Raw genomic sequence first — 144,179 nt, forward strand, 5'->3', positions numbered from 1 at the left:
TGGTATGGCTTCCTGGAAAACACTTCGCCAGGTTTCCCCTTTAATTGACATTCATAACCTTTGACCACGCTAGGTCGATTTGAAAATACCTTATGATGCCTTTTTAAAACCCGTCTCAGTTCTTCCTTCCGATTAGCTGAAATTTTATCAATTTTCTGCAATTTAGCTTGTATTTTGTCCAAAATAATTGCTGCTTCTTCTTCTGCATTTAGCTTACTTTTACTAAGATTAACACCTTTGTCCCAATATCTCCTATTTTCCAGAACTCATATAGTCAGCTCCCAGGTTTCATAATTAGTTACATGTTTATCTATAAAAGGTACCGTAATTACTCTGGTTGTTGGCAAGACCAATTTTAACTGGCTTCTTTCCAAGTCAACAACACTCATATTTCGACAAGAAATCTATACCAATTAAAACCTAAATACCGAGATTGATATTAATGGTAATTTAATTGATCATCCATGCTAAATTGTAAACAAAGGGCAGTAAAGCCTCTTGCTTTACAGTTTGTGACACCTTGCCAGTAGCACCAATTATTCTTAGTCCTGATACCATCATTATGGTAAGCTTGTCTTTACTAGGCACTGCATCAAAGGAGGACTGAGATATCGCACTCACCTCACTTCCACTGTCTGAGACAATGTACATTCATACCCAACATATTCACTATTATTATAGGGTGGCTTATTCTTGTTTGTACAGGTGGTTCCTCAAACTCGTCCAATAGTTCCTTTTGTATTTGTCTCCAACTAAAGTGATAAACATCTGTATTCATTACATTTAGGTCAAAGTGTGTAGGGGTTTCCTGAATTACATTTTCAGCTGCCTTTTCCAGTCGGTCTAGTAATTCCAAATCGAAGCACCGCACGACTTCATTACATTTAGTTTGCCGAACGTGACCCAAATTAATTTAGTCTGAGAGATACTGCGCCTCCAAACTGGGCATAACATGAGTTACAGCTAAACCACTTCCACTATTACCATCGGGTTCCTTCTCAAGTGACAACTGGTCACAGCTACTGGGTTCATAAACCCCCAACAGGCTACCCTCTACTTTCTCACTTACCTCCTGTCCTAAATCTATTAGTACAGTATCAACATCCTACACAGGCACTTTAGATAAGAGCACATCATCCTCATCGTAAATATAAGCATGAATTTCTTCTGCTTCTTCTGCTTCTTCACCCGACAATTCAGTATTTTGTAACTGTTCCCTACTGTTACACTGCTGCGCCTTCTCTTTCTCTTCCCACTTAGATATCATGTTAGAGACGCTTTCTATCAAATACTGTGAGTGGTTTAATATTTCTGCTGTATCCTTAGATGCTACCGACCCCTCATCCACATGTTCAGTCTGAGTATTGTGATGTGTCTTACCAATTACTGTAATTACTGGCTTAGGAAAAGTAACCACCTGGTGAGTGCCAGTGTACTCATAGACAGGAACTAGTTTTCCTGCCTCGACCTACTACTGTTTCCTTTATTTCCATTACAGTTAACTGGCACAGCATTGCTTTCCGCACTTCCGCTTACCTGCATAATTTTGTTCGGAACAAAATTACTATCATTTGGATGCCATTGTTGGTTCTGATAATTATTTCTCCAATTCCTACCTCTCTTAAGATGGCGAACACCTACTGTTCTGATGTTTACATTGCCATTCTGCTCGTTCTTAAAATTACTACTAGTGTTATTACCATTTCTGTTATTACGTGCTTGCTCCTCATTGGCAGCCACACGCTCTACACGTTCAAAATATTCAATGAAATGATCCAGATTGTCTCTAGGGGCAGATATAATTCTAGTTTGCCAATACCATGGCAGTTTGGATTCAAGACCTAGTATTATCATTCCAGGTTTTAGCTTTTCAGCCATATGTGACAAACGTGAGATCCATGACCTGGCAAACTCTTTAATAGATTCCTTGCCTGCATTGAATCGTTTTCCACTCCAAAATTCTCTCAACACTTCATTTTGCTTATTGCTAGACCAATACTAAATAATGAAAGCTGTTTTAAATTCCGCTAATGTTTTACACTTAAACATAACATCAGCTGACCAACGCATGGAGTCACCTGCTAAATGTCTTCTAATAAATGAGATTTTCTCTTGTTCAGGCCAAGTTGGTGGAATAACATCTTCAAAATTGTTCCAGAAATGTAGCGGGTAGATATTTTTATCTGGATCGAACCGCAAGAACTGCTGACATTCGATAAATGCGGCATTTGCAGCTACAACTTGTTGTATACTACCATTACCAGAAGTTACTGTAGCTACTTTACTCTCAAGGTTAGCAATGTTAGTACTAATATTTTCTACTCTCATTTCAACATTGATACTACTCATATTGTGCAAAGAGTAGATAGTTTTGATTGCGTCTACTTCTGCTTGACATATGTTTACTTTTATATTAACGTCTTCAAACCTATCTGAGCACAGTTCAGATTCCGCCTCAATCTTTTCTGTTAACTTGTGCTCCAGCTTCGCATCTTCCATTTGGAAGTCTTTGCGAACCTCAGCAACTTCGGATTTTATTGTTTCATACATCTCGGATAACTGTTGAGCAACCTTTTTCTTAATATCCTCATGGTTGTAATCAATTTTATAATTTAAACTGTTCAGATCCTCTTTCAACTTATTGCAGCCAGTCTTGAAGGAAGTTTCTAATTCAGCTTTATTGGATGCTAATTTATTGTTCATTGCCTCAAACTGTTTAATAAAATTGGTTTGGCTGGCCACAATCCTGTTATTTACCTCAATCGTAGCAGATTTTAACTCAGCTGTCATTCTAACATTACTGGCTGACATTTTTGCATTACTGGCAGCTATTGCTTGCAACATTACATTTAAATCAATAGCCCCAGTATCTTTTGGGTTGCTCACTAGCTGGCTTTTTATCACACTCAGGTGACGAAAAACTAGCTCGAACACCAGAATCATCAAAATTAAATGAAACTTCTGATTGCTCAGTCATATCTAACTTCCCCTTTTTAAACTCTACCATCTCAGATGACTGTTTCATTTTTAATTCATCAGGGAAACTATCATCCAATAACTTAACACTTTCTGATTTTTGCTTTACTACAGGGATCTCTAATATTGAATCATTGCCCTTTTTCACACTACTGTCAGGAGACACTATTTGGGATTTCACATTATCAGTTCACGCACCTTCCCATTCTACATTTGGACAGCACGGTCACTGATTCTACATGCGCTGTGCATCTATGTGACGGTCATTCCTCACCAGGTGGTGTTGCTATCACCTGGATGCATGATGGTAAATGTTCTGGCTGATCAATGTATATGCTCACAGGTTGCACTTTTTTGTGGCACATCTGCTAAATGCTTTTGCAGTTGCTGGTGTGGAAGGGATTCCTTCTGCTTAGGTGCAGCTGTGGCAACTATTTCCACAGGTTGCCTGGCTAGCTTGGCGCACAATGTCTGTAGTGTTTCTGTAAGGCATAATAAGTGCCCACCTGCTGGTGGTTCAGCTGCAAAGTACATCCTACTTTGCGCATTTCTGACTGAATACAGTCTCTGTGCTACATCAGTAATGAATTAAGCTAGTTGTTTGCTAGTACAGCTCAGATTTTTACAGAAAACATGGGAACCCACAATATTTTTTCCCCATCAGTTACTTCCTCTGAAAGGGGTTAGCTGGTGGTCACGGTGAGCCACCCATTCTTGTTCTTATAATAATGCAAATTACAGATTTCATCTCCTCTATCATTTACCTAACCTTGTTCCTGGATGCAGTAATTCTTAGTCTCTTTCCAGTTCACAACCTGCAAAGGTTCTTTTTCTGTGAAATGAAAGTTCACTTTTCACCTTTTGGGCAATTAGAGCTTTAGCTAGTCCTATTATTCAGTTCTATGCTGTAAGGCCAGCTAGAAAATAAACATGTGACATAATGCAGAAAATAATGGTCTTCGGACTGCACATGGCGTTGCATAGTATAGTTCATGGCAACAATGGGAATGTGAACATTGTGAAGCAAGTAGCAAACATTGTCTGTATGTCTTTCTTGTCAAGACGAACAAGTGCTGCCGTCCGTGTTTTTTCAAAGTAGTAAAAGCATGATACTGTCTTTCGTATGTCATATGCATTAGGGTGAATATCAAAATATGTATACAAAGCTCAGAAACAGCCAACATAGATCCTTCATTACTTAATTTGGCAGTTTATACCATAAAAAGATAAGTTTCAGATACTTGCATGAGGCCATGCAGAATGTCTGTGGTTCCTACAGTTAGTGCTCTTTCAGGACTGATTCAAACTGGAGGCTGTTCAGCTGGCTGAGCAACAATAGTACATATTTCCAGAATGGGTACAGAAATTTCTGTATCGTGAACAATGGCTGTCATACCTTCTTGGGATGCAACGAAATTTAATTTCATACAAATCACAAGTACTACTTACCAAGAACATTTTGTTGACTCGTACATGCTAAGAAGTATCAAACGACAACAAAGCTTATCTAATAATCTTGTAAGCTTGTATTTTGTTCAGTTTGTCATTGTGTGTACCAAAAGCCTTCTTGAAGGCAAGGGACATACCATCAACCTGGATGCCAGTGTCTTGTACCATCTGGATATCTCATGAACAGAATGAGTTGAAATTTACAATTTCTTTGGTATTTGCTCATTTACATTTTTCACTGTGTTGATACCTACTGAGGTCACATGTCCCCAAGGAGGTCATAACACATGTGCAAAAAAATATTCCACAATTCTAAAACATACTGATGTCAGATTAGTCTTCGCAGCAAATGTTCTTGAAAGGATAGATCACGTGCAGCTTTCGTCACCTGGAATCACTTGGTGCTCCAATGCTCTACAAATAAGATTTGCCATTAGAAATAGATGCTTACTTCCAGCTAAGCTCGTACAAGGAAAATGTCACACTCTTAAAATAACATGTTTGACATAATTTAGAACTGTTACCAGTTCTGCTCTTATCCCCAGAGCTGGTGAGTCTTGTGGTACATATGGAATCACCACAGAGGAAACAGTTCATGGGAGGTGCAAGAGAATGGCATAAAGGAGGTATCATGTTTGGAGATGAACGTGACTACACCATGAAGAAATTCCCCAATTTGTGTCGACATGGGCTACGTAACATGACTAAAACATTCAACTCGCAGCCATTTCAGACAATATAGGAAGAGGTATCGAAAAAATGTTCTACCTGAAAGGTACCAGACATGGGTGTCTCACTTTTCTTATGACAATGTGTTCCATACTCCACAAATACTAGTGCTGTCAGTGAATGCTAATCTGTCTTAACCTGTTCCCTTGCGAACTGCATAAAATGTAAGATCAGTCTTGTACCTTGCAAAGGGCTATTGGTCACAGTGGCACATATGGCTGCACATTATCAGTAGGCCAAACAATGAAACGGAAACTTAGCCCATTGGAGGCATGTAGCACAACATGAGACACAATTCAGCCTCTTTTTCAAAGTACTGAGTCATACATTGCAACAGTGGCCAAATGGAGTGTTCAACCTGAAGAGTGTAGTTCAAGCTGGAGTTGACTTTCATATCATAATGTGGGCATACTCATTCCAGTTACAATCAAAATGAACCAGGCCATGTATTTCAATATTAATTCATTCCCATTTTCATGGCAAATGCTGTGAACAGTCTTATCTTCTTATGCCTAGGGCCCAAAGGATACAGTGTGCTTTTTCAACATTTTTATAAAGTACATTACCTTGTTCCCACTTAATATGGACAGACATCTTTAGGTAAAGAGTCAATCCATGAATATTAGGTTGACGCGAAGCACTGGTAAATTTAAATTTAAAATTGCTAAATGGACAAAATGAGAATAGTGGTGTATATGAATAAGTGTTTTCAATGGTAACATTCTCACCATGAATGGGGATAATGCAATGGGACAGAGCATGACAAGAAAATGTTTTTCTCATTTAAAGCATGATTGTTTTGACATTAATGACCTTCCGTTTTCGGAAAGACCTTCAGCATTTGATGATCATCTAAATGCATTAATTCATGATGATCCAAATCACTGCACTCAGGGACCTGACAATGTGATGAAGTATGATCATATCATCATTGTGCAGCATTTGAATACAACGGATAAAGTTCAACAATAAAATATTTGGGTACCACATGCCAAACCATAAAAATCAGTACCCACTCACTTGCACCAATTAGTATGTGAACGCTACTGAGCATTTCTATCCTGTATCATTTCTGTCTTATATCATTACTGATGACTAGAAAATTTGTCTTCATGCTAATGTAAGGGAAATAATAGAAAGGAATGTTGTAGTCCAAACAAAGCAGCAATGCCACATACTAGCGCACGCGCACGCGCACGCGCAATGTTACGAATGTGGTAAGGCAGTGACCATGGGGTGTACTGAGAGCTTGACTTCTGTACTGCCTTCACACACTAAATAGAAGTACTTGTTCCTCATGAGGTATTGCAGTGCTGGAATCCTCTGGCCAGTCATTTGGACAGAAGTTGGCGCAGGTGACGGCACTGAAGTCATTCCGTGTGTGTGTGTGTGTGTGTGTGTGTGTGTGTGTGTGTGTGTGTGTGGTTACGATCATTACTGGGTGCCTCCTACCAGCTTTAAACAGATGATAATGGATTTAATAACAGTTATTGAGAGATGAGCATGCTTGCACAAGGTAGACTGGAATGGAGAACTGCACCAAACCCACCTTCAGACTGAAGATAACGATAACTGGAGTCCATAGCTATTTCTGAAGTGTGCAGTGATGTAAGGCAGATTGTGACTTCGTAAGTAATTTGAGTGCATGGTCTTGCTGCTATTATTAGGTAGCACTGATTGGGCCAAATGACCAATTGTTGATCAGATGGTCTCTATCAAAGCTGTTATTTGTGTAACTGTGGAGGATGCAATGGGAAATTACATGATGCAGTGTCCGCAGTTGCATTTTTCCTCCATTATAGGAAGAATGATCACTGGAAAAAGTGCTTGAGACAAACACACATTCTGTCCAACACAAATGAAATGTCATTGTTTCTTATTCTATTTCCACCATGAGAAAACACGTGCACTCTAGCAAATAAATGCAGCACAGACCAATTTCAATATATAAACAAGTCGTCCTACTGATATTATATATATAATCAGAAGATATGTTTTGCACATTTTTTGGCAGCCCGATGGGTGGCAACAGATGGTAACAGAGATAAATTTTAAGTAAAAAGAAATAGTGTTAAAAAGGGGCACTGTTGATTCATTCAGTGTATTGTGTGTATAGACATAAAGCAAGTAAGAGATCGTAATACTGAAAATATTAAATTGAAATAAATTTCAGTTACAAGGGTAATGTCAATTACAACTATCTCAAATTTTCTTCTCATCTTCGATATTATGTGCTTGCTGTCACTGACAGAAAACTGTGCAGCAGGCCAAAGAAAGGAAGAAAGAAAAAGTAAAACGTTTTCAGTGCCTTAATTTTTATCCAGAATGCTCCATTATTTCCAACTTCAGTCGTGCACCCTGGTGCCAAATCTGTGAGGCATTGGACGCGTCTGTCAGGCATTGGACGCGTCTGTCAGAAGAGGCAACTTCCTCGGAGATGTCAAAAAATCAATCCCAAAGAACATGAGCTATAAATGGTTTGTTTCACAGCCAGTTCTCTGACAGTGTTCGTGCTACTTCCACACACATTTTCCATTGTGTTCATGTAAGCAGTCACAGCCACTTCATTACATTAACGTTCATGTTGGACAGCTGCTGTTTGAAGTAGACTTACCTTTGGTCACATGCTTAATTCACTGTGGCAAGTTTAATCACTGAAGTGTCGAACAAATTTTGAATGGTTGTGGATGGAAACATCGGGTCTACTTGGTACATACTGCACATAAGCTACTTTTTATTATTGTTTCCAGTCAGGAATCACTCATTTAAAGCACCACATTTGTAAGAAAACCACACTGACACAGCTCTTTCAGGGATACTGGAAGTAATAAACAACAGTATAACATGTGTGTTGCAGTGAGTGCCAAAGACTAAAAATCAGATAATGTGACTAATTTTTGGTGTGTTTGCTGCGATTACAATAACCACGGTGCCGGGGAAACGTGAGGAGGATTATAATTTTTTTTTTTTTTTTTTTTTTCGCTTCAGCCGGGTTTCCTGCTCATCTATTTTATTAATTCTGGCACATCACACTTGACACAGCATTCCGGCTTGCTCTATGGCGATGTCCAGAATGTCTTATTTTTGCCAGCCTCTGATACAGCCGCATTTTTGTGGTTCCAGTACGGGCCATCAGGGGTGAGCCTGTTGCACCAACTGCTCCACCGCACACCAGACACTTGTTTGGCAGACATCCTTGTAACTGGAAGTAAAAGCAAATACATGGTTGTGTTAAGTATTTCTCAATATGCATTTGTTACCGTGAACTATAATACTGCATACCCTAAAAGGAGTACCTGTAACTACTATTACCAGCAGTTTGAAGCAGTACAAAATATGATACAATGACCTACCCTGCACAATTTGTGATTGACAATCATTACTTGTGACATTCACTCAAGCTCCTGAATCTCTAACAAACTTTAGCATGCCGAACTACATATAGATTTTCTTCAGTTTCTATTTCATCAAGTTATGTTTTATAACTTCCATTTTTAATATCAGTTAATTGGACCACACAGAAGTGCGTGGACTTTGTATATAATTTGTTAATGTTATTTCCTGAAACAAATATTTCTGAGTTGTCGTATTTTCCTCCATTCTTGAGACAGAATTAAGTTAATAAAAACAGGACAAAATTATAGGCTTAAAATTTAAGTGATGGCGTTCTAAAGACATAGCAGCACTATTAATAGTTTCAATTTTTCATGAGTAGCTAATATACAATTAAAGAATATGTAGGTTAAATACTAAGCTGTTGGGCTAAGCCTAAGTTAATTGTATTAAATGATAGAATAATTTTATTGCATGCAAAAACTCACATTTACATCAAACTAATATGTAGAGGCTTTTTTACAACATCTCTCTAGATGATGTCATCAATAAAACTTCCTGTTGGCTCGTTGTCCCCTGAAGTTGAAATCTTCACACAAGCTTGGAGAGTTTCCCGACCCATCCTATTCCTTAATTTTGTCATTACCCTATTCATAGTACTAAATGACCTTTCCACATGGCAAGTTGAAACTGGAATGCACAGTACACATTCAGTGAGTGTCCGTAGTGCTTTGTAGCTGATGTCGGCTCTCAGAATGAATGAAGCGACATGAGAAGTCGTATCGTCTAGTAACAGTGTTGATGTTTGTAAGCCCCAAAATCAAGCACAGTTGTTTACAATCATTATCACTAAAATCCAGAAATTCTTTAAAACTTTCAAAATATGCTCTTAGTTATATCAGTTTTGCCTTCTCATCAAACTGTTGCTCAATTTCATCAATCATACTTTCAACAAATTTCCTTGCACTTTTCATAGCTTGAATCTGCTCCTCTACATTCATGAATAGCACACCCTTAACTTCTGTTGCATCCTCCTGCAGTTTCTTAATTTCATTAAGAGTTTCATTTTCTGCACTGTGTCCATTGCAGTCACAAAGACAGTCAATGTGTCTTAAATGTTCGAGAGTTCAAAACACAAGTAGAGGGATTCGCTAAATTTTAAGTGACTGTCTCTACAAATCTTTACGGGAGTTTGAGACTGCATTTAACTTATCGTCTAATATCATTACACCTACAATGAAATTGGAATTCATCATTTCTAACAAGATTCTTCCAGCTATACTTGGTAAATCCGTGCCATCCTTCTGTATATGTTCACGCTATTTTCCTAACCTACAAGTCCATTATAATTGCATGTGAACTATGGGATAGGTACTAAAACATCAGATGTCAACAGCTTTGGGTATTTTTAAGAGGTTGCTCTAATGCATACTGAATTTCATGCAAAACATCTTCTCATTTGGAAGAACCATGAAAAAATTTGTCTTGAATAACATGTAATGTGCGTTTTATAATGGTGTTTATTCCTAGAGTTGGTGGCAGCAATTGACAAAACATGTGCTCTAAAGTGAATGTATTGCAGCTTATGGCCCTTCCTCTCTGACAATTGAGCGTGGACTCCTGAGATAGAACCACTAAAATTAATAGCACTGTCGAAATAACAAGAAAATAATCTGTCATAAGAAAGTTTTCTTTACTTTAGTTCAGTATCAATTGCTGTATGATTGGATTCGGCTGATGTGCTTTCCAACTCAACGATACATAAAAATGTTTTCCTCACTTCAAACGATGGAGACGGTGCAACATATCAAACTACTAAAGACAATGGACTTTGGTTGGATACATTTGTTGATTTGTCTGCCATTAATGAAAAATTTGTCGTGGAGCAGTATCTCATCTTCAAAGTGTAAAGACTCTCCCAAACAAGTCAAAAATTCTGATGCAGTATACTTACTAAAATATGTGGAGCTTTTGCTCTGAAATTTTAACCACTTTTCACGGTTAATGTCGCTTTTGAGTACTACCTTACTAATTAGAGATTCATATTTTGTTGTGTGGGGTATTTCTTCCTTACTAAGGAAATACAGACTTTGAGTTAATGATTACAATGCTTTGCAATTTAAATCTTTAAAGTTCCATTTTGTTTAAATATGTGTATGAATTGAATTGGAGCATTTAATCCCTGTAATGTGCAAGAGCCATTGCACTTGAAAATTGTATGTTTTTCTGAGTCGGTATGATTTTCTAGTTTTCCCGTGCTTCCAGTAGCTTTTCTAAATTTAGTGAAAGCTACAGAAATGAACACTCCTCCTGTATTCTGTAGAGCTTCAGTATAGTTTTTTAAATGCATTTCACACAATTAGCAGAAAGCCCCACCCCGCTCATGATCAAAGTACAACCAATTGTACTTACACTCCCATTTTTGCTGATACTTAATTTCGCATTCAATACTTCGTTTAGAATTGCAATTCATGGATGTGCCAGAAATAGCACATGTATTGTTTGAAAACTGTGGAAGGGAAACTGATGACTTGGTAGACCTATGCAGTTCATCACAATCACTAGCACTTTTCAGTAGTCACACTCATCTGTCTTTTGCAATACACTGTCTTTATTAGAAAAGAAAGAAATTAAGGTTTGTTGTTTCGACATTGTGTTTTGGCACTAACACTTCTTTTTATGTTATAAACTGATGAAGACTGCACATAGTACACTACATAATCACATCACACTTCCATAGTAACTTGTCGACTGACTGTCACAACCTTACAACAGCTTCAACAATGCATTGAGTTTTTATACAACAATGAAAGCTTAGATTATACTCGTAGAGCAGCGTTGCCAAACGTTCCACTCCCTGAATAAAACAGGATCCTCAGTCTTTTACATTTAGTAACATTCAAAATAAGCAAGGTGGTCCACTGAAATAGCAGGGATCTCTGTGTTCCATAACAGCCATAAACTACTCTCAACTAGAATGATCACACCATCCCCCTCCCTTTTTCCCATGTTGTGCTGAAATCACAATTTGTTTAAAGACAAATTTGTCATAAATACTAAAAATCAGGTAATGTGACTCATTTGTGGAGTGTCTGCTATGCTTACCGAAATCAGGGTCGCTGGGGAGCACACAGAGTATAATTAATTTCTTCAGCTGCTTTACCCACATTTCCTTTTTGTCTACCTCATTACTTTGTGAACAGCACACTTAACAGAGCATTCCTTTCCTGTAAATTTCCACATTCCACATGTATATAATTTCGGCCAGCCTCTGGCTGAGGCTGATTCTGTTGGTGCTGGTGAGGACAGTCATGGGTGCCCCTGTCGTTCCCACCACTTTGCAGCATAAAAACAACTACTTGCCCTGGCTGGCGGATGTTCTTGGAACTGGAAGTACAAGCAAACACAAATCTGTGGTAACTATCTGTCAGTATTCATTTGTTACACTGCACTAAAATACTGCATACCCTAAAAGGAGCACCGGGAACTACACTACTGGCTGTTAAAATCTCTGCACCATGAAGATGATGTGCTACAGACATGAAATTACAGGCAGAAAGATGATGCTGTGATACGCAAATGATTAGCTTGTCACGGCATTCACACAAGGTAGGAGCTGGTGGCGACACCTACAATATGCTGACATGAGGAACATTTCCAACCTATTTCTCATACGCAAACAGCGGTTGACCGATGTTGCCTGGTTAAACTTTTTTGTGATGCCTTGTGTGGCGAGGAGAAAACCATACCAAGCCTATCGCGATTGCAGTTTATCGTATTGTGACATTGCTGCTTGTGTTGGTAGAGATCCAATTACTGTTCGCAGAACATGGAATTGCTGGGTTCAGGAGGGTAATAAGGAACGTCATAGTGGATCCCAACGGACTCGTATCACTAGCAGTCGAGATGACAGGCATCTTACTCGCATGGCTGTAGCAGATCATGCAGCCACATCTCGATCCCTGAGCCAACAGATGGGGACGTTTTCAAGACAACAACCATCTGCACGAACAGTTTGACAACGTTTGCAGCAGCATCGACTGTCAGCTCGGAGACTATGGCTGCAGTTACCCTTGACGCTGCATCACAGACAGGAGCGCCTGCGATGGTATACTCAACAACGAACCTGGGTGCACGAATGGCAAAACGTCATTTTTTTCGGATGAATCCAGGTTCTGTTTATAGCATCATGATGGTTGCATCTGTTTCACATCATCACTGTGAGCGCACATTGGAAATGTGTATTCGTCATCGCCATACTGGCGTATCACCCGGCGTGATGGTATGCAGTGCCATTGGTCACGTCTCGGTCACCTCTTGTTCGCATTGACATTACATTTCAGATGTCTTACCACCCGTGGCTCTACCCTTCATTCGATCCCTGCAAAACCCTATATTTCAGCAGGATAATGCACGACCGCATGTTGCAGGTCCTGTACGAGCCTTTCTGGATACAGAAAATGCTAGACTGCTGCCATGGCCAGGAAATTCTCCAGATCTCTCACCAATTGAAAATGTCTGGTCAATGGTGGCCGAGCAACTGGCTCGTCACAATACGCCAGTCACTACTCTCGAACTGTGGTATCGTGTTGAATTTGCATGGGCAGCTGTACCTGTACACGCCATCCAAGCTCCGTTTGACTCAACGTCCAGGCATATCAAGGCAGTTATTATGGCCAGAGGTGGTTGTTCTGGGTACTCATTTCTCAGGGTCTATGCACCCAAATTGCATGAAGATGTAATCATGTCAGTTCTAGTATAATATATTTGTCCAATGAATACCTGTTTATCTGAATTTCTTCTTCGTATAGCCATTTTAATGGCCAGTAGTGTACTATTATCAGCTATATTTGAGACATTGTTTTTGTTGTGCCTATCTGCCACTCAGCATCTCCGCTATATGGTGAGTTGCAACTTTCCTTTCCACAATATAATTAAAACACAGTAGCATGTAGTAGAATACACAATGAATGAGAGACGCCCCCTGCGGGTCTGGGGTAAGAATAAGCCTGAGGTATTCCTGCCTGTCGTAAGAGGCGGCTGAAAGGAGTCCCTCCCCCTCAAAGGGGGTAGTTCGCTCCTGCGTCCAGAGACAGATGGTTCAATGACTTACATTTGTGGTCATCTTGGTTTTTCGCTATTCTGGTTTCTTCCTTCCTGTTTCCTTTCTTTGTCCTTCTCCCTCTCTCGCTGTCTTCCCTACTTTTTACCTTGCCTTGTCCTCCTTGCCTGCTTGTCCACCCTCTCCCTGGTCTCCCTCTCTCCCTTCTTTTTTCCTCTTCTTTCCTCCCTGTGCATGCCTGAAGGCCGACCCATGCATTTGCATGCGTTGCTGGTGACGGGGTAAAGCGTAATTCCCCACCCTGGGTAGACAAGTAGGGCCAGTGCATACCCTATGGTAGAGGCCAGGCCTGGGGAGGGGTGATTGCCCGAGCTGACACTTTCAGACCATGCCGATTGGTCCCTCCGTCCGTTTCTCGGGAGGTGTGACCTGAGGTGTAAACATTCACTTGAGGTGGGAGTGCCCTCTGGGAGAGTCCCCACAAGGAAGGAGCGCGCCATCGGAGATGCTGGCAATCATGGGGATACATCCTTAATGGATTTTCCTCCTCCTCCTCCTCCTCCTCCTCCCTCGACTTCTGCCCAAAAAACAAACTTTACCAGCCACCAGTGATAAATGTACTACAGCCTGCCCCAAAGTTCCTCGTAGTTTCTACATCTGAGGATGGAAAGGATTTTTCATCTGTCAACCCTGGTTGTTCAGAAGGGCATAGATGCATCTGTCAAGTCTTGTACCACGATGCGTAACGGTACCTTGTTGTTGGACTCCTTCGGGCCACACTCCTGTACACGTTCCCTGTCCAGGTGGAGGCTCACCGCACTTTGATCTATTAGATACCACACCACGCGACCAATTCACTCAGTGGATTGACGAGAAGATTCAGTCTCTCCTTGCTGAGCAGGGCGTGACGGCTGTCCACAGGGTCATGAAAAAGGTCAACAATGACCTTGTACCGACCCGGACATGGTTTTGGACCTTTGATAGTGTTCAGCTGCTTTTGCGCATCAAAGCGGGCTGTGAGGTTATTTGTGTTCGCCCCTAAGTCCCGACACCTACACGCTGCTACCAGTATCAGCATTTTAAGCACACCCGCCAGTCTTGTTCTAATGCGGCTAAATGCATCACTTGTGGCAGGGACGCCCATGAAGGCGACTGTCCACCTCAGTCTCCTTGTTGCAACTGCCGCCATGTAAAAGGATGAACGCTGTATACAGGAAATTCGGGTCAAAGAGAGAGTGTCCACCTCGGCTGCTCGCAAGCTGTTTGCTAGTAGGAAGCCCACGCTGCTCCCAGTGGGGAAATACAGTACTGTCCTCGCCTCTCCTCGGACGACCAAGGAGGTGTCGATGCAGACATGCAATCTGGCCTTTAGCGGTATGGTCGTCCGTTTGGCCAGTGCTAAGATCGCCTGGTCAACGTCTCCTCTTCATCCTGTCACCCCTAGCCCACAAACACCTTCATCAGCTTCTGCCAAGACTAAGACCCAGAAGTCAGATTCACGGGCCTTAAAGAAGGAACTGTCCCGTGAAGACTCCTTACATACACCCAGCCATCGACCAGTACTTTGACCAAACGACCTTACAAGAGGGCTCATAGGAAGCAAAGTTCTCCTTCTCTGCCCCTGTACGTTTCTTCTCCTGTGCCACACAGCAGTTGCCGCCCCAGGCAGTCATCCATTTTGCCTGGCCACACCGCGGGTAGCCGGACAAGTGGTTCACCAGCGGAGGAAGCTCCCACTCCCGACCAACTTAACATGGTAGTTGACGAACCTATTGAAAAAATTGATGACGACGCTCTGCCTATTGATAGCGGCAGCAGTGCTCGCTCGAAGCCAGGCCCTTGGCGGCCTCAGAGGGGACCCCTTCTTGCTTCTCCTTTTTCTTTTTCTCACAATGGCACTTCTTCATTGGAATTTTCGTGACATTCGATCCAATGCTTGGACTGTCAGCTCGTAGTAGCTCTCCAGGAAAATGTCTTTTAAGTACTTTTTCCCCATGATTAATACATTTAATATTAAAATAAAAAAATTTAATGCATACACAGAACTGACGTCAGCAATATCTTCAGGACCTGTACACAATATGTAACTGACTGTGGACATAATTTTCCAATGTTAACAAACATATCAGTTGGCAACAGAGTGAAGAAAATGTGTTGTTACTCCCATTTTCCATGATTATAAGTGATGTATAACATACAGAATAGTTGTTGTTTTTTAACACTGTGCTAACTGAAGACTAATGTGTGTTCCATCAAATTAAAATGGTCAAAAGTCAAACACGGATTGGTATAAATAAAAATACATATTAAGCAGCTAGTAGTTAAACTGATGAAATTACTTTAAGAATTTTATGAGCCCATTACCTTCCACGAGTTCAATGAGCACTGTCGGACATCATCTCCCAATCTTCCTAACATCACCACTTATCATACGTTTAAGGAAAAATTAAGACGCCACAAAAAACTTTGCAAAAAAACTTCATCCGTTACATACGATACAGCCTGTAACTGAAAAAGCACGTAACGTAAATGTTCTAGAGAAACAAAGTACCTAAATTACAAACACAATAAGTACCACAATGATCTTCAGTGCTTACATTAAAGAAGTAAGAAATGGTGAAGCTCTAATCCCTATAAACGTTTTGGCAATCATTAAACAAAAAACACATATCGATACACTGTACAAAACAACTCTCAATCAGACTCTGGATTTTGTTGCTTTCGGTCCTGCTGCTTGGTCTTTGAAAAAGCAATGGAATCAGTGTCAATCCTGGAAACTCGGCAGACTTTCGGCAGAACCTCAGCACAACTCAAAATTCTGCACTCGGGTTACTAATAAATCCCTTACCAACAAAAGAACAAACCAGTAGACATTTTCCTAAATTACATGATCTATTGGATTAGACAGCTTTTTTGGATTCTGTGTTTACTTCTCAATATGATTATAAAGGTGGCAAATGGGAGCGAAAGGCTATTTACAATTTGTACAGAAACCAGATGGCAATTATAAGAGTTGAGGGGCACGAAAGGGAACCAGTGTTTGGGAAGGGAGTGAGACAGGGTTGTAGCCTCTCCCTGATGTTTTTCAATCTGTATATTGCGCAAGCAGTAAAGGAAACAAAAGAAAAATTCGGAGTAGTATGAAATTCTTGGGAGAAGAAATAAAAACTTTGAGGTTCACCAATGACATTGTAATTCTGTCAGAGACAGCAAAGGACTTGGAAGAGCAGTTGAATGGAATAGACAGTGTCTTGAAAGGAGGGTATAAGGTGAACATCAACAAAAGCAAAACGAGGGTAATGGAATGTAGTTGAATTAAATCGGGTGATGCTGAGGGAATTACATTAGGAAATGAGCCACTTAGTAGCAGTAAGAGTTTTGCTATTTGGGGAGCAAAGTAACTGATGATGGTCGAAGTAGAGAGGATATAAAATGTACACTGGTAATGGCAAGGAAAGCGTTTCTGAAGAAGAGAAATTTGTTAACATTAAGTATAAATTTGTCAGGAAGTCGTATCTGAAAGTATTGTATCCATTGTAGCCATGTATGTAAGTGAAACCAGGACAATTAATAGTTTGGACAAGAAGAGAATAGAAGCTTTTGAAATGTGGTGCTACAGAAGAATGCTGAAGATTAGATGAGTAGATCACGTAACTAATGAGGTGGAATTGAATAGAACTGGGGAGAAGAGAAGTTTGTGGCACAACTTGACTAGAAGAAGGGATCAGTTGGTAGGACATGTTCCGAGGCATCAAGGGATCACCAATTTAGTATTGGAGGGCAGCGTGGAGGGTAAAAATTATAGATGGAGACCAAGAGGTGAATACCCTAAGCAGATTCAGAAGGATGTAGGCTGCAGTACATACTGGGAGATGATTCAGCTCGCACAGGATAGAGTAGCATGGAGAGCTGCATCAAACTAGTCTCAGGACTAGACCACAACAACAGAAGATGTCTATGGCCGCCTCATGTCTTGATGCTACCAATGAAATTGTATCAACCAAGACAAATAGATAAATTAAAATACTAGAAGTGTAGATGGCAAAAGGTGAATAAGGGTAAAATTGGCTGACTAACATTTAGGTGAGACAAAGGCAAGTTGTCATAAATGCTGCTGCTTAGCAGACAACTCCAACAACTATACGATGAGTGTATGCTACTGAACAGGCCACAGCCAGGAAAGTTAAACACAGTTCGTGAGTACACATCAGTGTCTTGCATCTCAGCATTTCTTCACACTAATTACTACTTCCTTCACTGCGTTTTAGTTTTCTACATTTTTCATTTTCTGAGCTGTCTATTTTCCACTGTCCCCGTCCTTGTCCCATCTGTTGTTGTTATATACAATGCACTCAATTTTTTGCTCTTATTAACTCATGTGCAATGTTTTAGCGCTAACCTCTTTCTTGCCGATTACTCTGTGTTTCACCTCAAAGTTCTCAGGTTTTTGAATCTCGTCCAGTACAGCCCCAGTCAGTCAGTCTTCCCTTCTCATCCTGTCTGGTAAGTCTTCCCTAACCCAAGGCTCTAGGTGACTTTTCCAAACTCTATCCCTTTTCCTAAACTTCTCCAGTTCCTTTCCCTTCATCCCTCTTCCTTCTCTTTCAACCCTTCTGAGGACGGAAACAGTGGCTCCAAAAGTGTGACCCCTCCTGCCCTGCTGAGGAGATTTTTTATCTATCTAATGGAAACATAAAGTGTCACACTATCACAAACTCTGTTGCAGGCTGCCATACATGCTGTGGTGGGAGGCATACTTACGATAGCGACAATTGACACGAGTGATGCGGCAAGTGTTATTTCCCAAGGCCTGTTTGAAAAATAGTGTCATCTGATTAACCTGCCTAATTTATGGCAGGATTTTAGTAGCTATAGCATAGCACACAATCTCAGATAATTAAATGGCAGACCTGTGTTCTGCTGGTGATAGGGAATGTAGCAATGATAGGCATGTTGCTCATAATAAAGGCGTTAATCATGGACTGCCTAATAGATGTTCATTTGTCTTGTGAGAAGGAGGCTATAGTAGATGCCTACATGGAGGAAATTCTATATTAGTTTCACAAATGTGAAGCACAGTTTCATCTCATTGGGATGAAAATTGCCAGGTGATAAGATTTGTTTTTTTATCTGTCGACAAACTGTGATTTTGACACCAGCATACCGAAATACTCACTCGACTGAATACTGAACAGAAAATTAAATTGAAGTTATGAGAATCTCAGTGCCTAAATAAATTCAGAGAAAAGGTTTAGTTAATATTTCAGGGAAATGAGCTGAGATATTTGGAGAAAAATCTAGTTTTATCTGAATATTCTAGCACATGAACCATTCTGTCTACCTTTCTGCCCATTCCTTGTTTGAAATGGACAGCTGTAGTGAAAGAGGTACACATGATGGTATATTGGGAAGCAATTGGGCCATAAAACAGCCCAATCTGTAACCTCTTGTTAGCTGCAGCTAAGGCTGTGAAAAGTATTAGGCTGGTATTGCCCCTGAGGGAAATTAATAAAATGGTAATCCTGTGTGAATCTGACCAGAAAATTTTAAATGAACAAATCCAGTGGATCCAAGGGATCAAGTACTTCATTTCCATTAATTTGAGTTTGTCATACTCGCAGATACTTCTAGAAAGACCATGCTTTTATCTTTACAGGTCATACCTAGCAGTTTAGAATGATTTCATTTTCTCTCAATGTGAGTGGTGGTTTGATTATAGCACCAATGGATTATTTATTAGGCCTGGAATTACTAAAAAGAATTACTTTATTTGTGGATGATTTGTTGACTGCCACACTACCTTTGGAAGAGCATGAGGAAATGGTAGAGAAAGTTTTATATCAATTTCAGCAACATGATGTTACAGGAAATTTCAAAAAATGAAATTTGGTGGTGAGAAAAATGAATTTATTGGAGCACATTATTGTGCCTTAGTGCCCTAACTGACAACAAAAATACAACCATTTCATTACTTTCCAGTATCCCAGACAAAGAGGCAATTAAAAATACCGTTAGATTTATCCTACTTCTAGTGTAACTTCATTCCAGAGCAATTATTAAATGCAGAACTATTACTGAACTTTCTACACAAACAGATATCATAGATTTGGTCAGAAGTATGCCAATCTGCTTTCAGTAAAATAAAAAATGCACTAGCTAATTCACAATAATTGTACCATCTGGATAAGTACCAGGTTGGGAGCTTGTCTCTTCCAAATCAGAGGCATTTACAGTACATGAACTGTCTGTGCCATACTCTTTGCTAGTGAGCCTACACGGCCACTGGGTTAGAAGTTCTCACAATTATATGCACTTTTGGGAAATTCCATCACTGTTTTGTTGGTAATCACACCAAAGTATACTGTGATAACCAGCCTTTAAGCTTCCTTCTCAATTGAAAATTACTGCATGGAACACTGGTTCAGTTCTACAATACGGTTTTGAAATAGTTTACGTAAAAGGAGAGAATGATGTAGTAACTTGGGATCTGAGGGATAAAGTACTAAATATAAAGTCTTATTGATGCCAGATAACATTTCTCATCTGCATTAAATATCTTTAGTTACGTGTCTCATCTCCGTGACGGAGATCCCAGGTGGAGAGAGAGATCTGAATACAATTTACCCTAAACCCACCTGAGGTACTAGTTACATACTGTGTGCTTCACAATAGTGTATTACATTATTGCTGTCACATGAGGTATGATAACTGATAAAAGCTAAGCTTGTGCACCCATAGAGCACTGGGGATCCTGGAGTGGCTAAATGTGCTGAGAAAATCAATGACTATTGCTATTTTCCTTTCCTCCAAAGCAGCATGTAATGGATTATCCAGAAATGATTAGTCTGTCACAATGTTGAATCTTTGAATCATGGTTCCAAAGGTGAGCTACACCTAATCATTACCAAGAAATCCCCGCAAATAGTTGCCATTCACTTAAGGTGGTCCCCTTTCCTGGTGCTGTGCACGTGTTACACATTGTTGGAATATGAGAGCTATCTTCCAAATATGTGAACTTACATATCTTGAAAAGTGCCACTAGTGCAGCGACAATATGACAGGCGATTAAAAATTACACTCCACATGTTGGGAATCAAGAAGTAATCATTTCTGATAATGGACAAAACTTTACTAGTGTAAAATGTAAAAAGTTCCTGCATGTTTATGATATTGAACAGATCCTAAAATCAAGTTACCGTCCTGAAAGTAAGCCAGGAGAAAGAGAGCTTTGAGAGTTGGACAGATTAATGAGAACTTCTGCTTTAAACAACAAATTTTGGCCAAATTACTTTGCATTATTTTAAGGATATTTTAATAATCTACTTCATACCTCTATAGTATGTTCTGCTCCTCTGTTTGTCTCAACCTCTTCACCCTCTGCTCTATATATGTCGCACTATCCTCACCTGCACAAAGAACATTATGTATAAGAACACATGTATGTAGAATAGCTGAAATGTGGACAGAAACAGATCAGAACATTTCTGAAAGAAATTTATTGGGAGAAATGACTTTTACTTGGGTAGCTCAGTCAACAGAGCATATGCAAGCTAAAGGCAAAGGTTCACAGTGCAAGTTGGAGAGCTCCACACAGTTGTAATCTGCCAGCAATTTTCATATCACAGCACACACTACTGGAGAGTGAAATATTCACTATGGGGACATTTATCATAGCTTCCTAAGCCACAGGTATTGAACACTTACCACAAGTCAACAAAAATTTGAATCTGAGGAGTAATTTTTGTAAAACCTATGACATAACTCTGAATATCTGTCAGAGTTGTTTACAATTAACAAAGAGATGTAAATTAGTATAATGTTACTAGCTAGCCAGTGTTTCAAGCACCTGATCTGCGGACGGCCACGTTTGCTTGTTCTGATGCCAGCAGCTTGCAGTGTTGCCTCGTCCAAAACACTGTTGGCATTTGCTATAAGACAAAGGCACATTCTGCATAAATGTTCTTTTTAGTAGTGTACTGTTACTTAGTTATGAGTTTATTTATGATAAAAATAAAAAATGTAAATTAATTCACATGTATAACAAACAATTCTGAAAAATAAAAGTAATGCACCTGTAACACAGCTGATGTGTAAAAAAACCAAATAGGTAACTGAAATGTGATTCAAATGTAATTACATTTTAAATAATAAAACCTTAAAAGTACACTTGAGATAAAGAACATGTTATGTGACACTATTTGCTAGTATTCACTGTTTTAATTTTAGAAAGTTGCCTGTATTAATAATTACTAAGACTTTCTATTCTAGTGTGTGCTTGTGTTTGGTAATGGGGTGGTGAAGGGGAGGAGGATGGTGTGGAGGTGGGGGGCTGGAAAGGCAACTGTCAGATTTCAGTCACAACAGACATGCCTACTGAACTTTAAACTGTCATCCCTCCTTAGTTGCTCAAGAAGAGACCAAAAGCACCAGCTTCAAATATTTTCTGATTAAGCAGCCCACAATCTAACAAAACTAAAGAGAGAAAAAAAAAATGCTTAGTAGTCCACTATGCCTCACTAATAAACATATCAGTGAATGAACCATGTAAAATGTGCCCTGCAGGAATTCCACCCCAGTAGAGTGTCTTGTCAATATACAGAAAAGTGCAAAGAGTCATCAGAAAAAAGATAGAGCAAGATACCAAATGGGGAACAAATAATTATAACATAGAACTAGAAGAGACTTTTCCCAACATGAAACACATGGGATAAAGAGGCAGGGGGGATGCAGGGCGGTTGAAGGATGTCATGGAGTGGGAATCTCATGGAAGTGGAGGAAACCAAGAAGAGATTTAGGTGACAAATCACATGCTGTAGAGAAAGTTGTTTTACAGTTGTGGTTCTTAGATGTTGTACACATTGAAATCAAACGATAGATGCACCAGACACTCATTCTAATGTGAAGTTTGGTGGTCATTATGCACCCACAGAAATCTAAACATTGGTTGTAAGTCAGCTGGAGTGAGATACGGGCTACCAGATCTATTTGAAGGACTCAAACTGACATTGTGTCTGGGGGATGAAATGAAGAGTTGAGTAAAAAAAGTTATTCCTCATGTCCAGACATTAATAGACAGGGCGAGCCTACCTTCAGAAAGTATCAGACTCAACAGCGAAATTCATATCCCGAATAATTTTCCTTGACAAGTAGTTCATTCCTCAGGTGTCTTCCATACAAAATGACCTTATTTCATGGTCCATTTGATTCTCTCCTTGTGTAGAGTATAAAATTAATTATGGTTCAGGGGTATAGCAGATACATTAAGTATGCATACATAACAAAGCTGGGTCTGCAGAGCTAGTTACGTGGAATTGAAACAGACAAGAAAGCGTGGTCTGTTCCCCACAGTCTAAATTAATAAACCTACTTTAAAATATGTATTACATAAGGAATCATGATTCAAGTCATAAGTATGACATCCATGTAAGCTTATAATCAAACTCTCGGGCCAGTAATATCATGGATTCTAAAAATTTAGAAAAGTCAATGTTAAGTCCAGAACATCAGACAAACTGCATGAAACAAAAAAATAAAATAACAGCTCCATTTGCAAAGTGAAGGTAGGTGAAAGTAACAAGATAGATTAACTCTTTAGAAATCAAGGCTTGGTGACATTCATGTGAATGTTCCATTTTCTGTATCAGACTAATTAAACACTAGGTTATATATACAAACAAAGATCAGGTGACTTACGAACGAAAGCGCTGGCAGGTCGATACACACAAACATACACACAAAATTCAAGCTTTCGCAACAAACTGTTGCCTCATCAGGAAAGAGGGAAGGAGAGGGGAAGACGAAAGGAAGTGGGTTTTAAGGGAGAGGGTAAGGAGTCATTCCAATCCCGGGAGCGGAAAGACTTACCTTAGGGAGGAAAAAAGGACAGGTGTACACACACACACACACACACACACACACACACACACATATCCATCCACACATACACACACATATATCCATCCACACATACAGACACAAGCAGACAAGAAATATGTCCGCTTGTGTCTGTGTATGTGTGGATGGATATGTGCGTGTGTGCGAGTGTATACCTGTCATTTTTTCCCCCTAAGGTAAGTCTTTCCGCTCCCGGGATTGGAATGACTCCTTACCCTCTCCCTTAAAACCCACTTCCTTTCGTCTTCCCCTCTCCTTCCCTCTTTCCCGATGAGGCAACAGTTTGTTGCGAAAGCTTGAATTTTGTGTGTGTGTGTTTGTGTTTGTTTGTGTGTCTATCGACCTGCCAGTGCTTTCGTTCGGTAAGTCACCTCATCTTTGTTTGTATATATAATTTTTCCCACGTGGAATGTTTCCTTCTATTATATTAAACACTAGGTTAATTATACAGAAATGAGGAAAAGGTGTGTATACTTTTAACTCACAGAGGCATATACTGCAAAACGTTGGCCAGACTTAAAGCAGCTTCAGAATATGATACAAGTACTAAGTGTGGAGTACTTGAGTGAATCTAGTTTAAGGTGCTCATCTCTAAGGCCTTGACCACAATGATGGAGGCATGCAGAATATTTTACAGGGCTACAGGTGGGTGGGAGGGAGAGGTCCAATTTTAAATGGATATATTTACTAACAAAGAAACATGACTCACTACTCAGAGAATAGGGCAAATGGACATACTGTAGTGAAGAACAATGAGTAGGCCTTTAGTTTTAATGCACAAAAATTAGCCACATACAGAATGTCACATACAAACTCACAAATGGAGCATTTGAACTCTACAAAACACATGGAGTGGAAGATTCTATACATTCATCTTCTCACAGATGGTTGTGGGCCTTGGCTTTTCAGTACACTTTCCAATCTGTAAAATTGAACAGCCAGCAGGTGATGTTTCAAGTGATCACTGTATCAAAAAATCTACCGGTGCCAGTCATTGAATATTGGCATTCGTTCTGACTGGATCAGACGTGCGAATCTTCCAACAGATTGTGCACAGGGGCTGAAGATGGCACAATATATAACCAAAACAGTATTCTCAGTAAAATAACAATTTGGAAATTTAGATGGCTAACAACTGTTCAATTTGACACTCTGTACCTGGAGAAAAATGTTATTTGAAAATTGTACAGATGCCACACCGCAGATACAAGTGTTGAAAAGCCCAGAAGGGGAACAGTGTTTGAGAAGAGAAAGAGCCACAATGCTATTCAATCTGTACATTGAACAAGAAGTTTAAAAAAGGAGGAATTAAAATTCATTCAAAAACCTCAATGTTTTCCTTTCGTGACAGATGGAAAATCACTTGGGAGTGCAGTTAAATAAATCACTTTAGAGATTGTAAGATGAACAACAAAAACAAAACAAATGTATTGGAAAGTATTCTAATTAAATCAAGTGATTCTGAGTGAATTAGATCATGGAATTATAAAATAATGTCTTGCTTCATGTGCCTAACAGGATGCCATAAAAATATGTGGTATTCTCCCTTTGTTTAAACTGACTAAGGGATTAGGTATTTTATCTAAAGATTTACAGTACAAGTTTTCTCTTATCAAATTTGTTGTACATGATCCAGAAGAGTTCATCAGTCTTCTGACTGGTTTGTTGTGGCCCATCCTGAACTACGCTCCTATCCCAACTACTTCACCTCGTAGTGTAACACACTCAATTATTTTCGGGACTACTCTAATCTCTCCCTTCTCCTGAAGTAGTTTTCTCTGTAGCTCCCCCAGGTATGATGGAAGATACTCTTTGCTCTCTTAACATGTGGCCTGTCATTTTGTCCCTTCTTGTCACTGTTTCTGTGGTGAAACTCTTTGTTTCTAATAATTTGGGCCACTGAATTTTCAACATTCTTATGTAGAACCATACCTCTAACACTTTTATTCTATCCTTTTCTGGTTTTCCCACAGTATGTAATTGACTTCTATACAATTCTGTGGTCCTTTCAAATTCACAATGCTCCCCCACCCCCTCACAACCACCCTGACCCCTACGCCCCCCAGTCTTTTAGGACATGTGAAGGAATGTTAACTGTGCCTCCAGCATTATTTGATTGCACATCTCCCAATACTTTGTTTCTCTCCCAATACTTTGTTTCTCTCCCAATACTTTGTTTCTCTCCCAATACTTTGTTTCTCTCCCAATACTTTGTTTCTCTCCCAATACTTTGTTTCTCTCCCAATACTTTGTTTCTCTCCCAATACTTTGTTTCTCTCCCAATACTTTGTTTCTCTCCCAATACTTTGTTTCTCTCCCAATACTTTGTTTCTCTCCCAATACTTTGTTTCTCTCCCAATACTTTGTTTCTCTCCCAATACTTTGTTTCTCTCCCAATACTTTGTTTCTCTCCCAATACTTTGTTTATCTCCCAATACTTTGTTTATCTCCCAATACTTTGTTTATCTCCCAATACTTTGTTTATCTCCCAATACTTTGTTTATCTCCCAATACTTTGTTTATCTCCCAATACTTTGTTTATCTCCCAATACTTTGTTTATCTCCCAATACTTTGTTTATCTCCCAATACTTTGTTTATCTCCCAATACTTTGTTTATCTCCCAATACTTTGTTTATCTCCCAATACTTTGTTTATCTCCCAATACTTTGTTTATCTCCCAATACTTTGTTTATCTCCCAATACTTTGTTTATCTCCCAATACTTTGTTTATCTCCCAATACTTTGTTTATCTCCCAATACTTTGTTTATCTCCCAATACTTTGTTTATCTCCCAATACTTTGTTTATCTCCCAATACTTTGTTTATCTCCCAATACTTTGTTTATCTCCCAATACTTTGTTTATCTCCCAATACTTTGTTTATCTCCCAATACTTTGTTTATCTCCCAATACTTTGTTTATCTCCCAATACTTTGTTTATCTCCCAATACTTTGTTTATCTCCCAATACTTTGTTTATCTCCCAATACTTTGTTTATCTCCCAATACTTTGTTTATCTCCCAATACTTTGTTTATCTCCCAATACTTTGTTTATCTCCCAATACTTTGTTTATCTCCCAATACTTTGTTTATCTCCCAATACTTTGTTTATCTCCCAATACTTTGTTTATCTCCCAATACTTTGTTTATCTCCCAATACTTTGTTTATCTCCCAATACTTTGTTTATCTCCCAATACTTTGTTTATCTCCCAATACTTTGTTTATCTCCCAATACTTTGTTTATCTCCCAATACTTTGTTTATCTCCCAATACTTTGTTTATCTCCCAATACTTTGTTTATCTCCCAATACTTTGTTTATCTCCCAATACTTTGTTTATCTCCCAATACTTTGTTTATCTCCCAATACTTTGTTTATCTCCCAATACTTTGTTTATCTCCCAATACTTTGTTTATCTCCCAATACTTTGTTTATCTCCCAATACTTTGTTTATCTCCCAATACTTTGTTTATCTCCCAATACTTTGTTTATCTCCCAATACTTTGTTTATCTCCCAATACTTTGTTTATCTCCCAATACTTTGTTTATCTCCCAATACTTTGTTTATCTCCCAATACTTTGTTTATCTCCCAATACTTTGTTTATCTCCCAATACTTTGTTTATCTCCCAATACTTTGTTTATCTCCCAATACTTTGTTTATCTCCCAATACTTTGTTTATCTCCCAATACTTTGTTTATCTCCCAATACTTTGTTTAAATCTTAATCTTCATTCGATAACCAATGCCTTCTAACTACTCTTCTATCGTGTCATCAGGCAAATTTTACCCCACATAGATGCCTTAATGTACACTTTCCACCTATCAGCTCAATACTCTGTGTTCAACAGTGGAACTACTTTTGCACTCTTAATGTTTGTTCCTTTTGGTTTTATTTTCACCAAAGATTGCCTTGACTTTTTTATATGCTCAATAGTCCTACTAACGACTATTTCACTTTTGATTCCTTCACGTTTTTGCTGCAGTCATTTCACTTTGGCTCCTCTGCTTTCCTATTTATTTTACACTTAAATGACTTACAATGATGTATTCCTATTTCTTACTGCACGTTTTTGTATTTCCTTACTTAACAAATAAATTTCAGTATTTCCTCTGTAACACAATGTTTCTTCCATGATTATCCTTTTCAGATAAATCCCTTCCTCTTCAACTGACTTGCCTATTGCAGTATTCATTACCACAGTATTTACTGCTTCAGAGAACTTCAAACACACACATAATTCTTCCAAGTACCCCACATCCTTCATCACCAATAGTTCTGGGTAAATCTCATAAGTTTCAGTCTGTTCTTCATCATTACTAACATCATTACTAAATTGTGATATGACTCTATATCTGCTCCCGAGTACACCTTGCAATCCAATAACAGATTTTGAAAAAGGTCTCAAAATGATGTAATCCATCTAGAATCTTCTCACGACTCTAATAGAGGAGGTGGTACATTTCGAAAAGTTGTAATTTTCGAATAGTATATTCATAATTAATAATAAACTTGTAGAACAATTAAATCTGTGTTTTTTACTTTGTCACTCACACTGCCAAGTTCATACTGTTCTATAATTTTGTCTTCTATTACATCGCCTACTACAGCATTCCAATCACTCACGGTTATTAGGTTTCCATACTCCTTTCATAAGCATTTTGTCATATACTTACAATCTGATAAAGAGAGAGTGAGACATTGGCAGATATACGTGAACCATTAGTGGTTTTTCCCCCTGTCAATTCTGATGAGCATAATCTTATTACTGAACTGCCCACTGTATTTACCCGCACAGATCCACACCCAAAATCTGGGTAAGCAGTTGTAATGTGCATCACCCAAGCCAGCAGATACAGCTAGAAGTTCAACAACAGCCAGAGGCTGACACTCACGGATGCTCACAGAGCCTCTCATCTGTGCACTCTACTGGTCGGCTGACAGCTTTTGGAGACAGGACTGGCCAGCTCTAACTCAGTCACATTTGCCTTGATGTGTGTGTTACTTCACTGTTATTGTGCACCTCTCCATTGCTAGTGTATCTATTGTAACAAGCTGTGTCTAGGCTTAATAAAGTTGATTGTGTCTGTCCCACCTCCTGTGGGATTAGAATATACAGTGACTCATTTCATTTTAGCCAAGGAATCTTTGGGATTATCTGACTGCCTCTGCTTCTTGGCTTTAGATTTCTGCCATGAATTATTACAAATTATTGCATGAAAATAGACATTGAAACAATTTGACAACATAATAGTTGGAAAGATATTTGCTATGACTACAAGGAATGACAGCATCTGAACAGAAGTTTTGCATAATGGCTTACCACACAGAACAGTCCTCGCTTCTCTCTTGTTTAATTTAAATGAATGTGATATTCTCCAATACAGCCCACATATTTTGGCTATGCAGATGACTGGTCAACATCTTCTGACCTAGCCATATTCAACCAATACTACCAAAAAAGTTTATAACGTACTGTAAGCAAAACTTAAGTTGCACGTTTTCATCTGTCAAACAGACTGGCACACAGAGCCCTTCATGCCCATTTTGAGAGAGACAGAGTATCATAACATGCACCCAAAATACCTTGGGACAGACACTTCCTTTTAAGTGGCACTTAACACCAACACCTGGAAAGCTCAAAAGCACATCCAACATTCTGCACAAGCTCTGTGGTCTAGTCGGACAGTGTCAGCAAACACTCTTCAGTCAATAGCACAGTACATCTACTGTGTGCCCATTTAGTGGAATAGTACATATGTGAAAAAGATGAGATGTACTTCTTAACTGATCTGCATCCACTGTCAGTAGGTCTGTACAATATATTTCTACACATTCGTTATGTATATCACGTCACATTCCACATCATTACATCAGGTGAAAATGTGCTCTACTACACACACATCAGAATTCCTATCATGGCCGGGTTTCTTCCTGAAAATGAATTCAATGCCACCAATAAACAAAAACGCAGTCAGCAACGAAAGTGTTCTCTGCCATGCCTGAAACTGCCTTCCACCCACGAGAAAATCCACGGACTTGACAAGCCTTGAGAAATTTGTGGATTGGAATGGTGCACAGAAGATGTGTAAACACGTTCTGCAAGTGATAAATCTTCATTACCATCTTGGGATTGTGGTGTGTGATGGCAGATAGTAGCTCATGTGTTACAAACATGTCCCACAAGCTCCTGCAAGGGTCGTTTTGAAGAATTTCTGACAGTGATGGTTAATGTGATGAGCTACATAAGAGCTACAGGTGTGAGTGATCTGTAAAGCATAAAGTAGTAATAAGTCATTTCGTGTCCAGTCTTTTCATTCAAAAATTTACCCTCGGTAGTTAAACCCCTCCCAGGTTTCAGGTGAGGAGTTATTTCAAAGAGCTTGTTCCCATGAAGGGGAGGCAAAGTGTGTTGCTGTCTGTCAGCAGGTGGTGTCAAGTTGGCGTCACCAGCGGTCAATGGGGGGAACTGAAGAACTAGTGGGCTGAGACACGAGGACAGCAGCGTCGGAGGCCTCGTTTCCCGTCAGACCGACGTGCCCAGGAACCCACACTAGCATCGCAGGGGCCCCATATAGAGTGACTGTGCAACGGGTCCAGGGATCCTTTCGCTCTAAGGGATGGATGGTGTACAGCACACAGAGGCTTTGAAGGCCCCTGAGAGAGTTGGAGCAAATGACACAATCGAAAAGCCTGTGTTGCCAGATGTACTGCATGGCCTACATCTACATCTACATTTACACTCCGCAAGCCACCCAACGGTGTATGGTTCGCGGGAAGAACGACTGTCTGAAAGCCTCCGTGCGCACTCGAATCTCTCTAATTTTACATTCGTGATCTCCTCGGGAGGTATAAGTAGGGGGAAGCAATATATTCGATGCCTCATCCAGAAACGCACCCTCTCGAAACCTGGGGAGCAAGCTATACCGCGATGCAGAGCGCCTCTCTTGCAGAGTCTGCCACTTGAGTTTGCTAAACATCTCCGTAACGCTATCACGGTTACCAAATAACCCTGTGACGAAACGCGCCGCTCTTCTTTGGATCTTCTCTATCTCCTCCGTCAACCCGATCTGGTACGGTTCCCACACTGACGAGCAATGCTCAAGTATAAGTCGAACGAGTGTTTTGTAAGCCACCACCTTTGTTGATGGACTACATTTTCTGAGGACTCTCCCAATGAATCTCAACCTGGTACCCGCCTTACCTACAATTAATTTTATGTGATGATTCCACTTCAAATCGTTCCGCACGCATACTCCCAGATATTTTACAGAAGTAACTGCTATCAGTGTTTGTTCCGCTATCATATAATCATACAATAAAGGATCCTTCTTACTATGTATTCGCAATACATTACATTTGTCTATGTTAAGGGTCAGTTTCCACTCCCTGCATCAAGTGCTCATACGCTGCAGGTCTTCCTGCATTTCGCTACAATTTTCTAATGCTGCAACTTCTCTGTATACTACAGCATCATCCGTGAAAAGCCGCAACTCGGGGCGAAGAGTCCCCAGCTCGTGGTCGTGCGGTAGCATTCTCGCTTCCCACGCTCGGGTTCCCGGGTTCGATTCCCGGCGGGGTCGGGGATTTTCTGTGCCTCGTGATGACTGGGTGTTGTGTGATGTCTTTAGGTTAGTTAGGTTTAAGTAGTTCTAAGTTCTAGGGGACTGATGACCATAGATGTTAAGTCCCATAGTGCTCAGAGCCATTTGGGGCGAAGAGCTCCGCTGTAAATACTGAGCAGTGTTTCGAAAGCCGATACCGCATATCGTCAGTGCCAATGACGAAGGCACACCGAACAAAACGATCGGTCCGACAGCCTCCAATGTAATCAAAGGCAATATTGCGACGTTCCGTGCGAAGGTCGATAAACATAGGGCGGTAAAGCGAATCTGTGGTAGTGTCCTTAGGAATCAAATGAAGTCCAAGGTGAACACGGGTCACTGCACTAAGCCATGGTGGTGAAGGGCTCCCACCAACTGGAAAAGTGGCAGGCAATGTAGAGTTAGGCCGCTGGAGCAAGAGCCAAAAGCAAACACCAGGAGGTAACAGAGAAGAGGGATGCATCCTGTACTTGTAATCAAAGGAGTCATCGAAGAAGGAGGCATAGGATGGGTGGCTAGGAATGGCAGACAAACAGTATGCATATCAACTGCTGCCACACCACTGTTTTTCTCTTCAGCAGTTTGACAACTTCTGCATACACTCAACTGGGCTAGTGCATAAGGCACCAGTGGCCAAATAAATACCTCGGTGACGGACCGTATTGAGGCAGCATAAGATGGTTTATGCATCTGCACGTTCGTACATCCACTTGTAGTCTAGTTTCGAATGGACAAGAGACAGGTACAAACGGAGTAAGGTGGTCCGATCCGCTCCTCTGGATGTAGCGCGGAGGACGTTCAGGGACTGCGTACAGTAGGCGGCCAGATAAGACACGTGGGAGGACCAAGAACGTTTCCTATCGAGCAAGAGCCCCAGGAATTTTATAGTTTCAACGAACGGAAGAGCGACATATTCAAGATGTAAAGTCATTGGAAGAAACCAACTGGGCCGCCAGAAACTCAAAGAAACGGTTTTGTCAAAGGAAAAACGAAAGCCTTTGTCGATGCTCCATGTGTAAAGACGATCGAGAAAGCACTAATCACGCTGCTTAATGAGACAGGTCCGTGGAGAACAGCAATAGAAGGCAAAATCTTCAAACGAAAAGGGAGCTGGTCATTCCCGGGTGGAGACAAGACCATTATAGGATTAATGGCGATAGCAAAGAGGACGACGCTCAGAACTGGACACTGGGTAACGTGTCAGGCAAGGAAGAACGCACACGTACGATGAAAACTTTGTCCTTAAAAATTCCAGAAAGAAACTGGGCAGGCGACGTCGGAAGCTCCACGTGTAGTACAGAGGATTCCAGTTCTCTACCAAGTGTTCCAGGCTTCCTCCAAATCAAAAAAACACGGTGACAGTCTGGTATCTCTGTAGAAAACCGTTCAGAGTGGGGGCGTTTGACAAAGTGACGAAATGGTCAACTGCAGAACGGCATGCTCAAAATCCACATAGCGCAGTGGTTAGTAAATTGCGGGACTTGAACCACCATACCAGCCGCTCATGAATCATACATTCCAGCACCTTGCAAACACAGCTGGTGAGAGAGAATGGATAAGCCTTACCTGGCTTATGTACAGGGATGATAGTGGCTTCATGTCAACATCTGCGAAATGTGCCCTCTGCCCATATGCGATTGTATGTATGGCGGTGAATGTTCTTGCCAGCAATAGAAAGGTGCTGTAACTCCTGAATGTTAACATCTTCTGGACCTGGCGTGGAGGACTGGGATGACCTAGCTCCGTCACGGTGAAAGCGGCGTCCTAGCACTCACGATTGAGAGAAAATATGGGTATCATCTGAGCCTCCTCCACTCGTTTCCGATGGAGGAAGGCTTGGTGATAGTGGATGGAAGCATGAAGCTAGCAGCGTTCTTAATATTGGTTAAAACAGCGATCGCAGGTGTTGGTGATAGCAGTGTTATCATCTGCTGCTGTCAGCATAGATATTGGGGAATGGACCTTGGTGACGGAGAGCCGTGGGAGGTAGGCCCACATGACGGAAGAGGGAGTGGAACTGTTGAAAGAACTAGTAAATGTAATTCAGCTAGCTTTTTTGCTATCCCAGAAACGCGACGACACTGTATTCGTTGTAAACAGTGGTGTGTGCAGTTCACGATTTTAGGATGACAGTTAAAACGCAGAGAGCACGTCGTCATGCGCAAATTGCGTCGGGGCATGCCTCAGTCCACCAAGGGACCGGAACACAGCGTGGTAAAGATGAAGTGCGAGGAATGGAACATTCTGTAGTGGTAATGACAGCGTTCGTAAGGTATTCTGCCTGGTCTTGGGGAGATACTGTTCGTCAAAAGGCGCCACTGAGTAAAGTCTCCTCTCAGCATTAGAAAGCCACCATTTGCCGAGAGTCAAGCTTGAGAGACTCACTGCTACGGAGCAAGGAGGCTCGAGGATCGTGCTCCATTAGATGTACAGAGGCGTCGGCATTCTCCCTCCATTGGTCTGCAGAGTCCAGGGAAGAAAATCTGTTGGCAGTGCGCACCGGCGACAAGGAGGTCGGCTGGGTGAGGGTGTCAAGTGGTGACACAGGTAAAGAGCCTGAGTCGGCGAAGGCGACTTTGACTTTTTGGAACCTTTGTGGGTGGCAGATGATTCAGATGTTTGTTGGCTGGACGTAAAAAGGTTTTTCAGGAGTATTCCTTCTGTCCTTTCCGGCCTGCTGGTAGTGTAGCATGTGACTTCGCACTATGAGGCGAAAGTTTCGTGGCTTGCCGCGCAGCTGGAGGAGGAGGAGGAGGAGGAGGAGGAGGAGGAGGAGGAGGAGGAGAAGACTGGGATGCTGTCATTTACAAATACGGTGGTGAATTTGAGGTTGCATGTCTTTCTGCTACATCTTGCTCCATGAAGGACATGGCCACATAGAGTACTGTAAGTGCCAGATGGTAAATCGCTGGGTTACTGACTAGTCAACAACTTGCGAGCGACAGGGTAAGGCACTTTGTCCCATGTATGTCAATGAGCAGGCCATCCAGGAGTTCCAGGTGAAGGAAAATTTCGGGAGGAGGTTGCAAAGTCGCCATAGCAATTGATACAGTGGAGAGGAGGAGGTAGACAATCGCTCTCATGAGCATGCTTACGACAGGTTACACATATGACCAGGAGTTGGCAGGATGTTTGAGGTACTGCTACCAATGTCATTGTTACAACAAAACTCGGTTTCAGAATGTACAGATAGACTGAGAACTTCATAGCCTGCTTTGGTCTTTGTTAGAAGCACTACTCTATCAAAAGTGGGAAGAGAGCCTATGGGCAACTACCTTTTCCATCATTCGATGTACTGCAATGACGCCCTTCTCAGAGAGGTATCTTTGGATTTCTGCCTCGGTTAGACCATCGAGCAGCCTATAGTAAATACCACAACGTGAAGAATTGAGCATCGGATGGGCCTTGACACGAATATGATAGCAATGGAGGAGCAAAGCAGCAAGCAGTTGTTGTGCTTGAGAATCAGAAGTAGTCTCCAAAAGCAAAGTGCCATGCATAAACTAAAGCAGGATTTCACAGGGCCAGCAATTGCATCAGCACCTCTCTGAATAATAAATGGAGGACTGACCATCCTCGGTACAGGAAACCACAATGAACCGTGGTGCAGCTGGTAGGGTCTTTGAATCGTTAGCCACATTTCGTTTGTGTGTAGTAGGTGTAGACTGTGAGAAAATCGCCAATGATTGCCAATCATCTTCTTCACAATGAGGCAGTGTCTCTGACGGTGCGCTCTTTCCAACTGGGGGGCCACCCCTCAGTAGGGGGCTTACCCGCCTTAGGTGATTGTTCACACCTCGCCAACACCTGACAGGCAAATTGAGAAGGTAACATCTCAGAGGGACCAATTGGCAATCACCCCTCCCAGGGCCTGGCCTGTACAAAGGGGTATGTGCAAACTCTACCTTTCCACCTGGGGCTGGGAATTACGCGTTACACATCACCTGTTATGCATCAGATGCGTGGGCCGGCCTTTGGGAACAGAGAGGGTGGAAGAACGAAAAGAGGAACCTCAAACGCCGAAGCAGAGGATGGATGAGAGAAGGGGAATAAACAAAGAAAGGAACGAAAATAAGTGACGATGTCAGGCTACTGAAAACGCAGAACATATTCGCCAAGGGACGGGAAAAAGAAAAGCAAGAGGATACACATAGCAGGGAAAGGAAGAGATGCTGCAAAGGCTGGGTCCCCGTGGTAGCCTTGCACCAACCTGCCAAAGAGCGGCGAGCCCCTGAGGGGATAGTCGTGAGGATCGTACCCAAAACCACCAGCTGAAGTAAAGTGTAAGGGCATGCATGCATGCATGCTTGCTTGCGTGTTTGCACTGGGACGTGCAGGGAACCCTACGTTTCTATCCTCAAGTAACAAGCGGCAAGGATCACTGTTGTGCACAACAGCGATATTACCTCATACCAATATACAGGGTGTTTCAGTAGTGCACATGGAAAGTACGGGCCAAAAGTAGCTAAAGACATACAATGAACACTGGTGCGCATATCATCCCTTGCCAAGGCATCATATTAATTAGATATGGCAACAAACTCTAAATGCCGATGGATGCCACGATATTTAGATTGGTATCCTAAGGTTTGGAATCTACTATCCGTTTACGCATACCCAACTACTGATGTACAGGCTCTCACAATCAGTTACGAATATGAAGGCATCATGGAGAGAGAGGTTACACCAATGAAGAATACGCTGGAATGGCCTTCATGTGGTGCAAAGCGGATGGCAGTGTCCTTGAGGCAGCACGATCCTATTATAACATTACAAGGCGGGATTGATCTATGAGTTGAGGTGTTGAATATCTTATTTATATCGGTCAGTTGGTATGGAGAAATTGAGATTTGGGGGATTCCTTTATATAGTTTTGCGTGATTGAGTCACGACGCTATGTAAAGCTATCATTTCGGTACGTGCGATTTGCGATCTGTTGTGTTATTTTACGATAATATCTTTTTTCTGATTACCGTTAAAATATGACGATAAATGTTTATCATTTGGAATAATAGTTTAATAACTATGTAGATGACGTGACGTCATTCGTTTACTCAGAGAAAGTCGGGATCAGTGATTAACTTCGTCCAATCATTTCTGGAATCGTAAATTGCACAGAATCTTGTAGGGCGAATTATGACCTTGGAATTGGTTGTAGATGTATGCAGGTCAATTTAGTGACAGGCTAGTAAGCGTCGCAAGTGTGCCGCGGTATCAAGACGTATTTTTGCGAGTTTAAAGCAAACCAACGGCGGCGCGAAAGCAAATTTACGCGAATTCTTAATTATCGCTAAAGTGTGGAATATTTGATGAGCCATTGTGGAGGACGTAAGTTTGTATCCAAAGATCATTTCCAAAATCCAATATAAATGCTGTTAATCGAAGTAGCCTAGCAACCCAAACGCTCATACGTGGTGATCAGCAGAAACAGTGTACTATTTTTCATGCACACGTTTACAAACTATATAGAGGTGTGGATGATTTGTGAGCGCAAAATGGGAATTTTTTTTATCAAATGCTTTCAAATGTTTTTCTTTTGTGGAAAAATATAAGAAAATATCACTGTTCATGAAATAACAAAATATAAAGAAGTTTATTCGTATAGTGGTGTAGAATCTTACGTATTTTTAATATTGTGACAGACTGATCGTACGTGCTCTCGTTACAAGTCAAGTATTGGGCCTGATTAAGAGTAGCTGGTTCTTAAAGTCTCAAAGGTTAAGTGAAGAATAATATCACACTTAAATAACGCTGCATAGAAACCCACTACCTTAATATATTAAGCTAGCTATTCCGGAATCAGGTGATACCGTGGCCGTGTAGTTCTGTGTTGTGCACAACAAATAGGTAAACTCAAACAAAAACATTTCTTCTCATGCTCTGTCGTCGTTGTCGTCTCTTCTTTCCCTCTTCGATATCATACACGTATACATATACAAAAGGTATACGAGGCACCTCACAACACAGCGGACGCGACGGTATACTATGAAGCATCTTTCTCTTTCTGCAGGCAGCCCAACAGGCGTACATTAAGCTGGCTATATCAACGCCTTGGAGAAACCCGGAGTTTTGCACATGTACGAGAAGGTCGATCCACATCCATAACACCCGATGCTGAGGAAAGGGTGTTACTCTGATGTACGTGTACAATGCGTACTTCAACGAGGAGGATTGCTAGCCAAGAGTGTGTCGTGAGCCGTAGCAGTGTGTGGCGGATTTTACATCTATCCATATCATCTCCAGCGAGTGCAAGCCCTAAACAGTGCAGACTTCCCTGTTACAGAGAATTTCTGCTAATGGGTGAAACAATATTGTATCCTGAATCCCCTGCCTGCAAGTAGTATTTTGTTCAAAGATGAGGCTGCATTTACCCGTGAGGGTATTTTTAACTACGATAAGTGTCACATTTGGGCCGGATTTTAGTCCTAACGGAACCCATATATCACATAATCAGCAGCATTATTCGTTGAAGGTCAAGGCAGGACTGCTCGGACACCATGTAACTGGACCACTCTTCATACCACAAAGACTAACCGGACAGCAGTGCATGCGGTTTCTGCGGACTATACTTCCAGATTTACACGATGATGTCCCACTGAACCAACGCCTGAACATGTGCTGTGGCGCCGTCATGCATCAGCCACATTTTCATCTAAGAGTGCGCCGGCTTCTAATTTGGAAGTACGGTCAACATTGAAGGCCACAGCATAGGCATTACTCTTCCTAACCAAAGTCTCCGGATTTAAATCTCGCGGATTGCTGTGGTGGGGTCATGTCAAAAGCCAGGTCTACGCTGAGGTCAGCCCTCTTGAGGAAGTAGACTTGCGGATTGAAGCAGCGCTCCAGCATGTAGAGGATTTCGTAGAACTGCCTGAGAGGATTCGTAACTCATTTCAGAGACGAGTTCATTGTTGCATTCAGACGCATGGACCACATTTTGAACACCTACTTCAACGCTTAGAGATGCCATATGTTCCTTGACACTGATGAACTGGAACAGTCAATGTGCTATATGTCTAAAACGGTTGATTCATGTACCCATGTGTATTGGGACGTTTGAATAGTTTTTGCCTGTGCTTTCAATGTGTGAATTATTGACCATCACTTCTGAAACACCCTGTATTTGAAATTAATTCGCACGACCAGAATATCTTGAAGAGCATGGGGTCCCATTCACCTGCAGAGCTTTCTTTAGTCAGTGTGTAGGTGATTGACTCAAGAAAAGTCACCCGAACTTTACGGTAGTACGGTGTCAGTGTATTCGGCTGACGGTCGTGCAATTATCCAAAAGGTTTAGTAACTTTCCTACTTGTTACTTGTCTCTGTGCAGAAGCAGAATGAGGAGACTAATTTCATGTGAATTTCCTGCTACAACAACTTGACTGCCTCCACTCACTGCTTGGAATAAAGAGTTATTGGGTTTGTCATTATCGTTAGGCAACTACTACACTTTACATGGAGAGTACTCTTTAATTCGAAGCTCTTTCATACCTGTGATTTAAAACACAGTTCAGTGTTTGCTTGTTGTACAGTGTTACAGAACGGTTTTCAGAAACAGTCCTGCAACATATGCAGATTCACATAACCTCACATTAGTCCACAACCGAACTGAATAATAAATTGCAGCTGTAGATTACAAGTGATTGTCAGCTGTCGTATTATCCTATAGCACATTCACATGATAGCAGGGAACAAGAGAAACGTTTTGGAGGCACAGTGGCCAACACAGGCGGCCAGCCTGCAGCGTCCTCCCGAGAGGGTGGGAGGTTAGCGCGGGGGGAGTGTCTGACGAGCTGCAGTGAGGCAGAAGCTTTGGCGAGCGGCGCAATCGTCCGCCAAACGTAGGGACGGGCGCTGGAGATCCGTATCTTGCAAGTGGAAACGGAACCTCGAGCTTCGTAAGCTTAACCGAGCAAAACGTAGCCCAGAGAATTCTCGTCGGAGAGCTCGCGTCCGCTTGTGATCATTCAGAGCTCAGACCCTTCAGAGCCCAGTCCATCAGATTCAAGTTTCCTTGTTGGAAAGAAATCACATCTCTTAACTAAATTTCGTAACTTCATCTTATAACTTCTACTTCATAGCTTCGACTGCTGACTCGCGAGATTGGTGAGCTTCAGCCAGCAGCTGATCTTGGAAACTGTTAGGGCCGTCCGACACTCACAAGGGGAAGGCCTCAGACACGGGCAACCGATTCTGCTCAAATTTGGCAGATCGCTTGTGTACAACCTAAAACGAAAGACTATAAGATATTCTGGGTCAACACCCCCGTAATTTTGAGAAAATCACCCTTAAAGGTTATGACGAGCAATAGACTCAAAATTGGAGGGATCGATAGATAATTGTAAATAGGGCATTTTTCATCATTAGGTATGGGGTCCGCAAATGCAAACTCTTCCAGAAATCGAGGTGAGAAACTCTTAAAACTGCCGCTTCTGTACCCACATGGTAAACGCTTTTCGCCGACAGCGCCGATAGCTGCCGGCACGGTAGCTCAGCGTTTCGGTCAGAGGGCTGCGTGCTCTCTAAAACTGAGTCAAAGAATCAACGATCAATTTCAAGGGATGCCTTGTGACGTCCACCCAGACCGAACAGAACGAACAGTATCGAACAAAATAAATAAAAAAAATAAAATAAAAAAAGCTTAGCGCAACGGCCAAGCTAACTGGTTGGGAATCGTAAAACCCGGGTTCGTAGCCGGCCGGAGTGGCCGAACGGTTCTAGGCGCTACAGTCTGGAACCGCGCGAACGCTATGGTCGCAGGCTCGAATCCTTCCTCTGGCGTGTACGTGTGTGATGTCGTTAGGTTACTTAGGTTTAAGTAGTTCTACGTTCTAGGCGACTGATGACCTCAGAAGTTAAGTCCCGTAGTGCTCAGGGCCATTTGAACCAATGCACTACCGGAAGCAGGCAGTTCTGTTTCTCGGCGTTCCAGATTGATAGGAGCGGCTATTTTCGAGAGATCTTTGGAGCTGACGAAGGAGTGACTTTTCTTGTTACTGAAGTAGTATACCACGAAGACGAAGCAGCAGGTGATTCAGTGGAAGATATGACCATTTTGCGACTCACTAGTCGGGATAACTGTTTGGAAATCTCCACGTCATTGGGAATATGTGCTTCATTTGTTCCCGATGAGTATTACGAACCGGTTATTAAACGATTGAACTACGGCGCTACACCCCTTGAAGTAAAAGTAAAGGAGGTAGCGCTAGCCAGGAATCATCCAAATTGGAACTTACAAAAACTGCAAAAGAATGGAGCAACAACAGCCCTGAAAAGGAAGGACTTGAAATTGTGGGAAAGTGATATCGTTAAAGGAGGGACAAGATACAAATACCGGGCGATAAATAAGTGGATATTCGACCGATTTATCGAATTTCTTTGTCGTAACGACAATGTAACAACGAGAATGTAACAACGAGAATACTTCAGGAGTGGGCTGCAGGTGCAGCGCTTCAATATACGGCCAACAAGGATTTTGCGTTTGCTGAATCATTATCTTGGGCAACAAATTTTAAATCGGAGTATAAAATTCGTCAACGGCACGTCTCTCATAAGGAGGTACAAAATATAGAAGATATACAGAAAGTGGCAGCTCTTTTCAACACGCAAACGGCGTCACTTATGGCCGGTTTTAATCGTGAATACGTGATCGACACCGATCAAACAGGATGCGAGTGTCGAGTGAACATTCGACGCACGTTATCGCAGAAGGGATAAAAACGAACCCTTGTCGCAGTTGGCAGTAAAAACAAAGTAACACCTACATACACGGCGCAATATGCCATCAGAGCCTCTGGAAAAGTGTTGCCTAAGGTTTTCCTGTGTTTACAAGAAACGAATTTTACATTCGGTCCTCGGGTTATAGAAGAGGTCAAGCGTTTAACCGACTCGTTGAATGTTTACATTACCTGCTCCAAATCCGGGAAATTGACGAATGCGATTTACAAAACATTTCTTGAGAATGTTGTCAGAAACGTATGGTTTTAAACCAAGTTTCGCCTTGTAGTGGATTCCTGCAGTGGACAAAGCAATACTATAATATGACATAATGTTTATAGATAGCGATTGTCAGCCGACGTGCACAGTAAAAGTAATACCGCCAAACTGCACACCTGTATGCCAACCGTGTCATAGTTTTTCACCTGGGGATATAAATAAACATTTCCAGGCTTCAGAATTGCAGTGTGCTTCTGGAAACCCAGCGGGAATTGCACAACCGCACGGATGCAATAACTATTCACAGCATAATTCATAACCAAATTTCAGCACCGATTTTTCAGGCGTTCATTAAATGTTATTGGTGCCGTGAGTATATTTGTTTCGAATGTTTATATGACAAGTGCCATCCATCTAGTTGTTAGAAGAAAAGTGAAGACACGTAACAGTGACTGGAAGAGCCATTGTAAAGTAACCAGGAGTAACATGTTAGTTGTCTACTATGCCAAGAGGTTTGAGAAATTTATTTGCGTACCTTATTATTATCATCATTCCTTATTGATTTACTTACCTTATTAACCCTCCAGTCACTATCAATTGAGATAAGGAGAAATACAAACGAAAAGAAAAACATCCGCTAGGTTTCATCAAGATTCGAACCCGTGTTCTCCGATTCCCAGCCTGTTACCTTAGCGCAACGGCCATCTTTTATTTCTTTATTTTTTTTTGCGTTTTTGTTCGTTGATGATCGTTTTTGGTCGTTGCGGACGTCACTTGACACCCGTTAGAGTTCGTTTGTTGATCCTTCCACTTAGTTTTATCAGTGCTGTCGGTGAAAATCGTTTACCATGTGGGTACAGATGCGGCAGTTGTAAATGTTTCTTACCTCGATTTCTGGAAATGTATGCGTGTTCGGACCCCATACCTGATGATGAAAAATGCTCTACTTACAATTATCTATCGATCCCTCCAGTTTTGAGTCGACTGCTCGTCATAGCCTTTAGAGGTGATTTTCTCAGGAACGCGGGGGTGTTGACCCAAAATATCCTAGTCTTTCGTTTTAGGTTGTACACAAGCGACCTGCCAAATCTGAGCCGAATCGGTTGGCCGTGTCTGAGACCTTCCCCTTGCCAGCCGCAGGCGAGGGCCGCTGACGCCGCCACCGACTGACGTCGCAGCACTTCCGTCGCCGACAGCTGCTGCCGTCTGAGGCGTAGGGAATTTTGAGGTAATTTATAATATTACGGTGTCAGAGCCTCACTCTGAACATCTGCCGTGTGACACCGCAAACAATTTGCCTGCAAAATATAGAAAAACTCTGACGTATTACCTTCTGTAGTCCTATGTATTACCTTGAGAAACTGTCGTAAAAGTGGTCTGTGCAGAAGACAGTCACTACATACTCACACGATTATACTCAATTTCCCCTCCCTCTTCTCCCCTCCCGACTCTCATGTAAGATTTATCAGATTTGCGTTGCCACAGGGCCTCATAATTAAATGTTTATTATAAGTATTTAAAGGCTCATTTGCATTAATTGTGGATTGCCTGACATTTGATAGGCGAATAAATACTAGTGATCATAATACGTCCATTACTCTGCTCTCTCATACCCACAACCTGACATAGGCTATCGGCCATCCATTCGACAACTGCATCAGTTTTTAGTTACGTTCATCTGAGTAACGTTGCACTCGGTGATAAATCCCCTTCTTCACCATGACAATGCCAGACGACGCACAAGCACTGCTGCATCTGCAACAGCCCGGTGTCTAGTGCTCACAGTCATCGACCATCCTCCATATAGTCCCGTCTTGGCCGCATACGATTTTGTATGTTTCCAGAACTTGGAGAACACCTTCGCGAACTTGACTTTGTTGACAACCTCAAGTCTGCCTGTACTGCTTCACCACTATCAAAGTCAACCACTCTACAGTAACCGTATCAACAAAGTCAACCACTCTACAGTAACCGTATCAACAAATTGGTCCACGTCGGGAGAAGTATGTGCGTCGCCAGGATGACTATGTTGAGAAACAAATACGTAGACGTGAAGAACAAATATGTAGAATGTTAATAAAATTTGTTTTATTTAAGTAGCTTGAACAGTTTTCGCACAAAAAATGTGGAGGCATTACTTTTCACCACGCCCTCGTCCTGGGGCCAGTATGTTTAATCGGCAGAAACTAGCACGCCGTTGAACCTACTGCCGTTCGTGGCAAAGGTGCCATTCCTGGCCGAAAGAAGACTGGTAGTAGCAAACGCTGGCTTTCATTCATATGTCCTCTACAATGTTGTGCTTAATTTGCAGGGGAATTTTTTGAGAAGTTAACCGCAGACTCTGGAAAAACCGGAACAGGGAGAATCGAAGCAGTTTTGATGTGCTGGTGCACATAAATGTTGAAAATTAGATGGAGGTGATAAAATAAGGACTGACGAGGTTCTCCTCAGAATTCTCGTGGAGAGGAACATGTGGAACATGCTGACAAGGAGTAGGGACCGGACGGCGGGGAAGGGGTAAGACAGCGAGGAGAGACTCGAGTGGTGCAGAGGCTGAAAGCCGCGCACAGAGGCAGAGGGAGAGTCTGGAGGCCACTGGGGGGCGGTGGCAGCAGCAGCAGCAGCAGCTCTGGGGGCGGAGGTCGGCACAGGAGGGGAGCCCGTGGCGCGCAAGAGAAAAAGTGCAAATCATTCTAGCTGAAGTGTAAGTTACGTTCCACATGTTTACTTACAATTAAAAGTACACCAAATTCCTGTTAATGGGATCGCATTATCTGTGTGGACGTCGGCGCTTTGTGAAACTGAAGCCTGCTATATTCTTTCGCAATTACAACGAATACTTTCGTTTAGAGTACGAATACCAGATTTGTAGATGACTAAAACATCCGCGAGAGTTTAAACAGTTTATGCTTATCCATTACGGATATTTTAGAACCGTGACAGCATATTGAATGTAAATAAGTTACACACAACTGCAACAAGTCACTTTTTTTAATAATAATAATGCTTTATTAGATGAACCGGTTTTCGAACCTTTTCAGGTTCATCTTAGATGGTTTCGGGAGGATCCGGGAAGTTACATCATTACTGGTAGTAGCATAATGCTGGGTGCTGGTTCTATGGCATGAAGATGGGTCACACTTTAATGTATCGCCATGACTATAAATTTACATCCATATCTACAGATAAGCTAGTTTTCATTTACTGCCACAGTATAGGCGGCTTTTTCGGTTAGTGTGAATCTGTCTACCTCCATTTTGATGTCCAGAACACTTTCACTATCGAAGTGTAAATTAATATAGTTCGTGTGACACTTTTCCAGCATCCAGCATGCGCTTTACAACTGTTGCTTATAACAAAGATCTTGACAGAGAGATATGGCATAGGCCTACTTTGTACAGAGATGTAATCTGTTGTCCTTTACATTTCTTAAAGTCGATATAAGGGCAAGTATTTTAATCAGAATGGCGATAACATGAGAGCACAAGATTAAATAAATTAAATAAATAAATAAATAAATTGCTACAAGAACAAATTTCAGGTGATTTGATATCTTCTTTCTACTTGCAGTTATCATGTTTGGCATTAACATGAATCCCAAGGACTCAATAATACAATAAGTCTGTATCTGCAGTAAGGTGCAGCTGTCTGTATGACTAGGGCCTGTATATTTAAATTAATAACAAATCTTCAGATGAACTTTTGGCTTATTTCTGTTGTTACTTTAACATGATCTGGGGTATTATCAAGAGCAGATACTGTTTATTTTAGCTAAAGGTATATGTATAAGAGTTATAGTGATTGTAATCGATTAAAGCTGTTTGTATGGCTGTACATTTAATATTTAAAAAATCGTGAACAAAAATTGTTTAACTCTTGAATTATTCTTATTGTAATATTAGTGATGTGGGATATTGGTAAGGGCAGCTTCTGTTTGTTCCAGCTAGAATCAATATGTATAAAGTACTGATTTATGTTAGCAATGGAGGGCTTTAACATTTATAGATGTGGTACGGGTCATATTCTGTGGTAGTACATTACATTGACACCAGTGTGTTTATGATGTAAGGAGAGGGAGGGAGTGGGTCATTTCTGCCATAGAACCAGCACCCAGCATTATGCTACTACCAGTAATGATGTAACTTCCCGGATCCTCCCGAAACCATCTGAAGATGAACCTGAAAAGGTTCGAAAACCGTTTCATATAGTAAGGCATTATTATTAAAAAAAAAGTGACTGGTTGCAGTTGTATATAACTTATTTACAAGTTTAAACAGTGCTTTCTGCCAGCCGGGATTTGAGCAGCTAGGTGACACCGATATACGGTACAGCCCAGTCGAGGAAGACCGAGTAAGGTCGATCAGGCAAAATTCTTGTAGTCGCGAAATTTGCTGTATTGGCAGCAGGGTGTGTCACGAACAACACGCCGAAAGCAGTGACAGGTGGGGTTTGAGCGTGGGGGTGGGCCGGGCTGTTGAACGTCACTTTGTTACGTTTTTCTCGAATAACACAGACACCGCAACATCAAGGAAAAATGTGAATGCAGTTTAATTTTACATCGGGACAATTTCCCACTAAATAGTCCTATCCATTTTCCTGTCACTAATAGCTTTCACATTGCAAGGTACGGAAAAATTGCGGATTATTAAAAACAGTTTTTATCCTAAAATTAGATGTTCATTGTTAAACGAAGTGGGTCGCTTCACACTGAGCACATCTCAGACTCGTTTCCATGTGGCGGCGTCGCACATACTCCTGACTGCTTCCGCGTCCATTTGCGAGAGTTACAGTGATGCCGCACTATAATACTGCGACAGTTACACCTGGCAGATCTAGTCTTACGATTATGTTTGGTCGGTAACTTTTTCCCGACTTACCCGGTATGGTTCACGTCTGATGGGGGGCATGTCTGTTGCACCAGTCCTGCTGATGAAAGAAAGTGTGGTGATTAGAGATGCGCTTTGCCCTTAAATTGTTAGCAAAGCCGTTCGCGGATTTCGCCTGCTGAGCATATAGGTGTCTGCGAGTTAGTACAGTTGCCTTGGATGTCCAGAGAGAGAAAGGACTGAATGGCGGGGAGGGGACTGCTTAGCGCTCACACTGTCAGCAACGTTTCTCTGCAAAGACGTCCGCGAGTTGCGATAGGGTCTTCTGTAGCGCCATGACCTCCGCTGAACGACTGAGCATCGTTTGTGCCAGCTACCATACTGGCGGTGATTACACATACACTGGACAAATATCTTTGCCACTAATGGGTTGAAATGGCACTAAGCACTATGGGACTTAACATCTGAGATGATCAGTCGACTAGACTTAAAATACGTGAACCTAAGGACAGCACACACATTCATGCCCGAGGCAGGATTCGAACCTGCTACCGTAGCAGCCGCGTGCTTCCCCACTGAAGCACCTAGAACCGCTCGGCCACAGCGGCCGGCCACTATTTGGGAGATGATCTGCCGCAATGTGGATCACTCCCGTTCGCGACCTGGTGGCCACAATCGTACGAAAAGTTCCGTTCCGTACCAGCTTACCCACCTCCCTGTATTCGCTGGATATTTGCACCAAGCTGTGATATTTACACCTACTTCTGAGGATCCGATGGCCGTTATTAGCACGGGTGGGAGATCCCTCGTTCCGAACTGATACAACAGCAGTGTCGGTCACCAGACCAAAGCTTCATCGACCACTCCTGGACACTGCGTCCGCGAGCATCGGCGTTCCCGCCCACGCACGCCTACGTCGGAGTCTGAGGCGGGCGGTCTACCCTGCAGGCCACATGATTTACGATGCGGTTGTTGCGAATGCTGAACGACTCTCTAGAGAAGTATTTTTGTAGCGCTGTGCTACGAATACAGTGTCTTCGGCTGGAGGGATCAGAATTTTATTATAACGTTACGCAATATAGCAACGTAGTGTGGTATTTCTTACACATCATCTTTGGTTAAAAATCGGTAGTGGCTTCTGCTGGTCCCTCGAAATATTAATTTATCAACAAATAGTCCTCATGTGACGTAATTTGTTATTAACAAACAGACTGTGTATGCCTGTTGTGCCCATTTAGGTGCCCAGTTACGAAAGATGGCGTTGGGAGGTGTGTTCCAGTATCAGTGAAATCTAATTCCGCCATATATTGCATTGTAATGGCATGCGAGGATCATGACGTCGACGCGATGTCGGGAACAGTGCTGCATAATTGTACGAAATACGTAAAATTGTGAAAAATCCGGTAAAAATACGTAAAATGTGTGACGGATGAGTGCCTACGTTTCAGCCTGGGTGTGGTCTTCGCTGGTGCCACGTAATATTAAACTCTGTTTATAACAAATTATGTCACATGTCAAACAGCCTACCACCTCTCCCTATGCTTCAGAGTCCCATTTTTATAACTGGAGGAAAAGTGTGTGAAATATGTGTACAGTTCAGGAGAATACGGAAAAATATGTCAAAATGAGTGGTGTCTGCTGGTGTTGCATAATATTTGTATTAAGAAATACACATTATCTCCCTATGCTGCCCAGCTCCAGACTGACACCCCCTCCCCCAAGTGTTCCAGTTATAAAAGACGACTGGGGAGGCGGAGAAGGAGGGGTAACAGAGAGCTGCATGATCCCCATCGGTCCTGGAGGGGGTTTGGGGTGAGGGGGATGACGACGGAGGGGATCAGGAGAAGGAGCTTGATCCTAGAATATAAGTAGCACAATTGCCTGGGTGATACCCCTGTGGGACCTCGGTCAATTCCCGGTGGTTTCCTGTGGGAGAGGGAGTGGGGGATCCAAGGAGGGCAGGTAGGTGACTGACTGACGCCAGGTGTGTAACACGTCACCACATGTGATGAGAGTGTTATATGTGCTAGAACTGGCATTGCTGTCCTACTTCTGACACGTTATTAATTAACACAAAGGGACCTACATCTTCTAATTACTCGCTAACCTGTCTGTTTCTGCACGTACAGTCTTCTCTAGATCGTCAGTAACATCCTACAGTTAAATATGGTCCGTAATTTGCTTCGTTAACTGTATCCTCTGTCGTCTGGTTAACCCGCACCTTAGGCTCACCAGGAACAGAAACCACCTCATCTTTATCATATGTAGCATTGTGCATTTCAGTATGCTCTTTAATCTGGATTGCGACTTCTTGAGCAGCTGTGGCCTTATCTTCTACTTCACTCTCTGCTCTTTTATTAACATTAGCTTACTGTTCTTTCGATCATCTGGTCTCTTTTACGGTAATTCCAGTTACCGAGCGTTAGCCTTGACTAATCTGGACTGTTCACTTTCCCCAAGAACAGCTTCCTGGTCTTTAACTAAAACAGGTCAAACTTCTAGCAGCTCTAATCCAACAACTATTTCTCTCACTGCTTCTGCTGTCGCACCTTACTTTTCGCAATTATTGATTTGATCTTCAATGATGAATTTCGTTATCTCTTCCGACTTCTTAGTTTCTTTCTCGTCTTGTTCGGTGACACCCTCGTCTGTCGTTTCGAAACTATCGTCTGTATTCTTGAATCTTACCGTAGCCCTCCTCTGCCTTTTCTAAATATTCGTCCAACTTTCTCAATGTTCATCTGCCTTTTCGGCTGTCCTCTTGATTATCTCCGGAAGACAAATGAAACTCAAGGAGAAGTGCCTGAATGTTAATAAATAGCAGTGAAGATGAATGTGTGACGTCGTCGCAGGCAGCGGAAACGTTCTAATCTGTTTACTCAGCGCAGAAACAAACTCCAGCACACTCTTCAGAAAGTAAAATAAACTCTTCTCACAAATTCTGAATGAAATTGAATGTAAATGATGTTGTGTACATTGTGCAATAACTGACATCCTTCTGCCTTTCCGGTAACATAAATCACAATCATACGTAATAAAACAACTTACTGTGTCCGAAAATCTTCACAAAAACGTAATCACACCCAGATCTTAAGCACATCACAAACCATAAGAGTTCCAAAGCTCCTATCAGTACCGCTTCACTACGGCGAGGCCAAATTTTTGACTGTATTTTCAGATCACGAATAAGACAAAATTTTCCTCAGTTACATTTCAGGAGGCACAATAAAACTATACCAAAGCACAAACACACACAAATATTTCACCCAAAATATGAGCACTCAGGACAACGATGGACAATTACTCACCAGCTTTTCCTGAAGAGTAATTAAATGTCCAAACATAGGATGGACGAAGGATAGGAGACTTGGAACGGCGAACCCAGGCTGAGCACATCATTTTTCTTTAAGAAATAATAAATTTATCTCAGAATATGCCAACAGTGAGAGTGATAATTAAAACCACGATCTTCTATTGCACGTGATACATAATAATGAACAGCAAGTTTTCTCCTACATAAGCAATCCGTAAGACAAGAGAAATTTCAGTTAAACAACAGCCTTCACTTACACAAGTAAGTTAAAAAAAAGAAACAATAATAATTGAAATGATTACTGTTTATCACAATAAGTAGGCCGAAGCCACGCTTACGCCTGCAGGGGCCGCACTTAGAACTCAGTAGACAACAAGGCCCTTAAATTACGAACCTTTGCTTAATTCGTCTGTTACACCTGTGTGGGTCTTATTTAAGTTACACAACATCCAAGAACAAGAATCAATCCTCCGAGGCAGAGAGAAAATTTACAACCTTATGTTTTGGTTATCTTCCAATGAGTTTAAAGAAGTATGCAACCAAGTTACGCCAAGCTGACGATCGAGAGCAGTTAGTTACAGATAGAATTTAAACGTTGAAAACTGAAGTATGGTAAACGTAAAATCTCCCACCTGGCAGGATATCCGGAAAGCTTAACTTGTTTAGCATCAGCAGCTGGGATCGAAACTTCAGTGAGAGCTAACGGTCACCGGAGATGCCGTCCGGGTACAAGCGCAGGCCCAAGTACACGGGTACGTGCACGCAGGCAAGCGCCGCGTGAATTACAGAAGCCGAGGCTGTCTACATACACCATACACATTAAGACACAAAAGACATGAAGACCTTGTTGCCGGGGTCTTGACTTTAAAGTCAGAAGTAACGTAACGTTTGCTAAGCAATTGCTTAACTATTAACTTAAGGCTTAAATCTTTTAATTACATGGAGAAATTTTAACTGCAGTACTAAAACCGCTAATATAAAAGGATAAGACAATTGTTATAAATAGTAGGAGATTTACCAACAGACAACGAATGCTACTTTGATACTGCAGAATAACAGGTAAAAGCCTCGCGCGGACTTCAGGCTTAACAGTTATACATAAGATTGACGTTGCTGACCCATAAGATTGAAACCCACCTCAAATCTAGCTTTTGATGTTTCGACGTTCTGATGTTTAATCCAACACTGCTCAAAACTTACTACAGATAAAGATTACTTAACCCTTAACTGGTCTAGTGGGGTCTGACGGACCCCAGGACTTCTTTCTTTTTCTTTTTTTTTTTTTATTTTTTATTTTTTTTTTTTCTACGTGTACCTCTATATCTAGGCAACAGACGTCGCTGACGGTTTTGGTATTCTCTACGATAGAAATCAAAGCAGTTTTAGGACTGTTATACTTGTCAGGTGTATTGAAATCAGGAAAGGACGATGTTTCTAGCGTTTTTGCTTCAGATGGTACAGATAGAGAGATCTTCCGGGCCACTATGAGTGTCAAGAGATTCTTGCTCATTCTTGCTCATTCTTGCAGCCTTGCGGTTTGACTGTGCCCAGACACGAGCAGAGCGAAGGGAAACAGATAAACTTGCTCCTATTTGCGAAATTTGGGATGCATTCATCCATAATTGTATTTAGTATTTTGTTGTTGGAATCTTTGTTACTGTTTACGAAATGCTGGTAACATTTCAGGGACGATGCCCTTTTAAAATGCACATGCCTGAAAAACCTAATAAATGTGAAATGAAAGTTCTATGCCTTGCAGATTCCACGGACTTCTACATCAATAATGCTTTCATTTATATTGGGTCAGAAAGAGGTTTAAGTCCCATAGTGCTCAGAGCCATTTGAACCATTTGACCCAAAGTTCTAGGGGACTGATGACCATAGATGCTAAGTAGTTCTAACTAACCTAAGGACATGACACAACACCCAGTCATCACGAGGCAGAGAAGATCCCTGACCCCGCCGGGAATCGAACCGGGGTACCCGGGCGCGGGTAGCGAGAACGCTACCGCACGACCACGAGCTGCGGACAGGTCAGAAAGTGAAGTTCGCATAAATATGTCTGCCAACGCAAACAGTGCTGCGAATAAGTGAACCCATCAAAGGAACAAATCTTAATGTGACTGTTGACAATTGGTTCACCTCCATTGAACTTGCTGAGAAATTGTAAACACAGAAGCTCACCATCCTGGCAACAGTGACAGCCAACAAACGTGAAATTCCACAAGAATTCAAAACTAACCGGCCTAGACAAATTGGATCTACTCTCTTTGGACATACTGCAGACCTCACGCTTTGTTCACATGTTCCGAGGAAGAACAAAGCAGTTATTTTATTGTCCAGCATGCATCACGACCAGAAGATAACAGACTCTGGAAAACCTGAAATGATGATCAACTACAAGGGTGGGGCGGATACCCTTGACCAGCAAAATAGCATGGCTTATTTTACATGCACAATTTAATTGGGTAATCACACACAATTTATGTATATACGCATAGTTCATGTATTACACATTCACATTTAATAATATTATCTTACTTGACACGTAGATGAAAATAAGTTCACAAATAATTGCAAATCATTAGGGTTTCTCAGACCCCACTAGACTTCTAATGCAATTTTTTTTTCACCGGACCAGTTAAGGGTTAATGTGCACTGGTGTTTCCATTTATTGTTCCTTAGCTTTAAGTACCAACGTCAGAATCGGAGCGGAACAGTTCAAAGGCAAAACAAGTAAACATTCGTGTAACCCGAGACTAACTAGGAGATTCTGACAGACCAGCTGCCCACACAAGCTCTTATACACACATAAATAGAAATCACTGAAAAATATCAGCAAGTTAAACTCGATGCTTCAAATAGATAAGTTACAATAACTGCAAATAAAAACATCGGCTTTCAAATTCCACAGGCAAGGTTCACAGAGAGAATAAGCACAAAACGCATCGTAACTTCTTTAATACGTCACATGCCATTATTGAAAGCACTATACCTGCAGCTAACACCCAAATTGCACACGGCGAGAACAGGACAGGAAGCAAATTTTGGTGCGCTCTCCCTCCAAAACCCAGAAATCAGACACAATGGACGCTATTGTGCAAACGGCTGCGAGTACGCAAAGAGGGCGCAGTGGCCACCGTGTCAGCAGACCGGCCCCTCAGTCTATACGTGCTGCCGCCTTGTACCTACACCAACTTTGCAGCCGCCGCATGGGTCCCGCCTGTTCCAGCGAGAAACCGTGCCAATCTGTGCGGCAATCACGTATCCTACGGGGGCGTCAGTCAGTCGGAGGATCCAAAGACAGCATAACGCTCTCACAGCTCAACCTCCCACAGCTCAACCTCCCCCACTCAAACCGAAGGACCGCAGAGGGCACCAACTCTCCTCTTCCACTGAGTGGAAATACGGGGATAAAGAACTAGCTGGCCTGTCGAACTTGGTTTACATGGACCTTAAAGGTTTTCCTAGCGGCGAGATCACACACAAGGAGGTTGACAAGACTAAGAAAGCTAACGACTGAACAAGGCCCAACACATTTTGGAGCTGACCGCCACCTACATTCAAGTTGCAGACAAAAACGTTATGCCCTACCGAACCTCAGAAGGGCAGCCTACCGTGATTGCAGCATTCCTCCTGACGTTGAGAGATAACGTGATGTTATTTCTGGCCTGACGCCAATTCTGTTTGATGACGGGAGTGGCATGCTCAGGAGATCACATATTTTCCATAGTTCTGCAAGCGGCGAATCAAAAGGGTAAGCAAACATCAATTCCGCTGGCACTGCGTTAGAGGCCCCATGATGGGCTGAGTTAAAGGCAAAATTAACTCACTGTGAGGATTTAGCCCATTTCGTTTTAGGTTGGGCACAGAGGTCGCTCTTGTCATTTACTAAGTTACTACTGACATGATGAGAAAATGAAGGCTGAGGATAATTCGGGGTAGTAATAATATGCTGGATGGCATTATTAAAACAGAAACGTTTAAGATCCCTAGAAAGGAGTGCTGAAGCATTATCATTCTCAAGGGCCATATGGGGTCCAAACGAAGAAAATATAACAGATAAATGGCGTTTAGTAAGCCAGGCAGTCACTCTGGTGCTAGGAATCTACCCAACAAAATGAGAGAAAACATCGCCAGCAACTACAACACAATGGTTCCCAGCCTTAGTATGCGCAAGAGTACCCTCGTAATTAATAGATAATTTAAGATTCCAGCAGTCCCTTACACAAATAAGAGCGTCGTTAACCACCTTGCAAAGCCCACACACATTAACCAAACGGCGAACATCCTTGTACAATGTTGAACAGGTGAGATGTAAAAATCCTTGACTAAAATTCGAGAACATGCCGAGTGCCAACCTACCAAGGAATTCTGAAAATGTTGGAAGACGATGGGAATGAGTTCAATGGGTAAACAAATTTTAGGCTCAGCAGGCCTACTGACTTTATTACGCAGTATACCCTTTCATAGGATATAACTGGGAATCTGTTAGACAGCTAACAATCACTTCCTAATTGGGCCAAAATGGTGATCTCGATCCTGCTCGAGCCAGAGCTCAGTCAAGAGCTGAGGTACCTCAGTCGCAACACAGGATTTGGCGGCTGATGACTTGTTGGATAGTCTGCCTGCCTGCAATCTCCCTCATCAAAAGAGCGATTAAGCGCATTGGCCTACTGATTTGTCCGTGCCTCTGTTGACGACTTTAACCCGGAACGTGGATATGCGAACAGCCAACCTGCTTATCCTGCCCATTTTCCTGCGGCACGCAAAGGCTCAGTCCAGTGCCTGTTTGTCGGTTTCCAATTTAGCCTCCCTGTACTCGAGCCAAAATTTGAATTTATCGAGAGCAAACAAGACAGCCAAGGCGGTATCTATCCCCCCTCCCTGCGGGTCTGGAGAAAGAATAGGCCTGAGGTATTCCTGCCTGTCGTAAGAGGTGACTAAAAGGAGTTTCAACCGTTTCGGCCTTCCTTGTGATGGTCCTCCTTGGGGTTTGACCTCCATTTTTCAAAATCCTACCGAAGTACGAGCCTTTTGGGGAAGGACGCCTTATGTGGTGTATCACTGGTCCTCCGTGCACTAAGACCTTGGCACTCGGCATTGTAACAGCGTTGTATCCACACCCACTATTCAACAAATTGGGCCTAAACGCCTGATGGGTTGCACAAGTTACGCCCCTAGTGCGTCCCCATCTGCACCTACGATCATGATGGACTTTCCATGGCACCCGAAACCCAGCACAGTAGCCAGCCCGTTGTGGTGGGGTCGTCATGTACCCTCTAGGTTGTAGCCCCTCTGACTACACAGGGATCGTACTGCCGATACCTGAGCTGCCCACGTTGGCCAAGGAGTAGATGCCCGTCTCCTTGGGGCATCAGGACTCCCAGCAACGGTCATCCTGCCAGGTGGCCCTTGCTGAGGCTGGGTGGCGCCCATGGGGAGAGCCCGTGGTCGGAGTGGGTGGTATCGGGGCGGACGTTTCGCAGATGAAACGTCAACATGTATCAGGTCGCTCTGCGGCCGAGTCTTTTAAAAAGAAGGGTACTGTCTCTGGTTCTGGTTCTCCTGCCCTTTCCCCCTTGGCCACTCCTTGGGAGGAAGGACAGGCCCGCCGGCTTGGGGCGAAGTACTTCCCTCGCTTTTCGGTCTGTTCTCGGACCGATGGGCGGACGTTCGCCACCTCCAAGCCCATGTTCTTTGTCCAGCACATCGAGGACATCTTCGGGGAAATGTAGGCTCTCAGTAAAATGCGTTCGGGGTCCATTCTTATAAAGACCACCTCCGCCACACAGTCGGCGGCGCTCGAGGCATGCGACCGACTAGGGGACATCCCAGTGTCCATTGTCCTGCATCTGGCACTGAATAGGATGCAGGGGGTTATTTTCCATCGTTACCTCCTGCTGCATTCTGATGAGGAGCTCAGGGCCAACCTGGAGCGCCGAGGTGTGGATTTCGAATGGCGAGTCCAGCGTGGCCCCCAGAGACCGTCACATCGACAATGGGGCCTTTATTCTCGCCTTTGAGGGGGACGTTCTCACGGAGAAGGTAAAGGTGATGTGCTACTGGTGCGACGTGCGACCTTACGTCTCACCTCCTATGCGCTGCTTTCGGTGTTTGTAAATTGGGCACATGTCGTCACGGTGTGAGGCTGAGTCCCTTTGTGGCAATTGTGGGCGTCCTCTTCGTGAGGAACATATATGCACCCCACCACCTCGGTGCGTAAATTGTCCTGGCATCCACTCGCCTAGATCTTTAGACTGCCCCGTGTATCAGATGGAGAAGAAGATTCAAGAACTCAAAACTTCGGATCATCTCTCTCTCTTTCTGAGGCCAGGAAGAAGTATGACCGCCTCCATCAGGTGACGTTGACCACTTCGTTTGCCTCAGTCATGTCCACTCCTTCCACAGTATCCTCACCCCTATCCTGTCCCCCCCTCCACCTCCTCACCAAATCCGAGGTCTATGCCTCCGCCTCCCAAATCCCTCCCTTCCAAATCCCCCTCCCTCGCGGCCCCTGCCCCAGGGGCCACCCTTCCTCCTCCTCCCGCTCCACCACCTGAGAAGCGATCCTCTTCTCAGGCCGCCGCCTGAGAAACGATCCTCTTCTCAGGCATCCATCAGGGAAACGATCCGGACCCCAGCTTCCGAGGTCCGGCGTTCCAAAACGGACCCTGCGCGTGAGGACCTTCTTTGCGTCCAGCCCATCATCCCCGTGCCTCATCGGACTGTGAAGAAGGCCTCCAAGAAAGCCTTTTTCCCCCTCTCCACCCTGGCGCGTTTCGTCTGACGCTCCATCCGCGAGTCGCTGCTCCCGGCAGTCCTCATTTTCGCCGGGACGCTCTGCTGCCAGGCGCTCAGCTGGCCTCTCATCGGCGAATGATGCTGCCCCTCCTACGCAACCTGGGAAAACGGTCGCAGCTGGCGACGACTCGATGGAACAGGATCCACCTCCCGCCAGTTGTAGCATTGTTCCCTCGGAACCTGGCCCTCTGCGGCCGTCGAGGTGACCCGCTCTTCACGTTTCGTTCCCCCTTTTTTCTGACTAGCGATGGCTTTGTTACATTGGAACATAAGAGGTATTCGATCTAATCGAGAGGAATTACAACTGCTCCTCCGCCTGCACTGTCCGCTCGTCCTTGGTCTCCAGGAAACCAAGTTGCGCCGAACTGACCGTATTGCTTTTACCGACTATACCTCGGAGAGCTCTGACCTCACCCCTGCGGACGGTGTTCCAGCTCATGGTGGGGTCATGTTGCTCGTTCGGGACGATGTCTATTACCATCCCATCCTGTTGACCACCCCACTCCAAGCAATAGCTGTCCATATTATTCTTTCTGCCTTTACTTTTTCCGTTTGTACCGTCTACACTCCATCGTCATCCGCAGTTAGTCGGGCTGACATCATGCACCTGATTGTTCAGTTTCCTCCGCCGTTTTTATTGTTTGGCGACTTCAATGCCCATCATCCCCTTTGGGGCTCTCCTGCATCCTGTCAGAGAGGCTCCTTCTTGGCGGATGTCTTCAACCATCTCAATCTTGTCTGCCTCAATACTGGTGCCCCGACTTTCCTCTCGGACTGTACTCATACCTACTCCCACTTGGACCTCTCGATCTGTTCTACCACTCTTGTCCTTCGGTTCGAGTGGTATGTCCTTTCTGACACCTATTCGAGCGACCACTTCCACTGTGTTGTGCGTCTCCTGCACCACACCCCATCCCCACGTCCTTCGAGCTGGAACATACCGAAAGCTGACTGGGGACTTCACTCCTCCCTGGCGACCTTTCCGGACCACGATTTTCTCAGTTGTGACAGTCAGGTCGAATACCTCACGGCTGTTATCGTCAATGCTGCTGAACGTTCCATTCCTCATACTACCTCTTCTTCACGTCGCGTTTCCGTCCCCTGGTGGAATGAGGCTTGTAGAGACGCTATCCGTGCTCGACGACGTGCTTTACGCACCTTTCGCCGCCATCCTACGTTGGCGAATTGTATTGGATACAAACGACTCAGAACGCAATGCCGTAGAGTCATCAAAGACAGCAAAAAATCTTGTTGTGCCTCTTTCACCAGCTCCTTTAACAGTTTAACGCCCTCTTCTGTCGTCTGGGGTGGCCTGCGCCGGCTGTCGGGCATTAAGGCCCACTCCTCGGTACCTGGACTGACCTCAGGTAATGAGGTCCTTGTTGATCCTGTGGCTGTCTCCAACGCCTTTGGCCGCTTTTTCGCGGAGGTTTCAAGTTCCGCCCATTACCACCCTGCCTTCCTTCCCAGGAAAGAGGCAGAAGAGGCTCGGCGACCTTCCTTCCACTCGCTGAATCTGGAAACTTATAATGCCCCCTTTACTATGCGGGAACTCGAACGTGCGCTTGCACTGTCGCGATACTCTGCTCCGGGGCCAGATGCCATTCACGTTCAGATGCTGGCCCACCTTTCTCCGTCAGGCAAAAGTTTCCTTTTTCGTACCTACAATCGCGTCTGGACCAATGGTCAGGTCCCCATGCGTTGGCGTGACGCCGTCATTGTTCCTATACCCAAACCTGGGAAGGATAGACACCTTCCTTCTAGTTACCGCCCCCTTTTCTCTTACAAGCTGTGTCTGTAAGGTGATGGAGCGCATGGTTAATGCTCGGTTAGTTTGGATTCTTTAATCTCGACGGCTACTTACCAATGTTCAATGCGGCTTTCGTCGCCGCCGCTCCGCTGTTGACCACTTTGTGACCTTGTCGACATTCATCATGAACAACTTTTTGCGAAGGCGCCAAACGGTAGCCGTGTTCTTCGATTTGGAGAAGGCTTATGATACCTGTTGGAGAGGAGGTAACCTCCGCACTATGCACAGGTGGGGCCTACGCGGTCGCCTGCCCCATTTATTGATTCCTTGTTAACAGATCGAAAGTTTAGGGTACGTGTGGGTTCCGTATTGTCCGACATCTTCCTCCAGGAGAACGGAGTGCCTCAGGGCTCCGTCTTGAGCGTAGCCCTTTTTGCCATAGCGATCAATCCAATTATGGATTGCATTCCACCTAATGTCTCCGGCTCTCTTTTTGTCGATGACTTCGCGATCTACTGCAGTGCCCAGAAAACATGCCTCCTGGAGCGCTGCCTTCAGCGTCGTCTAGACAGCCTATACTAATGGAGCGTGGCAAATGGCTTCCGGTTCTCTGAAGAGAAGACGGTTTGTATAAACTTTTGGCGATATAAAGCGTTCCTTCCGCCATCCTTACATCTCGGTCCCGTTGTTCTCCCATTCGTGGAAACAACTAAGTTTCTAGGGCTCACACTAGACAGGAAACTTTGTTGGTCTCCGCACGTCTCTTATTTGGCGGCCCGTTGTACACTTTCGCTTAATGTCCTCAGAGTTCTTAGTGGTTCATCTTGGGGAGCGGATCGCACTGTCCTGCTTCGCTTGTATCAGTCCATTGTCCGATCAAAGCTGGATTATGGTAGCTTCATCTACTCGTCTGCTCGGCCGTCCCTCTTACGCCGTCTCAACTCCATCCACCATTGGGGGTTACGTCTTGCGACTGGAGCATTCTACACTAGTCCTGTCGAGAGTCTTTATGCTGAAGGTGCCGAATTACCATTGACCTACCGGCGCGATGTACTGCTTTGTCAGTATGCCTGCCGGCTGTTGTCACTGCCCGACCACCCCTGCTATCAGTCCTTCTTCGCAGATTCTCTCGACTGTCAGTATGGGTTGTATGTGTCTGGCCTGCTGCCCCCTGGAGTCCGCTTTCGTCGCCTGCTTCGACAATTGGATTTTGCCCTCCCTACTACGTTCAGAGAGGGTGAGAGCCCGACACCACCGTGGCTCCAGGCTCCGGTTCATATTTATCTCGACCTCAGCTCGCTCCAGGAGGGTACACCGGCTGCAGTGTATTGCTCTCGGTTTGTCGAACTTCGTGCGCGACTTGCCATTCACGCCTTTATTTACACTGATGGCTCCAAAACTGATGATGGTGTCGGCTGTGCCTTTGTCGTCGGGGCCGTCGCCTTTAAATACCAGCTCCTCGACCAATGTTCCAGCTTTACGGCCGAGCTTTTTGCTCTCCATCAGACCGTTCAGTATGCCCGCCGCCACCGCCATTCATCGTATGTACTCTGCTCTGACTCACTCAGTGCTCTTCAGAGCCTTGGAGCTCCCTATCCGGTCCATCCCTTGATTCAGCGGATCCAGCAGTCCCTCCATTCTTCTGCTGCTGATGGCTCTCCTGTCAGCTTTCTGTGGGTTCCCGGCCATGTAGGAGTGCCTGGGAATGAAGCTGCTGATGCTGCAGCCAAGGCTGCAGTCCTCCTGCCTCGGCCAGCCTCCCATTGTGTCCCGTCATCTGACGTTGGTGGAGTTGTTTGTAAGAGGCTTGTGTCGTTGTGGTGGGATACTTGGTCATCAATTCAAGGAAACAAGCTCCGGGCAGTAAAACCGTTCCCAACTACTTGGACAACCTCCTCCCGACCATCTCGGCGAGAGGAGGTCCTTCTGACCGGGTTGCGGATTGGGCATTGCCGGTTTAGCCACCGCTACCTGCTCTCTGGTGACCCAGCCCCGCAGTATCCTTGTGGTCATGCATTAACAGTGCGCCATGTTTTATTGTAGTGTCCTCCCTTTAGTCAATCTCGTGTTGTCCTGTCTCTGCCATCTAATTTACAGGATATTTTAGCTGATGACGCTCGAGCAGCTGCTCGTGTTGTTCGTTTCATTATTTTGACTGGCTTGTCCAACGACATCTAACTCTTTCACTTACTTTATCTGCATCTCTGTAAGAACTTTCTGGTGCCCCTTCCCCTCTTGTGTTTTACTAAATTCTATGTGCTCTAACAATTGGGACTGGGCGCTGATGACCTCAGTAGTTGAGCGCCCTTAAACTCCCCCCCCTCCCACACCCCCAAAAAAAGAAAAGGCGGTATCTTAATAGCGTCCAAGGAAACAAGATGACCTAAGAACTAAATCTGCTCACTAGCAAGCATGACATTTGAAAGGTTTAAAGGTCAAACCGGGTGAACGAAGTCTTCATTAACACTTGCTCAAGATAAAAAACGTGGTCCTCAAAAGAGCGACAATAATTGACATCATCTAAATAATTGTAAACACACACGAACTTAAGATCCCCCCAGGATATCGTTCAAAAGGGGTGAAAGGAAAGCAGCGCCAGTGGCGAAGCCAAACGGAACCTGGTTAAATTCGTACATGTTCCAGTCTGTGCAAAAGGCAGTAACCTATTTAGATTCATCACTCAGTGGTAATTGGTAGTACGCTTGATTCAAGTCAAGCACCTATAAAACACAGGCGCCGGCAAACCAAATAAGAGTTTTTGTATGAAGCCCTTGCCTGACCTCTACAATTATCTTCTCATTGAGAACTCTATAGTCAACAACAGCCACAACACTGTCGTGTAGGCACTAAAAATATAGGCGAAGCACACGGGGAAGTGGACGATCTAACAACCTCGTTGCGCAACATATCATCGACCTTCCGCCTCAATATCTTCATTTTGGGAGGCGAAGGACGGTAAGGGGCATGGCGCACTGAATGGTGACAGTGAGACGAATCTCGTACTGGATTTTACCAGTCACCACCAAACGCTCCGTTAGCACAGCAGGAAATTTATCTTAGACTGCCCTTAATTGGGTTCAAATGGCTCTGAGCACTATGGGACCTAACGTCTGAGGTCACCAGTCCCCTAGAACTTAGGTTAGCTAGGTTTAGGTATTTCTAAGGACATCACACACATCCATGCCCGAGGCAGGATTCGAACCTGCGACCGTAGCAGCCGCGCGGTGCCAGACTGAAGCGCCTAGAACCGCTTGGCCACCGCGGCCGGCCCTTAATTGGGTAGCTTGCTTGTCATCAAAATGATTTACTGAAAATCAGACCGTTCTGTACTTAAAGAATTGTTCTTGCAAATTTCAGAACAACATCAGAGTGCTATGTAACAAGACGAACGGATTTTAAAATAAAAGGTATTGCTGGCAATATGTAAAACTAAACCAGTCACATCCCAATAGTAATGACCGAGCGATGTGGCGCAGTGGTTAGCACACTGGACTCGCATTCGGGAGGACCACGGTTCAATCCCGCGTCCTGCCATCCTGATTTACGTTTTCTATGATTTCCCTATATCGCTCCAGACAAATGCCGGGATGGTTCCTTTGAAAGGACATGGCCGACTTCCTTCCCCGTCCTTCCCTAATCCGATGAGACCGATGACCTCGCTGTCTGGTCCCCTCCACCGAACAACCCAACCCAAGAGTCAGGTTGAAGACTGTCAGTCAGCGTTTTTTCTTGGCCGCTTCGATTATTTGTGCTAAGGAATCAAACTCCCATGCATGTGTCCAACCAGGGGCAACTCTTGGCCATTTGCCACGTGAGATCCCTGGGAGGTAGCTTTCATGGGGGTGGATTCACAGAAATTGCGGAACTCGAGCTACCACTCGGAATCAAGCAGTGAGACAGAACTACCCGACACCAACAGTCACGGACACTATAAATACGGACACAGCGGGCAGAAGATTCACCCAGAGAAATTCCGGCCCTCACCTCATGGCGTCAACTGCTAGGCCTGGGCCCCCACCTAATAACATATCCACACACCAAGAGATTTCGGGCTCCACAACGAAAAGAACTCTCTCACTTGGCAATCCACGAGATGAACGAAGACCATCACTTCTAGAAACCACGGACGCAGATTGAGAACCCTTATTCTGCTCGCACTGCTCGTCAGCAAACCTGAAGCCCTCACTAGTCGCAAGTACCCGATTAAACTCGGCAAAGGTTACCGATTTATTAGCGAATTGCAAACACAACCCATCTTCCGGCCTGATGCCTTCCAAAATGTTAGTGAATAGGATAGCGTCTCTAATATTTATATATGAGACAGCAACAGCCACGTGAACACGCTCAGTATATTGTATCCCCATCTCATTAAAACCTTGAACTTGGGAATAATAAAGGCGCTCGAGTTTTTAGTCAATACCCGTCGGTACCTCGTTCTCTACCTATTCGGCCCCTAAGTTGATACAAGAAGCTTTGATTTACAAGGACACTACACAATAAATTCTCTACAAACCTCAAGACAAAGGATACCGCAAGGAAAGAATAACACAATTACAAACTTGTGATGCATCAGCGTGACGCTCCAAACGTAAAGTCGTGGACAAAACGAGCGAGGCCCCACGCCTTTTTAAAGCTGTGCGGATCAGCATAACGAAGTCTGCTACACAGCATAACAGGCAAGGCGACCAAGTGTTTCACACCTGTGCATAGTATGTTGGTAATTGACTACGTTCGGGGAGTTCTTCAAACTGTTTTCAATCATGTGTAAGGCTACATTAATGCTGATCAGTATGTTAAACACAAGTAAGTATAAGGTACAAATGAAAGAAGAATTAAAATGAATTGTACTAATAAAAATGAATTTCAGCTTGTCGAGATAACATAACCGTTTTAGTAAGACAAAGTACCCCAGATCGTTACGAATTAGCAAAATAATATGAGCATTTTGCCGCGAAACGGTGTGTGTCAATGTTCAGACCAGTCATACTGGGTTACCGCTGCTGACCTACCATCAAAGTGTGCAAATTTAGCAATGCGTGAAGATTCACAACGAAATTCAGTTAAAAATCATTCAGTGCCATACTAAAGTTGATTCATTTATTTACAGAAGCGGAAAAAGGAGGCAGAATCAAGTATGAAATTCTACAAGAGTTTCATATTGACATCCACAGGGCGCCGTTACAGAACAAATGTAGCAATAAAACGTATTAGAGGCACGAGAATTTCTTAAAATTGCTTTACTGATCGTCTATCTGCCTCCATCGAGATTAGAACCGAAAACAAACCAGAGCTATTCCAGTAGCAAACACCTTTCACCACGCTTGCAGACAACCCAGGCAAACAGCCCTCTATTATTACCCTAGAGATGAAAAAGCCGGCAATTTTGCAATGAAAATGGCAAAATGATCTGCAGTTCCTATTACATAGAGCTTTCTGGACTAAAAAAACATGAATTTTCTACCTTAATGTCATGTCATCGCTTATGTGACAATCATTCGGGATGTTTATCGAAATAACAGAACACTGTTGTTAGCGAGTAAATGTAGTAGGCCAGTTCTGCACAACCGCAGGAAATAAACGGCTAAATAATGAAGACTTCTAAACATTGTGGAATACGTTTACCAGCTAGACTCGCCACATCCAGAAAACGTTCATTAGCCGAAGTGTTCCTTAAGCTATCTAGCAATGGGAATGCTCGGTGGCATTAATACTGGGATCTGAATTACCACGGGTATAGGCAAATGGATTTTATTTGCATTCCTGTAAACGTGATTTGGATTGAAGTCGTAGCTACGATTAATATGCTGATGTATCGACTGCAACTAGAACATTTCGAATAGAGTACGGAATTATTTATGCTGCCGTCATCTTCAGTAACCGTCGTAGCTATTTTCGTTGTTAGGATTTCGTCACATAAATCGGTACAAATGGAACCCTACTAGACCATCTATCTGTCTACCCAACTCTTAAAATCAGTTTACCTCGAGTGTGGGTAGACATAATAAGCGGAAATGTATCGCACTTCTTGCGGTATACTGTCCCTTGGTGGTGTAATAAGGTGAACTATGTCAACGTAATCTGAAGATAGGGCCGTTTATGTAAAGAAAACTTACGCGAAAGGTCAAAAAATCGCTCTACGAACTATGCCACTTCGGTAGTAAGTCCCATAGACCTAGAACTACTTAAACCTACATAACCTACGGACATCACACACACGGTGCCCGAGGTATGATTCCAACCTGCGACTGAAGCGACAAGAACAGTTCGGCCACCGTACCCGGCGAAACCCTTTTCACCTCATGTATAATGATTATCCTCACAAGACAGTGTATATTAACAGTATTCGCCAGCAACTGAGATCGTTTAATCACGGAACTTTTACGAAGCTACATTCAAATTTTGTTCGATGTCGTCTGCAATATCCACTTACAAACACCCTAGGAAAGTCGTATGCGATATCCACTTCTGAAGACGCTGGCGGATACTGCAGTGCCATAACAAGTAGTTAAGAATTTATTTTTATTGGTCCATGCATGACTCTTTATTTCAGTATCAATTTGACGCACCTAGGTGTATATTCAATTTTTGTTCATTATTTTCAGCCACAGCAAACAGCTTTGATACTCAAATCAAATGTCACTCACATGTCGCAATTACAGCATAATTCCGTTGTTACATCTACATGACTACATCTACAGGATTTCTTTGCAATCATGACTTACGTTCCTGGCAGAGGGTTGATCGAACTACCTTCGGACTATTTCTCTACCGGCCCACTCATTAACAGCGTGCGGGCAAAAGGACCACTTGCACGGGAAGAAATGACCATAATAATAATGTAATTCAGGGCTCGTGAGCAGTGATGTAAGTTCCCGACGAAATAATGTTTCGACCTTCAGAACAGATGTTGGTGATTGAAATTGGTAATCTTCTCTTTCACCTGATATATAATAATGAACAGTAAGTTTCTCTTACATAAACAGTCTTTAACACAGGAGAAATATCGGTTTCAACAACAACCTTCACTTATACAGGCAAATTTAAAAACGGAACAATAACTGAAATAATTACTGTTTATCACAATAAGTAGGTCTAAGCCACTCTTACCCCTGCGGGGACCACTCCTAAAACTGAGTAGACAACAAGTTAAAGTAACCACACAATTCATGCAGCCGTAAGGCCCTTAAATAAGACCCATTCGAATTAAGTAAATATTCGTAATTTAAGTTACACAACAACCAAGAACAAAAATTAGTCCAAGTGAAGCAAACCAAGCGCTCAATCACGTGTGAGATAGAGGCGAGCGAGTGCGTCGTGACTTACCCCAGGTCATTGCTAGTAGCGCCACGTCACCTTAACGCGTCTGAATGTAGCGCACAAGTATAGGACCACAATTTAGTATAAAATTGAAAATCAAAGTTAATGTTTAAAACTTTATTACACTAAACTATAATTTAACAATGTTCCAAATACCAAGTCTTGATGTTCTTAACTTAATAGTTTACGGAAAAATGCCGTTTAACAGAAAAATCAGAGGCGCTAAATAATGACGCTAGGAAGCCAGAATTTGGTCATAAGGTGCAGTTAGAAGTTATAAATAAGTGATGCTGGTTTCCAAAATCATAGAACAAACATTATCGCCAGAATCTACGTTTTTCAGAAAAATCAGAGGCGCTAAATAATGAACTTAGAAATTTGAAAATTTGTTTTGTTTTTCAGTACACCCAAAAAATAAGTGTCCACGTTAATCTACCTCTTATAGTTTTTGAGTAAATATAAACTAATTATCTAACCTAAATATTGTAGATTAAGTAATTGAAATTTTAATGTTAGAGGATTTTTGTTAAACCAGATGATCGAATATATCAAATAATAGAGCTACACAGAGTTTAAGACTTAACATAAATAGCAACTGATGTGTCTTAGCAAAGTTATGGTTCAGAGGTAACAATCTACCGATAGTTCCACTAAATAAATTCTATTAAGCAAAGTTTTCATTCTAGCAAGCTGATACTTTCTACGTGCTTTCAAACTGTTTACCTGCATACCAGCAAAAATTAAGAAGTTTATGAAGTAATTGGTAACTATATTATTAAAGATTATATGCCCGAGATAGCGGTCGTTTGTAGACTGCCGCCGTATGCAAATAGACAGAGACAACAGATGTTTTCTCGGCAGTCCGCACCGGAACCTTAGAAATACAGCCTATGAAGCAGTAGAAAGGTTTCACTTCGCTCTCTGACACTGTGAGGTCCACCCCAGTTAAACGTCTGGTCGCGCTGTGCCTCGGATGACGTCACAGCCAAGCTGTGACAAGCGCGTATTTGGCAGTGAAAACGGATAGTGAATTCGCGAGGACTGTACACCGTCCTGGATCGTTTAGAATTCGGTAAAATAACTGTCAGTGTGCCGTCCGTGTGAAATTCAGTTCCACGTGGCAAGTGGTGAATTTATTTCCACTTTTATGCTTAGCATTAATTTTTGAACATTTATTGCGAACTTCCAATTGATGTTAGTAAGGGCGAAAAACAATCTGGTAAGAAGTTACCGTAGAGGTCACCTCTGAACTGCTAAAGGTGCTGTTGGATTAGAAAGACTTCAGTAAAACTTAGAAAATAATTCATAGTCCTGATATCGCAAAGAAATGGGAAATAGACACCTTTCTTTCAGTGGGCTGGACCGGAATGTGGTCATGCAGACCGGAAACTAAGGTCAGTATGTCTCCCTTAGCTTTAATCACGTGGGCCTGGCAACTAATTTGGTGGTCAGCCATAAAGACGGCATCAAAACTTAAAACAAGTAGAGTAAACCTTACTCGCCGCCCCACGCAAGAAAGAGGGAAAATTTCCAACCTTACGTCTAGTAAACTTCCAATGAGTTACAAGAAGTGCGCAACCACAAGAGGTCAAGCTAACTATCAAGAGTAGTGAATTACAGATGCAATTTAAACGTTCAGAAACTGAAATATGGTTAGTGTTCGCAAACTACTGTATGGAAATAGTCTTGGGTTCATTACGTTAGATGACAAGGCAGGGCAAGCTACAAAAGGCAGTCTCTTAAAATCACACACGAAACAGAATATCTGGAAAACTTAACTTGTTTAGCAGTTGCAGCTGGAATCAAAACTCCAGCAAGAACCTACTGCTACTGAAGATGAAGATGTCATCAGTAGTAGAGCAACTCTGGTGCCACCCCACCGTGCATTGTTGCCGTATTTATTCAAGATGGTGGGTACAAAATGGCTGTCATAGATGTGGCAACGTCACAGTGACGTCATTGTCGGCAGTTCCTATTTTTTCGGGAAATGGGTCAATTGGACTACCTCCACTAACCTAACTTTCGTCACCCATCGGCATATTGGCAGGAAAAGTACTCGGTCTGTGCTGGGTGGCTCGATAAGATGGACGTAACTCTATTTTATCCAGTGTGTTCACCACGAGGTCCAGTGTCCAGCTGACCTAGTTTACAACAATGCCATGAGAGGGTGCTGTCGCCCCTCCCATCTCCTCTCCCGTGATGTAATACAAGATGGCAGTCTGGGGAGAAAAGGTGGGAGAAAGACTCAATCGGAGTCTAGCTGCTGGACTGGAAGGATAGATGCAAGTCTTTAACATTGTTTAATTAAACAGTATTCTACACTGCGTACAAAATAGCTTCAAATGATTCAGTACTAAACAGTAGCTCAATCCAGTTTCGACAACAACTGGTGGGTATTTTCGCTATTAGTCTAGCACTGGAGAGTTGCTGCAGCCAATCTCGCCAATAGCCCTATATGAGGAATTATAATAGGACAGAAAGCAATCACTGAAGTGCATGGTAGTAGGCTCCTGCCAATCTACAAGTGGACAGCTGCTGGTGGAAGAAACATAACGATATGTAAATTGTTCTTCTGCATCTGTATTCTAACAGCCTGCATTACATACAGAACTCCTGTAGCAACATCATTGGAGATATTTCTACTTTTTTACGAGTCGCAAGCTGCATTTTAACCAACACAAACACGGAAAATTTATTGTACGATAATTTTAATGAATGTAGTGCCCGTTATCTTACCTGAAGACGGTGTCTCCTGGAAAAGAAAACTAGCCAGACAGCTCAGGGTCACCTCCGGTCACCTGCAGTTTAGTCCAGTGCCATCTACCAGCTAAAGAGGCGGCCAGCTGGGCAGCTGCCACTCGCCTAAGGCCCTGATACTACTTTACTTCCGACCGCCCTGACAACTCCCTCCCCTCCCCTCCCCTCCCCCCCCCCCAACAGCTGCGTTACAATGCGCCCAACTCGAGAGCTAACTGCAGCCACAGCCATGATACTCCTCAGTTTAAAAAGAGAAATCTGAAAAGGGGACGTTTTTTCGTCAATACACCACGAATTTCTCATGCAGAATGTGGATTCCTCCTATTTATACAAGTTATTTTTCAAGACAGCACTCCGCCATGAACCAAAAATTTCTTCTAAGGGCATGCTCTACCTCGGTCACAGGGTGCCTCCTCACTTTCGAATTCTCTATTAAAGTAACCGAATGGTTTGCCACATACAAAGTCTTTTACATCCTTTGGACTGCAGACCCACAACTTCCAAACGGGAAGGTTTTCACTGCCCTTGCTAATTGATGCTTTGAAAGCTCTCCGCTGCTGCTGCTGCTGAAGCTACTGCTGCCGCTGCCACTCCGTGCCTGCCGCCGTCATGTCCATGTAAACATCTCTTAATTTCCCCATCTTCGTTCTCTTTCCCTATCTCAGAAACACCGGTCGCCAGTAGGCCCCTCAGTCCACCATGGACACCTCCGCCACCTCAATCATATGTACCTCCCATTCCCATGCCGCCATCATTACCTCCTGGAGTGCCTCCTCTAGGTTTCACCTGTCTGCTGCTCCTCCCCTCCCCTGTATCCCCCCCCTGTATACTGCCTCTGCTCCTACTCCTCCCCCTGCTCCCACTAATGCTCCTGCCCCCACTGTGGCTGCTGCCACCCGTCAGGATGACTTTCTCACTCCCTACTCGGCCTGCTATGACTGCCCCTCCTTAGACTGCCCCTGCTTCCTCCACCTGCGCTCGAGTCGCACGCTGGAGCACCTACCTTCCTTAAAGTGCCTCCGCCTCACATATGGGGCCTGCCTAATGACTCCTCTCACTGTAACCAGTCCCTCACCCCTCATCCCTGACCAAGTCCACCATAAAGCCCCCCAAATGCACGAGTGCTGATCTTACCTCCACACCCTCCTCCAAAATACCATAGCCCACCTCTCTTCCTTCTGACCCCAAAAGGACACCACCCCTCCTTCCGCCTCCCCAGCCCCAACCCTGTACATATTAGTCCTTTCCAACACCAATCCTAATTCCTTGAAGCCCACATCCTTGCTGTAGAAATCTGCAACTATATCACCAGTCCCCTCATGACTCAGCTTATCCCCCACAGACTTTGTTCTTATCAAATCAACCTCTCCCTCTCGCACTCCTTCCATACTGACCTCCTCTGGAAACTTCTGCATACCACCTTTTGCCCACAGGTCTCTCACACACTTCCTTACCTCCTCCTCTTCCAACCGGCCCTAACCCCCTCGTCCTCCAACACTCACTGCTGTGATCACAAAGCTCAGCCCTGTGGTCATGGATGTGGAAGTGTTGGTGGAATTGAATGGCCACCCTTCCCTGGAAACCTGCTCAGCCGGACGTATCCGGTTTTGTGGCGGCGTTCGTAGCGACAAACAATTCGCTGTAGGAACGGCTTACGAAGTCACCGCCACACTTTTAATAGCGGGCCGACCGGTCCGCTGGAACAGTGAACAGAAAGATGAAAACCCAAACACTCTGATGAAATAAAACTCGGTACTTATCTTTATTAACGAAGATACAGAAACACAGTAGTGAACTCCGTGTCTACAGAGATCTGTCTAGTTCGAGTCGGAGCGGCTAGGTCAGCGTCGGCTGACGACAAACCACAACTCTGCTGCGATGAACACACAACTGACTAGCAAGTACACAATTTGGTGGCGAGTATACAACTGAGCGGCGAATACAGAACTGTCCTAGCGCTCGCGACTCCAGCGCTTAAGAAACCAGAAGCCAGCGGTGGCGCGCGCAGACTTGCGGCGATTTCCTGTCTCGCTGGCGCTGCTTATGCGGACGGCGTCCGGACTTTGATGCTGCCAACCTTTTGGCAGTGGGCTCGGGTGGCATTACTGGCTAGGATATAACACTCCTCCCCCCCCCCCCCAAATCGCCGCACCGTCGTTGAATAATGACGTGGTGAGCGTCGACGGCGGGGGAGGGGTCTGGCCGCAGGCGTAGTAGAAGAGATCGGGGCTGAGACTGTTGTCGGTGGCAGTCCCTGGTCCGCACCCCAGCATTGGCTGCGCGGGGCCTCGGGAAACACCGACTGAAAACCGAGGTCAGGGTGCACGCCTGTGACCATGGGCGCAGCTTCTGGTACTGGACGCGACGGGGCGTCGGGACCCACGAAGAGAGGCAGCGTCTCCTGACGCTGCGTCGACGGCTGCTGAGTGGGCGCCAGACAAGGCGCTGCGGTGTCAGACTCCTTGGGGGTGCCCAAGGAAAGCGGCTGCAGGACAGGCTGCACAGCCACCGCTTGGGAAGGCGGCCCGGCTGAGGGGTCGACGTCCATCAGCTCCGAAGGCGGTGGCGACTGAAGAGGGACCGCAGGCGCCGGAGCGACCACCTGGGGCGCTCCCGGATGAAGCTGCGCGGGAGGCATCAACGGGACGGGCTGTCGGCGTCGTAGAGGCGACGGCTGCTGCTGCTGCCCTGGGGGCGGCAGCGAAGTCGGAAGGCGCGGCTGGAACCCGCCGCGGACCAAATCTGTGGACAAAGAACGAGCGGCAGAATCCGGGCGGCCAGCGCGGCGCAACTGGTTCTGATGCCTCCTGTGCAGCCCAGTAGCACCTTGAACAGTATATAAACCGCGACCCTGGACACTTATCACGGTACCACGTTCCCAACGACGGCGACCGTGATAAACTCTGAAAAAAAACGGCGTCGTTGCGCTGAAAACGCGTGCGATGCTCAGAAGCGGCGGGTCGATCCGGGGGGTGCAACAACCGTAGTAGGGTGCGATGACGACGGCCGTGGAGAAGCTCCGCAGGCCAAGGGCCGTCGCGTGGCGTGGTCCGGTACGACGACAGGAACGTGATGAGGGCCTGCTGACGAGAGTGCGTAGCACGAAGGCGGTCGATATGATCCTTGAATGTGCGTACAAAACGTTCCGCTGCACCATTCGAATGAGGGTGGAACGGCGGAGTAAGAACATGGCGAATGCCATTGGCAGAACAAAAACTTTCAAATTCAGCAGAGGTAAATTGTGGACCACTGTCAGACACTAAAACTTCTGGAAGACCCTCAATACAAAAAATTGAAGTCAGCGCCTGTATAGTTTGTGCAGACGTTGTAGACTGCATGGGCACAACAAACGGAAAATTACTAAATGCATCTATCACGACGAGCCAACGAGAATGCCAATATGGACCAGCGAAAACAATATGTACTCGCTGCCAGGGACCGGCAGGGCGTGCCCACTCAAAATAGCGTTGAGGCGGAGCAGCTTGGTGTTCGGCACACGTCGAACAATCTGTAGACATCTGCGTAATCTGCTTATCAATGCCGATCCATGTACAATGACGGCGGGCAAGCTGCTTGGTGCGGACCACTCCCCAATGACCTTGATGCAACAAGTCGAGGACCTTGGATTGGAGCACTTGGGGAACCACTAAACGAAGCTGGTCATTCTCGGTGCGTAACAGCAAAACTCCGTGCGAAACAGACAACAGATGACGTTGCGGATAATAGCGACGAACCACAGGATCCGATACGTCCTTTGCCTTGGACGGCCAACCACGTTGAACAAAACGTAATAGTAAACTCAGATGAGGGTCCGTAGCTGTCTCACGTGCCACCTGACGATAATCAATCGGAAAATCCCGGAGGGATTGATGCTCATCGGCGTCAATCTGATGGCAAGAGTCGTCAGAGGAATCGAAGACATCATCCGCAGCAATCGGCAATCTAGAAAGCGCGTCAGCGTTTGCATGCTGAGCTGTAGGGCGATACAGTATCTCATACTGGTATTGTGATTACAAAAGAGCCCAACGTTGTAGTCTCTGAGCTGTCCGCTGAGGAACTGGTTTAGACGGATGAAACAGTGACGTCAGGGGCTTGTGATCTGTTACTAAATAGGATGGTCTACCATAGAGGTAGTGATGGAATTTTGTGACACCGAACACAATAGCCAACGCTTCCTTGTCCAATTGGCTATAATTACACCGAGCTTTGTTTAGCAATTTAGATGCGAACGCAATAGGACGTTCGGTGTTACCGACTCGGTGAGACAACACAGCACCGAGGCCGAAAGAAGAGGCATCACAAGCTAACACCAGAGGCTTGTTAGGATCGTAATGGACCAGACAACGATCATTCAATAAAGCCTCTTTAAGCTGCTGAAAGGCTGATTGGCAATCAGCCTTTAAGCTGCTGAAAGGCTGATTGGCAATCAGCTGACAACACAAACGGAACATTCTTACGGCGGAGACGATGCAACGGTGCAGCAATCTGTGATGCATTAGGTATAAACCTAATTTAATATGTCAATTTGCCAAGAACTGCTTGCAATTCCTGCAGATTGCGAGGGGCGGGCAAATCACGAATAGCTGCTAAATGTGACTGGGAGGGATGAATGCCTTGAGCATTAATAACATGCCCCAGATACTCCATCTCCGTAAGGAAAAATGAACATTTATCAATGTTGCAACGTAGGCCTGCCTGAGACAACACTGTAAACAAACACTCCAAATTACGGAAATGTTCAGCAGGCGTCCGACCGGACACAACAATATCGTCTAAATAGTTGCAACACGATGGCACATTAGCCAGAAATTGTGACAAAAAACGCTGAAAAACAGCTGGAGCTGACGCACAACCAAAAGGCAAACGCAAGAAACGGAATAACCCCAACGACGTGTTTATGACAAAATACAGTTGTGATTGCTCGTCGAGGGGCAATTGCAAATATGCTTCACGGAGATCAATTTTGGAAAAGAAACGAGCTTCCCAAGACTTATCCATCAGCTCGTCCGGTCTAGGCAAAGGAAAAGAATCAATGACCGTCTGAGGATTAACTGTCGACTTAAAATCAGCACACAAACGTAACTTGCCAGACGGTTTCTTTATAATAACTAAGGGAGAAGCCCACTGGCTCGCTGAAACGGGTTGAATAACACCGTTGTTTTGCCAACGACGAAGTTCATCTGCTACAGGTGCCCGGAGGGCGTGAGGCACTGGACGAGCACGAAAAAATCGAGGCTGAGCATTATCTTTTAACGTAATATGAGCGGCAAAGTTCGCAGCACAACCTAGTTCGTCTTTAAATATGTCACTGTATCGTTTACACAAATCGGTTATGCTGTCTTGCGGAACAACAACAGAATTAATTTGCAACACATTGTCTTGGATAGACAGGCCAAACAAGTCAAAACAGTCTAATCCGAAAATGTTTACACTGTCTGTAGCGCGGAGCACTGTGAATGAAACTGTTTTTGTATTGCCACGGAATGTGGCTGGCACGCTACATACACCTAACACAGGAATTTGTTCTCCACTATAAGTAGCCAAAGAATGTTTTGCCGCTGAAAGTTTAGGGCGGCGTAGCACTATTTATGAGAGTCACAGACGCACCAGTGTCTAATTGAAAATTGAAGGTCTTATCCTGGATGCGTAGCTTCACAAATAGTTTATTACACTGTCTCTGGATCGGTGCAGTGGAGGCGGAAGACACAAAATCAGCGCGTTTAGCGCGTGTTCGCTGCTTACAACTCGTGGGTTGGGCGGGTGGAACAACTACTCCCGCTTCACTTGCAGTCTGTACATTACGTTTTACAGCGTTTGAATTACGCTGGGGTCGCATAGCAGAGGGCTGGGTGGGTGGCTTATTGCGAACAAGTTTATTACCCACACGGACCGTGGAAGAGTCTTTAAACGCGACCTTCTGGGCGGGCTGGCTTTGAAGAACATGAATATCCATGGGCTGGGCAGCACTAGAATTGTCCTTGCATTTACGCAAACAAACAGTCTGGATGTGTCCTTTCCTTTGACAAAAGTGACAAACCGCGTTTCTTAACGGGCAACGTTCACGAGGATGAGCAAGAACACACTTAGGGCAAGACTTAACTCTATCATTTTGCACACGCGGCTGACGAATGTGTTTAACATGACGCGGCCGGCTAGTGTTTACAGTCTGACTCTGCCGGTGGGGCCGCGGGCGTGACATAACTTGCTTAGCACAGGCAATTTGAGAAATACATGGCTGATCTAACTCACACTCAGCATAGTCAAAAGTATCTTGGGCTTCAATGATGTTCATCACAGTCTGTAATGACGGGTCAGGCAACTTTAAGATAGCAGCACGAATACGAGAATCTGCAATGTTTTGAGTAATAGCGTCTCGTAACATGACATCACTGTAGGAAGCTCCACACACACAACTAAATCGGCACTGACGGGTGAGGCCCCGTAAATTTGTTAACCACTGTTTATTAGATTGATGTGGCAGTTTCTTTAATCTGAAGAACTTGAATCTGGCTGCTGCCACATGAAATCGCGACTCGAAATACTCAGCAAGCTTGTTAACAACAACGTCGTAGTCTAAAGCTTCTGGCTTGGATTCCGGGAACAACTTACAAAGTAGTCGATAGACTTCCACGCCTGCAGTGGAAATTAAATAAAGCTGCCGCTCAGTACCTGTTATTTTGTAGACTGTCATGTGCGCCTGCAACTGCGCGAAATATTCTCGCCATTCTTCTCTTGATGCATCAAAAGCACGGAAAGGTGGTGCTGCCTGTGCTTGTTCCTTTTGTGTTGGAGGATTAGCCGCCTGTTTGGCGATTGCTTCCACCAGACTTTGTATTTGCTGACTCTGTAACAAGATCAACTGTTGTAATTCGGCAGACATAGTGAGCACAAATTAAACTAGCCCCCAGAATTTTATCGCTATAAGTAGTATAACCAGAAACAAGTTGAACCAGCCCTGCACACGAGTTCGGAAGCCCTCGTCGCCAGTTTTGTGGCGGCGTTCGTAGCGACAAACAATTCGCTGTAGGAACGGCTTACGAAGTCACCGCCACACTTTTAATAGCGGGCCGACCGGTCCGCTGGAACAGTGAACAGAAAGATGAAAACCCAAACACTCTGATTAAATAAAAGTCGGTACTTCTCTTTATTAACGAAGATACAGAAACACAGTAGTGAACTCCGTGTCTACAGAAATCTGTCTAGTTCGAGTCGGAGCGGCTAGGTCAACGTCGGCTGACGACAAACAACTACTCTGTTGCGATGAACACACAACTGACTAGCAAGTACACAATTCGGTGGCGAGTATACAACTCAGCGGCGAATACAGAACTGTCCTAGCGCTCGCGACTCCAGCGCTTAAGAAACCAGAAGCCAGCGGTGGCGCGCAGACTTGCGGCGATTTCCTGTCTCGCTGGCGCTGCTTATGCGGACGGCGTCCGGACTTTGATGCTGCCAACCTTTTGGCAGCGGGCTCGGGTGGCATTACTGGCTAGGATATAACATCCGTAATGACTCTAGCTCCATCTTAGTGATGTGTGTGTTCACACTGCCTCCTCCATAGATCACCACCTCGCACAGGGAGCCCTGATTCTTAAGCATTGCAAGCAAGTTGATTCCTCCCATTCCCCTTCTCAATCATACTGAGACGCCTTGATAAACCTGCAGGACACAAAAGGTAGTTTAAGTTGTGGAAAGGGGCCGAAATAAGGGACTGTCAGTTACACTCGAACATTCGACCATTTATTTGATCAAACATTACAAGAGCCAAGATTTTTGTAAAAAAATTAAGAAACCACTGCTTTGGTTTTGGAACTTAATTAGCGAATTAATGCGCCATAAAATCTGATACCTTAAGGGCAAGACCACTTTAATTTTAAAACGGCTCAAAACTAATAACTTGAAGCTCAACCGAAAACAGAAATTTAAAAGGTAAAGTCTTGTTTTAAAGCAGTTCGTTACTTAGATTCTTTAGGGCTTCAGGCTGACACATTATGAGCAAACAATTCAAATTCAAAATCGGCTGAAGGCCCAACACTTACGGGGACCCAGTACTATCCATCTCCTCCATGTTAATTTTAACAAATAGAAGGAACATTTTTTCTAAAACCATTAAACATATTGCTCTGAAATTTGACTACATGTTCAGTGAATATTTCTCTACAAAGTCATAATGCCATGTTAAGAAATATTTATTGGTTTTTGTTTTACAAGTTTTTTAAACAGATGCTTGTTTCTCTAAAATTTTGCACTTTTTCTTCTATAACTCTTGAATTAATTTTTATAACAAATTGTAAAAAAACATTGTTTAAGGAAAAGATGTAAAAAATGTTGTGTATAAATTTTATTGATACACTGTTAGCAGTTTTTGAGAAAATGTTCCTCAAAGATGAAAATTTTCAAGTTACGCTAAACGGCTTCCAAAGATTTTTAATACTTTCCTGCCCCATATCATGGATTATCAGCATCGTCATCTTTTCCAGTGTTAGCTTCCATTTCACTGGTCTTTCCTGCCCTTTTACTGCATGTTGTCGGCTTTTCTCTTCTTCCTGCAGCTCTTAGTCTTTCTTCATCAATTACGAGCACTGTGGAAATGGTGTTGTCGTGCTGAAACGTGATCTGGTAGGAGACCTAAACACTGGATAAAGTTTCCTTCACTGTATGTTGCCACTTCATCATGCACTCCAAAATGCAACGTTTTTATCTATACAAGCACTCTTTTGGGAATCCTAACCCAAATTAAATTATTTACACTTTCATTTGGATTGTGTGCTTTCCCATGTAAACACTTTTCCAATAAACTTGCCTGTGATAAAACTGAGTATGGTCTTAATTAAATAAATTACTGCATTTGGAAAACAGTTTTATGGGCATATTCCGTTCCTGATTGGTATTTACACCATGGGGCACACCTGTGGGGCGTAGTGCATGTTGTGGGTGCTCATTTGTCGATGCAGTATGAAAAAATAATGCCCATACTGCTCTCCTCATATGCTCAATGCTTCTTGTATTTTGCCTAATTGCAGACCCATAGTACCTCTGACAGATGAAGCAATTAATACATTGCAGTCTTCCTCTTCCCCCAAGGATCTTACCCTCACTAAGCTTCTGGGATCCCAACGTCTGCTTTAGTTTGTGCAAGCGAGCCCCCATGCACTTCTGCACATGTCCAATGCACTCCATGTAAATACCAAACTCCTCCACGGAAACAGCAAATTCCCACCCAATACTCCAAAACTCGCCCAACACTCCTCCAAACAACACCAGTATTTCAATACTTTAATCGCAGAATGCTAGCAAAGCAAGAAGAGTGACCCGCAGCGTTTCCTTTCGCCCGTCGTATCCGTCAGACAGATCCCGTGACTCGCCAGCAGCGCCTCTCGTATCGCCTCATTAAACAACCGACCGACGAACTTTCACCCTCGGGCACGTCGGACCACTCGCCATCCAACCCAACAATGCCCGACTAAAATTCGTAATTTGACAGAGCCCGAGGAATTAAATACTGTTCTAATATACATGTCAATGTCCGAGGCTGACTAAGGACAGAGTGATCAGAAATTTAAAGTTTCGACTGCAGTTGTTTGCGCAACATATCGTACGAGGAGTATAGCAACAGAGGTGCAAGTAATGAAGCACTTTTTCATTTTTTAACGAATACATAATGCTTAGTTAAAAATTGGTTTTAACTATTGATTACGCCGGCCGTGGAAGCCTACACGTTATGAATACATAATGATTTCCTTACGTGCAACACGAGTTTAAGCCTGTCGACCTTCTTTATTTCCGAAACTTATCGGAAAGGATATCTACAAACCAAATAACGAAGTAGGAAGTCGGCCGTGCCCTTTCAAAGGCACCATCCCGGCATTTGCAGTAAGCCATACATGGAAATCAGGGAAAACCTATACCTGAATGGCCGGGCGCAGGTTCGAACTGTCAACCTCCCGAGTGCAAGCCCAGTGTGCTAACCACTTGCGTTACCTCGCTATATAATTTGGTAGTAGTTTCGAGGAACGGTTCTGAGGTTACAAGCAAACTGAACACGATTCCTCGCGGATGCCACCCAATCGAACTTCCCTCAAGCATTGCCCGTAACTCCGCAGTGGGCAGTTACCTGTCGTAATGTTTGCCAGGTATGTAATATACCCATGCAAAGTACAGTTTTCAAATCCTTAAATATTGTAGTCAGAAGCCTGTTATGATGTATCGGAATCTGCTGCTGCTAAATCTAGATTTTCGAGCTCTTTCTCTCATTCAGTTACTGTCAGTCTTGGGCGTACCTGGCAGGATACTGAAAAATACCGTTGCAGCCACAAATCTCCCTTCTACACCCGGCACAACATATGGTGAATTTGAAAGAGGGATAGTGGGTGTCCTATATGGCTCTTTAACTCAACTGGAAATGGTTGATAATATTTTTGTGTACGACTTCATACACAAGAGTAATGGGAAGTGAGCTACAGACTGGTGTGGTAACTGTCGTCATAGGAAAGCTGGATAGGAGTAGAAATAATTAGCGACCAATTTTACACAAGTAAGGGACGATTTAGTTACCTCGTCTTTCGCCAAGTCTATGGAGACTCATTGTGATAGCTCTACTCTTTCCCTTGCCGTAGAATTCTAATATCAGCAGGAAAGAGGCTCACTGTACTACAGCACGAACATTGCTACGTTAAGCTACGGAGTTGTGGCCCAGTTGCGGCTCTGGCAGCAAAGTAGCTCTGTGAGTGAGTGGAGGTGAGTGGCTGCCGCTGGCCGTCCTACATTGTGGTAGCGGAGGGTGGTCGTGGTTCCGAGCTGCTGGAGTGTGGCTCAGAAGGCACACACCGCTGGGTCTGCCAGATCCTGGACGATCACTATCGGCGAAAGAATTGCATATCTCAGCTGGATCCCAACTGTGAAATGCCTGGAGGATGGCATCAATATGTGGTAGTGAATTCCTCTCCCCCAAACTCATCGTCATGTAGTGTAGATAAGCAAACGACGACCAGGGGGAGGGGCTGGATGCAGGCGACAGTGAGGAGTCGGGTACCAAAACTGAGGCCAGTGCCGAGCTCCCACCTGCACTCCTGCATCCGCCCTGAGCCCACCCAGGAACACCAGCCAAAAAATCAGCCAGAGGGTGCACATCATCATCCAGCGACGAGGCAGCAAACCGAGATGGAGGCATCGCGATGACTGCAGACGGACCCGAGGTGGCACTTGTTTCAGCCACTGGGAAGAGGGGACCTTCCCCACACTACGTTGGCTATCAGTACAGCGACAACTGTGAAAGGGCGTAGACTCCCATCGACTCTGTGACCGGCAACGATGGCGCGTGGCCCAAGGGAGCTGGGTGAAAGTGAGGGCTGCTGAGTCTAGGTAGGCACTGAATCTGAAAGCACAAGTCCTGTGGCGAGATAATGCAATTAACATGAACGAATTTGAATCTGATGGCGTGTGAGCAATCAGCGTGATCACTGCAGAAAAAAGAGAACTTCTAGGAAGCGGTACAATGGAGCCTCTTTCCCAGCACCTCTGTCCTCCATACAGTCTATCACACTGACAATGCGGTGTTCTGCATTTTACCTTTCTGGGTGGAGTGGGTGCCGCTCTTAAGGCAGTTGAAGCAACTCGTTAAAAGTACAGTGCTACCAACCTTGCTCAACTACATCAGCAATGGTCCATCGGATGGCTGGGGGAGGTAGGAAGACAAGAAGAGAAAAAAAGGCTTGATTCCTTGTGTGAGAGGAACGAAATTTGTCTATCTGTTGCTTAAATGATCATACAAAATGTCCTGCTCCGCTGTTGGATTGTGAGTGGAACAGTGCACTCACTATGTGGATGATTCCAGAGGTGGTGCAAAACTGTGACTGACATTTGACCTATTAATTTGTTGCCACCATCACCCTTGGCAATCCCTTGAGGCAAAAAAATCCAACAAGACCTGGCTTGTGGAACGAGTCAGAGCATAGAGAATAGGAATCACAGAGGGAAATTTGCTGAAAGCGTCAACAATGATGCGCCAATGTTTATTCCAGTAATCTTCCACGAAATTGAAATGCAAAAGTTGCCAAGCTGTTTGAGGTCCAGACCATTCAGAGAACTGCTCAGGTGGGGCTGAGAGCTGTTCAGCACAGGCTTGGCACTGAGAGGTCAACTGTTCATTTCTGCAGCCACACCATGTCGTGCACAGTGATGTTACGCAAACTGCTGTGTGTCAACGACGGCCCAGTGACCTCGGTGTAAGAGACAGGCTGGAGAGCCTGGGGAACCACAGTAAGTCACTGGTCGTTATTGGTGCAAAGCAAAATGACACCTTGCTGAGCTGCAAGCTTGTGCCGATGGGCAAAATATTGGCAAACCACAGAGCTAAGAATGCCGTACCCGCTTCTAGCTGGACACATTAAGTCAAGCGCCGGCACGCCAGTCGGGAACGATGCAGCAGAGAGGGCTGTGAGAAGAGGTCAGCCAATCACACGCTGACGACCCTCACCAGGGCGACAACGCTACAGTAGCGACCACTGTGTGTAGACGACATAAGCGCCCCTACCGCCTGGCGACGCCGTAGTTGAATAGTAGCTTCAGGACTAGCGGTTTGGATAGAAGCGTCAACTCTTGTTACTTTGTTTGTACATTTTGTGTGACACAAAGTAAACGGTCTCTTTAGTATAACAATTCCCATGTGTATGTCGACCTTTGCTTGCAACACATCAGTGTAATTAACAAAGTTAAGTACTGTCTCTTTTCATTTTCTAATACAACTCATTAATACGGTTTATTTGAATGTAATCAGAGTAAGCAAGTTTCCTAGACACGCCACATTTGAAGACTAGTATGGAGACATAATAAAGTTGCCAATCTGTGTGGGTGTAGTGCAGCACCATTGTATCCATGTTTGCAGATAATGTGAATTCGGGAATTCTCTGGCGATTAAGCGGAAAAGCATGCAAAACACCTCTGCTTCTTGTTGCTACATTAATGCAGAAGACAGAGATGTCGTCGCTGGGCCAGTGGCGAAGCGAGAAAGAGCATCTGTGGTAGCTAGCTTAGAAATAGTGAATTGGACCATCTCCTATTGGTAATTTGACAAAAGAGGACCACTGTAGCTTCTACGCAGTGAGAGTTAGCATTGACTGAGAAGGCCTACACAAAGATTGACGAGGTTTATGGTCAGTGACCAACTAAAATTTTCTGCCAAAAAGATACTGGACACCATAGCCGGCCGCGGTGGCCGTGCGGTTCTAGCGCTGCAGCCCGGAACCACGGGGCTGCTACGGTCGCAGGTTCGAATCCTGCCTCGGGCATGGATGTGTGTACCTATGGTGTCCAGTATGGTTCAAATGGCTCTGAGCACTATGGGACTTAACATCTTAGGTCATCAGTCCCCTAGAACTTAGAACTACTTAAACCTAAGGACATCAATCACGATAGCCTGCTTTTAAATTTGCAAATAATTGCAGTGAGTTTTGCTCAATAATTCCAACGCAAAGGCAATCATCCTGTCAAAAGAACCAAATTTATGGGACAAAAGCACCGATCCCATAAAAGGAAGTATCCGTTGAAATTATCAAAGGTTTGGCTGGATCAAAATGAAAAAGACATCGACGACTAAGCTACACACCTTTCCGCTTCAGGGAGGTAGACTGTTCCTTTTGTTTGGTCGCAGGAGTGTCATTCTTCCTGCGCAAGCGATGCAAGGTAGCCGCGGTTTGAGCGGCGGTACGAATAAATCGGATGTAGTGCATGAGCTCCCCTAACAGAGAGTGCAATTTTTCGCACATGGTGTGGCGGTTGAAGGTCATGGATAACAAGAAAATGTGACTGCAATGGGTGAACACTCTCGCTATTAACGACCTTTCCTAAGTATTACAGTAGAGTCCAAAAAAACACACGTTTGTCTGTTACATTAAAGGCTAGCTGCTGACAACGCTTGAAACAGGTCGCACTCCCGACGAAAACATTAGCAATCTTCGCACTCTGAGATGAAAATGTCGTCTAAATAATTCGAACAAAAAGGAACTTCTGCAGTCAGCTGCTCCAGAAAGCTCTGGAACATCAATACTTCCGGATGTGGCAAGAGACAACTATAAATGAATGTTTGAGGACTCTCAGTTTTCTTGAAAACGGTGCACAAAGACTGTTGGACGGCTTCTTTAGAATAGCAAGAGGGGGCATCCGCTGACTGGCAGTAATGGGTACTATGATCAAACTGTCTTGCAAAGCATAAGTTCCTGACCCACTTAAAAGTTGGTCTCGAAGAGCGTGAGGAAAAGGATGAGCTCTAACAAAATGTGGCCATGCATTATTCTTCATCGTGACATGTGCGAGAAAATTATTAGTTTTGCCTAAACCATGAGAAAACAAATCCTTAAATTTTGCACATAACTTAGCAACACTGTTCCTGCAATCAAAGGAAGAAACAGAAAGTACGTTGTCCTGATTCCTTAACCCAAAAAATATTAAATTAGTCTAGACCAAAAATATTGCATTGTCTCGACAGCTAAACACTATAAATATCAGTATTTGTCAAATTTCGGAAACTACGTATGACAGGAATCTCTCGGCCGTTATATTCCGTCAGCGTATGGCGCGATGTGCTCAACTTAGATTTGCCAGGCAACTCGTAAGTGCTACGAATGAGCGAAGTCATTGAAGGGCCAGTGTCATCTACATCTACGTGATTATTCTGCTATTCACAATAAAGTGCCTGCCAGAGGGTTCAATGAACCATCTTCATGCTGTCTCTCTACCGTTCCACTCTCGAACGGCACGCGGGAAAAACGAGCGCTTAAATTTTTCTGTGCGAGCCCTGATTTCTCTTATTTTATCGTGATGATCATTTCTCCCTATGTAGGTGGGTGCCAACAGAATGTTTTCGCAATCGGAGGAGAAAACTGGTGATTGAAATTTCATGAGAAGATCCCGTCGCAACGAAAAACGCCTTTGTTATAATGATTGCCACTCCAGTTCACGTATCATGTCTGTGACACTATCTCTCCTATTTCCCGATAATACAAAACGAGCTGCCCTTCTGTGAACTTCTTCGATGTCATCCCTCTGTCCCACCTGATTCGGATCCCACACCGCACAGCATTACTCCAGGATGAGGCGGGCAAGCGTGGTGTAAGCAGTCTCTTTAGTAGACCTCTTGCACCTTCTAAGTGTTCTGCCAATGAATCGCAGTCTTTGGTTTGTTCCATCCACAATATTATCTATGTGATCGTTCCAATTTCGTTATTTGTAACTGTAATCCCTCAGTATTTAGTTGAATTTACAGCCCTCAGATTTGTGTGAGTTATCGCGTAATCGAAATTTAGCTGATTTGTTTTAGTACTCATGTGAATAACTTCACACTTATCTGTAGGGTGAGAAAAGTGTCAGTTGTCCCTGCATAAAGAAATCTTATTAAATCCTTTTGCAAGTCGTTCTGATCATCTCATGACTTTACAAGACGGTAAGTGACAGCATCATCTGCAAACAATCTGAGACGGCTACTCAGATTGTCTCCTACGTCGTTAATATATATCAGGAACAATGGAGGGCCTATAACACTTTCTTGGGGAACGTTGGATATTACTTCTGTTTTACTCGATGACTTTCCGTCTGTTATTACGAACTGTGACTTTTCTGACAGTGCCGGCCGCGGTGGCCGAGCGGTTCTAGGCGCTTCAGTCCGGAACCGCACGACTACTACGGTCGCAGGTTCGAATCCTGCTTCGGGAATGGATGTGTGTAATGTCCGTAGGTTGGTTAGGATTAAGTAGTTTCAAGTTCTAGGGGACTGATGACCTCAGATGTTACGTCCCATAGTGCTCAGAACCATTTGAACTAACCTTTCTGACAGGAAATCACGAATCCAGTCGCACAACTGAGGTGATACTCCGTAGGCACGCAGTTTGGTTAGAAGACGCTTGTGAGGAACGGTGTCGAAAGCCTTCGGGAAATCTAAAAATACGGAATCAATTTGACATCCCCTGTCGATAGCACTTTCTACTTCATTAGTATAAAGAGCTAGTTGTGTTTCACAAGAACGATATTTTTTGAATCCGTGCTGACTATATGTCAGTAAATCGTTTTCTTTGAGTTACCTCATAATGTTCAAAATGGTTCAAATGGCTCTGAGCACTGTGGGACTTAAGATCTATGGTCATCAGTCCGCTAGAACTTAGGTTTAAGTAGTTCTAACTAACCTAAGGACATCACACAACAGCCAGTCATCACGAGGCAGAGAATCATAATGTTCGAATACAGTATATGTTCTAAAACCCTACTGCAAATCGACGTTAGTGATATAGGCCTGTAATTCAGCAGATTACTCCTACTTCCGTTTTTGGGTATTGGTGCGACTTTATCAATTTCCCAGTCTTCAGGTACGGATCGTTCTGTGAGCGAGTGGTTGTACAGAATTGCTAAATAAGGAGCTATTTTATCAGCATTCTCTGCGAGGAACCTGCAGCACTGCGGAACGCTTCCAAGCAACTGGTTGAAGGTGATGATCTCTACATTTAATCGCATGCTGCACAGCGACAAGTAGCAGATATCCAGTGGTGTCAGCCACTCATTATGCGGTGATCAAAGCATGCCCAGTGGAACGTCATGATGGAAAAGAGACCATTGATATAGGACTATGTACTGTAATACACACTGTAGTTGATACTGAGATCAGTTCTAGCATAGCAATTTTACCTGTTCTGTAATTTCAATGCCAGTCAATGACACGGTAGAGCACTTCCCAGTTTCTGCATCATCGGCATGAGAGGAATGCTCAGAGTATAAACGCACACTGCAACCATTACGCGGTTCTGCACCTATAAATGCTATACTGTTAAAGCCACACAATTTCAGAAGTATTAGTCATTACTGTAATGGAGTATATATTTGTCCAACATCCGACGTAACAACCACCCCGCAAGTATGATACCCCATTCAATGTGATAAATTTTAAAATATATTGTATATATGGTCATATTGCCGGCATGCCCATGTGTTGTTAGACTTCATACGAGGATATCTGCCTCCCATATACACATGCCTCTTAAAAACCCTAAGAATAGCCCCTCCTCCTGATATTCTACATGGACGCATTTGCATAGAAAGGTCATGAAAAGTATAGTAACACTTGGCTCATACCTTCATGAGACCCAGAGAGTGGTGCAGATTGGAAACTCGTAGTCTGGAAAGAAATCCGTGTACTGCTGTGGCACATGCGAGAGCTTGTCTGCAGACTCATGTAGCCACACATTTGACGAAAACTCAGAGTGGAAGTCAGATGAACGTATAGAACTGTGTCAGACTATCTTGTAGGGATCTGCAACAGGGAGCGGACATGTGTACAGACGTGATTTCTGCTGCTGTTCTGATATCTTTTTTTCCATATGTGTGTGCTCTTACCGCTTACCATATAAGCATCTCTACTTTTGTTTACACCGCCCAACTCTGGAGATGTTCTGACATGGTTGTGGGGGCCTGTCAAACTGTAGGTTTCGGGTATTTTTTGTCGTAGTAATAAATTATTCGGCAGTTGACAATGCGTCGATTGCACGTAGCGTCCTGTACCACGAGAGTTTCCCTTCCCCGTACCTACTGAGTGAACATCCCTGGTATCGTAATTTATAGACGAACACTTAGCATTTTATGCATTCGAACCACAACCGTCAACCGCTGGCAACACTATGCATAGCCGCACGGGGTAGCTGAGCGGTTCAAAAATGGTTCAAATGGCTCTGAGCACTATGGGACTCAACATCTTAGGTCATAAGTCCCCTAGAACTTAGAACTACTTAAACCTAACTAACCTAAGGACATCACACACACCCATGCCCGAGGCAGGATTCGAACCTGCGACCGTAGCAGTCCCGCGGTTCCGGACTGCAGCGCCACAACCGCTAGACCATCGCGGCCGGCAGCTGAGCGGTCTAGGGCTTCTTGTCACGGTCCGCGCAGCTCTCCCCGTCGGAGATTCGAGTCCTTATTAGGGCATGGGTGTGTGTTTTGTCCTTAGTGTAAGTTCGATTAAGTAGTGTGTAAGCTTAGGGACCGATGACCTAAGCAGTACGGTCTCCTAGGATCTTACCACAAATTTCTACTACACATATACATATAGGCTAGTCATGCATATTACCAATCCCGACGTCTCGGTTTCAACCTCTTGTAGGCGATTTTCGGCAGTGCTACAGCCAAATACAGGAAAACCCTTCGCAAAGAGATTCTGTAGGGGATGTCAGCACATTTAAACATCCTACTAAAGAGCACATTACCGATGTATCGTAACAATAATGTCGAGATTCGGCAGTAACAAAAACTAAGCACGGCATCATACTCTGCCTACCAGGCCTACTTTTATGCTCTTGAATATCCACGACGATGGAACACGGTCATAGCCATTCCACTATTTTTTGTGCTAGGTGTCCATAGGATGGAGAGCGTCAATCCTACGTCCGTGTTATTGTTATGCACAGTACAGACGATCTGTTAGTGAGACGGTATACCACTACTCTCAGATGCACCTAGTAACTCTCAACCAATTACTCTACATATGCAGTGCATTTGTTCCATTTTTCTGTATGTCTGAGGTTTAGGACAGCCATCCGCATCACAAGCTCAGACACCCAGCATTCCTGCTGGTGGATGCACCTTCGGACCCTATCCCGGACGTACTGCACTGTGGATCCCACAGTGGGAGGACGTGGTCGGGCTTATTGGAGCCATCCGCAACACATGCACAGACACAGACATACAGAAAAATAGAACAAATGCCTTGCATCTGTAGAATATTTCGTTGTGAGTGATTGGGCGCATTCGAGTGCATTACTATACTGTCGAACTGATGTGTTGTTCTGTAGTGTACATAACAATGATGCTCACGGAATATTGTCACCCTCCATCCGATGGACACCTAGCACACAAAATAGCGGAATAGGGACGACCGTGTTCCATGATTGTGGATCTTTAAGAGCATAAAAGTAGGCGTGATAGGTACAGCAGGATGCCACGGTTTGTCGGTATTACCGGCGAATCTCGACAATACTGTTACGTCTGCTTAACTTCACGTAGTGAAGTGGCTCCGAGCGCAGGTGTAGACGAGTGGCTGCTGCCGGCCGTCTTACATCGCAGCAGCGGAGGGCGCTCGTGGAGCAGTTGTGGCTGGAGTCGTGGCCCGGCAGGGACGTACCACTGGGTATGCCACACCTCGCGCAGCCACTGCCAGCACCTGAGGGAGATTTGCTGTTCCGTTGCCAACTGTGAAACGCCAGTAGGGTAGTATCGATATGTGATATCACAAATAGAAACGTCCGAGGCCTCCTATGAGGAAAAAAGTATTCGGAGTTGTAAGTTTGCTAAGTCGAGACTGTCCAGAGAACATTTTCACTGCCAGGCTAACTTACTGAACAGAATGGAATGCGGCGGAATAGTTTTCGGGAAACCTTTTTGATATAGGAGATGCTCTCAGGAGCCAGCGCTCATGTCCTCGCAGCATTTATAAAAGTAGGCATTGTTCTTGGGATTGAAAATGAGTACCACATCCAGAGGCGTGGAGTTATTTATTTTCGTGTGCTTTTGAATTGAGTACATCGAAAGCCTCATCCTCCGTCTCTATGAAATCACTTGCGTGCCCTTCTGCAAGAATTATTAGGGAATCGTCTTTGCAGTAGTGTAAGATAGTTCAACTGCTAAGGACACTCGCAGTCGGTCTGTGCAATTCATTGCAATGTGGTCTGAGATAACTCTACAACACGGTTTTTGTCACTGCTCGGTTTCCAACATAATGCCTTCATCCAGTAAGTGGTTCCTTAAGAGTTTGAGCAAATGTGAGGCGTCAGCGAACATCCTCACGCGTTTCAGAGAATCACTTGGCGAGGAGAACAGGTGTTTCTGTGGCTAACGCCAAGCTCCTTCTTTGCACCAATGCCTGCTACCGCAGCCACAGCAATACAGCAAATACTTCTGAGTTTAGCCGGTGACTCCGTAAATGGTGGTATAAGGGACGTATGGTGTAACTGGCCACGCTTTCCAGCTGAGTTTTGCGACAATTAAGCCTGTCCGTCCTTGAACTGACATAGTGAGCCGCCGTGTAGGAATCCTTCGTACCTGTTGCATGGAGATGCTCTCGTAGCTTACGACCAATTGCAGAGCCGTAGCAGTGCCTTCGGATTCTGAAAGTGTTTTACGTAATCAAATGAGAAGTTATTTTGTGCAAATAATTTTTACATGGCATGCCATTATACTGCGTTTGTTTAAGAAAGACCATGAAATTACCTTGTTCATATTGATTATAAGCTTACTATTAACTGTACGAGAGTATGGCCTTCCCATGACCAAAACGAAAGGTTTCCTATCGATGACTGCCGACTATGGCATGGAGGAAAGAGGATATTAATGTGATTCATTTTGCCTTTTTTGAACAAAATAGTTTACACTTTCGAGAAAATTAACTTCTGAAGTGGCATTGGTCAAAATAATGAGAACAGCGGGTCATGTGGATCGAAATATGAAAGTGATTTGCTACTGTGTTATCTTGAGTGCGTGCTTTTGTACCGGGAGAGAGAATTTTCGCGTGTGGGTGGCGAGGAGTGGGTGCCCTGCTCATGTGGTGTGAGGACACGTCGCCTGCGCACGTTGGCATTTTCGTGCCCAGTAGATGCTGATCTGATCCTTATGATGAATTTTAGGGAATTGCAAATACCATTCTTTGGATAGAATTTTTCGTGGCTAAAGTCGTTTACCACCGTGAAATAATCAACGAGTCTCCGTTTCATTTGTCATTCAGATGTGGTAATGTGAAGTACCGGTTCAGTTCTTCATACCGGACAGTGGGATCAACTGCAGCCTTAACTTTGCCTGTACCAGGTCCACATAGGACAGCTGGTCTTACAACACTACCGTCCGCTACTGCTATACCATAACCTTAAAGTTGGAGGCAGGTCGTGAAATAAAACTATCTTGTTAAAGCGGTTATGGTATAAAACAACAGAGCAGTGTTACCCTCTGAGAGGAATTTTGTTATGTTGACCGTGTTGTACCTAACGGAGGTGGCTTATCGGAAATCAAAGTCAGAATTACTTAAATATTCGAACAGTAACAAACAATACTTTTGCCTAGCTATACTGTTTAAAGACTAAGGAAAACGGTCGACAGCCTAATTAGGCAAGAGAAAGATTAACGTAAGAAAGTAGGTATGCCTAACTTTAACGGACAAACACAACCTAGACTTGGCCACACGCGAGTGCAATGAACTCTGTTCCAACCTTAACGTTAACATATCCAGGTGTCAAACAGCTAGAGCAGCACAAACTATTTGCAAAAATAAAACAGATAACGAAACACACTATTACTTTCAGGGCTTATTCAAACTGAATGGTATTTATAACGTTACTATTAATATTCACTGCAGAATCATTAATTGGACATAGGTTCAGTATTATTGTTCGAACATTTTCCTAGCTGACATAAAATTATAAATGTAGTTCGCTGCAAAATTATGAACGGATCACAGGGTAAGTCTCTCTCAACTAAATACTTTTCTATTAAGAATGAAGGTTATATGGAATTCAACAACACGTTACTTCTCATTGTCTTTTGAATAAATAAATTAATGTTTTCATAGATAGTGGTCTTCCCATTACTTGTTACCTAGCATTAACACAATAGCAAACTGTGGATCATGTTATACTATTAATATGCACTTCCAATACACAAGAGACCCAAACACTTAGCAAACGAGTATATAACCTTCCATAAATGCAATTCACGACTTTTACTACAGTGAGACACAATGTTGGCAAATTTACAAGATATTGACTCACCTTCTGCGATTTACAACAGGCAGCAATGTGATCATTTACTAAGCAAAACTTTATAAGCCTCAGTCTTAAGAACTTCTACTTTTGAAGTTGGCAACAACACTTTAATAAGCAGTTTTAATAGGAAAATTATTTTCAGCAAACAACATTTACTTTAACTCACTCTCTTGCCATATTAACTTTAACTTTCTTTTTACTATGTTCAAGCGGCATTAATTAGCAAAACACTGGTCTTTAATGTTCTTTCAGTAGGGACAGTCGGTAATCACTTTAGTTCAAACGGAGAGGAACCTGAGATGTTATGATGAGGAAAAAATTAAGGTAGGTACATAAATTCAGTTATAAGTTACCTTATAGTTGTGCACATTAAATCGCCCAATAAGCTGATCCTATAAAGGCACATTTGCATGCCGAGCGTGAGTTTCCTCAGAAACGCGAAATATTAATTAAATAAATAATCAGTGACAATTAATAAAGCCTATGGCACACAACTGCAGCGCTGTGTCGCTGATAAAACAAAAGCACAATTACGTTACTCTTATGTTTGATTAAGAAACGGAGAGCTCTGGTTGAAGTGGTGCGAGAAGCACGTATTTTATTTTATTGTCTGGCACACCGCCATATTTCATGTTATAGAAGAATACTGCGAGTTGCAACCACACTAGGCACTCGATTCTGTAAAGAATTATATTTATAAAAGTAAGTAGGATTATGAACTGTAGGCTTATTCATTGAATATATCTGATTTAACTAACTGTGTAACTTTTTTATGTTTAGTAGACAATCACCTCTGTACGACATATTGGCATGGCTGGCAAATTATTGTAATATTGAGATTTAGGTTATGAGTCCGCACCTACCGCAGCAGTCTTTGGAAACGATTTAATTACGAAGTCCGATTATTCAGTTTTATTTCACGGTCAACTACGAGTAACATTGCCTTTACGAAAAAGCCATTGTCAAGCGTCTGATACCGAATAATTAAACGTCCACGTTCCAGATAAGCAAATACAATTGCAATCACAATCACCATCATACAGATAGAATAATTAACATATTTAAAAATACAATAACATTTTTTTATTTATTTTATTTATTTTATATTGGCGACTGCGTGTCGGACTTGTTATTTTGTCATTTGTTACATTGTTCTCTTTGTTTCATGTAAAAAATCAACTTTCTGGACCTGGACGTCAATGTATGAGAGATAACAAAATCTGAAGATATTTTCCAATTCTGAAATTTTGCGGGAAGACGCAATGAAACTTCCAGCAAAATAAGGTAAGACGCAGCATCTTTGCATTAGCAGGCTTGACCAGACGTATAATTCAGTGTATTAGCTTTTCAGTAAATTCTGTAGTGTTTCTTTTCCGCATAACAGTTTCAGTGATAAATTTCATTCTCAGTACTTTTCCCTAAACAATAACGTATGCAACAATACCAATACACGAGTGTACAATATGGCCGACTTCTGTAAGATATCATGTAACATGGCCAGCAGCCATTACCAATAATCTCAAATTCAGTTTATATTTTTAAATTAACAGACAGCCGTTGTTGCTACGAGCGATTCATGCTCAACTACATTTTATTTTAAAATCAGTGTCAAAAATTTTCTTGAAACATATATCACGTGTGGCATGGTAATAACTAGAAAACAATACGCAAAAATGGAACAGCAAGGACGTACTATTCAGACGCAATCCGACTCGGACGTGAGACAAGTGTTAGAAAATGACTTTACGACAGCAACCGGTAGTGACGATTCATCAAACATTGACGCAAGTGTTGACGAAAATATTGACAATAGGCCGTCCACTACAAAAATTTCAAAATCTCAATCAGAGCCCATGTTAATGCATGACGTCACGTCTAATGACGCGGCGGGGGCAGAGACCTTGCAAACGGTAAACATTGCCGACATGTTACAAATGCTAATGAAACAAAACGCCGAAAACATGGCAACCTTAAAGGCACAATTAGAGACACAAAATGAACAGTTAAAAACACAAAATGACGAAATCAAATCTGATCTCATAGCAATCAAGATAGGTAATAACACTTTATGTAAGCGTGTGGAACTTATATACGCCACACTGACCAAACAGATGACCGAACTCAGTACTAAATTTTCCCAGCTCAATACGAGACAAGAAAAGACTACAACTGACGTAGCACTTTTACAGACAGAAGTAAAAAACCTTAATATCACGTGTGAAGTTCTTACTGAACAAATTCAAACATATCCTTCAGTACATGACAATCTTGAAAAACGAATTACTGACGTACAGAATAAATTTGACAATGTTGAACAACACCTGACTGACATCTTACAATCAGATGCCACAGCTCATTTTCAAAATATTAATAAAGAATTTCATGATTGGGTTGAGAACAAAGACAAACATTTTGATAGATGCTTACGTGAAAATTTACCAACAATTGTGCACGACTCCGTAGCGCAATACATTACTAATAACAAACAGCTGATCAGTGACGCAGTACAATCCGTCACTGCACCCATGAGACAATTCACCGATCAACTACAGTCTGAATGTAACGAAAATATCAGTCAAAATGTACAGTTCAGAAACCAATATACATTCGAGTATGATACACACATTCCGCACACGACAAATACACAAGAACAAAACACACCACGACTACAACACATACCACGATGTGGAAACACAAACACAAGCTATTATCATGGTAAACCACAGCAACATTATCGTAATTACTCGCCAGCTGAACATACCAGTAATTACAGTGGAATAAATCCATATCACAATGCGAAGGAAGATGAAAGCTTAATGAAACACAGGCAATTTCAGATTTTTATCCCAGAAAAACGAACCATTCATCCGGTGATTTTTCTTAAATCTTTTAGTAACGCATTTCCACGCACTTGGAGTGACCGGAAAAAGATTTCATATATTGTCGGTTACATCCAAGGCGATGCAGCTGTCTGGGCATACAGTCAAGCTGACGTATGTACCACGTACAGTGAGTTTGAGCGTGCTTTTCTGAACAAATTCTGGTCGCAATCCGTCCAGGAGCGACTCAGAAGACAAATTTTAGAACCTGAAACTTTTAACAGTAAAAATGGTAACTTACGCAGATATTTTGAAAAATACTTGAACATGGGACATTTTTTAGACGAACCAGTCGCAACGCGTGATATACTTCGTGCGTTGAAGGCCAAATTGCCTTTCAACATTAAAGAAAAACTCCTACATATCCCGGATGACGATTCAGATTATTTTTTAACAGCTTTAGATTCGGTTGACATGTTACTTGAAGATCAGCGCTTCGCGCGGCAAAACAGCAGCCACAATGTTTACACTAGTGGTATGCAAAACATGCAGGCTTGCCAACACAATTCTGGCGCGCCCACAGTTGGATACGCGGTACAACAAAAACAGCAAACTCACATGCCGTCTCAGTACGGAAATCAAAATCAACAGGCGTATTCCAATACAAACAATAGTTACAACAGTAATAACATTTCATGCGGCAATCCATACAAAAGGCACCGCGGTAATAACTACAACGGTAACAACGGATACAAAGGTAATAACAAAAACACAAACAGAAATAGAAATAATAATAACTACGAGCCTAGACAGCATCAAGGTTGGACTCGTAACGATCAGTACTTTCATTCAAACTCTGCTTTACCACAGCAGCCACCAGGACAAAATTGGAGCATACCTTACGACCGACAGGTAAGTTATAATGCGCAACAGCAACAACAACCGCAAAAGTTTGGAGATCATAATAGGCAATATCCGAATGTGAATATAATAGAAATGACACCTGATGCACAACCTCAATCTGTGTCAGTACCTAGTACAAATGATAATCCAACAAACTAGAAACAGTCACTACTTTGCCCCAGGTCGTGGCTGAAGAATTCTTGGGGGGCGACTTCAATGTTAATCAGTTATTTGACACCACACTTGAACAACAGAATAATGATATGCCGAGTAATTCTAAACAAAAACTACCTGTTTTATTTATAAGATACAACCACAATAACAATATATCAGATGAACTTTTACAAGACAGTACACAATGTCGTTTAAACACAAATGAAATTGTATTAGCATCTACTACTGGTGTAGTAGGTGTGATTCCAACTACTATTATCCTAGATACAGGTGCAGCTGTGAGCGTTTTGTCTTTTAATTTCTATAAAAAGATGTGTGAATTGGAACCTGTGCCTGAGTTTCCTGCCCAAAACTGTAAAATAACTACTGCACTAGGTAATAAGTCATGTAGGGTTACGAAGCAAGTTTTTGTAAACGTTAAAATAGGTAATGGAACCGTACAATGGCCATTCCTGGTTGTACAAAACCTTGTGACAAATTGCATATTAGGAATAGATATTATGAGCGAGAAGGACTGCATTATAGACTTCTCCAATGGTAAATGTATTTTAAATGATAAAAACAGTGTAATTATTATTGATTTGGACAGGAGAACTCTAAAGCATGACAAACACTGTACAGGGTGCAAGGTTCAGTTAGTACTTGACAAAGACATTCAAGACATGCAAACACACTCATCTGACACAGAGCTAATGGACTTGAAAACATTGCTTGATCATAAGATAAGTGAAGCTACAGCTCTCAGTGTACATGAACGTATAAAACTACAGGAAGTGTTATCCAAATATTTACAAGTTTTTACCAAACGATTAGGTGTTATCAACACGTATGTGTACAAGATTGAAGTTAAGCCTCACAAGATCTTCTACCATAAGACATATAACGTGCCGTTATCTCAACGACCTGCTGTGTGGCAAGAATTAAAACAAATGTTAGACTGGAAGGTCATTGAACCATCCACCTCACCTTATTGTAGTCCTCTACTTGTTGTCAAAAAATCAAATGGAAGCATTAGATTAGTGTTAGACGCACGAGCTATTAATGAAATAATTTTACCGGTTCACACAAAACCTGAAAATTTAGAAGAGCAATTACAGAAATTTCTAGATGCAAAATATTTTTTCCACAATAGATCTCGCTAATTCGTTTTGGCAGGTGGGTATCACTCCTGATTCTCGGAAATATACTGCATTTATGTTCGGGGGGCGAACCTATCAGTTTTGTGTTCTACCCTTTGGACTGAATGTCAGCTCTGGGGTATTCATTACAGCCCTGGATACCGTGCTTGGCGACGATTTAGTTGAGACAGTCACACACTATGTAGATGATATACTGATAGCTACACGATCTTGGAATGAACACGTTGACACTCTTCAAAGAATTTTAGAAAAATTTGCACAAGCTGGAGTCACAGCCAACCTAAGAAAATCAAAATTTGGTTGCAGTGAGATAAAGTATTTAGGACATATCATTAATTCACAGGGCATACGTCCGGATCCCAGTAAATTAGATGCTATCAGAAACTTTCCTAGCCCTCGAACTAAAAAGCAGTTAAAATCATTCCTTGGGCTATGTTCATTTTTCAGACGTTTTTTGCCACAACCACTTTTGAACAGTAAACATCTGCTAAATCTACTCAGAAAGAGTCAAGTTTGGATCTGGTCGGAACAGTGCCAGAATGACTTTAATACAATTAAACATGCTTTAGTGAATGCTAACATATTGAGCCATCCAGATTTCAATTTAGATTTTTGTATGACTTGTGACGCTTCACGTACTGGCTTGGGCTGTTGCTTATTTCAAGTTGTAAAGAATAAAGAGGAGGAACAGATAAGAATTATTGGGTTTGCGAGTCGCACTCTAACTGAATGTGAGCGTACATACTCCACTACTGAGTTAGAAACACTTTCCATAGTATGGGCATTCAAGAAATTCAATTATTATTTATTTGGAAGACATACAGTAATTTACACCGATCACTAGGCCCTGACATTTTTGTTAGCTTGTAAACTTGTACATCCTAGACTATCACGATGGGCAGTTACACTTTAGAACTACTCTTTTGAAATTAAGTACATAAGAGGTAAGGACAACACCATTGCAGACACTTTGTCTAGACTTCCACAAGGTATGAATGATACCAACAGTGACTTAGAAAATATAAATGACTACAGGATTCTCTTAATGCAAGACAAGCAGTATCACCAATATTATATTGATATGTGCAGAAACATGGTTGAATTACAAAAATCTGATCCTCACTGGTATAAGATAATAACATTACTGGTAGAAAAACACAATCATCCTTTGACTAAGTATTACAAGTTACACAATGATGTGTTATTTTACCGCCGACATCCAAATGCTACTAACTGGTGTGTATGCATTCCCAAAGAGTCTGAACGTAATCTAATTTGGCACACACACTTAGTTTGGGGTCATTATGGGACGAAAAAGTGTTTGGCAAAGCTCAGTACATACTGTTATTTTAGCAATATGAGAAGAAAAATTTACAGGGAACTAAAAACATGTGTCATATGTCAAAAATCAAAACCTCAGAATTTATCCACAAAAACAGATTTACATTCTATTTTACCTAGTAAACCCCTGGAAATTCTGTGTACTGACATCAGTGGACCGCATCCAGCAAGCTCTGGAGGCGTCAAATATATCTTAGCTTTTTACGATAAATTTTCTAAACATGTAAAACTTTATGCTTTAAAATCCGCCACTGCAAATGCTATAATACGAAGATTCTCAAGTGATTACCTGACGCACGTGGGAAAACCTAAAGCAATTCTATCAGATAATGCAGCATACTACTCTGGGTACAAATGGAGAAATTTCTTGAAGGACAATAACATTAAAAGTATATTTATTTCGAGGTTTAGTCCACAATGTAACGCGACTGAGAGACTTTTCCGAGAATTAAATCGATTCATGAGGACCTATATTTCATCAAAACATACTAATTGGGTGTCCTACCTAAGTCTTTTCGAAGACGTACACAATAACTTAAATATTTACGATACGAATTACACACCTAACGAGATCATGTTCAATTGCAAACAGAACGATCAGTGGATAGAACCATTACCTAAGTTGTCAGACAAGGAAATCACACCTGATCAGAAAATAAAAGAAGTATTGACTACATTGACACATCACGCACAAATACGAAACAAACATCACAGAAACATAATAAAAAGAAAACAAAAATTCGAGGTGGGAATGCTTGTACTACTTCGTACTCATCATAAATCTGAAGCACTCAAACGACGCAACGCTAAGTGGCGTCTGCTATATGAAGGACCTTATATAATTGTTAACATACCGCATCCTGGTGCGTATCTGTTACAACATCCTAGAACTAACAAAATTATTGGGCTATACGCACACCGAGATCTTAGAGCATTTCATGCTGAATAATGTCAAAGTCATACCCATCAAAATATTGCTAAGCAACTCGAAAAACTCTGTTGTTACAACACAGATAATAAGTAGTATAGAAATTTTCATTTCAGCGGTTCCAGTGACGCAGTTGAAGACAGAAGAACTCTTCTTTCAGCGCGCGCCTCCACCTGAAAGACGGAATATTAAAGTAAAATTTATGATTACGTAGCAGTGGATGACATATTAATTTTTCACGGAACATTTGTTACTGAAGGTACCACTGACTTGGTGTGACACCTGACGAACTGACAGACGTCATCTGTGAAGCGATCTTTTACTTTGAGAAATAGATTAGACGCACATCTCTCAACACGAAAAGCATCTATCAGTAGTCAAGGCCACACAGACACTCTACACACACGCACAAAACGCGAGGAATCGAACATTTTCTCTCTCTTACTATTTTGAATATTTTTTGAGTAGTGAAAACGCCTGGCCTTGCCTACTGATGTAATGAATGTTGTGTCTAACCTATCTTAATTTCAGATGACATCACAAAAAACATCGATAATATCCCAGCAAAACCGCTAAAGAGGATGTAAATATCTGCAATTCATGTAATCAAATGTGACACAATGTAATAACCTATAGCGATGTAATGATGATGTAAACATGTTTATGTGCAACTATATTATGTTTATGCAAAGAATATATGTGACGTGTGTATGTATAATTACTTTTTCTTTTAACTGATGTATAGTGCAACTGAAACTTCCTGGCAGATTAAAACTGTGTGCCCGACCGAGACTCGAACTCGGGACCTTTGCCTTTCGCGGGCAAGTGCTCTACCATCTGAGCTACCGAAGCACGACTCACGCCCGGTACACACAGCTTTACTTCTGCCAGTATCTCGTCTCCTACCTTCCAAACTGCCCGCGAAAGGCAAAGGTCCCGAGTTCGAGTCTCGGTCGGGCACACAGTTTTAATCTGCCAGGAAGTTTCATATCAGCGCACACTCCGCTGCAGAGTGAAAATCTCATTCAGGAAACATCCCCCAGGCTGTGGCTAAGCCATGTCTCCGCTATATCCTTTCTTTCAGGAGTGCTAGTTCTGCAAGGTTCGCAGGAGAGCTTCTGTAAAGTTTGGAAGGTAGGAGACGAGATACTGGCAGAAGTAAAGCTGTGTGTACCGGGCGTGAGTCGTGCTTCGGTAGCTCAGATGGTAGAGCACTTGCCCGCGAAAGGCAAAGGTCCCGAGTTCGAGTCTCGGTCGGGCACACAGTTTTAATCTGCCAGGAAGTTTCATATCAGCGCACACTCCGCTGCAGAGTGAAAATCTCATTCTGGAAACATCCCCCAGGCTGTGGCTAAGCCATGTCTCCGCTATATCCTTTCTTTCAGGAGTGCTAGTTCTGCAAGGTTCGCAGGAGAGCTTCTGTAAAGTTTGGAAGGTGGGAGACGAGATACTGGCAGAAGTAAAGCTGTGTGTACCGGGCGTGAGTCGTGCTTCGGTAGCTCAGATGGTAGAGCACTTGCCCGCGAAAGGCAAAGGTCCCGAGTTCGAGTCTCGGTCTGGCACATAGTTTTAATCTGCCAGGAAGTTTCATATCAGCGCACACTCCGCTGCAGAGTGAAAATCTCATTCTGGAAACATCCCCCAGGCTGTGGCTAAGCCATGTCTCCGCTATATCCTTTCTTTCAGGAGTGCTAGTTCTGCAAGGTTCGCAGGAGAGCTTCTGTAAAGTTTGGAAGGTAGGAGACGAGATACTGGCAGAAGTAAAGCTGTGTGTACCGGGCGTGAGTCGTGCTTCGGTAGCTCAGATGGTAGAGCACTTGCCCGCGAAAGGCAAAGGTCCCGAGTTCGAGTCTCGGTCGGGCACACAGTTTTAATCTGCCAGGAAGTTTCATATCAGCGCACACTCCGCTGCAGAGTGAAAATCTCATTCTGGAAACATCCCCCAGGCTGTGGCTAAGCCATGTCTCCGCTATATCCGTTCTTTCAGGAGTGCTAGTTCTGCAAGGTTCGCAGGAGAGCTTCTGTAAAGTTTGGAAGGTAGGAGACGAGATACTGGCAGAAGTAAAGCTGTGTGTACCGGGCGTGAGTCGTGCTTCGGTAGCTCAGATGGTAGAGCACTTGCCCGCGAAAGGCAAAGGTCCCGAGTTCGAGTCTCGGTCGGGCACACAGTTTTAATCTGCCAGGAAGTTTCATATCAGCGCACACTCCGCTGCAGAGTGAAAATCTCATTCTGGAAACATCCCCCAGGCTGTGGCTAAGCCATGTCTCCTCTATATCCTTTCTTTCAGGAGTGCTAGTTCTGCAAGGTTCGCAGGAGAGCTTCTGTAAAGCTTGGAAGGTAGGAGACGAGATAGTGGCAGAAGTAAAGCTGTGTGTACCGGGCGTGAGTCGTGCTTCGGTAGCTCAGATGGTAGAGCACTTGCCCGCGAAAGGCAAAGGTCCCGAGTTCGAGTCTCGGTCGGGCACACAGTTTTAATCTGCCAGGAAGTTTCATATCAGCGCACACTCCGCTGCAGAGTGAAAATCTCATTCTGGAAACATCCCCCAGGCTGTGGCTAAGCCATGTCTCCGCTATATCCGTTCTTTCAGGAGTGCTAGTTCTGCAAGGTTCGCAGGAGAGCTTCTGTAAAGTTTGGAAGGTAGGAGACGAGATACTGGCAGAAGTAAAGCTGTGTGTACCGGGCGTGAGTCGTGCTTCGGTAGCTCAGATGGTAGAGCACTTGCCCGCGAAAGGCAAAGGTCCCGAGTTCGAGTCTCGGTCGGGCACACAGTTTTAATCTGCCAGGAAGTTTCATATCAGCGCACACTCCGCTGCAGAGTGAAAATCTCATTCTGGAAACATCCCCCAGGCTGTGGCTAAGCCATGTCTCCGCTATATCCGTTCTTTCAGGAGTGCTAGTTCTGCAAGGTTCGCAGGAGAGCTTCTGTAAAGTTTGGAAGGTAGGAGACGAGATACTGGCAGAAGTAAAGCTGTGTGTACCGGGCGTGAGTCGTGCTTCGGTAGCTCAGATGGTAGAGCACTTGCCCGCGAAAGGCAAAGGTCCCGAAATCGAGTCTCGGTCGGGCACACAGTTTTAATCTGCCAGGAAGTTTCATATCAGCGCACACTCCGCTGCAGAGTGAAAATCTCATTCTGGAAACATCCCCCAGGCTGTGGCTAAGCCATGTCTCCGCTATATCCGTTCTTTCAGGAGTGCTAGTTCTGCAAGGTTCGTAGGAGAGCTTCTGTGAAGTTTGGAAGGTAGGAGACGAGATACTGGCAGAAGTAAAGCTGTGTGTACCGGGCGTGAGTCGTCCTTCGGTAGCTCAGATGGTAGAGCACTTGCCCGCTAAAGGCAAAGGTCCAGAGTTCGAGTCTCGGTCGGGCACACAGTTTTAATCTGCCAGGAATTTTCATATCAGCGCACACTCCGCTGCAGAGTGAAAATCTCATTCTGGAAACATCCCCCAGGCTGTGGCTAAGCCATGTCTCCGCTATATCCTTTCTTTCAGGAGTGCTAGTTCTGCAAGGTTCGCAGAAGAGCTTCTGTAAAGCTTGGAAGGTAGGAGACGAGATAGTGGCAGAAGTAAAGCTGTGTGTACCGGGCGTGAGTCGTGCTTCGGTAGCTCAGATGGTAGAGCACTTGCCCGCGAAAGGCAAAGGTCCCGAGTTCGAGTCTCGGTCGGGCACACAGTTTTAATCTGCCAGGAAGTTTCATATCAGCGCACACTCCGCTGCAGAGTGAAAATCTCATTCTGGAAACATCCCCCAGGCTGTGGCTAAGCCATGTCTCCGCTATATCCGTTCTTTCAGGAGTGCTAGTTCTGCAAGGTTCGCAGGAGAGCTTCTGTAAAGTTTGGAAGGTAGGAGACGAGATACTGGCAGAAGTAAAGCTGTGTGTACCGGGCGTGAGTCGTGCTTCGGTAGCTCAGATGGTAGAGCACTTGCCCGCGAAAGGCAAAGGTCCCGAAATCGAGTCTCGGTCGGGCACACAGTTTTAATCTGCCAGGAAGTTTCATATCAGCGCACACTCCGCTGCAGAGTGAAAATCTCATTCTGGAAACTTCCCCCAGGCTGTGGCTAAGCCATGTCTCCGCTATATCCTTTCTTTCAGGAGTGCTAGTTCTGCAAGGTTCGCAGGAGAGCTTCTGTAAAGTTTGGAAGGTAGGAGACGAGATACTGGCAGAAGTAAAGCTGTGTGTACCGGGCGTGAGTCGTGCTTCGGTTGCTCAGATGGTAGAGTACCTGCCCGCGAAAGGCAAAGGTCCCGAGTTCGAGTCTCGGTCGAGCACACAGTTTTAATCTGCCAGGAAGTTTCATATCAGCGCACACTCCGCTGCAGAGTGAAAATCTCATTCTGGAAACATCCCCCAGGCCGTGGCTAAGCCATGTCTCCGCTATATCCGTTCTTTCAGGAGTGCTAGTTCTGCAAGGTTCGTAGGAGAGCTTCTGTAAAGTTTGGAAGGTAGGAGACGAGATACTGGCAGAAGTAAAGCTGTGTGTACCGGGCGTGAGTCGTGCTTCGGTAGCTCAGATGGTAGAGCACTTGCCCGCGAAAGGCAAAGGTCCCGAGTTCGAGTCTCGGTCGCGCACACAGTTTTAATCTGCCAGGAAGTTTCATATCAGCGCACACTCCGCTGCAGAGTGAAAATCTCATTCTGGAAACATCCCCCAGGCTGTGGCTAAGCCATGTCTCCGCTATATCCTTTCTTTCAGGAGTGCTAGTTCTGCAAGGTTCGCAGAAGAGCTTCTGTAAAGCTTGGAAGGTAGGAGACGAGATAGTGGCAGAAGTAAAGCTGTGTGTACCGGGCGTGAGTCGTGCTTCGGTAGCTCAGATGGTAGAGCACTTGCCCGCGAAAGGCAAAGGTCCCGAGTTCGATTCTCGGTCGGGCACACAGTTTTAATCTTCCAGGAAGTTTCATATCAGCGCACACTCTGCTGCAGAGTGAAAATCTCATTCTGGAAACATCCCCCAGGCTGTGGCTAAGCCATGTCTCCGCTATATCCGTTCTTTCAGGAGTGCTAGTTCTGCAAGGTTCGCAGGAGAGCTTCTGTAAAGTTTGGAAGGTAGGAGACGAGATACTGGCAGAAGTAAAGCTGTGTGTACCGGGCGTGAGTCATGCTTCGGTAGCTCAGATGGTAGAGCACTTGCCCGCGAAAGGCAAAGGTCCCGAGTTCGAGTCTCGGTCGGGCACACATGTTTAATCTGCCAGGAAGTTTCATATCAGCGCACACTCCGCTGCAGAGTGAAAATCTCATTCTGGAAACATCCCCCAGGCTGTGGCTAAGCCATGTCTCCGCTATATCCGTTCTTTCAGGAGTGCTAGTTCTGCAAGGTTCGCAGGAGAGCTTCTGTAAAGTTTGGAAGGTAGGAGACGAGATACTGGCAGAAGTAAAGCTGTGTGTACCGGGCGTGAGTCGTGCTTCGGTAGCTCAGATGGTAGAGCACTTGCCCGCGAAAGGCAAAGGTCCCGAAATCGAGTCTCGGTCGGGCACACAGATTTAATCTGCCAGGAAGTTTCATATCAGCGCACACTCCGCTGCAGAGTGAAAATCTCATTCTGGAAACATCCCCCAGGCTGTGGCTAAGCCATGTCTCCGCTATATCCTTTCTTTCAGGAGTGCTAGTTCTGCTAGGTTCGCAGGAGAGCTTCTGTAAAGTTTGGAACTTAGGAGACGAGATACTGGCAGATGAAATGCTGTGTGTACCGGGCGTGAGTCGTGCTTCGGTAGCTCAGATGGTAGAGCACTTGCCCGCGAAAGGCAAAAGTCCCGAGTTCGAGTCTCGGTCGGGCACACAGTTTTAATCTGCCAGGAAGTTTCATATCAGCGCACACTCCGCTGCAGAGTGAAAATCTCATTCTGGAAACATCCCCCAGGCTGTGGCTAAGCCATGTCTCCGCTATATCCTTTCTTTCAGGAGTGCTAGTTCTGCAAGGTTCGCAGGAGAGCTTCTGTAAGGTTTGGATGGTAGGAGACGAGATACTGGCAGAAGTAAAGCTGTGTGTACCGGGCGTGAGTCGTGCTTCGGTAGCTCAGATGGTAGAGCACTTGCCCGCGAAAGGCAAAGGTCCCGAGTTCGAGTCTCGGTCGGGCACACAGTTTTAATCTGCCAGGAAGTTTCATATCAGCGCACACTCCGCTGCAGAGTGAAAATCTCATTCTGGAAACATCCTCCAGGCTGTGGCTAAGCCATGTCTCCGCTATATCCTTTCTTTCAGGAGTGCTAGTTCTGCAAGGTTCGCAGGAGAGCTTCTGTAAAGTTTGGAAGGTAGGAGACGAGATACTGGCAGAAGTAAAGCTGTGTGTACCGGGCGTGAGTCGTGCTTCGGTAGCTCAGATGGTAGAGCACTTGCCCGCGAAAGGCAAAGGTCCCGAGTTCGAGTCTCGGTCGGGCACACAGTTTTAATCTGCCAGGAAGTTTCATATCAGCGCACACTCCGCTGCAGAGTGAAAATCTCATTCTGGAAACATCCCCCAGGCTGTGGCTAAGCCATGTCTCTGCTATATCCTTTCTTTCAGGAGTGCTAGTTCTGCAAGGTTCGCAGGAGAGCTTCTGTAAAGTTTGGAAGGTAGGAGACGAGATACTGGCAGAAGTAAAGCTGTGTGTACCGGGCGTGAGTCGTGCTTCGGTAGCTCAGATGGTAGAGCACTTGCCCGCGAAAGGCAAAGATCCCGAGATCGAGTCTCGGTCGGGCACACAGTTTTAATCTGCCAGGAAGTTTCATATCAGCGCACACTCCGCTGCAGAGTGAAAATCTCATTCTGGAAACATCCCCCAGGCTGTGGCTAAGCCATGTCCCCGCTATATCCTTTCTTTCAGGAGTGCTAGTTCTGCAAGGTTCGCAGGAGAACTTCTGTAAAGTTTGGAAGGTAGGAGACGAGATACCGGCAGAAGTAAGGCTGTGTGTACCGGGCGTGAGTCGTGCTTCGGTAGCTCAGATGGTAGAGCACTTGCCCGCGAAAGGCAGAGGTCCCGAGTTCGAGTCTCGGTCGGGCACACAGTTTTAATCTGCCAGGAAGTTTCATATCAGCGCACACTCCGTTGCAGAGTGAAAATCTCATTCTGGAAACATCCCCCAGGCTGTGGCTAAGCCATGTCTCCGCTATATCCTTTCTTTCAGGAGTGCTAGTTCTGCAAGGTTCGCAGGAGAGCTTCTGTAAAGTTTGGAAGGTAGGAGACGAGATACCGGCAGAAGTAAGGCTGTGTGTACCGGGCGTGAGTCGTGCTTCGGTAGCTCAGATGTTAGAGCACTTGCCCGCGAAAGGCAAAGGTCCCGAGTTCGAGTCTCGGTCGGGCACACAGTTTTAATCTGCCAGGAAGCTTCATATCAGCGCACACTCCGCTGCAGAGTGAAAATCTCATTCTATAGTGCAACTATTACTATGTAAAAAAAATTTGAACAAAACGAGTGCCAAAAAGACATTGCATAGTGAACCAGTGTTCACGGACATTAACGAACATTACTAACTCAGCAACTACACGGAAACCTATGTGAAAGAAACTATTAATGCCATTCATTATGCAGCGTATCTATGTATACGCGATGAACGATTTTCTTGATTAATAACTACGAACATTTAGGTGAGCTATATTCAGCAAAAAACTGAAAATGTGAAGTGCATAATTCGTGCATCGTCTAGTGATATTACTACAGTACCCAACTTCAAGATGTTAACTGGAGTAAATGGACACAAAGTGCCTGTCAAGAAAACAACACGACGGGTGGAAGAATTTTGGTTGGAACTTCAGGGAATGAAATGTTCTCGAAATGTGACGGATACTCTTACCTGGACTGTCCAAGGATCGACGCCAGCTATGTGCCGTCCGAGGTTCTGCAACCAAGCTTCCACGGAATGTAAAAAACGAACTGCACGTGGACCAATTACTCGCCGGGTCACGTCTGATCTGTAATAAGCAACGCTTTTAGTCACAACGAACTGCATCACTACGACTATAATGGAAATGAGAAATGGACACGCTTATGTATTAATCACGTTGTTATACAACGATGTTACTGTGATCAAAAAACTTTACCACGACGATACTAACCTGTAAAAAATTATTGTGCAGCGGATGAATATGAACTGTAATAACGACACGATGTGTATAGGTCAACGCACCTGAAAAATACGGACATTTTTTCTTTGAAGTATTTCAAAACAATACTATGTAACTAAGAACATTCAACAATCTAAGTTGTATTGTGTTATAACAAATATTGTAAATTTAAAACTAAGTTACCTGTCATAGAATGTAGTCTTCATATGTAATCTTGGTTGAATATTTTCTTTGTGCAACGACTGAAAATCGCGCGCACACGAACTACATGAACTGCAATACTGTGCCGCGTGATCTAACTGTACGATATAATGGCAGTCCCGAAGTTACACAGACGCTTCTGCGTATGCGCGCACTCTATCTGCCAACATTAGAACTTTTACGGCGCACCCGCGTCATTCAAATTTTGTATATAATGTGTATAATGTGTAATGTAAGTCATGTAAATAGTTGTAGATAACTTAGATTTTCTTGTGCCTTTAGGTGAATTGCTCGCCTGCAGGTGTGTCCTTTCGCCTCGCAATTCAGGGGGCAATATAAAGGCACATTTGCATGCCGAGCGTGAGTTTCCTCGAAAACGCGAAATATTAATTAAATAAATAATCAGTGACAAATAAATAAAGCCTATGGCACACAACTGCAGCGCTGTGTCGCTGATAAAACAAAAGCACAATTACGTTACTCTTATGTTTGATTAAGAAAGGGAGAGCTCTGGTTGAAGTGGTGCGAGAAGCACGTATTTTATTTTATTGTCTGGCACACCGCCATATTTCATGTTATAGAAGAATACTGCGAGTTGCAACCACACTAGGCACTCGATTCTGTAAAGAATTATATTTATAAAAGTAAGTAGGATTATGAACTGTAGGCTTATTCATTGAATATATCTGATTTAACTAACTGTGTAACTTTTTTATGTTTAGTAGACAATCACCTCTGTACGACGTATTGGCATGGCTGGCAAATTATTGTAATATTGAGATTTAGATTATGAGTCCGCACCTACCGCAGCAGTCTTTGGAAACGATTTAATTACGAAGTCCGATTATTCAGTTTTATTTCACGGTCAACTACGAGTAACATTGCCTTTACGAAAAAGCCATTGTCAAGCGTCTGATACCGAATAATTAAACGTCCACGTTCCTGATAAGCAAATACAATTGCAATCACAATCACCATCATACAGATAGAATAATTAACATATTTAAAATAACAATTTTTTTATTTATTTTATTTATTTTATAATCCTTCACTGTACATCTTTATAATACTCCTTTACAGTGATTGCGCAATGTGGTGACAACTGCATGTTGGTAGGCGGATATGCAGACAGAATTGCTGGACTCTGGCCCTTCTTGGTAGCGATGATGAATACCAATTCCAAAATCGTTCCAGATATTTATCCGTCCATCTGAGGCATTGGAAATTAGCAGAAAAAGCCTCTCTCGGAACCAGCACAATATGCAACATTTACATGGCAGTGCAAAGTTTGGTAGCTCGTCCCCGACTGACTCTTGTTCCACCTTTTCTACCTAGGCCAACCACAATTTGCGCGCGCTACACAGTTCCGTTCCCGAGGGGAATCACTACATCTTTTACATACAAGCTAACTAAGAATCCTAAGTGAGGATCAGCAGTTTACATAAAAGCAACCGAACACATTAAATAAAACAGAACATTTGCATATATTGACATTTCTACAAAAAATTATTCACACAAATTCCAAATGTATACAGTAAGTATTGTCTCCCTCCAATTGAGACAAAGAATTTAAAACTTTGACAGATATACTACGTTGCATAGAATCAAGCCACGACATCATTTAAACAAAGAAAAGAGTATACAATTTTGTGTTATCTGTTCACTCAAACACATTTACAGAAGCTCAACGATGTAACATTAAACGAAAGCAAATGGCAAAATAAATCCGTACAGCATTAGAGCTATGGTGTTACAGTCTGTTTCTGTTGACGGTTAATGTATGGGCATGCCCGAGATTAGCATTTCTCACAGCCTGACTGACTCTGTTCCGCTTCTGTTTGTAAGCAACACGATTTGCATTCGTGGGGCGCAGTTTGTATGCCCGATGTGCAGCGTCTGAGTTTCATGAGCTGTATTGCTTCTGCTGTTAGCCGAGGTGCAGGTTTTTTCCTTACATTTCCGATCTTTACTGGGACATATATGTGACAGTTCAGAAAGTTTGTTAGCAAATTCTTTCGACTGTACTGCTAGCATAGAACAGGATCTATTTTCCTAAATGACAGAATTTAATTCTGAATACGAGTTAAGGTTCATGGTATATAAACTGTATGGTCATGCACTTACCTAACCTTACTGTTCGTTGTTTGTAGTATGAGAACAGCAAACGGAAAGTAAACTCAACTAAGTTCTCAATATGGCATAGCAACACACACTCAAATAAAGTCAGACATCAGTCAGCTGGCAGGTCGAGCCGAATTGTGTATCACCGCATTATAAGTGACGGCTTACACTGCTCAGCCAGAGCGTTATGAGCACCTACCTAGTAGCCGGCATGTCCGGCTTTGGCACGGACAACTGCAGTCACGCAACATGCCACTGAAGCAATAGGGCCTTCGTAGATGGCTGGAGAGAGTTGGCACCACGTCTGCTCACACAAATCGTCTAATTCCCGTAAATTCCGGGTAGAGGGCGATGAGCTCTTACGTCAAGTTCTGTCACAACTCAGTGTGTTTGATCGGATTCAGATCTGTCATGTTGGGGGGGGGGGGGGGGGGGGGGCAGGCAGCATCTCGATTGAGACTCACCACTGTGTTCTTCAAACTACTCCATCACAATCCTGGACTCGTGACAAAGCGCATTATCTTGGTGAAAAATTCCACTGCTGTGGGAAAACATGGTCATGAAGGGGTATAGGGTGTCTTCAACCAGTTTACGATACACTTTGACTGTCACAGTGCCCTGCACGAACTTCACTGGACCCATGTATGGCCCTGTGAATGTTCCGCAGAGCATAATGGAGCCGTGGTCATCTTTTCTCCAACCAACAGCACGGCTGTAAAGGGGCTGTTACCCTGAAAGATGACCGATTCGCGCCCTACCATCGGCATGGTGAAGACGGAATCAGGATCTATCAGACCGTGCAACGCTCTGCCACTGCACCAACGTCCAGTGTCAATGGTCATCTGCCCATTTCAGTCGTAGTGGACGATGTCGTGGTGTTCACACTGGCGCCTGCATGGGTAATCGGCTGCGGAGGCCCATTGTTAGGAGTGTTCGGTGCACTGCGTATTCAGACGCACTTGTACTGTGCCCGGCATTCCAGTCTGACGTTAGTTCCGCCACAGTCCGCCGCCTGTCCTGTTCTACCAGTCTGCCCTGCCTACGACGTCCGACATCTCTAATGAGGGGTTGCCGCCTGACTCCACGGCGACTTGGCGTGCTCTCACCAAGTCGCGCAGTTTCCGAAATGCTTTTCCCGAGTTTCTGGGGCATCACAATACGCCCTCGGTCAAACTCAGATTACGGACTTCCCTCGTTCTACATACCGATAGGACGCACATGATACTACATGCGCCGTGCGTGTTACTGACGAGCAATGACTCCTCCCAGGTGACGCTGATATCGTCTGGGCGGATTTATGGCGATAGCAGGTCGGCGGTCATACTGTTCTGGCTGATGAGTATATATTCAGAATTACAAATTAAGTTTGGTTTTTTTCGTAGACGAAATAAGAACCTCTTGGAAAACTTTTTAATGATGATTGATAATGACAATATGAGTTTCTGATATTCATGTAATTTCTTTTTACGTTATACAAAATTACTTACATAAAACACAGAATTTAGCACTTACATTAATAAGCAACTTCCCAGAATCGAATATTTATTGAATAGAAGTCAGTGAGGACAATATATGTTACATCTCACCATTAAATACCACAGTAAAACATTTGTTTGGAAAACACCTAATTTTACATAATAAATATCGTTTACTGACATTAATATTTGTTTTAAATAATGTCAATTACATTTATTATGTGTCTGAGGGGTTGAGAGAATAAATGTGGGTCGAATGTGACGTACGAATCAATGTACGAGGAGCGTTCAGTAAATAATGCAACACATTTCTTTGGTGAAAGGAGGTTGGATTTATGTGAGTGTATGCTTTCCCGGCGTATACAGCTGGCGAAGAGTTCTCGGGCTTCCAGCCGGGTGGCGGTGTCTTCGAACAGCGACGTTTCGACGAGTGACATACTCATCATCTTCTGGCGAAGTGCCGAGACTTTGCGGATGCCGGTCCCTTTATACCTGCGGTGTGCCCCCCACCACCTGGCCGCGGGAGGCTGGGTCCAGAGGAGCCGGCGGGCGAGGTGGAGGGGGAAGCGGGTGCGCCGTTCGTGTCTCCGTCAGAGCATTCTGATTGCGTCTCGTGAGCTGGACGGTTCTTGTTGCGTTCCTGGCGTATTGCGGCTAATGCTGGATTCCAGGCCGCGCTCAGTTGATAGCCTTCGTCCCTGTTCACAAGGTTCTCGTGGACCCGTATTTCTATTGATTATTTAATGACGCTAATTGAACAGGGACGAAAGCTATCAACTGAGCGCGGCCTGGAATCCAGCATTAGCCGCAATACGCCAGGAACGCAACAAGAACCGTCCAGCTCACGAGACGCAATCAGAATGCTCTGACGGAGACACGAACGGCGCACCCGCTTCCCCCTCCACCTCACCCGCCGGCTCCTCTGGACCCAGCCTCCCGCGGCCAGGTGGTGGGGGGCACACCGCAGGTATAAAGGGACCGGCATCCGCAAAGTCTCGGCACTTCGCCAGAAGATGATGAGTATGTCACTCGTCGAAACGTCGCTGTTCGAAGACACCGCCACCCGGCTGGAAGCCCGAGAACTCTTCGCCGAGGTTGGATTTGTTTGATGTATTTGACTCTTATATTCTCCACTCTCTTGGCTGCAGAACCCCGTTTTTCAGCACAATCATCTTCCTATGCGACGGCCTCACACCACATTACTGGGAGGACCCCTACGCCCGCACGGTACCTCTCTACTGGTGGGCGTTGCAGCCGGCGTCTCGCTGCTCCAGTAACCTCCCCATCATCCACGTACTGCTCCCCGCGGAGTGCGTCTCTCATTGGGCCAAACAGATGGAAGTCGGGAGGTGCGAGATCCTGTCTGCAGGATGGGTGAGGAACAACGGTGTAATGAAGGCTCGTGAGCTCTGCTCGGGCGCATGTGGGGCCCCGCGTTGTCGGGACCAGAAGTTCGTTTGCACCTTCGTGGCGGAGAAGAGGCTGCATTCGTTTGTTTACTTTTCAATGGGTAGCACAGTACACTTCAGACCTGATCCTTGTTCCGTGAGGGAGAACATCAGACTGAAAATCATTTCCTTCCTGCGGGTCCGCAGCTCGTGGTTCCTTCCTGCGGGTCCGCAGCTCGTGGTCGTGCGGTAGCGTTATCGCTTCCCACGCCCGGGTTCCCGGGTCCGATTCCCGGCGGGGTCAGGGATTTTCTCTGCCTCATGATGACTGGGTGTTGTGTGCTGTCCTTAGGTTAGTTAGGTTTAAGTAGTTCTAAGTTCTAGGGGACTGATGACTATAGCTGTTAAGTCCCATAGTGCTCAGAGCCTTCCTGCGGTATTCTATGTCAGAAACTGCACTGCGGTCAGCTTTGGGGTCGTTGAAGTCTAAACGTTTCGTCTGAAGAGCGTTGTTAGCTTGCACTTTCCTATACGGTGTAATTTTTCCGCTCTTGTAGATAGCTGTTACAGTGTCACATCCTGTGTGCTGATTGCCTTTCTTTGGTACCACCAATTTCAATTTGTTCTCTGATGCTGGGTGGGCAGCCAACAAGACAAGTAAGCTCGTGTTATCACCAACCAAACAAGCTTCAACTCCTTCCCTGACTTCAACAGTCGCTGTTAAAAGTATTATTAAGTTAGTGTCATCCGATGCACGATTAACTCTGCAACGACCTCTTTCCAAGTGCACTGCAAGGAGAGAAATAAACTTTGTGCCTGTATCCTTTTTTATGTTCACTATTGTAGTTTTTCAATTTCATGATGTAGTATTACATGGTTATTGAGATGTATGTCGTGTAAAGTAAGTGAATAGCCTGGTCAGATGTGAGAGGGGGCCTAACGGCCCCCAGATTGCCAGATTAAATTAATGAGTGAATAAATAAATAAATTAAAAACTAAAAAATACCCATTGTTTCCAACGGATATAGTCCTCCCAGTTACACAGTCGTACCATACGGTCTGATCTTGCCTCCAATAGCATCTGACATTTCTTATAGATGCTTTACGTCATTCAATAGGGTAGACGAAATTTCGCAAATCCTAAAAGTAATCACTTCTGCTGCAAGCTTTTCTGCTGAATCATCCAACCTAGGCATCTAAATTTTTTCACGCGATTAATCTTCCCTTTATTTTAAATAGTCTGTTGTGGTCCATGACTGATATTTTCAATTTATTTTATCTTCTCAAAGGAGGCCTGTAATCCTACTTTCTCAGCTATCTCTGTTGATGAATCTTCGTGATTGGTGAGTTAATGTTGGTGGAAAAAATGGCTAGATCATCAGCTATGTTTGGGTCCTAGTTGAATCATTATTTATTCCGATCCTCTTAGCTCATTGTCTTCTTCCATTCTTGAATGACCTTTTCCAAGACTCAATTGACAAGGAGTGGAGAAACTTCATCTAGTTGTCTGATACCAGTTTCGGTTTTGAAAGGGGTCCGAGATGTTGGAAAAGAAATTAACTTTTGACCCTTTTATCGATCAGAACCTGTTAAATTATCCACTCCAAATCTCTCCATAACGTTCAACAGTGACTTACTTTCAACCGAGTCGTGCACCTTTTTTTAATCAATGCACAGTATCGCACAGTAGTACCTACCACGTTTTGTACCTCATAATGCGTTTCAAGTTGAAATTCTCCTCTAGGCAGAAACTTCCTTTCCTGAAATTAGCCTGGTACTTATTAGTCTGTTTATAAAAATAAACATCAGTTCAGTTCTGGACTGTTTTGGAGAGCGTCTCCCATGAAACATATACTAATATAATACAATTTTGTCATATGATGACATGATGGAGACCGTGGCTGTTGTTTGAAGACAAATGTTGATGGTGTTAGGACAGCAACCAGTTGGTTGCTGTCCTAACACCATCAACTAATATAATATCCGTCCAACGTTGATACAGTTTTGAGCCACCATTTTTTTGGAGTTGGTGGACTAGCACCGATAGCCACTCGGAGGATATGCGACCAGCTCTCTGTATCTCCTCAAAGACTTCAGCTGGTATGTTCCGAATGTCTTCATTGACCAGCTTCAGGAAATCTGCGACAATTGATTGCTTTCAAGCTGCTATATTATTCCTTAGGGCGGCCATGATCTCTTTAATTTCTGTCTTAGATGTGTGGATGTGCGTTTGTCGCTATACGAGTAGCTTGTCATACGGGTTATTCCCTTTTGGTTCATTTTCTTTTCGCCGGTTTTTTAAGCACGCTGCCAAGATTAGGGTATTAGATTTTTTGTTAATGCCCAGCATTCCATTTTTTCCATGAGCCACATGGTTGGGGGTTGTTACACTTTCAGACTAGACTTGAAAATTTGATTGAAATCCCAGAGATTGTTCTTTAGAATATCCTGATCAATACGTTCCATCCGTTGTTTCTAAAACAATTGCCTTACAAATCTGATCACAGGGGTTGCGTGCTTCCGACTTACACAAAAGGAGTTCAAATATTGGTGTTCCTTCGGCGGGTTTCATTTTTTTCAACGACAGTGTTCTGTAGGCGTGATTTTGGTCCGAGGTCTCGTTGCACCATCTACGTTTCAGTTTGCAAAGTTTCAAGGTTTAGACATTAGCTGCTTCTTGTATTGTCTGTTGTATTGTACTCTCTGTCCAGGTCTAAGACTGAAATGTTAGTTGCTGATGGCACACTCCCAAAACTTGTTAATTGATTTATAATTCTGCCACATCATTTCTGCATTAGTTCTTTCCAGCTGTTGGAGCCTTTCTGTAAGGAATGAAATTCATTTTAATCCTGGAGAGGTAATTATCTGAATGATACTTGGTGCCCCTTTGAACTTTAATATTCTTAATTTCCTTCATCGCAGTCTTAAAATGGGGCACATAGCCGATTTCTCATCGTTCGAGTTTCCAAGTGGAGGCCCTGTCTCCTCTTTACTTAGTTTGTGTTCGATATTAACTGAAGACTATACGTTCGACACAGTTCGACAAAATCAAATTCAAAATGTCTTGGTCCTTCTGTGTGTAGGCTGTTTCCCTGTACCGGTTAATAATTTACTTCTATTCCACGTCAGATTACAGTCGTCGAAGAAAATCTTAATATTCATTGTAGTTATTTTCATCTTCTGCTTCTCTTGAAGGTCCCAAAATTATTCAGTTTTCTCTGTACTATGGCTGCTGTTCTCACATATCAGGGTGAAGCCTTTGCCCCACAGCAAAGAGGGAGTATTGACAGTTAATTGATACGAAAGAAAAATTCACTACTGGTTTGATAAAGCTCTTATTTACAATAAAATCTGTTTCAAACATTGAAAAAAGGAAATCCGTGAATATGAGCAATAATATATCATAGATCCTATATCCCACATTGTTCATACCACATTCGTCCTGATAATGTGTATTCTGAACACAAGGAATTGTGATGTTTTGGTAGTCCAACAAATTGTCAATCCTTAGAGCTCACCAAATTTTCGCAATGATTTCACATTTGTCGTTCCGATGTAATATTCGCTCGTCTTTTTCAACTTGGTATATCTGCCACAGAGCATGCAAGTCCCTGCGACTTCCGTAAGCATGTAGTTGCACGCCTACAGGATCCCAAGATATGCTTGCACTTTTGGGGTCGACAGGCAGAGCCTGATTTCGTAGTGTTAGGCCCAGATTGTGGGATTGTATGTTAGTTTCATTAAAAACTTGAGATGGTAATTTGTTTGTTGTAAGTAATATCTGTAATTCATTCTGATTTAGCTAACTCATCTCCTCATATTTACAGGTTTCCTTTAATGATATTTAAGGCGTTGAGAGTTATGAGTATTTTGTTTCCCTGATTATCTGGAAATTTCAATCATTCATATGTTGGACTTTTCATTAAAGCTCAATTAAATTCTCAGGAATGTTCAATGTACAACACGATGATAAGGTAAAATAAAGAAAGATGCCTCCGGTAACACTGAAGTGCGCCATCATAATATTTTATCACTTCGTTAATTCACTACTTGGACTTATGGAAGGCTTCCCGCTAATATGTTATGTGGGGTTTCAAGGTCATTGTTTTCTGTCACCAAGAGACGAGGACTCTACGATGTGTATTTGAATGCATACTATGAAGGCAGGATCCAGTTTATGGTGTCTGGGGAGGATGAATTTGTGGAGACTGGCGATGATGGGCTCTTCTACCCATAATCCTTCGAAAGGGATTGTAGTCGGGCAGTCGGGGCTACCATAGTATACTAGTGGCAAATGGATTTACTGTGACAGCAAATCTTTTACAAGACAGTCTGAGAACTCCTAGGAGGGAGCATCATTTTGCTGTAGACTGCTGTTAGTTGTGGTTAACTGGCTGAAAGCTTAAACATTTTCGTAAAACTTCTAGGAACTTGCTAAGTCGGGGAGTTGTCCAACAGCCTTCCATGGTACAAGAGGTCCTCATGTGGAGAGGTAAGTCTGCGAGTCTTCTGTACATCACGTTGGGTCGTGGTCAGTGGGGTTCCTTTTATGAGACAGAATGCCTGGGAGAATTATTTTTTATAAGCAATGTCCAGACTTGCTGCTGTATGATAATAATTTTTATTTTTTTTCCCTTTCACTGTACATTTGTTTCGGCTTAACTGCCATTAACGAGAGACCTGTTCTACGATGTGGGTGACATTACTCTCATTATACATTTTTTTTTTGTTATAGTAGGACAGTTTAGCTGAAACAGATGTGTAGAGAAGGGGAAGGAAATAGAAATTAACATCACACACAGCGAGTCCTGACACTCTTTTCAAATGTGTCACGTGCTAACTTATAGTTTATGTTCCTGCAGAGTAGTATAAGGATTAACACGTATGTTTACTGTGTGGAGCTGAGAAATTCTGTTTCATCATTTTTCAATGATCTAGTCATTTGTTGGGATTCTATGAGCGTGTAGTTGCTTGGTTGCAAGCTCCCACACAGAAGAGCACAGAGTAGTATGATAGCTGGTGGTGGTGTTTAACAAAGGCAGTGGACTTGGTGAGGTCTAGTGGCTACCAACAAGCTATTTGTTTTGGTGCAAACTTGAGAGAATGGCATATGATTTCCTATATTATTGCTGGGAATCGGAACCTTGTCGAATGCAGGTGTAGTTACCAGCATGTAATTAGTTGTTGATTACAGAGTAGCAACACACTAACCTATGGTGGTTACCCTCATGTAGCGGTGCAGAAGATTCATTAGGTTAAGTGTATAAATACTTCCGAGTAAATCTATGGAAAAATATTAAGATTAACTTCGTGTGCTGCTCATGTCTTCGTCCTTCATTGTCCAACTTCCTCTCCTCCATTCTCTCTAGCCATTTACTATGTAATATGAAAATGATGCAACTAGTCAGAAAGTACCCGTAGTTTCAATAAATAAGGAAAGTATATTTAAAACGTAGTCCTTGTTTGTGGTATCTCTTTTACAATGTAGGCACCTAATTTTGTGGAGAAAGATTTATTTCGTTTTGTAAACTCACACTCACACACACACACACACACACACACACACATTCAAATACATCAAAAAATTACATAAAGACTGTAACTTGCTGCGTAGTATTTTAAAGTTGGGTTCGGAAATAGGAAACACCTAGCACCATTTTTATCAAAAATATTACGTAAATCAGCATTTCTGTACGTGCAGAGATCAACACAATGCTCAAATCAATTGCTTCCCACATCTAATTGCTGTCAGGCGTCACAAGGTGGACAGCAAACCAGCGGGACTCTGCATTTTACAAGCCTCTTAGAATATGTGCGCTCACCTCACACGAACTCTCGACTGGACAAAAATGCATAACATGCTTAAAGATTGCGAAAATATTGAGTCGCTGACTAACAAGAGAACTTTCCAAATGTAAGTAAATGGGCTGATGATATATGGTGGGTATGTAAACTGGTCCAAATAATGCAATACACATTTTTCCCGTTTTTGCCCATTTTCACTTAGGGGGTAAAATCACAACCCAAATGTAATTTGGTGCATGGTGAACAAGAAAGTGTGTTCCACATAGAAGTAGAACTGTATTAACTTTGCTCCGGTATAAACTGAATTTTTATACAAATTATCCCACACCTACCAATAAATTTTGAGAAATTAAAGCTTCTGTTACAACATAGATTAGAGACACTCTCTTTCCATATCCACCCATATGTAATAAAGCTGACTCCTCAAACACCATTTTTATGAAATATATTGCACAAAACGTGCTGTTGGAGTAGTTTCAACATCTCTAATTGAAATACAAGAATGTTCATTATGCATATAATTCTTTGCCTTATTTCGCTTCGCTTTGTGTTTTCAATTGTTATTTTAACTTTTAAATCCATGTTTTATGGTCTTTGTTTACCATTACATGTATGTATAGGATGTTAATTAAAAATAATAGATAATTATTTTTGATAATATGAAATCATTACAGCAATGATAATCTATAAAGAAAAACTTGGCACACTTTTTTACACCATGAAAGAAATTTATCTACATAATGCATACCACTAACAACACAATACAAAACAAAATGCAGAAAAATTCTGAAACAGTTGCGAGTGATACTCACAGCATCCTCCTGTGCACCATGCATATTTCAGTAGACTAGAAAACCTTGGTGAAGGGAAAAGATTTTGTACTGGCTACTGCAGCTAGATTATATTGCTTCTCAAGTGCAGCCTATCATCATAATCGTGCCGGAGGTCAACCAGTTCTGTCGAGACTTTTGGGGTTACCAAATGAACAGTTTTTGAAAGCACCGTATTGAATCTCATACTGAGGACAGGCAGTGACCACACCAAAAATCTAATAATAATAACATATAAAACAGATAAAATAACCATTATAAGTCTATTTGTGTTTTCAATTAAGTATTGCGAAAATAATTCAACAGTGTATCGTTTAAAATTTATTTCCAAGAAATGGCATTTCAGAGACGAGCTTCAATAAATGAGGGTGGAAGTGGTGTGAGATTTTGTGTAGTTGATTTTGTAATGAAAGCCTTCATTTTCAAACATTAATTAATTGTGCCAAGGTAATTTACAAAACTTCAGATTATAACAAAAATTGGTTATACTGGCCTGTAAAACGTTAATTACATTTTAACAATTATATGAACACATATAAAAAATGTTTTGAGGTTTTGAGGATATTCCCTCTAATCCTAAAGTGACTCTTTACCTTTTTGGATGTGTTTACACCCCATAAAAGTGAAAGTGGCCAAAAACGTGATAATAATTATAGCATTATTTGCACTCCTCTATGTATCTGCCAAGTTTCGTCAAAATCTTTCTTTATATCTTGGAATGTTCCCTTGTGTGTATTCTGCTGCTGAAGAGAGTAAACAATGTCTTTCTGAGTTAAATCTCATCTGATATCAAACTCACTCTAACAGTGCAGTAAACCCACTCAAACTAATTAATTTCCACATTTTCGTCAAGTATCAAAATATTCTTTTCACATTTAACACATCTGCAAAAGACTTGCTAGCTATACAAAAATTGCAGTGTTTATGTTGAGTATAATAAAGTTTAAGCCAAATATTGCTCTGTTGTTTTCCACACATTTATCATACTGGTGCCTAAAAAATAACAGTAAACTCTAGACTATACTATATCCATACGTAATCACAAGTGATTTAAGAAAAATACCGCAGTAGACATTGTAAGTTAGGAGTAAAAGATGTAAACTGTCGCCTCCAGCATGCAATTATAGATATGCAGAGAAACAAATAGGTATTTTGGGGTTACTCTTGTTGTAACACGCTGTTTCCCAGCACCATTTCAGGAGCTTCAAAGATAATCTATCTTAAGAAACGTAAATCGATGGCAGTTATTGCACATGACTCGATGTAGTCCAGGCTAGGTATGGAACAAACTTCAGCAATCGGAAATATGGCTCTATAACACGTTCGTAGGAGTGACTGAGGCTCTCCCAAGGGGTAAGTAATTTAGTCGTGGAAAATTTTAAATTGAATATCCATTGTGCTTGAAAAGTGTATGAAATCTTCCATACTTTGAAAAATAATGCGTTTTAATTTTGATGTAGTTGTCATAGGGATCTGTAGTTACACTTTTACGATAAACAGCTTCCATGTGAAACTTCTTGGCAGATTAAAACTATGCGCCAGACCGAGACCCAAACTCGGGACATTTGCCCTTCGCAGGCATGTGCTCTACCAACTGAGCTACCCAAGCGCGACTAACGCCCCGTCCTCACAGCTTTACTTCTGCCAGTATGTCGTCTCCTACCTTCCAAACTTTACAGAAGCTCTCCTGCGAACCTGCAGAACTAGCATTCCTGAACGAAAGTATATTGCAGACACACGTCGTGCTTGGGAGCTCAATTGGCAGAGCACTTGCCCGCGAAAGGCAAAGGTCCCGAGTTCGAGACTCGGTAAGGCACATAGTTTTTTTTTCTGCCAGGAAGTTTCATATCAGTGCACACTCCGCTGCAGTGAGATAATCTTATTATGGAAGCCTCCATGGCCGGCCGAAGTGGCCGTGCGGTTAAAGGCGCTGCAATCTGGAACCGCAAGACCGCTACGGTCGCAGGTTCGAATCCTGCCTCGGGCATGGATGTTTGTGATGTCCTTAGGTTAGTTAGGTTTAACTAGTTTTAAGTTCTAGGGGACTAATGACCTCAGCAGTTGAGTCCCATAGTGCTCAGAGCCATTTGAACCATTTTTTTGAAGCCTCCATGTGTGTGTGTGTGTGTGTGTGTGTGTGTGTGTGTGTGTGTGCGTGCGTGCGTGCGTGCGCGCGCGCGCTTTACTACTCGATAAACTACACTCCTGGAAATTGAAATAAGAACACCGTGAATTCATTGTCCCAGGAAGGGGAAACTTTATTGACACATTCCTGGGGTCAGATACATCACATGATCACACTGACAGAACCACAGGCACATAGACACAGGCAACAGAGCATGCACAATGTCGGCACTAGTACAGTGTATATCCACCTTTCGCAGCAATGCAGGCTGCTATTCTCCCATGGAGACGATCGTACAGATGCTGGATGTAGTCCTGTGGAACGGCTTGCCATGCCATTTCCACCTGGCGCCTCAGTTGGACCAGCGTTCGTGCTGGACGTGCAGACCGCGTGAGACGACGCTTCATCCAGTCCCAAACATGCTCAATGGGGGACAGATCCGGAGATCTTGCTGGCCAGGGTAGTTGACTTACACCTTCTAGAGCACGTTGGGTGGCACGGGATACATGCGGACGTGCATTGTCCTGTTGGAACAGCAAGTTCCCTTGCCGGTCTAGGAATGGTAGAACGATGGGTTCGATGACGGTTTGGATGTACCGTGCACTATTCAGTGTCCCCTCGACGATCACCAGTGGTGTACGGCCAGTGTAGGAGATCGCTCCCCACACCATGATGCCGGGTGTTGGCCCTGTGTGCCTCGGTCGTATGCAGTCCTGATTGTGGCGCTCACCTGCACGGCGCCAAACACGCATACGACCATCATTGGCACCAAGGCAGAAGCGACTCTCATCGCTGAAGACGACACGTCTCCATTCGTCCCTCCATTCACGCCTGTCGCGACACCACTGGAGGCGGGCTGCACGATGTTGGGGCGTGAGCGGAAGACGGCCTAACGGTGTGCGGGACCGTAGCCCAGCTTCATGGAGACGGTTGCGAATGGTCCTCGCCGATACCCCAGGAGCAACAGAGTCCCTAATTTGCTGGGAAGTGGCGGTGCGGTCCCCTACGGCACTGCGTAGGATCCTACGGTTTTGGCGTGCATCCGTGCGTCGCTGCGGTCCGGTCCCAGGTCGACGGGCACGTGCACCTTCCGCCGACCACTGGCGACAACATCGATGTACTGTGGAGACCTCACGCCCCACGTGTTGAGCAATTCGGCGGTACGTCCACCCGGCCTCCCGCATGCCCACTATACGCCCTCGCTCAAAGTCCGTCAACTGCACATATGGTTCACGTCCACGCTGTCGCGGCATGCTACCAGTGTTAAAGACTGCGATGGAGCTCCGTATGCCACGGCAAACTGGCTGACACTGACGGCGGCGGTGCATAAATGCTGCGCAGCTAGCGCCATTCGACGGCCAACACCGCGGTTCCTGGTGTGTCCGCTGTGCCGTGCGTGTGATCATTGCTTGTACAGCCCTCTCGCAGTGTCCGGAGCAAGTATGGTGGGTCTGACACACCGGTGTCAATGTGTTCTTTTTTCCATTTCCAGGAGTGTATATTACAGTGAACCACCTTATTCTTTCCTTCCTAAATCAGTGTTTGGACATCTGTGAATGTATGTTGCTTTTATTACATGTTTGTGATGATTATAGGAAATACCATGTGTAGATATGTGTATCTGAGACATCACCTTGACTAGGTCCAATAATATATAATAATTGCAATCTGCTATATGATGCATTATCTTCACCTTTCTTAAATTGGCGCTGAAATAAAGGGTGTTTCTAAATGAGTAGGCTCAGTTATACATTCAAAATTCATACTTGTTTGTGTGCATATCTAGAACTTTATCTCGGTTAGGACAGTTTTGATCTTGTAGGCCTAATGTGTAATTTGAAATGTCTGTTACTTTTCATAAACGCCATGTGTTTTGACACGCAAACAGTATACTTCGTAGTTCACAATAATGATTTGCAACCCATTTGGCAAATACGTGCAGATAATGACAGTGTTTAATTAATATAAACATTGTGATACACAATGCCAACACTGCACTTTTTGCATTTCTGCTGTGTTTCTTGAAGAATTTTATATGTGGAGAAAATATTGTGATACATGGAAGCACCATAGGTACGGAAATTAATTTGTTTTAGGAGTTCATTATAATGTTTGATTGCATTTGATATCAGAGGAGATTTGACATGGTGAAAACATTGTTTACTCTTGTTGACAAGTGCACTAAAAGTCGTAGTGCCTATGTGTGTCTCGTGAAGTTGCATGCATTTAATGTTCTGCTGACTGGATGTGATGGTTCTGGGTATAAGGAAAAGTATTTCAGCAGCGGGTCACTGCTCTCGAAATCTCTACATATTTTACAAGCCTCAGCTAGTCTGAGGATTTCTATCAAGTTGGCGATATAAAATATGCTTAGTCGTCTGTTTATTATTGCAGCTGCTTTCCTGCTCTACTTTAGAAATGTGACAATAATTTAGATTTGGAAGGTAATAAATTTATGGGTTCATTCAATGTTCGCACATACACAAATTATGCTTTACGTGGTTTTTGAGAAAAATGTGGCAGAAAACAATTAGAGTATTTGGATACCTGTGGGGACCCTCTGAAGTACTATGAAATACTGCAAGTTTGACATATTACATAAATTTTGGATAAATATTGTTCGTCAATTATTTTCTTAGTTTTGAGTACACTTACGAAAGATATATAAAAAGAACTATGAGAGTTGCTGATTTATGAAGCTTAGTTTGCAGTCAGTTCTGAGTATTATTAGTAACTACGCTCCAGTCCCTAGACCCAGTTTCAGACATGTGAATCTGACGGATTACGTATTTCAGGCTGTAGCGGCCACTTTCCAGCATGGTCACATCCCAGCCCGCTGTATGATCACATCGGTTCGTCTTCTTCCTGCTGGTAATGTAACTGAGATTTGGCAACAAGGCAAGGTATATTTGCCAACTCTGAGGCTTAATTCCGTGCACACCAGGAAGTAACTCGTCGATCACAGAGTTCACTTGATTTTTCCTGTCATTTCCATTGAATAATCTCCGTTATTATGGTTTGAGGTGGAACAAAAGATTGTTAATTTACCGTTTTCAGCCCACGAAGATCGCTGCACATGGAAATCGCAACTAATCGTGTCCTTTAAATAGCGGTTTATTGAGTTCTAGCCTGCCTTCTGACCTGCTGAATTATGAAAAAGCGTCTGTTGTAGGTCGTGGTTCCAGTCTCGCTGACTGTAAGGTTTTTATCCCTTCTGTGAAAGAGCTACAAGCAGTCAGATCAAACATCGATAAGAAAATCGCAAGAAAATACTTTCGGCTCATAGTGTAATGGTGAAAAACTTACAATGCTGCACAACAGGTAACGCCTCTTTCCGCTGCTGACAAACAAATTTTGGGTTTCTAGGAATACATAACTTTATTTATGAAATGCCACATTTACATACCACTTGAGTATGACACAGCATACGAGTCAAACACAGACCCAATCGATATCTAAGTGAGAAGTGTGTTACTAATTCGTGTCGATAGAGGCATGCTTGTGTACAGATACTAAGTTTTATTGAAACAGACTTTCGTGGTAAGGTTATCGTGGGTAGTTATATTTTATTTCTTATAATGCAGTGCACTATTTTCGTACGGTTTCATTTAGTGTTGTTAAAACATTAGTTAACATGAGAGAGAAATTAATCATCAACGATATGTGCGAATTCTCTGATGTTATCTATAACAGTCTAACAAACCACATGAAGTTTATTGATTACATGCATGTAGAAAATTTGTTCTGAGTTAAAGTTGTCAAACAAGGTCTTATGAAGAATAAAATGCCACTGCCACACGACAGCTAATGTAGAAAACACTTCTCTGGCATATTGTGGTACGATGCGCTCTCCCCATACATAATACAAAAGCTTCGAGATGCATCTGCAGCCTGGCCATCTATTAAACCTGAAAAGAACATAATGTCGCAGAAGTTAGCCCTTTTTCCACATGCGTCTATTTTCGGTTGAGAAGTGAAGGGAATTATGTTCAAAGTTCCATTAGATCGATAACTTCAGCAGACAGCAGTATAGCGTTTAAAGAAATGTAGCAGTGAATGTACCCAAACTCGCGACGTCTTATCAACAGTGCGCGACGCTTACCGTTACGCTACTAGCTGACACATAGTTACAACGCCTCCAGAACTCAACAACAGTTCCTCCAGAACTTGCGCATTGCACAGTGCTGTGAGATAATGCATATGGCCGGATCTAGACTTCTGAGAGACAGACAGTTACAGCTTTTCTTTTGCACTGCACGACGTTTTTAACAAACAGATAGCGCAATAGAGGAGCTCAACTCGAAAGGAACACTTCCTGTTTAAATTTCTGCATCCTACACTGTTGGCAGTTCTGTGTAGGTGTCAGTTACGTGAATTTATTTCGGTGATTACAAAAGAATCGAATGTATGCACTGGGTTGCCGAGGCAGCTAGTTCATGGTAATTCGGTCAACCAAGTAAATGAATGTACTGAACAAGCTGCAAACCACTACCGGGAGTCTATGTGACAGAATTATCATCCAGTGTGCCGCAACATTGTTATGATACAATAATGAGTGATAGTGCAGAGAATTTGGTGGTCTCTTGGATTGATGCTAGGTTAATATACTTATGATCTGGGTTCGATTCCGACTTCTGCTGATAATTTTTGATAAGGAGAGACAGATTCTGTTCTCTTCTGGCTACGCCAAGTGAAGAAGTTATAATGGCATTTTGGTCTGAAAATCACATTAAACGTGATATTCCTTCTCTACCAAGTAGGCGTTATGTGGAACCACGATAAAGTAAGGAGTGGCGACATGTAGAAACTCTGTCACCAGTAACCTTTCTTATACTAGTTATTTATGTCTAGTGACTAAACAAACGCAATGTAGGGTCACAGGACACTTATTCCATCTTTTATTTGAGCTTCTGTATGTCGATAAAATTGGTTCTGATCTGGGAATGCAACTCAGACCGCCCTTAACGCGGAATTTGATCCCTTCGTGACAATAAAGCTCGGCTGCAATTTGTTGTTTGTTCAGAACTGCAGATTTCCTAACATCTCCACATATTGCGCGTGAATGGATTCGAATCCTGGCCCGGCACTAAAGATTTCATTATGTATTATCAAGCTCTAGCATGAGAACACCTATTCTGCTGGTGGATAATAATTTAGATTTTTAATATATTTCCATTCGTTGTCAACACTGACGATATTTGACGTTTTTGACTCCCAGTGAGACACAGAACTATTTGAGAGATCACTCTAAGTTCAAGGATGTTATTCCGAGCTACTGGTGGAGAAAAATTCTGTAGCTGACGTCTCTTTGTGTGTAGTCAACAACGGTATGTGTGGGGGTTCGATTCCCAGTCAGCATTGAACTCTTCGTCATATTATTTCTAGTTCAAACATGGTCACATGTCGCGGCTGATGTAAGAAACCCATATTTAACGTTCGTTTTCTCTAATAAATAACAGCGATAGGTTCCGTGTTGGAGTCCTGGGAAGGAAAAAATTGTTTCTTCTCGTCATTTCAGTTAAAACATCTAGCTACTGCCGAGAAAATCCGATGTGTAGCAGTTGATTGTGCTTCGATAACAATCCGGTTAGGTTCTGGGTTCGAATCCCTGTCCAACGCAAAGATTTACATCACGGCATTTCAAGTAAGTTACTTGTGAAGAAGCAATATTTAACATCTCTCGTAGTTCGTTAACAAGGACAATAGATGCTGGGTAGGAATTCACGTCCGTTAACAATGTTTACGTTCTGTAATTTGAAGTAGATATCTGCCATCTGATACTGTCTAACAGTCATTCCTGACTAGGCATACAGAGAGTGATATACCTCGATTTTAGTTTCCGTCAGTCCCGAAGTCTTTGCTTAGTCTGCATGTCCTGGGTTTGAATCCATATGCAGAACGAGACGGTTCGTCGTGTCATTTGAAGTTCATACATATTCTCAACTAGCTGCTCGTGAATAACTTAATTTTTTATTGTCATTTTGTGTTAAATAATAATTACGGTATGTTATTTTCAAGAGGAAATCATGAATACGACGAACTTAGTACGTGAATTACCGATCTGACGTAATAATGAGTGTGGTAACATTTCATGTATGTCACATATTGTAATAAATGTGAGCTTACAAGCCTGAAGAACCGTCATATCTGTGATAAGATGTAAAGTAATTCCAAGGTACTACAAATATCAGGGAACATCTTGAGTTATTGCGATACAGAACAGTGTTTTCTAGTGGTTACTTGTTGGAACCACTTTCAATAGTCAAACGACTGTACCGAGGGGCGATTAGAGGACCTGCTAGACAGCTGCGCTATGTGGGTTGCATTCGAATCAGGCGAAATGCAATTCAGGTCGTTCGGATACTTTTGAGCACAACTGTACAATCGTGCTCATACGTATCCGAACGACCTGAATTGCATTTGGCCTGATTCGCATACAACTCTCTTAACGCAGATGTCTAGCAGGTCCTCTAATCGTCCCTCGGTACAGTCGTTTGACTATTGAAAATGGTTCCAACAAGTAACAACTAGAAAACACTGTTCTGTATCGCAATAACTCAAGGTGTTCCCTGATATTTGTAGTACCTTGGTATTACTTTACATCTTATCACAGATATGACAGTTCTTCAGTCTTGTAAGCTCACATTTATTACAATATGTAACATACATGAAATGTTACCACACTCATTATTACGTCAGATAGGTAATGCACGTAGTAAGTTCGTCGTATTCATGATTTCCTCTTGGAAGTAACATACCGTACTTATTATTCAACACAAAATTACATTAAAAATTTAAGTTATTCACGAGCAGCTAGTTGAGAATTTGTATGAACTTCAAATGACTCGACGAACCGTCTTGTTCCGCATATGGATTCAAACCCAGGACATGCAGACTGTTAGTTTCTGTCAGTCACGAAATCTTTGCTCAGTCATTCCTGATTAGGCATACAGAGAGTGATGTACCTCGATTTTAGACAGTATCAGTTAACAAATATCAACTTTAAATTACACCACGCAGACATTTTTAACGGACGCGAATTCCTACCCAGCATCTACTGTCCCTGTTAACGAACTACGAGAGATGTTGAATATATGTTTCTTCACAAGTAACTTACTTGAAATGCCGTGAGGTAAAGCTTTGTGTTGGATAGGGATTCGAACCCGGAACCTAATTGGATTGTCATCGAAGCACAATCAACTGTGACATGTCGGATTTTCTCGGCAGTAGCTAGATGCTTTAACTGAAATGACGAGACGAAACTTTAACAACGCTAGGTGCCAGGTTGGAGTCCTGGGAAAGAACAAATTACATTCTAAAGAAAACGAACGTTAAATATGGGTTTGTTACACCAGCAGCAACATGTGAGCATGTTTGAACAAGAAATAATATGACGAAGAGTTCAGTGCTGACCGGTAATCAAACCCCACACATGTCGTTGTTTGACTACGCTCAAAGAGACGTTAGCAACCGAATTTTTCTCCACCAGCAGCTCGGAATAATATCCTTGTACTTACAGTGATCTCACAATTAGTTCTGTGTCTCACTGGGAGTCAAAAACTTCAGATATTATTAGTGTTGGCAACGAATGGAAATGCATTAAAAATTAAAATTATTACCCACCAGCAGATAGGTGTTCTCATGTTAGAGCTTGAAAATACATAATGAAAACTTTAAGCATTCGAACCCATTCATCTGCAGTATGTCGAGATGTTGAGGAACCTGCAGTTTTGAACAAACAACAAATTGTAGTCACGAAGGGATCAAATTCCGCGTTAAGGGCGGCCTGAAATGCATTCCCAGTTCAGAACCAATTTTATCGACATACAGAAGCCTAAATAAAAGATGGAATAAGTGTCCAGTGACCATACACAGGGTTTGTTTCGTCACTAGAAATAAATAACAAGCATAAAAAAGGTTACTGGTGATAGGTTGAACCACAAAGTCAGGAATGGCGAAATGTGGGAACACTAACGTCTACTTGGTAGAGAAGGAATATCATGTTTAATGTGAATTTCAGACCACAATGCCATTATACCTTCTTCACTTGGCGTAGCCAGAAGAGAATAGAATTTGTCTCTCCCTCTCAAAAATAGTCGGTAGAAGTTGGAATCGAACCCAGAACATGAGTATATGAATCGATCAGCAATCCAACAGGCCATCAAATCCTATTCCTTGTGGCTCATTTTTCTATTGTAACGCCGTTGCGCCACACTGGATGAGAATTCTGACACACAGGCTCCCTGTAGTGGTTTGCAGCATGTTCAGTACATTCATTTACTTGGTTGACCGAACCGCCATGAACTAGCTGCCTCGGCTACCCAGTGCATACATTCGACTCTATTTTGTAATCACCGGAATAAAATCACGTACCAGCCACCTACACAGAACTGCCAACAGTGTAGGATGCAGAAATTTAAATAGGAAGTGTTTATTTCCATTTGAGCTACTGTATTGCGCAATCTGTTGGTTGAAAACGTCTTGCAGTGCAAAAGAAAAGCTGGAACTGTCTGTCCTGAGATGTTTCTGGCCTTATGCATTATCTCACAACACGGTGGAATGCGGAAGTTCTGGAGGAATTGTTGTTGACTTCTGGAGATGCTGTAGCTAGGGTTAAGCTAGTAGTGTAACGGTATATGGAGTGCACTGTAGACGAAATGTCGCGAGTTCAAATACATTCACAGCTACATTTTTGAAACGCAATTCTGCTATCTGCTGAAGTTATCAATCTAATGGAACCTTGAACATAATTCCTTTCACTTCTCAACCAAAAATAGTCGCATGTGGAAAAAGGGCCGACTGCTGTGGCATTTTGTTATATTCAGGTGTAATAGACGGCCAGGCAGCAGATGCATCTCGAAACTTTTGTATTATGTATGGGAAGAGCGTATCGTGCCAAAATACATCAGAAAAGTATTTTCTACATTATCTGTCGTGTGGTAGTGGCATTTTATTCTTCTTCAAACCTTGTTTGACAGCTTTAACTCAGAACAAGTTTTCTACATGCATGTAATCAATAAACTGAATTTACATTGTCAGACTGTTATAAATAACATCAGAGAATTCGCATATATCGTTGATGACTAAACAATAGTAAACATGAGAGAGAAATTAAACACTAAAAGAAACCCTACGAAAATTGTGCACTGTAAAATAAGAAATGAAATGAAACTACCCAAAATAACCTTCCGACGAAAGTCTGTTTTAATAAAGCTGAGTATCTGTACAGAAGCGTTCCTCTATCGGACTGAATTAGTAAGATACTACTCACTTAGATTTCGATTGGGTCTATGTTTAATTGGTATGCTGTGTCATATTAAAAAGGTATGCAAATGTAGCATTTCATAAATAAAGTTATGTATTCCTGGAAACCCAAAATTTGCTTGTCAGCAACGGAAAGAGGCCTTATGTCTTGTGCCGCATTGTTAAGTTTTTCACCATTGCACTATGAGCGGAAAGTATTTTCTTGCGTTTTCCTTATCGATGTTTGAGCTGACTGCTTGTAGAAGGGATAAAAACGTTGCAGTCAGCGGGACTGGAATCACGAACCAGAACAGACACTTCATTTTAACAGGACAGCACGTTACCACATAGCTAGCACTCAGGTGTGTGTCTTGCATTCTTATTACTAGGCCAATAGTGACTAGAACTCGTAAAATCGCTATTTAAAGGACAAGATTAGTTGCGATTTCCACGTGAAACGACTTTCCTGGGCTGAAAACCGTAAATTTACAATATTTCGTTACACCTCAAGCGAAAATAACTCAGAATCTTCAAAGGAAATGACAGGAAAAAATGAAGTGAACTTTGAGGCTTAATTCTGTGCACCCCAGAAAGTAACTCGTCGACTACAGAGTTGCCAAACATACCTTGCCTTCTTGCCAAATCTCAGTTACATTAGCAGCAGGAAGAAGACGAACCGATGTGATCCTACAGCGGGCTGGGAAGTGACCATAGCAGCCACCTCAAAGACGTGGCTGTCACGGCCTGGAATATGTAATGCGTCTGATTCGCATTTCTGTAACTAGGTTTAGGGACTGGAGTGTAGTTACTAATAATACTCAGAACTGACTGTAAACTAAGCATCATAAATCAGTAACTCTCATAGCTGTTTTTATATTTCTTTCGTAAGTGTACTTAAAACTAAGAAACTCATTCGCAGGCGTTTCTGTGCCTCGCCGATACTCGAGCACAACGTATAAATAAAAATAAACGAAATGTCGTATTCATGATCTTTGGAACAAGAATTAATCTAATGTAATCAAATCTAATCTAATCACATCATATTGACGACTAGCCATGAAGAGTCATGAATTACCGCAATTTTTGCCAATACCAGTAACCAAATCTAAACTTGAAAATAAAAGACGACAAGTTTTGTAATAAACTGGGACTCCTATCAAGACCCCTTCGTCCCTGTTAGCTAACCACGAAAGATGTCTGATATACCTCCATTCAGAAGTAACAAAGTGTGCATGCATTTAAAGATGAAGCGCATGATTTGAAGTCGTGTGACGGAGATACGAACCCAACACGTAATTGGATTGTTAACTAAGTAAAATCAAATGTTATGTATCGGTTTTTATTACCAGCTGCTAGGTGTTTGAATCTAAAATTAGGATAAAATTTTTTGTGCCTGAGCGACAGTCGAACCGCACGCCTTCTTTGTCATCCACGAATGTAGATTAAGTATCAATTGGTTACTCACCAACAGTATGATTTGTGCGTGGTTGACCAGAAATAACACTTATTGCGAATGTTGGCAAAACGTGAACAGACATTAAAAATGCATGTTAATTTTCACTAGCAGGCCGGTATGCTCGTGATAAGGCTTGAAATGAAATTATGAATAGTTTTGTACTGGATCAGGATTCGGACCCACATACTTATCTTTGGAGGAGACCTAGAGAAGATTGCAGTCTTGGGAGAAGGAATGAAATGATTGAACCTTACTGTTCCGAGAGATTTAGATCCTCGAGAGAGGAGATACGAATTCAAACCACAGTCCAGCATCAAATTTTTCAACGTCTGTAGTTCAATCAAGTACAAGTAAAATAAGAGACCTGTTCCTTTAAATGGCTATCGGTTCATGAAATAAAAGAAAACTTTCTAATGTAAGTAAGTTTACGCTGGCGACATTATTTCTGTTTACCACGTCTTCCACCTATGTCATTGCCCAACGTAAACAGGCTCTGCCCAATTGGTAATGAAGGAATTTGATGTTTAATGCGGATTATGGATTATAACATCTTTCTCTTGAGGTTACCAGAGGTAAGGTAAATCTGTCTCTCTTAAAAGTAAATGTCTGAACCTGTAATAGTTCGTTCCACCAGACCATTGTGGCCATATTTTCCAGCCCCAGGAGTGTGCTGTAACGGATGACGTGCTTAGATTACAAAATTAGTCACGGTGGAAAAGAATTTGAGTCTGTTAAATGGTTAAGTATAAGCAAGATTCTGACGTCGAGATTATGCTATTCTCATGTCAGCAGGATGTAAAGAATCTTCTAGGCATCATTGCCTCGATGTGAAGCCATTTTGAAATTTTTCACTAATTCATAAAATTTCTTAGTTCGAGAAAATCCACTGTGAAGTGTGAAGTTACCGGATAATTCGATTATTACCGTCATTATTACTATCAATTTCTTCATACCGCCGCTGGAACACATGTTCTTGGGCAACTACTTCTATAATGACCAAAACAGATTAAATCATCTTCAAGCACAAGTATCTTTCCCTGTCAACAGAATTCTTTTCATGTTAATATCAAACATCAGCAATTACTCGTAGATTACATTTAAACTAAAGTAATAGATGAAGACGTCAGTTGAAAACAAAAATGCGCTGTCTTTCTTCATTTACTTGCGCCTAGAAATAGCTGTCGAATACTGCCAAACCAAAAGCCAAGGGATCTTACTGCCTTCCGATATACGTCGCTGTCAGTTCTTCCATATGATTTTGTCGACGTGACCTGTTTCAAGTTGTGTATGACACAGAATGTTTTAGATAATCAGTTGTTTTCCCTTTCAATAAACAGAAAGATTCTCATTCTAAGCTATCCAAGTTCAAAATTTTCACAATAATAGTTCAAATTTAATATTCGCTTCTGTAATGTAGGAAAGTATTTCACAGTTGCAAAACCGCATCCGACTCATTGTCCTTACACTTAGTCGCTGACCATAAATTCTAGCTCAGAGTGACACCAGTTTAAGTAAACTAATGGAGCGAAGACTGTTTCCCAGTGCCCTTTCTCAACGGAAAAATATGCAATTCACTCGTTGGGCTCCATTAGCACACTGTAACAGTAATTTCTGTGTGTATGCAATGCATACGGATTGTAGAATTCAGTGGTGCTCTCTCTTCCACTTCTGTATACAATATGCCTGATCTAAAGGGGCCCTTTATCATTACAGGCCGTGGGCAGTGCGACATTATACTGACAACAGTAATGTGCTTATACTGACAACCTAACTGTTCGTTTTAATTGATTTGTTAATCATTTAAATAAAACATGACCTTCCAGTGAGAGACATTTCGTCCCCCTTTTCCTTCTGTGAAACTTGTCAGCAAGCTTTTTGCCCTCCAACCAGCGAAATGTGGCAGAGTGCGCCTGGTAAACGATTCACAAACCACGATTTAGTGCCGTTAAGACGATTTCTTTAAAAATTGTCGTAGCTGAACGAATATAGTTTCTTCTTAAATCGTCTTATGCAGCAACTTTCACAGATATCTCAAACATGAAAAGCTCTTTATCCAGGTACGAAGGTTGTAAAACAAACTTCCCACAGTTTGTGTCAGGTTGATCTTTCCATCTGATAGCACTGCGTAAGTATTTTGTCTAAGAGGTATCACAAGTGGTGTTCCTGTAGCTGTGGGAATCATTGGTTGAAAACGAGTTTAACACCAATGGGTACAGTATTGCTAAATATTCAAAATGATTATCAATCTAAGTCTGAGTTCATTCACAAACTGAGGCGTATTTATAATATTGAAGCTAGACTGTTTATCCTTGTCTTCCCTGAGTGGGCATTGGACGGCGTTTACACACACGTATATAATACTATGAACGCTTATACACTATAGTTAACGTTGCTCTCATAAACTATTTTTTTTTTAATTCTTCTGGGTCTTCAGCGTGCAATATGTGTTGTAGATGCTGCCTTCGGTAAAAAAACTGACCGCTGAGTCGTTCATGTAAGGTGGACAATACAGTCGTGCTCCCCTCAGAATTCTATGTCCAGCAGTATGCTCGATCTGGAAACACTGTGGACTACGGCACATCCTCTAGGAAGTCTTGACTGCAGTCTGAGTGCATCAGTCTTGACTACAACCGTAGTCTTGAGGTAAAACACGAGACTAGCCAATACGACATCTGGCAAGAAAAAGCACATGTCGACAATACTTTTATCGCTCCTTTCCTCTTGGTGCTAAAGTTATGAGTGCAATTCAAGCGAATGTACAATATATTTCGCTTTCTGTCACATTGTCAATAACAGTTTGATTCAACACTATTTTAGCGAGAGATTTCTTAGACGCATGTGGTTGTCAGAGGCAGATGGCCGGCCGAGTTCCTGAGTTCTCATAGACCCGTTTGCTGCGTACCGGGTGGGGGGCGGGGGGGGGGGGGGGGCTGAGGCACTGCATTGCCTCGCCTTCTGCCGACAACATCTCAACATCTGCTCCACTCCGCACTCTCGACAGTGTAACGTGCTTTAATGCTGTTGAGTGGTGATCCATAAAATCTGTAGCCGGCGGGTGTGGCCGAGCGGTTCTAGGCGCTTCAGTCGAATCCTGCCTCGGCCATGGATGTGTGTGGTGTCCTTAGGTTAGTTAGGTTTTAGTAGTTCTAAGTCCTAGGGGACTGATGACCTCAGAAGTTACGTCCCATAGTGCTCAGAGCCATTTCAACCATTTGAGCCATAAAATCTATGTTTTGTGTTTCACACTCGATAGCAATGGGGCCACAAAACCGTTTTTATTTGATGAGTATTTTATTACACTGGTATACAATACATCAATGTGGCACTGAATTAATTTCATTGTTCCTGATATAGTGTTCTATAATTAAAGCATCACATCCTGTTCTTCTTCCTTTCACAGGAGATTCTTCAAATAATTTATTTTTGTCATGAATTCATATGTGTTAGTCAAGGCACAGAGCGCAAATGTTTGCAGGGAGTTCCCAATGGCTACTGTGGAAATTTAGCATATAGACCCTATAGAAATCAAGAGGTTCAATTCCTTTCCAGGCATGTGGCTTAAGTGAAGACCAATATTGAAATTAGTATCGTTGACAGTCGAATCGAATTTCTTCAGAGATGAAATTGAAGATGCTGGTAATGTGAAGCAACTCGACAGTCAGAAAGCCAAGCTCTATGACCATTAACGCAACTTGCCGTGTCGAGCTACCAAGAGGACTTGATGTGTAGTACAGGTTTTCTTACGATTTCGTCACAGAATTTTTCTGGAAATTCGTAGCTCAATAAAATAAATCAGAAAAAACGCTCTCACCAGCTGATCCCTGCCACAGTTCGAACTGACGACTCATTGAGCCGTTGCGAGACGAGATACGGGCGGAGGCACGGGGCCACGGACACACTGCTGCCAGCAGCCCACTCTCATCATGGTATTGGTCGCTCAGCCTCAGAACCCATCGTGAAAGGTAGTAAAAGTTGTCATTTACATGAAGAATAGCATTTTCTTAGCCAAAAAATTGAATTTTCTGTCTCACTGTCTAGGGGCTGTACAGCACGAGTCATTCAAATGGAAAGTGAATATCAAGTGAATTGAGCAAGTCAATTTAGTACTATACGTAGAAATGAATGCACTGTCACAGTGTTGCCAAATTTTTGTGACAATGTTGCCAATTCTCGGTTGTGCTAGGAACAGCTCTGTAGCAGTGTGCGAGGAGAATCCCGTGCTAGTGTCATAGGAGGATACGGAGAGGAGGCGCGAGGTTTGGTTAATATGCAGCGTTTTCTCCTACCAGCTGTGTCTAACGTTAAGGTGTATAAACTTCCATCACAATTACAGTTTCCCACAAAATATATCCGAATAAAACACTTACCCTGGTACTTTGTGACAAAAGATTATTTCAGTACAATAAAATGTCTTTAAAAATCAATTTGGGCCACCTGTCAGAAAAAGTAAGATAACAAACACGTTGCACCTTGAAATCGATTGCATCTATTTGCAGTCTTGTGATCATACAAGTAGAATTTCATGAATTGCACGAGAATCTAGAAAAATGTTGGTGGGAATGGAAGCTATAAGAAACAAAGTTAACTAACTATTCTGTGCCACGTAATAATCAAGAAACTAAAAATTATGCTCATTAAGACAGAAACTAAAGTGCAGATGTGGCACTGTGCAGATCTGCGCTTTTTCATCTTCAGATTTATACAAATAATGTATACTAACCAGCGTATTCATTGCTCTTGTTTAGTCTTCTAATGGTGAACTGGATCCACACCCATAAGTCTGATTGTTACTATGTATACTTCCATCTACTACCTTTGTATGTTATTGCTCGGTGTTCAAAAAGCTAAATATTATGCCTGCTCCCACGAGGTATTAGAATGTGCTCACAAGAAGGCTAACGAAGTATAATCAAAATACATTGAGAAGCCAATTTGTCTGTCCTCATGGTGTTAAGGCGACAGAAATAGTTGGGTATTATTGCCTGAATCACCGGCATCCCATTGTTGTCTTCTCTTACTGAGATTTTCGTATTACCCTGAACACAACCCCCCATGAACCATGGACGTTGCCGTTGGTGGGGAGGCTTGTGTGCCTCAGCGATACAGATAGCCTTACCGTAGGTGCAACCACAACGGAGAGGTATCTGTTGAGAGGGCAGACAAACGCGTGGTTCCTGAAGAGGGGCAGCAGCCTTATCAGTAGTTGCAGGGGCAACAGTCTGGATGATTGACTGATCTGGCCTTGTAACACTAACCAAAACGGCCTTGCTGTGCTGGTACTGCGTACGGTTGAAAGCAAGGGGAAACTATAGCCGTAATTTTTCCCAAGGGCATGCAGCTATACTGTATGGTTAATGATGATGCGGTCCACTTGGGTAAAACATTCCGGAGGTAAAATAGCCCCCCATTCGGATCTCCAGGCAGGGACTACTCAGGAGGACGTCATTATCAGGAGAAAGAAAACTGGTGTTCTACGGATTGGAGCGTGGAATGTCAGATCCCTTAATCGGGCAGGTAGGTTAGAAAATTTAAAAAGGGAAATGGATAGGTTAAAGTTAGATATAGTGGGAATTAGTGAAGTTCGGTGGCAGGAGGAACAAGACCTTTTGTCTGGTGAATACAGGGCTATAAATACAAAGTCGAATAGGGGTAATGCAGGAGTAGGTTTAATAAAGAATAGGAAAATAGGAATGCGGGTAAGCTACTACAAACAGCATAGTGAACGCATTATTGTGGCCAAGATAGACACGAAGCCCACGCCTACTACAGTAGTACAAGTTTATTTGCCAACTAGCCCTGCAGATGACGAAGAAATTGAAGAAATGTATGATGAAATAAAAGAAATTATTCAGATAGTGAAGGGAGACGAAAATTTAATAGTCATGGGTGACTGGAATTCGGTAGTAGGAAAAGGGAGAGAAGGAAACATAGAAGGTGAATATAGATTGGGGCTCAGAAATGAAAGAGGAAGCTGCCTGGTAGAAGTTTGTGCAGAGCATAACTTAACCATAGCTAACACTTGGTTCAAGAATCATGGAAGAAGGTTGTATACATGGAAGAACCCTGGAGATACTAAAAGGTATCAGATAGATTATATAATGGTAAGACATATTTAGGAACTAAGTTTTAAATTGTAAGACATGTCCAGGGGCAGATGTGGACTCTGACCACAATCTATTCGTTAGGAACTGTAGATTTAAACTAAAGAAATTGCAAAAGGGTGGGAATTTAAGGAGATACGACCTGGATAAACTGACTAAACAAGAGGTTGTACAGAGTTTCAGGGAGAGCGTAAGGGAACAAATGGCAGGAGTGGGGGAAAGAAATACAGTAGAAGAAGAATGGGTAGCTTTGAGGGATGAAGTAGTGAAGGCAGCAGATGATCAAGTAGGTAAAAAGACGAGGGCTAGTAGAAATCCTTGGGTAACAGAAGAAATATTGAATTTAATTGATGAAAGGAGAAAATATAAAAACGCAGTAAATGAAGCAGGCAAAAGGAAATACAAACGTCTCAAAAATGAGGTCGACAGGAAGTGCAAAATGGGATGTAGGGGTTTATGTCACTAGGGGTAAGATAGATACTGCCTACAGGAAAATTAAAGAGACCTTTGGAGAAAAGAGAGCCACTTGTATGAATATCAAGAGCTCTGATGGAAACCCAGTTCTAAGCAAAGAAGGGAAAGCAGAAAGGTGGAAGGAGTATGTAGAGGGTCTATACAAGGGCGATGTACTTGAGAACAATATTATGGAAATGGAAGAGGATGTAGATGAAGATGAAATGGGAGATATGATACTGCGTGAAGAGTTCGACAGAGCACTGAAAGACCTGAGTCGAAACAAGGCTCCGGGAGTAGACAACATTCCATTAGAACTACTGACGGCGTTGTGAGAGATAGTCCTGACAAAACTCTACCATCTGGTGAGCAAGATGTATGAGACAGGCGAAATGCCCTCAGACTTCAAGAAGAATATAGTAATCCCAATCCCAAAGAAAGCAGGTGTTGACAGATGTGAAAATTAGCGAACTGTCAGTTTAGTAAGTCACGGCTGCAAAATACTAACGCGAATTCTTTACAGACGAATGGAAAAACTAGTAGAAGCCGACCTTGGGGAAGATCAGTTTGGATTCCGTAGAAATATTGGAACACGTGAGGCAATACTGACCCTACGGCTCATCTTAGAAGCTAGATTAAGGAAAGGCATACCTACGTTTCTAGAATTTGTAGACTTAGAGAAAGCTTTTGACAATGTTGGCTGGAATACTCTCTTCAAATTCTAAAGGTGGCAGGGGTAAAATACAGGGAGCGAAAGGCCATTTACAATTTGTACAGAAACCAGATGGCAGTTATAAGAATCGAGGGGCATGAAAGGGAAGCAGTGGTTGGGAAGGGAGTGCGACAGGGTTGTAGCCTCTCCCCAATGTTATTCAATCTGTATATTGAGCAAGCAGTAAAGGAAACAAAAGAAAAATTCGGAGTAGGTATCAAAATCCATGGAGAAGAAATAAAAACTTTGAGGTTCGCTGATGACATTGTAATTCTGTCAGGGACAGCAAACGATTTGGAAGAGCAGTTGAACGGAATGGACAGTGTCTTGAAAGGAGGATATTAGATTAGGAAATGAGACACTGAAAGTAGTGAAGGAGTTTGCTATTTGGGGAGCAAACTAACTGATGATGGTCGAAGTAGTGAGGATATAAAAAGTAGATTGGCAATGCCTAGGAAAGCGTTTCTGAAGAAGAGAAATTTGTTAACATCGAGTATTGATTTAAGTGTCATGAAGTCGTTTCTCAAAGTATTTGTATGGAGTGTAGCCATGTATGGAAGTGAAACATGGACGATAACTAGTATGGACAAGAAGAGAATTGAAGCTTTTGAAATGTGGTGCTACAGAAGAATGCTGAAGATATGGTGGGTAGATCACGTAACTAATGAGGAGGTATTGAATAGGATTGGGGAGAAGAGAAGTTTGTGGCACAACTTGAGTAGAAGAAGGGATCGGTTGGTAGGACGTGTTCTGAGGCATCAAGGGATCGCCAATTTAGTATTGGACGGCAGCGTGGAGGGTAAAAATCGTAGAGGGAGACCAAGAGATGAATACACCAAGCAGATTCAGAAGGATGTAGGTTGCAGTAGGTACTGGGAGATGAAGAAGCTTGCAGAGGATAGAGTACCATGGAGAGCTGCATGAAACCAGTCTCAGGACTGAAGACCACAACAACAAAAACAACAACAACAACAACAACTGAACACAAGACGCCGAGATGTGTGTATATTCTCCGTGACGAAACATCCCACATTCCATTCATCCTGATCCATTCGTTACGTGCATCGGCAGCAATGAGTGATAGGAAAGTTGTTGTGAGGTGACGAATAACAATAACAAAATAACCAAGAAAGTCTGAGTATTTAATGGTGCACTGCAAAAATGTGTGTGAAATCTTATGGGACTCACTGCTAAGGTCATCAGTCCCTAAGTTTACACACTACTTAACATAAATTATCCTAAGGGCAAACACACACACAAATGCCCGGGGGAGGACTCGAACCTCCGCCGGGACCAGCCGCACAGTCCACGAGTGGAACCCCCCCAGACCGCGCTGCAAATGGTGCACTGAATAGGTGTTCTTACCACTTTTTTCCCTCTGCAAACAACCAGAACAGAATTCAGTAACAGAGAGAACCCTGTAGCCATACATATCGCTACTACCACGAGATATTACCTATCAACTGTCCTTGCTTTACATCACGAGACGAACATTGCGTCATCGAGGTGATATTTGAAATAAATTTGTTTTCTCTCTCTTTCTCTCTTTTTCTTTTTCTTTTAATTTTTTGAGGAAAGCATCTAGAAGCGCGAGTAATAAGCAAGTAGGCTTATAATCTATTTATAGTTATTTTCATCGGGTTATATAATACAAAAATACATCTTTTAAGTGTATTAATGCGTAATTCCAATTATTGATAGTCTATTCATGAACTTGCGCGCATTAAGTGGGGTGAAACCTATCACAGAAGCAAGCAAAACACAAATATTTCTTGCGCCATGCGCAACACTCAAACGAAATCTCGCTGCACTGACATATGTTTTCCGAGCAATATATCAGAATATATCTGATTCATGTTGCTAAATATAGCTCTATCAGATATCAATGTGGATGCGTACCAAGTGTATAAAAGTATATCTTAAAATACACAGAAAGGAACAAAGGGGTATTCGACTGAGACATAGCCATGAACAAGATTGTAACTGTGGCCTACAGCATCGTCTTATACCACCTTGACAACTTGAACGGTGACTGTGTGTTCTCGTGCTGTAGATTGATACCAGTAAACGTAAGTAACCGGCCGAGCACTAATGTCAGTAACCCATAGATCATTAACTTTGGAACTCAGTGCTTTAATGAGCACGGTCCAGTTGGAGATGTATGCCATTGCTTTCCTCTGACCTTTCAGTTGACTTACCTAGCCAGATAATAGGGTTACTTACAGTTTAACGTGGCTTTCGGACCACCGTGCAACTCGGCATTTTTCACATCGACAAACACTACCCAAGGGGAAATAAGTGTAAAATGGGAGATAAAAATCGTTGGACTGACCAGGGATCGAATCTGAGACCTTTGTATTCGTACTCTTGCTCTTTACCACTTCGCCACCACATACCAGATAGAACCAGTAACGTACTAATAAAACGTTGTATTTGTAGACGCTCTTTTTGTGTACAGCATTGAAAATACCATTGTCCGTCCTCAATTTTGGCCTCGATTTTTTCAAAAGCTAGGGAGAGTCTAGCAGACAGCTAGAACGTCCATACAATATTTGATCAAAATCGGTAGCGCACATATCAGACCCACACCTTGTGAGACTTACAAATCGGAAGTTTGTGGAGACTGTTTCCCCCTGCTCCCCACAACGAGCGTTCTAAGTGACATACAGCAATGTATGCAATACCTCATATAATCTGAACGCCACAGTTTACTTCAGTCTTCAGTACTAAAATACGCTCCTGGAAATTGAAATAAGAACACCGTGAATTCATTGTCCCAGGAAGGGGAAACTTTATTGACACTTTCCAGGGGTCAGATACATCACATGATCACACTGACAGAACCACAGGCACATAGACACAGGCAACAGAGCATGCACAATGTCGACACTAGTACAGTGTATATCCACCTTTCGCAGCAATGCAGGCTGCTATTCTCCCATGGAGACGATCGTAGAGATGCTGGATGTAGTCCTGTGGAACGGCTTGCCATGCCATTTCCATCTGGCGCCTCAGTTGGACCAGCGTTCGTGCTGGACGTGCAGACCGCGTGAGACGACGCTTCATCCAGTCCCAAACATGCTCAATGGGGGACAGATCCGGAGATCTTGCTGGCCAGGGTAGTTGACTTACACCTTCTAGAGCACGTTGGGTGGCACGGGATACATGCGGACGTGTATTGTCCTGTTGGAACAGCAAGTTCCCTTGCCGGTCTAGGAATGGTAGAACGATGGGTTCGATGACGGTTTGGATGTACTGTGCACTATTCAGTGTCCCCTCGACGATCACCAGTGGTGTACGGCCAGTGTAGGAGATCGCTCCCCACACCATGATGCCGGGTGTTGGCCCTGTGTGCCTCAGTCGTATGCAGTCCTGATTGTGGCGCTCACCTGCACGGCGCCAAACACGCGTACGACCATCATTGGCACCAAGGCAGATGCGACTCTCATCGCTGAAGACGACACGTCTCCATTCGTCCCTCCATTCACGCCTGTCGCGACACCACTGGAGGCGGGCTGCACGATGTTGGGGCGTGAGCGGAAGACGGCCTAACGGTGTCCGGGACCGTAGCCCAGCTTCAAGGAGACGGTTACGAATGGTCCTCGCCAATACCCCAGGAGCAACAGTGTCCCCAATTTGCTGGGAAGTGGCGGTGCGGTCCCCTACGGCACTGCGTAGGATCCTACGGTCTTGGCGTGCATCCGTGCGTCGCTGCGGTCCGGTCCCAGGTCGACGGGCACGTGCACCTTCCGCCGACCACTGGCGAGAACATCGATGTACTGTGGAGACCTCACGCCCCACGTGTTGAGCAATTCGGCGGTACATCCACCCGGCCTCCCGCATGCCCACTATACGCCCTCGCTCAAAGTCCGTCAACTGCACATACGGTTCACGTCCACGCTGTCGCGGCATGCTACCAGTGTTAAAGACTGCGATGGAGCTCCGTATGCCACGGCAAACTGGCTGACACTGACGGCGGCGGTGCACAAATGCTGCGCAGCTAGCGCCATTCGACGGCCAACACCGCGGTTCCTGGTGTGTCCGCTGTGCCGTGCGTGTGATCATTGCTTGTACAGCCCTCTCGCAGTGTCCGGAGCAAGTGTGGTGGGTCTGACACACCGGTATCAATGTGTTCTTTTTTCCATTTCCAGGAGTGTATGTTCGTTTCTTCGAAGTAATAGTTACGACTAAAACATATTTCTGTTTAACCTGAATTTTGCTAAACAGATAGAACTATTTTAAGGAGCCGTGTTAGATGACAAATTATATCATGGTTCAAGCTCTTGTTTTTTACGACATATGTGGTAAATCAACAGCTGCGTATTTCAGACTAGTGATTTTGGCAGATATACCCATAAACTGAACCCACCTATCGGTTACAATTGGATCGTACGCAACATGATTTAATGATATTGCTCTAAACGGTCCAATGAAATCGTGAATATAATCTGTGTGTCACAGTATTGAAAGCTTGAAATCTTGAATGGATCTGAATTCGGTGCTCGTGCGAGCGCTCTGCTTCCTGTGTGGCACATCGTTTCCTGTTGGCTTGTGAGTCGGTTCTTACTTCTGTCAAGGCGACGTGACACAGCTCAGTGAGTTTGATAAAGGTCGTATCCTAGCGTTTTATGAAGACGGCTACTGTATCAGCGCCATTCTCCTTGTTCTGGGATACAGAAAATCCACTGCTCATCTCTGGGTGAAGAGGATGGAAGATGATGGCCACTTAAACCATCGTCGTCGCTCTGGACGCCCACGGACTACCACGGAGAATGAAGACAGGAGTATACTCCGCTGCAGTGATGAGGACCCTTTCAGGAGCAGCAGAGAAATTAAAAACATCCTGCAGCTAACAGTGAGCAGGTCGACCATACGTCGTCGGCTCAACGAGGAAGGAAAGTATGGACGGAAATCGTCTGTTAAGGAAATGCTGAAAGAGCAACATAGGGCTGCCAGGTTAAATGTCGTACTGGCCTACAGAAGGATGCCGCTTTGATACTGGGAACTAGTTATATTTACCAACTGCTCCAAATAGCTCTGTCCATGTGTATCGACCATGTGGAACCAGATACGACCGTAAATATGTCCAACAGAGCCAAAGGTGTGGCCGGGCGTCTATCACAGTTTCGGGCTGGATATCAGCAAATGGCTGCGGCATGCTGAGGGAACTTGAGCGTCCGCTTTGTAGTGCTTATGACTGCGAAATGTTGGAAGAACTCATACTTCCTTCTCTTCGTCAGCTATTTCCTGGAGGACGATGTAATTGCAGTGAATAAGATTGTTTCCTAGCCCAATCCACCGCATAACTGCATAAATGTAAGAGAGATAAGAATGATGATAAAACTTCTGGACAAGAGCCAAAATCAGGAGAATATGTACACCTCAGAATTAGTGTAGGCCCTACATACAAACAGGTGAAGTGCAGAAAAATATTAGCCCTGTTTTGATAAATGAATATCGGGTTAAAAAGAAAATAAATTTCAATTGATCATATACTATCCTCTCGACTGCATGTAATTACTTATTTCTATCCATGTGTAGCAAATATCCCACAAACTACTCAAAATATAACATCCCATACACATCAGAGTAATATACACCTGCTATAAACACCTAATGAAATGCATCTTTTACTTAAGGGGACGATATCGAAAATAATGTTGAAAATAAAATAAATAATCGAACCGTCTGTAACAGAACATTGTAAAAATTCGCGGTGATTTCGTTTTGCAGTTTAGGGGCCAAAGTGATGATGGTTACTTTGTTACTTTATGGAAGTGAAATTTCGGTTACCACGAAAAAAAAAAATATTTTCAACATTTCAATTAGGTTATGTGAAAAATCGACAAAAAACTTCATCAGAATGCCAGATCGTAGAATTTTCCAGCAAATCGTGAACTACAATTCGAATGCTTAAGTGTGCTCATAGATACCTATTACGTTCAGATTTTATAATATTGCGTATTTTTGGAAGTATCACGTTCTTGATTTCAACTATAAAACTGAAGTTGAGAAATATTTTTTATGGTGTCACTTTTTTGTAGCTCATATTTGCTGCTAGCATTGTAATATTACTGACGTTAGGCAAATGATATTGCATACAACCAGCGTTTGCTGTCAAAAAACAAAAATTTCAAGTCAAGCATATAAGCAACGGTAGTGTGGCGTGTGAGATGTACAACAAAAGATAAAGGTTCACTTCCTCTGTCCAAGGCCTTTTTATTGGTAAGGGTTCCCATGATGAATTATAGGAAGTGGACACGGCGGATAATTAATCTGATGTGGATAAAGAATCACATTGCTCTTTCCTAACGTCCTGTGCTTCATAAATTAAGTTGGCGGGTATTTTCTCTCACTCGCGGCAATTTTTTATTCAAAATTCGGAAATTAAGAAACTGTCGGAAAATACCAACATCAGATAGTACGCAGTATCAATTGAAAATCTATCACCAGGCTTGCTACGACGTAGGGCAACGAATTACCAACAGGAACATCCAACGGGTGAGTCGCACACGCTTTAAGGCCATGTCAGCTCAACAGATTCTTAATGAAACGCAATATAGATACACATTTCGAAGTGCAACGCTTTGATCACTGTAGCTACGATTTTGAATCGGTCATGGAGGAATTTTGATAATGACAAGTCACGTCTGCTTCATTTCATCTATTTATGAAATGCGTAGAACACAAAACCACACAATATCGACCCCCATTTCCAGCAAAGAAATAATAACTACACAGTATCTCAGCATTTTTGCATGTCTCTTATAATAAGTAATATCGTTGAATGTAAGTTCCAAAGTCACTGAGTCAATATTAAAGTCGTTTTATGAAAGTGGAGCGGTGGACACCGCATCCGAATTCTGTAGCTTCTAAACTGTGCGCTTTCCACTCCTACGTCTCTTACTGAAACCGTGTGCAACACATCACTTACCTTTCCGTACTCGAGCCACGGCGCGTACTACGGCCTCCTCTTTACCTCGGGCACAGCGACATGATCACTTCCGACACGCTCCGTCATCTTAAAGCGACTCAAGGGATGCGTTTCCGCGGATATGAACTTAGCGATCATCAACTGTCTTTCATTGTTGCGTGTGCCGTGGCTTCTGCAATGTAAATGACTTTCTATTCGATCTTTACATGTAATCGAGTAGGCACTGTATATCAGAAGCTGTTGATTCGGAAACTTCATTTTTGTGTGGTAACCACGTGTTTCATCTCACTTACCTGATGTGCTTCCTTTGAGAATGCTATACGCCTACATCATCACCTAGGAGCTGACGTCACGGCTTAGGAATAGTATCAGGTAAAGTCATCAGACCTAATATTTTTGTTCAGAACTTTATGTGATCAGAAAATAATCAGTCATACATACATTTTAAATATATTGCAAT

The 144,179-nt window shown here is 43.1% G+C and overlaps 1 protein-coding gene across 1 annotated transcript; it reads right to left on the bottom strand.

Annotated features, from left to right (window-relative positions):
* Positions 1–9,380: 9,380 nt before the first annotated feature.
* LOC126482243 (cell division protein ZipA-like) lies at positions 9,381–73,703 on the bottom strand. The gene is made up of 3 exons (XM_050106222.1): positions 73,631–73,703; positions 70,210–70,492; positions 9,381–9,561 (listed from the first exon to the last, which is right to left on the bottom strand). Exons 1-3 carry the CDS (start codon positions 73,701–73,703, stop codon positions 9,381–9,383), a joined length of 537 nt encoding a protein of 178 aa, XP_049962179.1.
* Positions 73,704–144,179: the final 70,476 nt, after the last annotated feature.

Source organism: Schistocerca serialis, chromosome 5 (assembly GCF_023864345.2).
Source record: "Schistocerca serialis cubense isolate TAMUIC-IGC-003099 chromosome 5, iqSchSeri2.2, whole genome shotgun sequence".
Lineage (NCBI taxonomy): Eukaryota > Metazoa > Arthropoda > Insecta > Orthoptera > Acrididae > Schistocerca > Schistocerca serialis.

What these genes read in the sequence shown, in the direction of transcription:
- LOC126482243 (XM_050106222.1), bottom strand. Translation starts at nt 73,703, where the DNA reads ATGGATATTCATGTTCTTCAAAGCCAGCCCGCCCAGAAGGTCGCGTTT. An exon ending in CTCTTCCACGGTCCGTGTGG is followed by an intron (nt 70,493 to 73,630) that starts GTAATAAACTTG and finishes CTTTGTCCACAG; the next exon opens with ATTTGGTCCGCGGCGGGTTC. An exon ending in TCCTTGGGCACCCCCAAGGA is followed by an intron (nt 9,562 to 70,209) that starts GTCTGACACCGC and finishes CAATGGACACAG; the next exon opens with TGCAGAAAATGAAACTCTTA.